Genomic DNA, 144179 nt, shown 5'->3' with positions numbered 1-144179 from the left:
TTAGTACCACAGTCTTATGGACCAGGGTACTAATATACTAATAGCAATAAGCCCTTTGCGGGGGGGGGGCATTACCACTTCAGGTAATGCCCCATGGCCTTTGTTAAGGCCCTCGCAAAGTGGTAATGCCCCCCCCGCTTGGGGCTTATAGCTTAAGTAATGTTACCAAAAGTCTCTCTAACTGTTATTCATTGTCTTAATGTCCAAAGTATCCAGGCAAAGGTGAATCGTGACAGCTTTTTAACAACTTTTATTGTGATACCTCCATCGTTATAAACAACAAATTGTGATAGTAATTGCAAGCCATCTGTCATCACTCAATCTATGTTGAAAGTGAAACAATTTTTCAACTCGACCAGAATAACGTTCTTGTACAGGTCTAAATACTACGCAGCCTGAAACCAACAAGCACAGGAAATTATGTAGTGGTGAAATTGATTCCTATTGAAATTATTTTCCATCTAGTATGTTTGCCCCAAAGATTGAATTCTGAACATTGTCTTTTCTCAATGGGTTACATATAATTGTGAAACAATAATCTGCATCAGAGAAGGACTAATATCATAGATTGATCTGCTTGCAAATTCTTTCTTTCTTTACCTGGGCCAGTGTAATTGAAACAAGAAGCAATTGGATCTCTCAGGTCTGTTTGTTGTTTTGAATTTTTTATTTTTTATTTAAGGCACTGTGATATATGGAGGTCATCGATTATGCTTTGACATTTGATTTGGCTATACAGAAGAGTGAGGATGTAGGAATCTTGCAATGACAAATAAAACTGGTTCCAAGTTTTTCATGGATTTGTCGTTGTTGGGGTGGTTGTTAAGTGTTCCAGGGGAAAAGAGACGTTTGAATTGCGCACGCCACTTTGGCGGCTGGGGTGGCAGCGATGTTGATATAATGTGGCGATTTAGTATGAATGTACTGTAGCTAATGGGAATGAGATATGCCTTATTTTTAGTGTTGTTTGTGTTTTAGTTGCAACATTGTCGAATTGCATTTGCACAGCAAGATAAGTGTCAAAACTGCTGATACAATATAAACGCAATACAGGTGTGTCAAGCCACATAGCGCTTATCAATCAGGCAGTGGAGCTCTACATGTGCATGTGAGGTAAGAGATTGGCAATGGGAAAATCAGTGTGAGGGTATGTAATAGACCTGAACATACATGTATAGGTACACATGCAAGGCGGTCTCTAGAGAAATAGGTTTTGGGCAGTATGAATATACAGATCTGTTTTGTCATAGAGTTATCTGACAAGTTAGGAATTGCACTAGCTAAAAATCTGGGTCTGGCAATTGAACTCTGTGTGACTGAAAAACTAGTTTTACAAGGTTGAGGAAAGACAGCAGAAGTTGCAATGAATATCAGATGGTCAGTTTCAGGCAGGTCTTTTTTTATGGTCTAGGTGCATTGTGAAGGGGAGATTGTGGGATACAATGACCCGTCCAGCAGAATTTCCATCCATAACCAAGCTGCACTTCAGCAGTTAACAGCAAAATGGCTGTGCTGGCTCCTTTGAGCGCCATTGCCTCGCATCAAAACAGAGTTTTGCAGCTAAAAAATGATGCATGTACTGTCTTGCCAAGCACCTATTGGGCAAGTTGGAACAGGGAGCACACAGAGAAAGGATGCTAGTGTGTGTTCTTGTGTGCACCAAAGAAGCGAATTTAAAAGCGGAGTTGCTCTGCTGCTTGCTAAAAAGTTCCCATTGAAAAGGGAATATTTTACATTAAAAAGGAACAATGTTTTCATCTGTTCAACATCATACTGCTTTTATCAGTGAGACCCTAACCTGCCCATCCATATCCAGATTGTGCTCCAGCAGAAGAGAGCATTATTGCTGAATGACAGGCTGTGTGAGACCAGATCTGGGAAATCCACAGAAACTTTGCTTTCAGCTGCATGGAAAACGCTTGACTTTTGGACTACAAAATGGCAGAAATCAATGCTTCAAAAGAAATCCTAGCTCTATGGGCATATGTCAATTTCAGTGGACCTGTGTCTGAACAGATTGCTGTATAAGAGAAACTGCCTAGGGCTGCAAAATAATGTTGGGACTTCAGATGGAAGAGAAAACCTTTTGAAAGAGGCATCCCAGCAGACTTCTCCACATGTTAAAATGTACGTTTGCAAATAAGAAAAATACCTGGTTTAAAAGTGTAATGTTGAATGAGGCCCTGTTCTTGCCTAGCAATGTAAAGGGAGTTTTGCTGGGAAACATATATGGGATGTTTTATTTCAACAGGCTTGCTTTTGATTCAGAACAAAACAAAATAATATAAAAAAATAAATGTATTGGCTGTACTGGGAAATCAGCCCAAACAGGTTTTCTGCAATGGCTCAAAGGACATTTGGGTGTTGACAACAGGAGTTGCCTACCCTCAAAGGAAGCCACAAGGGATTTCTGGGACACCTAGTTGTTAAATGTGCCCTTTGAAACTCTGAATGGACCAGGAGGCAGAATATCACACGCTCATCAGACTTCTGTCTATGCTCCTGGTTGACACAATAGATTCTGGGACGCCTACGTATGACTTTTGGAAAAACACCTCCCCTCGACTTCTACTGGGGAGCTTCAAAGCCAACTCCAGAGCAGCCTGGGAAGTTGTGCCCTTTTTTGGTAGACAATGCTGGCCATCTGGCTCCAAATGTTATTTTATGATGCATTTCAAGACTTTTTATCTCTGAAATTGGACAACGCAGTAAATACGGAAGTTTCACAATTTAGATGCAATTTTGGTGGCTTTAATTTAAGATGTGGTAGCCTTCACTGGGATATTGGGGACATAAATGTCAGAGAATTGGATATGCTGAGGAAAGTTAATACTCACATGCCTTATGATAATATATACACATGTATAAAGTTATAGAATTTTAGGTAAAATAATGTCATTAAAAATGATGAAAATTATTAGACGGACGAAACGAAGTCCTACAAATGTGAGAATTGGACTCCCATGATCTGTGTGAAACATGTAATCTGCTTACGTAATTTGCGATATTGCCACAACTGTACGAATGTGTGATTTATGTTAAGATTGATTTTTATCAAAAAGGACTATGGGATGGCTTTGCACCTCATAAACTTCAAACCCATAAACTGAGTGCCCTCCTGGAGGAGGCAACCAATTTAGGCTGCCCTATGTGGTTATTGGGGGTAGGTCTAGCTTAGTTCTGCCCAAAAATAAACCCAGTGATGACACCCGCTTTATATAAGGGATGGGAGCTCACAGGGACAGGACACTCTATGCTGAATTTCCAGCGCCTGCGTATCCAGACATTTCAGATCCATCTTTGCAAGATTCTAGACTCTACTGCCAGGCCACAGCATAGCTGATCCTATCCCAGCAAGGCCATTGATACAGAAACCCCACTAAAAATCCCAATAACAAAGGGGAAAAAGTTGTGGTACTCTTTTGGGAGTATCCTGTGACCAGACTGGCATTTTGCCCACTACCTGCATGCCCGCTGTACCCTTGTCATCCAGTGACCAGACTTGCCCAGCGGTTTGCTGTAAGGGGTGCCCGCTATGCTGTGACCAGAGCCCTTTGAGTCAAGAACCTGGTTGGTTGTCCCAAATCCCAAACTCAAGTGCGAATTGTGAGTATTTCCCCATCCCATAGCAACACATAGCCTATCCCATCTTGACCCTTTGCCTTTATCTTTGTCCTATGTTCTAAGTAATCCTATTCATACCCTGGTAACGTTATTTAAAACTGTTAGAATTGTCTGCACATTCTGTCCTTGATTTCCTAGTGTTACTGCCATCCTTCCATTCAACCCATCTGGTAACTCCTTAGCAATAATTGCAATAATTTAAGTAATTTCCACATAAAGAGACACTCAGCGTGAAGGGGGTTAATGCGGCCACTTAACCTGTTTTCATGGGCAGCGCTATCTTCTTGATAATCTAGTTTAAGTAACACTTGTCCTTTTTCTTTCCAAACCGATTTTCTCTTTTTAACTGCTTTATTTTACCAAAACCAAAATTCTTTCCCCTTGAAAATCTCATCCAATTATTTAGCCATAGTCACTCTTTCAGTTCTATATGATCCCTGTGATGTGCATCTATCACCCAGCCTAAAAACTGCATTCCAATTCTGTATATTTCACCCATTTCTTTAAAAAAAACGAACATTTTGACATTTAAAAAAGTGTAAATTGCAACTTTCCCATGCGTGATTTTGACTGCACTATGTTCTGCATTTCAAGTTGCTTTTGAACTGTATGCCTTTTGTGATTCCTTACCTTATAGTTGCTAGTGATATAACATCCCTGATACTGTGATAAAACATATATACATCATTATTTAACCACACATATAATCAATTATTTGTCAAATTCCAAGTGTTATTTTATGCCATTGCAAAGGGATTTAAAATCCCTGACTCCCTGCTGCTTCTTTCTATCCACTCAGAATTAGATTAATTGGGCTTCGAGGGAACATTTCAGGGGGAACCTTAACTCAGGTGCAATCTACCCGAATAGAAAAAGTGCTCCTATTCATTTGTGCTTTGGATATGTTCTTGTAGAAGGTTACCCAAGTGCATTTCAGTGGTTTTCATTGTAATTATCACCCCATTGATGATTGCTGCACAATATAAAAATTGTGTGATTTCCTTCGAAATTAAAATAAACAAATATTGTATTACCACCCACCGGCCTGGTTCATGGTCCATTGTGACTCAGGGTATTTGTAAAAGAGTGTGTGAGATGGGTTGGGTATCGGCTCAATTCGAATTCGTAGAAAATAAAGAAAAAGTATTCTCATTGACCACTACATCCTAGGCTGAGACCAAGGGTCCTGGTCCGGAGTCTGATGCCAGATTGGAATCCTTCACAAGATGCAATCTATGTAAGTATATATGACTCTGTTATTGAATATTCCGGCCACCTGTTAGGGCCAGACAGTTAAACCTGATGCGGGCTGCTTGTGGGGAAAGGACCACCGATGGATCATGTGGTCTGGAATGGTGTGGCATAGTTTAGAATGAAATGTGGATAGCAACATGTTTGGGTGATATAACCAACAACAATAGATCAAAAGGAAATGTGTTCACTCTCGTCATATTTACATCAATGTAATTTCAACAGAATAGCTGTTTGCGTCACAAGTAGGGGTAAGGGTTTCTAACCAGATGGAACCTGTGATAATTGAAACTAGGAGATGGGACCATGACCAAACATGGAAAGGCCCCAGAGAGGGGTGTAGTGTAAATATGAAACATGCAATTATAAGTTAAAGAGGATGGTGCTTATATGAATGTATCCAATAGGAAGTGTAGGAACTAAAGAGAATATGGCTACATTGTATAGGTTTAACCAATAATGTGTGTGGGGTTGGCTCTGTAATAAAACCTTTGGGAGTGTGTTAACTGTTGCAAATTGTATAAAATGTGTGTTCTTTGTGTGGTTCAGGGAGACAGGTTAGTTTGACTCTTTGATGTCATTAACCTTTTCCGGCCGTTTGTACAATAAACTTGCTTTACGGACAAAGCGTGTACTTACTCTTTAAGGGTGGGCCTGCTTTTGGTTACGGTGATCAAAGATTCAGGAGTGAATTCTTGCACTCATGCAGTCAATTCGACTTTAAAGAATGATGGTGACAAACCAATGGTCCCATGAAGTTGTAAATGCCCTGCTTTTTACCGATCATGTAAATCCTGAAACTCCTTGCTTATTTCTTTTTCTATTTTAGACATCTATAGAGCATCTATAGAGCATCTATAGAGCACTTCTATGTGCTAAGCGCTCTTGGTCCTGATTAATGCAATAGTACTGATGCAAAATAATGAGAAAAGACAGTTACTGATTTGTAATAGGTATGTGCCAAGTTGTATGTTTCTTTCCAAAAGAGTGAAAAGAGTGAAAACTGACAGTGGATTGCAGATACAGGGGAGTTCCACAGTAAGGGAACCAACCTTAGAAATGATTGGCCCATCGAATGTTGGATGATTTAAAGAATATGTTTCTCATCACTAAAAACAGATGATGGATAGCACAATTCAAATTTCAAGTAAGAGGATAGTGTTGGATTTGATATTCTTCATCACCTACATGTAGAACTTGAAAGTCAATTCACTGTGCAACTACCAGCCAGATCACTACTCCTACATGCAAAGAATTGTGAACTCTGTAGTTTGCATCTATCAAGAAAAAATTATAAACAATGTCTCACAAGGCTGTGTCTGACATTTATTGGAGATGAATGGCCCCAAAATAGTGTTGCGATGTGTTTGCCTGATAACCAAGTCAACTAATAAAAAAAGTGATATGTAAAAATGTCCATCTTTTATAAAGTATGGCAGAACCTAAGGGACAACTTGTTGGAGTGACCTCCTACCAGCAGACCCTCTGTTCTATCAGTTGACACTAACGGTGCCGCTAATTGCACTCATTCAGTTGGAAAATTGAATAACAATGGCATCAAGATCCCCAAACAATAGAAGAACAATAAACATGTTACCAGCATGTTACATGATGACCAGACGACAAGTGAATTAGTCAGACCAGAGGACTAGCCTTCATTTCATAGCAATTATTGCAGTTGTTATTTTCACTTTATAACTGCTATTGTATATGCTCAGTACATGCCGGGGAGGAAGGATATCTCAGGGGCAATGTGTGTGAAGCGCAACACAGGTTTGAATCCTGATCCTGCGCTTAGTTGCTATTAAAGGAATGGTTTGGTCAGAAAATATTATTGTCCCTATGGTTCGGCCATGTGCTTTTAACCATAATTCGATCAATTTTACAAACATTTCCAATGCACCTTACCCGAGTTTTCGTCTCTTGAACACAAGCAAAATCAGGCAGCAGGGCACGGTCATCTTGTGATAATCTTATCACTTGCCGCATCGCCATGGGTGACCTGCGTTTGCAGGACTAAATCATATCCCCCGCCCTTGAGCCTGACATCACTAGACGTGTACCGCCCAGTTCACAACGCCAAAGCATGTCTCGTGTCAACATGCTCTGCGCCTCAGCTAATGATGTGTCGGCATGGAAATGGCAGGAAGCCTCTTTCCTCGACAAGTATAAAGAGAGTGTTTCACAACACACAACAGCAGATTTTCTTTTCCATTCCTCTCGCTGTATTTCTTTGAGTATTCTGTGACTCGTTTCTGTGCTCTGGTCAGCTACCTTCATTGCTTGTAGCCTGTGTGAACAGATACCAGTAACATTGGTATAAATTATTTTAGTTTCTTTACCACACAATGGCAACAATAATGCCCTACCTGTTCGAGCCCGAGTATTCCAAGGAGGAATTACTGGAAAGAGCAAGCTCTATAAACGATGGGGATTTGGACAACAGTTGGGCCGACGTTTCAACAGATGAAGAGCCTGTTCCTAGTTGCATGGACAGTGTTTCCACCTGGTGTACCTGCAATCGGTGCACGCTAATGCCAACCGAGGTGGAGAACTGCTGCTGCCGAGAAAACTCTGGATGCTTGTCCTACATATTGCAAGGCGATCCACAGCCGCAATGCATTACCGAGCTGCCAGACTTCACAGCAGTCTGTCTCACAAGGTCCGTGTTGAGGATTTTGATGGTGCTTATGCACGAACTTCGCGCAACAGTTCGCCCTCGTAATCCAAGTAACGCGTAAGTGTAGTCTGGTTGTGATGTCAGTTATGCCACTACTATTTCTTAGTTGTCCCCTATATTCTCATAACTTCAAGATATCATTGTCATATCCGTTTAGTCTTGAAATTAGGGCTGTACCGAACTTCGGCTTCGAGTCCCTATTCTGTCGAAGTTCGGCTGAAATACAGCTATCCGGCTTCGGCAGAATAGTTTCTGTTTAGGGTCTCGAAGCCGAAGTCCACTTTCTATGATTAGCTGCCCTCTCCCTGTTTGGGAGATGACAGCCAATCATAGAAAGTTTGACAGTGTTCAGGCTGCAGAAGCCAAACAAGCTGTTTGCCTATTGGCTTCTGCAGTCTGACCACAGAGGAACCAGCCTAACGTGTTGAAATAGGAAGCGAGGGAAGGGAACAGTTCTTCCCTTCCCTCGCTTCCTATGCCAACAGACGGGCTCCAGCAGATGCCAGCACCCGGACCCAGAGAAATCACCAGGTAAGTGACCCCCCCGCCGTCCCCCCTCATCACGGTGAGGCCGCGGGGGTGCCCTGCACCCCCGCGGTCTCACCGCAGTAATTGCAGGTATGCTGGTCGTGCCACCGGTGCAAAGCCGGTGGCCCGACATTTATTTTGCATTGGGGGGCCGCTCCTACAGGAGCGGCCCCCCCAGACTCATGAGGCCGCCGGGGCACTTTGCCGACCCCGGCGGCCTCGATTTCTAATGTGCCCCCATCCCCCCTCATCACAGTGAGGCCGCGGGGGTGCCCTGCACACCCACGGTCTCACCGCAGTAATTGCAGGTATGCTGGTCGGGCCACCGGTGCAAAGCCGGTGGCCCGACATTTATTTTGCATTGGGGGGCCGTTCCTACAGGAGCGGCCCCCCCTAGACTCATGAGGCTGCCGGGGCACTGAAGCCACCCCGGCGGCCTCACTTTGAAATGTTCCCCCTCATCACGATGAGGCAGCAGGGGTGCCATGTGCCCCCCCACCCGCAATGTTCTCCAATGTTCCCCCCACCCCCACAGTTATCCAGCAATGTACTCCCATTTACCCCCACCCCTCATTTGTCCCATGATGATCTCCCATGTTCCCGCCCACCCCCACTGTTGTCCTGCAATTTTCTGACATTTACCATCACCCCCACTGTTGTCCCGCAATGTTCTCCCATGTTCCCCCACCCCCACATTTGTCCCGCAATGTACTCCCATTTACCCCCACCCCTCAATTGTCCCATGATGATCTCCCATGTTCCCACCCACCCCCACTGTTGTCCCGCAATGTTCTGCCATTTACCCCCACCCCCACTGTTGTCCCGCAATGTTCTCCCATGTTCCCCCACCCCCTCCATTGTGCCATGATGTCCCTGCTGGAGCAGCCCCCAGGGTTGCTTTTACCCTTTCCCTCCATAGAGTTCTGTGTCTGAAATATTTTATGAGTGGATCTCAGTCCCGCTGGCTGTGATGGGACTTCTGCGTCCCAAAGAGTCTCATAGTTTGTTCCTTTTAGGCCATAGTTTCTTGATCTTATGATCCAGTTGTCCTGGGCCATGTATTTGTTCTTGTAGACTTGTTGTGACAAAATGTGATGAGTAGAAAAATTGTGCATTTTCTTAATCCTGCAACACTTGTCTAGCAGTAACATCATCCTTTTCTTTACTTTAGTTATACCACAGCCCAGAAAAGACACAGCACCTACCAAGGAAGCTCACCCCTGAGACGGACTTACACCACCTTGATGCAGATGCCTGCTTAGTGCCTACAATCCTGGTGAGTACTATGGGGGTTTTACTATTCAGGGGAAGCTTGCGGTGGGAGGTTAACACTCATATGCCTGATTAAATGAAAGACTGCTATATTATGCTTGCTGCCGTCAATGGATGTACATAATGGCACCAACTCCTGGCAATTTCAAGTGAGGTTTTTGTCGTTCATATTTCGGTTTTTTACATAGTTATTTTTGATAAAAGGTTTTTTCAAAAACTTTTTTAAAGGGAACCCCGATACCACTTCAGAGCCCAGAGCCATCATGCAGTACTGCCCTGCCAAAAAATTAAGTTTGACTTTTGCTTTACATTTCTTTGTCACCAGTACAAGCTTCTGATTTACCTAAAGGCCCACAAGCAACAGCTAGGAGACGTGCCCAGCAGAAACCCTATCCCTCAGAGCTGCAGAACCCCCTTCGTTGTCGGCATGAGTAGCGCCAAGGAGAAAACCAGCCCTGTGTGGGATTACTTTACCATAAAAATGGACGATAACTCCAAGGCAGTGTGTTCTGTTTGCCTTGCGGTTTTGTCTCGTGGATCTGCAACCTCGAGACAGTGCAGCACATCAGCACTGACCAACCATCTGCGGTCCAAACATCACAATGAATATGTCCAATATGAAAGGAAAAAAGAGGCAGTTGTTGGGAGAATCAATAGCAATGTGTCTCCCGCAAAGTGCAAGAGGGCATTGTCACAGCTGTCCATTAAAGATTGTCTGGACAAAAAACAAGCGTGGCCTCTGGACAGCCCTTCCGCACATGCAGTGCATCGCAGTATTGGCAAAATGATAGCGCTAGACTTGCAACCATTTTCTGTTGTTGAGGATGTCGGTTTTGTGCGTTTACTCCATAAATTGGAGCCTAGGTACAAGGTTCCATCACGTAAATATTTTTCAACACGCATCAGCATATTTTTCTAACCGCGGCATTATTCGAATTTGTACATCCGCCGGCAGGCGGAGACGCCGGCGCATCCGAAGGCCATACAAAGGCCCTGTTTTGCGCCCTGGACCCCATTCCAGCACCCCCACGGCAAGGGTAGAGGGCAGGAGCCCTCCCCCCCCGCAGAAGCCACATCGCAGACACCACTGCCGCCTACGATCCACGAATGCACAAGGTGCAGGGCTCGCCTGACCTTGTCCCTTCACTGTGCCTGACCTAGGCATGCCGGGCGCATTACGGCGCCATAACGAGGCTGAGCCTCGCTAACCGCGGCATTATTTGAATTTGTACATCCGCCGGCAGGCGGAGACGCCGGCGCATCCGAAGGCCATACAAAGGCCCTGTTTTGCGCCCTGGACCCCATTCCAGCACCCCCACGGCAAGGGTAGAGGGCAGGAGCCCTCCCCCCCCGCAGAAGCCACATCGCAGACACCACTGCCGCCTACGATCCACGAATGCACAAGGTGCAGGGCTCGCCTGACCTTGTCCCTTCACTGTGCCTGACCTAGGCATGCCGGGCGCATTACGGCGCCATAACGAGGCTGAGCCTCGCTAACCGCGGCATTATTTGAATTTGTACATCCGCCGGCAGGCGGAGACGCCGGCGCATCCGAAGGCCATACAAAAGCCCTGTTTTGCGCATCGGAGGCGCGGCGCGGCCTACTCCCTTTGTCCCTCCCTCCCGAGGATATCCTGCAAGGAACCCTGCCCTCTGCAAGGACGGACCTACACAACCACGGTAAGCCCGAGGGCCACTTTCCGGCACCTCTAGCTGGAACCTTGAAAACTGCACGCCTTAAACTTATTCGGCACTCTCTAACAAAGGCCCCTATGCAACCCCTGCTGTACCTCGATAGCTGGGCTGCTTAACCCTTTCCCTTGACCCTGCAGATCTATTGCACAAGGTTAACCTGCCATCAGACTTTACCTGATTTGTGCCTTTATTTGTGTTGTGCCTTATGGTCGCTAATAGACCACAATTGACCTGTGCCCAATTTGTGCTGTGCCCTATGGCTGCCATCAGACTTTACCTGATTTGTGCCTTTATTTGTGTTGTGCCTTATGGTCGCTAATAGACCACAATTGACCTGTGCCCAATTTGTGCTGTGCCCTATGGCTGCCATCAGACTTTACCTGATTTGTGCCTTTATTTGTGTTGTGCCTTATGGTCGCTAATAGACCACAATTGACCTGTGCCCAATTTGTGCTGTGCCCTATGGCTGCCATCAGACTTTACCTGATTTGTGCCTTAATTTGTGTTGTGCCTTATGGTCGCTAATAGACCACAATTGACCTGTGCCCTATTCTGTGCTGTTGCAGATAGTACTTCACCAGATTTGCGCCCTGACCTGTACCCCTGCCCCATGGTTGTCATTAGGTACAACACTGCCCTAGCCACTTTATATACCTCAATGTGCTTCTAGTTGCCCTGACATACTTAGGTGACACACTACCTAGCTAGTCTTCTACACTTGCCTAGTTTGCCACCGCTTTGCCCACATAGAACCTAGCCTGGTTCTCGCCTAGATCACTTAACTACCAATACACAGGCCTCTTTACAGACTGCTCAGACCTCTTTGGCACCGAACCACTAACTACATGCCTTTGCATATAACCTAGTCCACGCCCATAGCTTGAACCTGAACTTGCCCACCCTCTCATCCCTGCCCACCACTAGAATGAAAATCACCTATTACCAATCTTTACACATTGCTCTGAGCCTCCTTACCACCATGGCATTTGCAACTGCGGACTCACACCCTGCTAAGGACAGAAACATGAGACTGAGGGCAAGACTGTCCTGTCTTCATGAACCATCTTCCTACTACAATCACAGAGGCTATATCGATCTAGCAAACAAACGTTCACAATACCCTAAACCCACCACCCCTCGCCCTGCTCCTATAACTACTAACCAGCCACTGATACAAAGAGATACCCCTACCAAAAATAAACAACCCTCCTCGACTCAACCAAATAGTACCCTATCAATAACTGGATCTCTCATTAATGCAAGATCCATGGTCGCCCATGCTACCGAGATCTCGGACACCTTAACCAACGAAAATTTAGACCTATTAGTCATAACCGAAACATGGCTCCATGATGCAGCTGGCCCTGCCATCATGCTAGCTATACCTGACGGCTACCAACTACTAAGAGTCGATAGACCTAACACTAAAGGTGGCGGCCTAGCCATCATTCACAAAGCTACCTTACCTATCAAACTAGCTACTACCCTGATATTCTCATCTTGTGAACTCCTTACTGCCAAATTGCACCTCTCCTGTAACCGGACTCTCACCTTGCATGTTATCTACAGACCACCTGGACCACTGGGAACCTTTGAAGATGACATAACCAGCATCATAACCAACAACACTAAAGACCACGCTCAAATACTATTACTGGGAGACTTTAACCTGGGCTTTAATGACAGCAACGACAAACATGCCCTATCTGTCGCCTCACTCCTGAATGACTACGCCCTATCTCAAAAAGTCTCCTCTCCCACTCATGCCAAAGGTAGAACCCTAGACTGGGTTGCTGATAGGAACTGTAACATCAGTATTACCAACATAATACCACAATCCTGGACTGACCACCACTTAATTGTATTCAATGCCTCACTAGACCTTAACCGGCCCAAACCTATACTCATGGCCCCGCCACTTCCCACCAGAAGTAAAAAAGACATCACATCAGAACAACTCCTACCCTACCTTCTCCCTACTCCTAATAACTTAGACAACATTACAGACCCTACGTCGCTTGTAGAAGCTTACAACAGCTCTATGATCAAGGCACTTGACTCGATTGCCCCCACCAAGCTGCGCAAAAGCAAACAACTCTGTCACCTTAACAACTGGTTCACGCCACACCTGAAAGACCTTAGAATCCAAAAAAGAAAGTTGCAGTCTATCTGGCAACACTCACCCACCGAGGAGAACAAAACCAAATTAGCCAGCCTTGCCAAACAGTATAAAAAGGAAATCATAAACACTAAAAGAAATACCTTCAATGACAGAATCTCTAAAGCCAAATCAGACACCAAGGAGCTATTTTCCATCCTCCGTGAAATGGAATCACCCACAACCCCACCTGACAACATTCCCAAAAACAAGTCCTGGTGCACTAATATACAAAATGCCCTGGCGGGTAAAATTAGCTCGCTCCAATCTAAAATTGCTAACAAAAAAGCTTCCTTGCTCCTGCCAACAGAACCCATATTGCAACCTCAGCGCCTCCCAAACCAATCTAACACCCCTCACCTATTTAGCTTCAGAAAGATATCCATATTAGAGACAGAAAAAATCATACTATCTCTAAAACCCTCCAACTGTAAAGGTGACAACTGTCCGGCCCAAATTATAAAAGATGCAGCTCGAGACCTAGCACCTTTCATTTCAAAAATCATTAATGCATCCTTTAAGTCTAATCTAGTACCGAACAACCTCAAACAATCCTGGGTGCTTCCCTTGCTAAAAAAACAAACACTTGACCCTGCTATACCAACTAACTACAGACCCATCACTACTGTCCCTTTCTTACTTAAAATCATAGACAGAGTAGCATACCTGCAAATCCAGGACTACTTAGAAACTAACAATTTACTAGGATCACGGCAATCTGGCTTCCGTCCCCTTCATGGCACTGAAACAGCCTTGATTGACCTCAAGACCCAAATTGACGAGTTGAAGGACAATGGTAAAACAGCGATGCTACTCCTCCTTGACCTATCTGCGGCCTTCGACTTGGTAGATCATGCAGTCTTATGCAATCACCTAAGCTCGGCCGCTCATTTCTCAAGTGATGCCATAACTTGGGTACGATCCTTCCTTGCAAACCGGACAATGAGAGTCTTCTCACCTTCAGCAGCCGCTGATCCCATACAAGTTTCATGCGGTGTTCCCCAAGGATCATGTGTTTCTCCGACGATGTATAACATCTTTACTAAGCCCCTGTTTGATAAGTTGGACAGACTGGGTGTTGTCTACACTAATTACGCAGATGACACTCAGATTCTAATCCCCCTTTCGGGTAACTTCTTGGAAGACACGGACTTAGTAAATAAGATATATCTCCTCATTCAGGCTTGGATGGCATCCCATGGCCTCTGCCTGAACGACGACAAGACGGAGCTACTGATCATTGGCTCAGCGTTGGCTATCAAAAAACTTGACCCTAACTATGCCTCATTCAACATCGACAATAACGTCATCAAAGTGATGCCTGCAGTCAAAACCCTCGGGGTCTATCTTGATTCAGCGCTCACCTTCAAAAAGCAAACGAACTCGCTAGCATCCTCCACGGCATATACTTGCAAATTGATCCGAGCATGCAGACCTTTCCTAACTGAGACTAGTTGTATCACATTAGCCAATGCTCTCATCATATCCAAGCTGGATTACTGCAATGCCCTTTATGCAGGCTCTAACAAGTATATCCTTGACAAACTACAAACTCTCCAAAATAACGCTATCAGAGTAGCTTTAAATATTCCTAACAGAGCCCACATCTCCACCTTTAGGAAAAATATCCATTGGCTAAAAATCAAAGACAGGATCACCCTCAAAATACTCTCCCTCACATCCAAATGTCTTAACAACATTGCCCCCCCTTATCTGGCCAACAGAATCCACAAGAGAACCTCTAACCGTCCCACTAGACTGACCAACGCCTTCACCTTAGTGATGCCTAGATTCAAAAAGAGTACAGCCGGCGGCTCTAGTTTCCCAATCATAGCTGCGCAAACTTGGAACAAACTCCCCTTGGATCTCAGAATGGACCAACCTTACTCTAGTTTCAGGCGAAAAGTCCTCACTTGGATCCGTGCCAATGACACTTAAGCTCGACCTCCCCCTCCCACATAGACACTAGATGTCTGCAACCAGCTGAATGACATCCGATCAACTAGACTGAACCGTAGTTCCGCATTTTTTTTTTCTTATATATTTTTTTTTTTTCTCTTATTTTTTCTCTTTTTCTTTTATTCTTCTTCTCCCTTTGCTTTCTTACTATACTTACCGTTGATCTAATGTGAACTGTATAAACTGCACTTTTCTTGATTTAATTGCGAACTGCATAAACGTGTATTTCTCCTGTAACTAAGTTCTTAAGCAATCTTGTACTGTTTGCGCCCAGCTACCCCTTCGGGTTTGGTTCTGCGCTATACCAAATAAACAAACAAACAAACAAACATCATCCCCGACCTGTATGAGAAAGTGAGCCAGTTTATTGCTTCAGAGGTTCAGAGGGCTGAGAAAATTGCATTTACTGTGGACATTTGGACATCTGATAACACTGTGAAATCTTTTATGAGCTTAACAGGGCATTGGCTGGCCAGCAACATGAAAAGGCATGTGCCCTCATTACGACCCTGGCGGAGATCCATGGTGCAATTTGCACCATGGACCATGGCGCAAAGCTGCCAACACCGCCATGGGGGTTGGCGGATTTACCGCCCCATTCCGACCTTGGCGGGGCGGTAAATCCCCAATCCCCATTTTGCCCTTCCCCATTCTCATTTTTGCCCCATAGGGTATAATGGGAGTGGGGAAGGCGTTAATTACGCCACCGTAAATTACGGTGGCGTAATTAACATCAAGGTCCCGTAGCGCCATGGATTTTTCCGCCCGGAAAAAGCAGGCGGAAAAAGGCTCCATGGCGCTACGGGAACTCGTAGTAAGGTGGAAGGGTACGCCATGATTTACGCTGGCGTAAACCCTCTCCGCCAGGGTCGTAATGAGGGCCATGGAGTTTTGTTGCAGTGCGAGGGAGGCTTTTGGCGGAAGCCATACTGGTGCCAATATAGGATTAGCATTTCAAGAAATGCTAGAAAGGTGGCAAATTAGCCATTCCAAAGTGCACGTCATTCTTCGGGATAATGCCGCTAACATGTGCAAGGCCTTCAGAGAAGCAGACCTAGCTAGTGTGGGGTGTTTTGCTCACACCCTACAGCTTTGCATCCATGATAGCCTTTTTGTGCAAAGATCTGTGTCAGACATGATGGCACATGCAAGGAAACTTGTAGGCCACTTCAAACATTCTAGTTCGGCCACGTCCCGCCTGCACGCACTGCAAAAAGATCTAGGGCTGCCTGAATTGCAGTTTATTCAAGATGTATCTACACGGTGGAACTCGTCCTTTTTGATGCTGGGGCAACTGGTGGGGCAGAGGCGGCCAGTAAGTTTGTACTGTGCGCAGGACGATAAAGTGTCAGATCTTTGTGCCTGCCAGTGGCTTTTGGCAGAAAATATTTTATCTTTGTTGGCACCCTTTGCAGAGCTCACAAAGGAGATTTGCTCTCATGCATCAAGCATCTCCTTGGTTGTTCCTGCTGTGAAAGCTTTAAGGGCCTACCTGAGCTCTGGCGAGGTTAGGGACACTGGTGTGAAGCTAGTGAAAGCAGAGTTATTGAAGGTTGTAGAGGCAAGATTCAAAGACATTGAGGCTATATCTATCTACTGTGTGGCAACAGGCATCGATCCGCAGTTCAAATTAACTTTTTTCAGCAATGATGTTGTGGCCAACAATGTGAAATGTTCTATGCACTCTACTGCCTTAGCCCTCTGTGAGCAGTCCTCCCCTCCTGAGGGGCAACCTGCAGACCCTGACCCACAAGAGGATGAGCCACCACCCAAGAAGAGCGTTCCACCATGTGGCATATGGGCATTCTGGGACAGTGTTGTTGAGCAGTCCACGGCTGGTGTGAGTCAGTCCATAAGTTCCCTGGAAACTGAGCTCACTGTCTTTTTGAGAGAGCCGCTGCTCCCTAAAACTGCAAACCCGCTGGAGTGGTGGGACATGAACAGTGTTCGGTTTCCAGGGTTGGCAAAAGTTGCGCGTGTGTACTTGGCACTTCCTCCTACCAGCGTGGACAGCGAGAGAGTGTTCAGTTCAGCTGGAGATATTTATTCCGAACACAGAAGTAGCCTCTTAGCTGAAAATGTTGAAAGGCTTGTTTTCCTAAAATACAACCTTCCCCTTACAGGTTACTCTTACTAAGAGTGAGGGCTTTTCCCGTAACTTTTGGTTTTTTTCTTTGTCTTTTCTCATAAGCTTACAGAGATGTGTCCAATTAATAAATATGTACCCATGCAATAGAATGCCTCCTTAGTTTATTCATTGAAATGCTGATTTTTTATGCCCTAGAATATGTTTGCCTAAAAAAAAAAAAACTATTCGGCTCACTATTCGGCTCCGGCCGAATAGTTGACAAACTATTCGGTATCCGGCTGAATACTAAATATGCTATTCGGTACAGCCCTACTTGAAATTCTCTTGTAATAGTCGCATAAAAGTCGTTCAATATTGTGCAGTGTCTAGTTAGCATTTGTCCTGGCAAAAATGCCATTGCAGACAAGAATTGTCATTGACAACTAAGGTTTAATACACTTTCCTTGGTCATTTAAAAACAGATTGTATCTTTCTATTTCATAGGTGCTACCGGCTGGTGGCCTATCGTTCATACACATGGTGGCCTCATGGGAGGCTTGGACACCACGTTCGACGAGTAATACCCCCCTGTGTCGTTGGCGCCATTAGACAAACTTTCCCCAGCGACAGTGGTCAGTACAGGGGATTTTCCCTGGCTGAGCTGCAACCAGACCTTTACAATGTCTAGTATCTTTGTGCCATCAAAATAAGAAACCAAATAAAATGCAACATATTTTTTATCAATGGTTATGTCCGTTTTTAAGTGAATCAAGTGTGTCTCCATTCAGCAGTGTTCCAGTGCCTTGTCTGCACGCCTCCCGGCCCATCCATCCCACCCCCCACTATCAAAGGCAGTTTGCACCAGTAGATGTGCACTGCCATGGGGTCCTGTCAGGGGCGCGAACGGCCAAGGTTCCAAACGACATGTACACTTCAAAAGGTATCCCACGCCCAGGGGCCATAGCTCACATGGCCTCCTCAGACCCTGTGTCTCCAGGCTGGCCTCCCCTGAAACAGACCGTGCCCCTGCAATCCACATAAGTGTGTCTCCATTCAGCAGTGTTCCGGTGCCTTATCTGCATGCCTCCCGGCCCATCCATCCCACGCCCCACTATCAAAGGCAGTTTGCACCAGTAGATGTGCACTGCCAAGGGGGCCTGTCAGGGGCGCGAACGGCCAAGGTTCCAAACGACATGTACACTTCAAAAGGTATCCCACGCCCAGAGGCCATTGCTCGCATGGGCTCCTCAGACCCCGTGTGTCCAGGCAGGCATCCCCTGAAGCAGGCCGCTCCCTTGCAATGTACATAATACCACAATATATACACGTCATTCATTCACATACACACCCCTTTTTGTTATTCTTTATAAACCACTGGATATTTACCATGAGAACATCTTTGAGCACTGCAAGTCAACTCGTGAATGTGCTACTCTGTGGCCGCTTCGAGTGAACTCGTCAGTGTGCTACCTGTGAACATCTCCCTGTTCTCCTGCCACTAATTACTCTGCTTGCTGAATCTAACTGTTGGTCAAGGTAAGGGCATGTATCCTAATCATATCTCCTTCATTTGTAAATTTATATCTATTCCGAAGTATCAAACTCTGTAGTGCTATGTTAATTTGTATCATTGCTATTGACTTGAGTTTCTTTTGTTATGTTATCGATATATCAATTTTTATCAGTGTCAATTGGCATCGTATTGCATCCTTCACGGACTGGGTCCATAGTATAAGCATGTTTCCTTTTCGTGCATGATAGAACATTCAAGGGACGAGTAACATGTTCTGATTTTCAACACATCAATGAATCGTTTGTGAAATTTATCCTGTAATACAGCCGCACACGCTGCACTGGTTTTGCTCTGGTGCCTAAAAGAAAGCGTGCAATGAACAATGTATGGTCCAATTCATTCTTTCTCACATGCTTATGCAAAATAATTTTCTAATAATGTTGACCTTTATTTTGCAGAATTTACAACAATGCCTGCATGTTCTATTTTCGGTTTCCCTTTGAAGACCCATGACAAATCCGAAGGCATTACAATGCATGTATTCCCTAACACTGTGATCGAATAAGAGAATGGGTCAGACGTTGCGGATATCCACCGGAAGAGCTTGAAAGTAGAGTCAAACAAGTCTTGGAGGACAAGAGGGGTCATCGATACCGCATCTGCAGCCTGCACTTCTCCCGGTATATGTAGGACACATCCTTGTACACAAAGAGGAATCAACTGAGAACAACTCGGTAATTGCTCCCAAACGCTATTCCGACTTTACTCATGAAAATGCCGCCACAGGTGAGTCACGCTTCCGGATTTAGCTTTACGCCTGTATTTTCGGTGTAAATGCCACTTATAGTACTCTCCATATTTATGTGATTGAATAGCTGTTGAAATAATGACTTTTTTGCTAAACATCAGTCCTTGTTTTGCAGAACCCAATAGAAAAATGAGTTATGGGGACGGATAACTATGCTATATTATGCATTTCAATAGGTGTAATTTTCTCATATTCAGTCTCCTACCATGCCATTTTGTAATGTTGGAATTTCTAAATCGAATAATAATTTCCCTTCACCACTCCATGACTATCAACCGAATATGAAGGAACAAGATTAAACATTCATGTCTTGCCTGGAGTCATCAACCACTTTGAGCGCGTATCAGGTAATCTTACCTAGCTATTCTGTTCCAGATTGGTTTTATGCATGGAATTCTAGATAATGTGATCATATTTTCGCAACGTATCATTGCATTACACAATGTTTCTTTCCTACTTTACTGTTGATATGTACCTTTGTCGTCTTTCAAAATTGTGGGTCCCGTTTCCAATCTTTTTGACCTTACTAATGCAAGTACTGTGTTTCAGGGAGATGCTGAAGCGTCCACTACAATCCGAACACCCCTCGTAGTAGATCCGGTGCCAGTGGTATGGGTCTTCATAGCTCAATAGGACGAGATAATCTGATCATATTTTCATGTCGTGTAATTGTTTTACACAATGTTTCATTCCTACTTTACTATTGATATGTACCTTTGTTGTCTTTCCAAATTGTGTGTCCTGTTTCCAATCTTTTCGTCCTTACTAATGCAAGTACTGTGTTTCAGGGAGATGCTGCAGCGTCCCCTACAATTACATTATCCATTGTGGTTGTTCCGGAACCAGACCTTACAGTTTTTCCGGAGCCAGAGGTATGCGCACTGACAGTACCATCGAATGAAAGAAAGTCGGTCTAATTACATGTGTAATGCCAATGACTTATTTTAAATGGATACTATGTTTTGTAGGGATGTATACAAGATCCGTATATTGAACCAGAGGAACGTGTATCTGAGTCAGTGAGCCAGTTTGCTGATGTTAGAGTAAAGAAGGTTTCAAAGAAAAGAAATAAAAATAAGGTTAGTTATAAACACTTTCTATTGTTGGCAATAGTTTTGTGCTAAGGCATTCATTATAAGCTTTTTTTAATGTCAATTGTACAACACTGTATGTTGGATTTACACTGAACATCCCTTTTCCTATCTGTCCTGCAGTTGCCCGATGGAGTACAGACTATGCAGACACATACAGCGATACAAACGACAGATGCTGCTTGCCAAGCTGTTTTCACCATGGAGGAACTATTCATTGAGGCGCATCGTGTTCACACTCGAGATGCCTATGTCCAATGGCCAGAAAATGAATTTAATAAGACCGGCAATTCCAGAAAAGTGTTCTTGGACCATTGCTACAATGTGCCCGCTCCGCCAGAGGAAGGTGAAATTGAATTTATAGATGATAGTTTAACATTACTAGATGAGCACTTGACACAATCGACACCCACCAAAAAAATGCCCCCCAAAAAACAGTCCACATTGATGTTTTCTCCTATTCATCGTCAAGTAACAGATGTTGAAATGACAGAAACTGAAGCATCAACACTATTGACCGACGAAACAGACACAGATATCAACTATAGTATCACCGGTTTGGCTGATATGTTCACAATGGTTCAGTCTGAAACAACAGTGTTGCTAGATGACAGTATATAAAAGAGGCCAAATACATAGTATTTGACAGCAGCTTGATGGAGATTATAAAGATGCTGAAATGTGTGCATTCAGTGGGAGGGGAAGTATGTGGAAAGCCATTGGTGAGCGTGACTCGTCTAACGCAAAGCAGTAACCTGAAAATACATGCCACCTGTGAAAAGTCACATAAAGCATTTTCATGGTCCGCTTAACTGATGTTGGGGAAACTGCCAGCTGGCAATCTACTGTGTTCAGCAGCTTTACTTTTCAGTGGCTCTAGTTTCACGAAGTTATCCAGTTTCTTTCAGTTTGTGGGACTACATTTCATTTCTAAAACGCAATACTACAAATACTAATGTGATTATTTATTCCCTGTCATTAGTGATGCTTGGAAAATTGAACAATTGGCTATTCAAAGTACATTCCCTGACAAACGGTTCAGGCTAGCTGGCGATGGACAGTGTGACAGCCCCGGATTTTCTGCTAAGTACTGCACCTACCATCTTCAGGACATGGAAAGTAAGACAATTGTGAGTTTGGTGGTCGTGCAGGTGTACCAATGTAAATCCTCGGTGGCCATGGAGAAACTTGGTTTTGTAAAATCATTGGAAGATCTACAATCGAGGGGAATGCAAATCGACCTCATAGCCACAGACAGACACGTTTCAATAGCCAAGACAATGAGAGAGCAGTATCCAAATATTAAACATCAATTTGATGTATGGCATGTTGCCAAATCAATCAATAAAAAAATCTCAGCTGCAGGGAAAAAAAAAGGTTTGGAAGGTATTTCGCAATGGTCCCAGTCCTTCAGCAACCATCTTTGGTGGAGTTCCAAAACATGTGATGGGTCTGTGGAAATTCTACTGGAAAAATGGTGGTCACTAATGCACCACTGTTCCAACGTTCACCACTGGACAGAAAACCAACATTTCCACCAATGTGAACATGGCCCTTGTCCCCAGAGCAGGCATGGTTGATCCCATCTTCACCTCCACACAAAGCCCTTGAGAAGATTGTGTTTGATAAAACTCTATCAAGAGTTCTTAAGGGACTCACAGAATTCTGTCACACAGGACATTTGGAGGTGTTCCACAATATGTGCCTAAAGTACAGGCCAAAGAGATTGCATTTTGGCATCCAAGGGATGAAATGTGGGACTTTACTTGCGGTATTGGCGCATAACGAGAATGTAGGCTGGGAACAATCTAGGACTGCAGGAAACTTAGGGATGCTTCGCTACACTATGGCCTTTACGAAACGGAGCAAAAAATGGTTTGTCAAACCAGTATATGAGAAAATGGAATTCGATTTTGTGAAAGATCTTATTGTTAATGTTGTCGCGATGCATACTCATGGAATCGCACACAAATCTGTTCAGAGCACACATACATTGCCACAAAACATTGCCAGCGTGCCATGTCCACCCAAAGCAGAGCTTGTTAAATCGTTCAAATCCCGGTTGAATTGATTACCGTCTGTTTTTATTTTTGCAAAAAATGTTTCTATGAACTGTACAAATAAAGTATGCAATTTCTCTTTTTAAATCTATCCTCTCAGTCCTTTTCTCAAAAATATATTACAATTATTATGATTGCTTTCACATTTCACAGTTTAGTATGAGATAATGTGGGACCTTCATTTTTCGTGTTAATGACCAATGGGTAACAGTGTGTAAGAATATTTGGGTTTTGGCAGTTACGCAAAAAGCTGAATATCTGCTTGTCATACAAAAGCGATTAGACCTAGGCCACAAAACATTCTAGGTACGCAAGAAGTACTTACTGTGAAAACATGCCATGGGGTAGGAGGCCATGCGATAAGCAGAGGTGGGCCTATCACTAGACACATTGTGACTAATTTTATGTGTTACATCGACTATAATTTCGGAATAGGGGGCATTCTGCTGTAAGAAGATTCAATTCAACACTACAGCTAAGTCAATGCCTAGTCTGGGATACTGAATGGAAACCCTTATTGATATATCTTTATGTCCAGTTCATGAGTTCTGGATGACTACCCCTATATAACACCCCTCTCTTAGAATGCCCCTGACCCCACTGAGCCAAGAAGTAGTTCTGTTTTGCAAGTTTAAAAGGTTTATTTGAGAATGTAAACAATATATATATATATATCACACTTTATAATAAATTAATAATTGAATATCACACTTAATCTGAGCAGTAATCAATAATGGATAGTCTGGCACTAGCACACTTCTTTATAATCAATGATGAGTGGGTATAGGATGGATAAGATAGCAACAATACTTTTATGGTTTCAAATAGATGCAATGTGGAATGAAAATGCAGTACAGAAAATAACTTGATAGGATTTCAGCAAAAGACAATGTAATCACTTTCTTGGACAATTCACCCGCCCTCCCCTTTATGCAATGTAAGGAGATGAAGATGAGGGCACACAGTTCTTAGGAATGCAATCAAATAGAATTCAGTTCAATTCCCCCCCAGCAGCTTATACAACAGATAGGAGTTTTGAAGCACAGGCAAAATGCTTTGAATATGGTGACAATGAAGTGAGAAATATGCTGAAAATGCTTTTAATTCCCTTCAGGAGGTTCAGGGTGAGTGAGAGATACTTGGGATGAGTTCAGGCTCACTTTAGCAATGATTCAGAGATGGTGATTAAGAGGCAAACGAATTTTAGCAGTTCAGGCAAAAGCAGCTATCTTTTTACAAGTAAAGAAATCGGGCCAAATCGCAAATCGCGGCAAAATTTGTGAATGCGTGAATCGTGATTGCGGAGAAAGTATAAGGAGTAGGTCCGTTGCAGAGCCTGGATTCTAAGCTTTCAGAGGAAAGTTAAACCAAGTTCCTAGCCCAAACAGTTACGGAGTTATGAACGATTTTGTGAAGGTTGTTTTTTGGATTTGAAATTTTAAAAGTTCAAAGCGACAGGTTACAGCTTTGCAGCTGCAGAATTGACAAATGACAGTGGTGCAGCTTTACAAATGACAGGCGACAGTTAGGAGGCAGTTCTGGTTAGGTACTCACAATATATTTTTGAAATAGGCCTCGCCACGGATCTGGTCAGGTTTTGGACTGGACTCCGGTTCTGGTCTCGCCACTTCACAGTGATCTGGGTCAGCTCTCTGGTTCTTTAACAGCGGTCTGGGTCACTCTGGATCTCTGGCCTCTGGTTCTGGATACTGCTCTGCTTTCTCTGGGTGCAGCACTGCTTCTGGATCTTTCTGGCACAGGGTTTCAGGCCAGAATCAACAGCTGGGTCCGGCTGTGAATAGTCTGCAAATCATTTTTTTGGCCTGCTGACAAATACTTTTGCTTGCAGTGGGCCTTCTTGGTTCAAAGTTCTGTAGTCTCTGTTTAGCTTGGAAGTCTAAGTGTAGGATCTCTGGATGTGAAATCGTCGGTCAGCATGCTCTGCAGCAAATGGAATTGAATGTCTCTACCTGTCCGAGCAGTCTCTTTTTATGTGTTTTGAAAGTGGGTGTGTGCCTGGGCCTAGCTAAGCCTGCCCCTTTCTACTTGTCATTGGCCCATTTCTCCCCTCTCCCATGATTGGGGGAAGGAAATGTGAGTCAGAGTGATGCTGTAGGTTTTATGGGTCAGAGGATCCTCTCCTGGTCAGTTTGTCCACAAATCTATATTTGATTCAAATACATATTGCACAGATACACTGTTGTTTAAAATTACATGCACCCATCACATATCACATGAGGTATACTCTGTTCAAACTCTGCTCTTCCTGAGGGCTTGCATTCAAAAATGGCAACTTATTTTCGATTTTAGTGGGCTATGCAACATTGGTTTGTCATTAAAATGTATACAAATGTGCGCAAGGCATGTATGCATTTATATAAGGAAGTGTCAGATTTTTAACATGCATACATTTGGAGTGAAACCCTATTTTCCGCTAGCAACCCCCCAGATCATACCACCAGGTCCTAAAACCTCTTAAAATGTGGGCAGAAAAATCACAAGAATTATGGTATCATTTAGATAATTTTGACAAGTCCGCACCATGAGTTATACATCTTTCTTAAAATCATATTCTGGCCAACAGGGGTGTGTCTTCCCAGGTCACATGGTGTAGAAACCAGTTTATCCAGTTTCTGCCAAGCTCAGAGACCCTGCCCCTCCCAGCTTCTGCCAAGAGGAAGCTATTTTACGGCCCCCCCAATAAACCATCTGCCTGGGCCCTGGAAGGCCCATTGTTCAAGAGGAAGCCATTTATGACCTCCCCCCAATAAACCCTCTGCCTGGGTCCTTTGTTTAGTCTCTAGCAGTCCCTTGGTAATTCAATCAGAGAGGGGTAACCTCCCCTCAGAATGCAGCCAGGCCTGAGAACTGCTGTGGATCCAGTTTCACTCCAATTGGGGGGAAGTTGTCAGGCAGAAACCAGTTTCATTAAGCCAGGTTTCAGCTAAATGTCACTTTTTGTCCCCCAGTTTAAATCAAACATACAATTTTTACACATGCAGCTAAAACACTGATTCTAAGTTCTAAACTATGACATTTCAACAGTGACAAACTATGTGACACTCAAAAGTAGGTCACTCAGTTAATTTAAACATTTTCGATTTTTGGTAGTTTTAAATCCAGTTTCAGTTAGGCTGCTGCAGACCTGCAGAGCTCAGCCAGTCTTGTTATGAACATTGTTTTGGGGCTCTTCAACTTCCCAGATTTTGTATGCACACATACTTCATTCTGCCAGATGTCTGCTGGTGTTCAGTGAGATTTTTGGATATGTTGCAATGTTTGAAATAGGCATTTTGAGCTGGCATTCAGGGAAACAAAAGGTGATTTTAAAGTGTGGTTTTTCCTTTGGCACACATTTCACTCATGGCACCCCGGCCCATCCTGCTCGCACTGGTGGGTGGCAAGTTAGGCAACCATTTTAGTATGCACAAACTGCGTGGTTCTCCTGGATTTTGGCGCACATGTGGGCTTTTTGGCCATCTTGGATTTTCCAAGCCCACAGCACCAAATGTTGCAGCATGATAGCTCAAACGTGGGTCAGGATACCCAACAAGGCCCCCCCACGCGACTGCACTTTGAATTTGAGTTCATGGGGAGTCGGGTACTCAAAGGTCTTGACCCACGCACTGGTATGTCCGCATAATCTTCTTCCAATTCTGCAAATGGCACAGTTCAGCATCTTTTCCTCCATCCTATATTGATCGATCGGTTCTCCTCGCCGGTCCTGATGGGAATATTGGGCGGTACCCCGGGCCCCTTGGGTCTCTGCTCCCGGTCTCCGGATCTTCCTCCCTGGCCAGTCTCCGGGTTTTCTTTCTCCTAGGACGACAAAGGAAGAGCGGCAATACCTATTCATGGACATTTCTCCCCCACCATTGATATAGTGGGGTGGCATATATATTTTAGAACTCAACAGATATGAACATGCACATTTTTTTAAATTAAGAGACAGGGACACATAAACTTGAGAAACACAGAATTTGATAGGCTATATGTAGAATCTTTTAGGGTTGGAATTGAATTACACTGGAGCGGTACCCTCTGGGATTACCGAGGACTCCTCCAGTTGCTGCAAAGTGTTCCTGGGATGGCAACACTTCAACTGGTTTATGTGGACCCACTTGTCTTCCCCCTCTGCCAAACCGCCTTTGGGGATGCGGATCTTGTAGGCCACAGGGGAAATCTTGTCTATAATCTCAAAGGGTCCCTCCCATGTAGGCAAGAATTTTCGCTGTTTTGCCTGGTTTCTTTGGAAGTTGTATAAATAGACCCGATCCCCCACCTGATATTCCTTCCTGGAAGATTTCAGGTCATAGTGGGTCTTCATACTCTCGGCTGATCTTTCTAGATTCCGCTGAGCATAGGCAAAAGCATGTTGAAAGTGTTTCCTTAAATTCTCCACATACTCATGAGTTGTGGAGGCAATTATCAACGTTTGCTCTTGGGTTCTGTAGAGCAAATGCTGGGGAAGCACCATCTTGCGTCCAGTCATCAACTCAAATGGTGACATTTTGGTTGCAGATGAAGGGGTAGATCTGATAGCCATTACGACCAGAGGTAATCGGATATCCCAACTTGGCCCAGAATCTGCCACAAACTTTTTTAAGATGCTCACAATTGTCCGGTTGTAGCGTTCTACTGCTCCAGAAGAAGCTGGCCTGTAAGCAATGTGTAGCTTTCTCTTGACCCCCAGTATCTCCCACATCTTTGTCATCACTTCACTGGTGAAGTGGCTACCTCTGTCTGACTCAATCCTTTGAGGTAGACCAAAACGGGAAAAGATGTGGTTAATCATCAAGGCAGCTGCCGTTTCTGCCTTGCAGTTTGGGGCAGGGAGACATTCCACCCACTTGGAAAACAAGCATGTCACAGTCAACATGTACTTATTCCCCCTAGCGGAGCGAATCACGGGGCCTACAAAGTCGATTTGTAAATCTGACCATGGGAGTGTCATTCCCCTCTTTTGGAGAGGCGCCCGGTGTGTGAGGGATGTTGGCTGAAATTGTGCACACACAAGACAACCCTTCAAATATTGGTTGAGGTCCTGGCCCATGTGTGGCCAGTAGGCAACCTCTCTTAAGATCTCAAGTGTTGTCTGAAACCCCCTATGACCGGCGGTAGCCGCATCATGGGCGTGACTTAACATCAGGCTTCGGAAGGAGGTAGGAACCACCCACTGATCATGGCCAGCTTGGGATTTCCTTACCAACAAACCGTCTTGGATCCGGAACATTTTTGGACATTTCATCAACACTCTAAGGTCCTCTTTCCCGTTGTAATCGGTATCCGTCAGGGGAAAGTTCTCAGGGTCCTCAATGTGTTGGTAAAATATTACCAATAATTGGATCCCCCTTCTGAGCGGTAATCAAATCAGCATCAGGGGTCTCCTTACTCCATTGTGCAATTGAAAGATCATTGTGAGCATTTGTCTGGGACCTAGTGATAGCAGTGACCTGGATTTCCCCCAACAGGGACTCAATCTCAATTACATCCCCTTGGATGGCCCCGGTTTTGGCCAGCTGATCAGCTAAGTCATTTCCAGTTTTGTCTGGTCCCTCTACTTTGCAATGACCCTTGATCTTTTTCCAATAGATGGTCATCTCATTCGAGGTGACCAGATCATCAATGTTTTGGATCAACTTCCCATGTTTCAAGGGTTTGTTGTTAGCACATAACATGCCTCTGGTTTTCCAATTAACCAGGTGCTCCACGAACCCGTTCCGTACATAATCAGAATCTGTGATTATGACCAGTTCGTGGAGTTGATGTTGGACAGCAGTGAGGATGGCCTGATGCACAGCCATCAATTCTGCCACCTGACTACTTCGGGGACCAATTTTGTATCCAGCGGAGAGTTCTTGGAACTCCTTCACCCATGCATTCCCTACGCCAGCCACCAGTTCTTTCTCCCCGTCGTTGTCAACATGGTAAGAGCATCCATCCACATAGACAGTGGGCATTCCCTCACACTTGTCTTCTTCAAAGACTTTGTGTGGGGAATTAAGGTATGCCTCCGTGTTGTCCTTGATTTTTAGACTTTCGTCCTCGAGACAGTTTTCTCTGGTACAATCATGCAAGTCAGCCAGACCTTGCGCGAGGGGACTCTTCTTGTTTTGGCCATATCTGACCTCCACAGGAAAGCCTTGCATTGACAGAATCCAGGAAGTAATTCGGGAATTACTCACATTTCCGGCCCGGATTCTGTCACTTTGGAGATATTGCAGAGGCTGGTGTGGAGTCTCCACTATGATGTGTTCCCCATGGATGAACGGGCGGTAATTCTTCAATGCCCACACCATTGCCAGGAGTGCCTTCTCACAATCGTTGAATTTCTCCTCCACAGAGGATAAAGTTTTGCTCGCATAGGAGATTACTTTATTGACCTTGTCATGCTTTTGGTATAATACTGCCGTCAAGCACGCATTAGAGAACCCTGTCTCCAGGAAGAACTCCTTGTTTCTGACAGGGTAGGCTAGGCAGGGCGCTTGTGAGAGGCTTCTTTTGAGTTGTCTTACCACCTCGGCTTGTTCTGGACCCCATTCCCACTTGATTCCCCCCCCTTCAGGAGATGAATCAGGGGTCTGGTGATCTCTGCGTAGCCCTCAATGAACTTTCTGCTGTAATTAGTCAGTCCAAGGAGGCTCCTTAGTTCCCGCAGAGTTGTGGGGTCTTTCAGTTTCTGAAGTGCTTCCACTTTCTTTTCCTGGGGACAGAGACCCTGAGGAGTAATCTCATGCCCCAAACATTTAACACGGGTTCTACACCACTGTGCCTTCTGAAAGGAAAGTTTTGCTCCGGCGGCCCTCAACTGGGTCAGAACATAACGGATCTCCGCTATGTGTTCCTCCACAGATGAACATTTGATGAGGACATCATCTACATAAGCCAGGTTACCCCTTGCACCCAGGTCGGGCATGGCCTTGTGTAGGAAAATGTTGAATTCATTGCCGGAGTTGAGGTATCCAAAGGGAGTCCGAGTCCATGTGTACTGCTGGCCCCCAAAGGTAAAAGCCAGCTTGTATTGGTCCTCCCTACTGACAGGGACAGTCCAGTATCCATTGGTCAGGTCTATTGCAGTGAATACCTGTGACCCCTGGATCTGGGCCAGCACTTGGTCAATGTAGGGCAGAGGCCATCGGGAAGTATGGACCCGTTTGTTGAGCTCCCTAAGGTCGGTGCAGAGTCTCCACTGGCCGTTCGACTTCAATATTCCCAGCACCGGATTATTGAAGGTGCTGTGTATTGGACGAATTATCCCCCGGGACTCAAGGTTCTTAATTATTTCAGTAAGGGACTCCATGGATGCGAGAGGCAAACGATATTGCTTCACAAACACTGGAGTCATTCCAGGGTCCGTGGGAATTGTTGTTGTGTGGATGTCGGTACGACCACAGTCATATGAGTCTACCGCAAAGAGATCTTGGAAATCCAAGAAAACGTGTTTCAACTTTTGCTTCTGTTCCAGAGTCACACAGGCATCAGCTAGGTTGACTCTCTCTTCGACCATCTGCCTGAAGCCTGGAAAGACTTCTGGTTTGGCTATTTCCGCGGCCTCCTCCAGCTGGGTGGAGAAGTCCCTGGTCAGAGTGCTGATTTGGACTGGAGGCTTCAGGTGGGAAAGGCAGCCCTCATGGACCTGGAAAATCACCTCATCCCTCCTGAAGTCACAAGTCACATCTTCCTTACCATAAGGGCAGGAAGTGTACACCAGGAAGTTCCCCCCGTGCCGGGTAGAAATCCTGTCTGGTGTTGTATTGTCATCACTGTCACCGTCAAAACAGTCCTTGGGGATTGGTGTTAACAGTTCATTTCCTAGATCAATAGAAAAATGTCAGTCATCAACCGCCATTCCAATAATGGTGCCTGCGGCTAGAGTAATACTCTTTAAGTCGCTGTTATCCACCTCTATTGGAATGGTGTCATGTTCTATGTTGACTAAGGGTGTTGGGTTTACCCCTAACCCTTGCTGTTGGAGAGAAGCATTTAGATGAATATAACCATCAGGGGTTTGCAATTTTTGTCCTCTTTTAACTTTCACTTCCAGGGAGAATTGTCGGGTCCTTTCTGGGATGGTGACTTCCTCTTTGATCTGAATTTCAACTGCATAAGGTAGCAATTGAGCTGACCTAAATGCTTTTTCTGGATCATCAAAACCCATGGGATTATCTGCTAATCGGGACCAAGCTTTGAAGTTTATTAGGTCCAAACTAATGGCAAAGCGATTGAGGATGTCACTGCCTAAGTAAAAGCCGGCAGTGACGTCTCGCACGACCCAACAATTATGGACTATGCTCTTGTTGCCAATGGAGATTTTGAGCATACACCTGCTTGGCAGGAGATGTTTGGAATTGGGTGTTTCCAGGTCCATTTCCCATTTGTCTATCAGTTTGAATGTGGGAATGGCTGGATCTTTTGGGAGTTGGCGGAACATGGCTTCGCTGATGAAGCTCTTACCGTTGTTCACACACACTCGAGCGAGAACAGAGTCCTTCCCATCATTTAACTGAACAGGGATGAACAACTGCTCTCCAATTTGCTGAATATCAGCCAGGTTCTGAGCTGATTTCACATCTTTCTGGACTATAGGAGTGAGAGTTTCTGATTGTGGATTAGTAAAGAATTTCCAGTGTGGAATACAACCTTAAACTGGAAGGAAGGTTGATTTTCATAAATAGAGAGGACCCCCCATCACCAGTCTGTTGTCCTACTGCTATTACTGTCACGTCTGGAGTTTGGTTGTTCTGGAAGTGAAATTCTACTTGGTCAGATTTTTGTTCAACCATGTGGCAGGTGCCGTTTAAACTAACATGGTTGACACTCTGTTTTAATTTTATTGGTTGGCTAGTCTGCGTCCAGAGGACCTTGTTTACACAATCTAATAGGGGTGACAACCTTCTCAGGAGGTCATTCCCTAGTAAACAAGGGGTGCCCTCTGGAGTCACTACTATGACCGGGTGTTTCACCTTGTGTCTCCCAATTTTGATGTCCAAGTCTGCAGTCCCCTCAACGGGAATTTCCTTCCCGTCAAAGTTCTGCAGTTGTCCAGGAAGAGAGGTGAGAGGAATTCGGTAATTCTCCCCCTTCCTGCATTTAGTTCCTCAAAGGCCCTTTTGGACAGAAGGGTGGCTTGGGATCCAGTTTCCACCAGTGCCAAAATTGTACCCTGCCCCTGTACTTGTACCGGTGCATAGTATCTTCCCTCCTTCTCCTCAAGGGGGCACAGATAATGCACATTTTTGGACAACTGGTGGGCTAACTTTCTGGTTTTGGACATTGCTAGCGAAGAGATTTGGGCAGAATTCTGTGGAGAGTCTTGGGAATCTGAAAGAAAAAGTTGGCAACTGGAGATCACAGCCATTGTAGGTTCCCCTGGTTCCGGTTCTGGGCCGCCCCCCCCTTTTTGGAGGCAGTCACCAGGATGGGTTTGAACCAGGGGATTCCGGTATTGTGGGTTCTGGGATGAGATGATGGGCGGCGGTAGCTCAGTCTCCATATCTCCCCAGTCTGAATTGGCCTCCCTTGGGACCCATTTTTCCTTGGGAGGAGTTCCCCCATCTCTGAAGGAGAAGTTCCTTTCCCCAGGATCCTCTGAGGATCCCTCTCCCTCAAATTGGAAGACCTGTACCTCCTCCACAAAGTGGGTCTGTTTGGGTCTTTTGTTTCTCCTACCCCCCCTCTGCTCCTTGGGAGGCAGGCTTTCAGGGGCAGGAGATTTTGTTTCCGTTTCCTGGTTTTCCAGGGGCTGTTTACAAGTTGGGAAGGAAGCTTCCTCCAAGGCTTTACACCCCCCTTCCCCTTGTGCCTCCTCCCTGGGAACCGGTGGGTTATCGGGGTGCTGCCCCCGTCATTGTTCTGGAGCACCAGGTCCAGAGTTTGGGGCATTCTGCGGTGGCATGCTCATATGAGGGTTCTGTTGAGCCCTCAGTATGTGACCCAGATCCCGTGCCATATTTTGGACCTGGCGCTCTAACTGGGAAACCCGCTCAGGCTGATACGGGGCTCTATTTTCTCCCCTGGGCTGATCCCGGGAAGGGTAGCTATCCCTTCTCTGGTAGTACCCCTGGTTGGGAAGAATTTGGTACCCCTCCACCCTTGGCCTCCCCTCTCCCGGATTAGGTTGTCTGGGCTCAGGGAATTTCTGCCCTCCTGTAGGAAGTTGGGAGGGAAGTTCCCTGGGTTAGGTGCTTGGCTGGACCCCCCCCCTTGGGCTGGAGGAGTCCACACATAACCCAGGATTGGTCAGTTTCCCTTGTAGCGGGGACTTACATAGTCAGGGGAGCGTGGGACCCCATTTGTGGGACTACCTCCTCGACTCCCTGTCTGTGACTGGCCCGAGGGCCTTCTGGGCTGTGAATTATTTGGTGCAGGCAGGTTTTTAGGCCCCCCATCTCCAAATCTAAAATGGGGGCAACCTTTACCTCTGCCACCTTGGCAGCAGCAGGGGTGCTGTTGGTTTTGGGGTTTTTCGGCGCATTATTTTATTTTCGATGGGCTTCTGCACCTCATAGATCCGGGTAGCCTGTTCAATGACCCAGTCTAAAGATCTTTTCTCATGAAAATCTCTCAGGAGCTGGGTCATTATATATTTAAGGAGAGCATGGAAAAATGTATTGACAAACTCTTTGCTGTCTGTGCGCACCCTTCTGGTGGTCTGTGCAAAAGCACGCTTTAATTCTTGCACAAACTCTTGTGGGGCCTGATCCTCCCCACATTGCAAATTGTAGGCTGCCTTGCGAGCCTCTTGAGGATTTCTGTGAACAGAAAAATGTTTCAAGATGGCTGCCTTATAGGTGGACCATCTTAAATGATTTTGGTCCTCCAGCCCCGCAAAGAAACTGGAGTATTCTGGGGAGAATATCCATTTGACGTACTGGATGCAGCTACTGCTGTCCTTCAAATGGAAAGTCTCCATCATTTGCTCATAGAGCTCCAAGTGTTCCCAAACGGAATACTTGGCGTTCTTATGATAAGGCGTGATGACACTCCTTATCGCCTTTATTTGCTTCAATGGGTCCTTAAGCAAGGCCCTTTTTGCCTTATTGGCCTTTTTGGTTCGGGTAACCCTGGTCCATTCATCCTCTGACTCAGAGGCACTGCTCCCAGAGGTTCCTGTCTGCTCTTCCAGGTTTTCCCGGATTCTGCGAGCCTGGGAATGGCTGGCAGAATGTGGGGACCTGGTCTCCTGTGTCCTGCGCCGTTCAGAGGAGTCTTCAGATTCCTCCTTGCTGCCAGGATTTGATGGGTACCCCCCCCCCACTGACCTAACTGGGCAGAAGTTTTCAGGATGCCCTTAATGGGCCTACTCTCCTGGGGTTCCCCACTAAATTGCACCGTGCTTGGGTGCCCATACCCGGATGCCCGCCCCTCCATTCCTGGGAGATACTGGCCTATGAGCCCGATACTTCTGGTTGGATAGTAATCTGCCAACCCGTGGCCCTGGGCTCATGTGCGCGAGGGGACATGGGGGTGGCAGAGTCCAGGGACTGAGAGATATGAAGGCCTATGGTACTAGGGCTCCTGAGGTTATGCTCAGGAGTCTCCCTCTCCCACCGAACCTGGTCACTATCCGCCCCTGCTCCCTGTTGCAATGCAAGAGCCTGCGCTTTCAGTTCCTCAGTTAAGGCCTTACTCGACTCTATCAGTCTCTCCTGCATCGGTACCTGTTGCTGGAGCCTATCACCGTGCTGACAGAGAGCCTCATTTTCTCTCTGTGCCTCCTGATTGGTCCTGGAGTACTGGGCCAGTCTCTGCTGCAGGAGGGTTACCTCATGAGCTGTGTCCCTATTGGCCTGCTCCTTTCTTGCCAGAGAATCCTCCACCCTCCTGGTGTGCTCTAACAAGTTCTGGTGTTCTTTTTGGAGGTCACCCAGTCCCTGGAGTGCCTGGTGATTTTCTTCCATTTTCCTTTTTAAGTGGCAGACTTCCTGGCCTAAGGTGTCCCTTTCCTGACTAAGAACCTGCATCTGTGCCGCCAGGTCGTCCCTTTGCCTTTGGAAGGCACCAGCTTTCTGGTGCTCCTGATCAAACTCTACCTGGGTATCCAGGTCTTTCAGAATCAATTTATTGCATTCCTCTTTCTCTCTGTCTAATCGAATTTGCAGGGTGGCTACTGTGCCCTGTGCCCTGTTGAAGTCCAGTTGTTGCTCCAGCTTTTTCTGGCTCTGCAGAAGGGAGTCCAAACCTTCTTGGTACTCCTTCTGCAAGGCCAGAAATCTGGTATCCTGGTCAGCCTTCTCCTGTTGTAGTCTATCCATGTCCTCTTTTATTTTAATGATATACTGCCTACTATCATTTTCTGACTCCTGGCTCCTCTGCAGCCTCTGCTCAGAAGAGACCAGGTCAGATTGGGCCTTTTCTAACGCCAGCTGTTGCCTATTTGCCAGATCTTGGCCTTCAGCACATTTGTCCTGCATGGCTCCCATATATAGATACAAATATGCTGCTATCCTGGCAATCTTATTATGTTCATCTTTGGCTTTAGGGGCCATATATAGTTCACTCAGGGCCACATGTAGGGGACCATGATCTCCCCATATATCTGACCCTGTTTCAGTGACCTGTTGCGCGATTGCCTACAACCAGACTGTTTGGTCTTGATGAGTCCACTCACCTCTCACAAATAGCTTATGTAAGAAGTGCTCTCTGGCTATTTTGATGTCTACCAGTGTCGTCATTCTGGAATTTGAGTTCCTTCCTGACTTACAGAAGTTTGTATTTTATTTTTGCAAAACAGACCGTTTCCTTAGAGCGTTCCTTTGAGGAGTGCTTTACAGCGTAACACAGCGTGGTGATCCGACCGGATATGTGTATCTGGTCAGCTAGCACACTGTATTAATCTGCACAAATGGTAAATCTAACCCAGAATATTCGGGACGAGCCCCCACTTTGTAAGAAGATTCAATTCAACACTACAGCTAAGTCAATGCCTAGTCTGGGATACTGAATGGAAACCCTTATTGATATATCTTTATGTCCAGTTCATGAGTTCTGGATGACTACCCCTATATAACACCCCTCTCTTAGAATCCCCCTGACCGCACTGAGCCAAGAAGTAGTTCTGTTTTGCAAGTTTAAAAGGTTTATTTGAGAATGTAAACAATATATATATATCACACTTTATAATAAATTAATAATTGAATATCACACTTAATCTGAGCAGTAATCAATAATGGATAGTCTGGCACTAGCACACTTCTTTATAATCAATGATGAGTGGGTATAGGATGGATAAGATAGCAACAATACTTTTATGGTTTCAAATAGATGCAATGTGGAATGAAAATGCAGTACAGAAAATAACTTGATAGGATTTCAGCAAAAGACAATGGCCCTCATTACGACCCTGGCGGAAATCGCGGTGCTAAATGCACCTTGGAGCACGGCGGAAAGCTGCCGATACCGCCATGGGGGTTGGCGGATTCTCCGCCCCATTCCGACCTTGGCGGGGCGGTAAATCCCCAATCCCCATTTTACCCTTCCCCATTCCCATTTTTGCCCCATAGGGTATAATGGGAGTGGGGAAGGCGTTAATTACGCCACCGTAAAGTACGGTGGCGTAATTAACAACAAGGTCCCGTAGCGCCATGGATTTCTCCGCCCGGAAAAACCAGGCGGAGAAAGGCTCCATGGCGCTACGGGAACTCGTAGTAGGGCGGACGGGTCCGCCACGAATACCGCTGGCGTAAACCCACTCCGCCAGGGTCGTAATGAGGGCCAATGTAATCACTTTCTTGGACAATTCACCCCCCCTTTATGCAATGTAAGGAGATGAAGATGAGAGCACACAGTTCTTAGGAATGCAATCAAATAGAATTCAGTTCAATCCCCCCCCCAGCAGCTTATACAACAGATAGGAGTTTTGAAGCACAGGCAAAATGCTTTGAATATGGTGACAATGAAGTGAGAAATATGCTGAAATGCTTTTAATTCCCTTCAGGAGGTTCAGGGTGAGTGAGAGATACTTGGGATGAGTTCAGGCTCACTTTAGCAATGATTCAGAGATGGTGATTAAGAGGCAAACGAATTTTAGCAGTTCAGGCAAAAGCAGCTATCTTTTTACAAGTAAAGAAATCGGGCCAAATTGCAAATCGCGGCAAAATTCGCGAATGTTTGAATTGTGATTGCGGAGAAAGTATAGGGATTAGGAGCCCAAACAGTTACGGAGTTATGAACGATTTTGTGAAGGTTGTTTTTTGGATTTGAAATTTTAAAAGTTCAAAGCGACAGGTTACAGCTTTGCAGCTGCAGAATTGACAAATGACAGTGGTGCAGCTTTACAAATGACAGGTGACAGTTAGGAGGCAGTTCTGGTTAGGTACTCACAATATATTTTTGAAATAGGCCTCGCCACGGATCTGGTCAGGTTTTGGACTGGACTCCGGTTCTGGTCTCGGCACTTCACAGTGATCTTGGTCGGCTCTCTGGTTCTGCTAACAGTGGTCTGGGTCACTCTGGATCTCTGGCCTCTGGTTCTGGATACTGCTCTGCTTTCTCTGGGTACAGCACTGCTTCTGGATCTTTCTGGCACAGGGTTTCAGGCCAGAATCAACAGTTGGGTCCGGCTGTGAATAGTCTGCAAATGATTTTTTTGGCCTGCTGACAAATACTTTTGCTTGCAGTGGGCCTTCTTGGTTCAAAGTTCTGTAGTCTCTGTTTAGCTTGGAAGTCTAAGTGTAGGATCTCTGGATGTGAAATCGTCGGTCAGCATGCTCCGCAGCAAATGGAATTGAATGTCTCTACCTGTCCCAGCAGTCTCTTTTTATGTGTTTTGAAAGTGGGTGTGTGCCTGGGCCTAGCTAAGCCTGCCCCTTTCTACTTGTCATTGGCCCAATTCTCCCCTCTCCCATGATTGGGGGAAGGAAATGTGAGTCAGAGTGATGCTGTAGGTTTTATGGGTCATAGGATCCTCCCCTGGTCAGTTTGCCCACAAATCTATATTTGATTCAAATACATATTGCACAGATACACAGTTGTTTAAAATGACATGCACCCATCACATATCACATGAGGTATACTCTGTTCAAACTCTGCTCTTCCTGAGGGCTTGCATTAAAAAATGGCAACTTATTTTCGATTTTAGTGAGCTATGCAACATTGGTTTGTCATTAAAATTTATACAAATGTGCGCAAGGCATGTATGCATTTATATAAGGAAGTGTCAGATTTTTAACATGCATACATTTGGAGTGAAACCCTATTTTCCGCTAGCAACCCCCCAGGTCATACCACCAGGTCCTAAAACCTCTTAAAATGTGGGCAGAAAAATCACAAGAATTATGGTATAATTTAGATAATTTTGACAAGTCCGCACCATGAGTTATACATCTTTCTTAAAATCATATTCTGGCCAACAGGGGTGTGTCTTCCCAGGTCACATGGTGTAGAAACCAGTTTATCCAGTTTCTGCCAAGCTCAGAGACCCTGCCCCTCCCAGCTTCTGCCAAGAGGAAGCTATTTTACGGCCCCCCCAATAAACCATCTGCCTGGGCCCTGGAAGGCCCATTGTTCAAGAGGAAGCCATTTATGACCTCCCCCCAATAAACCCTCTGTCTGGGTCCTTTGTTTAGTCTCTAGCAGTCCCTTGGTAATTCAATCAGAGAGGGGTAACCTCCCCTCAGAATGCAGCCAGGCCTGAGAACTGCTGTGGATCCAGTTTCACTCCAATTGGGGGGAGGTTGTCAGGCAGAATCCAGTTTCATTAAGCCAGGTTTCAGCTAAATGTCACTTTTTGTCCCCCAGTTTAAATCAAACATACAATTTTTACACATGCAGCTAAAACACTGATTCTAAGTTCTAAACTATGACATTTCAACAGTGACGAACTATGTGACACTCAAAAGTAGGTCACTCAGTTATTTTAAACATTTTCGATTTTTGGTAGTTTTAAATCCAGTTTCAGTTAGGCTGCTGCAGACCTGCAGAGCTCAGCCAGTCTTGTTATGAACATTGTTTTGGGGCTCTTCAACTTCCCAGATTTTGTATGCACACATACTTCATTCTGCCAGATGTCTGCTGGCGTTCAGTGAGATTTTTGGATATGTTGCAATGTTTGAAATAGACATTTTGAGCTGGCATTCAGGGAAACAAAAGGTGATTTTAAAGTGCGGTTTTTCCTTTGGCACACATTTCACTCATGGCACCCCGGCCTATCCTGCTCGCACTGGTGGGTGGCAAGTTAGGCAACCATTTTAGTGTGCACAAACTGCGTGGTTCTCCTGGATTTTGGCGCACATGTGGGCTTTTTGGCCATCTTGGATTTTCTAAGCCCACAGCACCAAATGTTGCAGCATGATAGCTCAAACGTGGGTCAGGACACCCAACACTGCTGTTTGCAATTTTTACCCTACAGCTCAGCATTGCCATGAAAAACGAGCAGTGACAGCCCTAAATTCCATATGCCCATGCTTCAAAATTCATGTTCTCATGGCTGAGTTGACACGGGATGTTGCGAAGTAAGAATATATGTTCATTTTGAGTGAAGGACACCAGCTTTGAATTTTTGCTTGGGAGCTGGGAGGCCCACGCCTCCCGCGCACAGTATAAGGTTCTATTCTTTTTTTACCTTGAGAGGCAGGGACCATTCCGAAAGGGATTGAATTGAAGGGGTGTGTAATAACGTATGAAATTATAAGGTTGCCCATTCCGAAACTGCACCTAGTTACATATAAGTTCAGTTTATGAGAAAACGTTGACACGAACGGAGGAGTCTGCATTGCGGTCTGCATTACGCCCAGAGAATGGAAATGCCAAATATAATGTAAGTTTCTCTTTAGACGATTTCATACCATAACTAATCAAAATACGAATAGCTGACCATTACTGCTGGGTGACATTGTACTTGTTCGTTCTGTTTGGCATATTGCAATGAAGTGCTAGTACAACCTTTGTGTTCAGGGCTATCTACCGGGCACATGGGCAGGCCAGCATCGAGACGCATGTAGACCACCACTCGTTTCTCCCTGGCTCTATGCTAATAAATCATTACATTGTTTTTGCACCTCAAATTCTTGCCCGAGTTTACGCATTACGTTTAGAGCTCAACATTCTCATTCGCACTATCCTCGGAAGCAAATAGCATAGTACTATGATATTCCACGTTGTATTCTCTCGGTTCACATTGTGCCACCTCTGCGCTAATAAAGGAAACGATTAATTGTAATAAAGATCGGCTACTGAGACACTTTTCAATTTTTATCTTTTGCAAGCAGGTACATCGTGGCGTTCTGCGATTGTCATCTATTCCAGACCCCGACCGATGGCTTCTTCAAGCGCCAGCTGCAGCTACATGTCAATCACTGGATCTACTTGACCGTCTTGTGGGACGACAGACAAGGTCCAATATGTCTGTACGCGGTGCCTGCAATTAGGAGCAACATAACAACCTTTACGGTGCTCTGCTGCCCAGTTCATGCACCAGCCTTGCTATTCATCGAGTGACCAAAGTGCTTCGTTTAGACAAAACAAACACCCTGTGTACCCAAAAGGAACAGCGCGTGACTCACAATAAACATTTGCGGATTTATGAAACGAGAGCAAAGAAAAAAAGTTCAATTTTAATTGATTAGGTCACACACCGAATGTTATCGAAACATTTGATGTGAAATAAATGTACTTTACCAATTGTACAGTCTTGTTGATTCCTTTTAAAGTACAGTTTCATATTCCTAATTGTGATGTGCCGCGCTGTGAGACGATTTGTGTTGTTTTCCGGGTTCTGCGTCTAGTCGCGTAGGTGATGACTGGGTTTGTTTGGCCACGCTGCCCAGCAACGTCACAGAGAGAGGCGGAGAATATAAATGATTTGGTGATGTCAGGTTCAGGGGCGGGGAATATGATTTAGTGCTGCAAACGCAGGTCACCCAGGGCGATGCGGCAAGTGGTAAGATTATCACAAGATGGCAGCACCCTGCTGCCTGATTTCGCTTGTGTTCAAGAGATGAAAATTCGGGTAAGGTGCATAGGAAATGTTTGTACGATCGATCGACTTATGGTTAAAAACACATGGCCGAACCATAGGGACAATAATATTTCTGACCGAACCATTCCTTTAAGCTTGTTATAAATGAAAAATAATGATTATAAAAGTTGTACTCACTAGCTTTTTAAAGTCACAATCGAATTGCAACTGTAAATTTGTATTTGAACCAGGACTCTTTCAAAGGGCATGCCATACACTTTGAGAGTGATTGAGTGAAAGAAATAATGGGGCTCATTACAAGTCCGACAGTATACGTTAAAATTGGCAGTAATGGTATTACTGACACATTTAAGGTTCTGCCAAATTAGGAGCCAACATTAATACTGTCAGTGGTAATACCACCAACGGTGATACTGTTGGCAAAATTACCATTGACTGTGTTACCGCAGATGGTATTACTGCTGAAACCACAAAACGGTATTATTACCATAATACAAGTTGGCATATGGAGATAATAACCATTGAAATTGGGCAGTAATACCACCAAAAGCACAGAGCATTTACCTTCACCCAGAAGGTGGAGGTAAATGAACACAGGTGATGGAAATGAAGCCACAGGTGCACCCAATCCACTCTATAAGGGTACATAAGGCCCAGACTTTACCCAAACACACTTTCCAACCCCATCATGTTGACACTGGCTTCTGAGCATATGGACATGTAGCTGCTCGAGCTCCATATTGAACTGCGGAGGGTATAAGACCAGAACGCAGAAAAGAGGAGGAGGAGGAGAAGACATTGTGTAAGGTGAGCACCCATATCCGGGTCAGGCCCTCATCCTGGACCCTGACTGACAACCAGCTAATCACCCTCTCCCGGCCGAACAGGGAAACCATTGCTGAGCTGCTCACCCTGATCCAGGATGACATAAAGAGCAGGATTAACATCAGCACAGCCTTACCCCCACAGCTGAAGTGTGTCTCAGTCCTGCATTTCTTGACAACAGGTACATTCCAACACACTGCGGGCATTCTGCAAGGCATGTACCAGTGTACATTTTCAAATGTGCTTGTGCAGGTACTAGAATCACACCTGCGCTTTGTCTCCAGCACATCTCCCTGCCTACCACCCCGACACAGGAGAACGCCATGAAGGCACAATTCTTTGAAGCAGCACACATGTCCAACGTGATAGCTGCACAGGACTGCACCCATGTGGCATTTGTGGCCCCCCAAGCATCTGAAGAGCTATACCGCAATTGGAAGCAGTACCACACCCTGAATGAGCACATCACCAGCAATCCTGGCCTCCTCATTACACACTGCTATGCTTGTTTCCCTGGTTCCACCTACGATGCCATGGTCTAGCGGAACAGCACACTGAGACACATAGGGCAGCCTGCGTGGATATTGGGTGTGTACAAGTGCTATCATACAGACTATTCTCGCAGCACAATTGACAATTCTTGTGAGGGGGGAGGGGTTACCACAACTAAAGTATACATGCCCTGTTAAGGCCATCACATGACAGAATACAACCCACGGGACTAGGACTTGAGTGACAATGCTGCAGTAAATCACCAATGCATATTTGCCCAACAGGCCAGCAACACATACATAGGACTACAGGAACCACAATACAACATTATGCATCCCTATACATTGAACAACACAATTTAACACTGCAACAAATGAATACAACACTGGCAGAAGGGATGCCATGTACTCAGGTGACAATGGATGTGAAGTCATCATGGAATAGACGCTGATAACCTGCACTAGTACAACTAACACCCATCAGGGCACATGCATGGGAGCAATTCACAGGCCCTACACAGGGACCATGGCATGCTTCTCTGGCAATCACAGACCCTGAAAGCCATGCCTGCTGGCTGTGAATTGTGTGCATGATGTCCCATGACAGATCAAATATACCCCCTGAGTGACGTACTGGCATGGTAAATCATGTTGTGTGGCAATACTTGTGAAAGGCATACACATAATGTCTATCAACATGTTGTTGTAATGGGTAACACATCCAAAATGCTCCGTCACTGACACCTATAACCTTTGCCCTTGCAGGTGATTCTGGAAACCCCCAGCCACCATGGCTGTTGACACCTGTGTGGAATCCAAAGCTGCCACAGGATGTGCACATCCAGACGAGGCTCTGCAACTAGCGCACCTTTGGCCTTTTGCAAGCTGATTTCCGGTGCCTACACTGGTCTGGAGGAGCTTCAATGTACAGGCCAGAGAAGGTCAGACACATTGTCCTTGCTTTGCCATGATGCACAATATTTGCCTCAGGCAGAATGATCATCTGACCCCTGATGAGGACCTGCCACCCCGGAAGAGGAGGAGTCACTACCTGTGGGTGCTGTGCTGCAATTCAGTGAGCGAGAAGAGGGTGGGGATGGATACCTGGTTCAGTAAGAACTGATTGACAATTTCTTTTAAGGCCCATTGACATGCACTTGCAACACACCTCTGTATACAGTCACATTATTAAGTAAACACTTGCACACAATAAGGGATGTCCTAGCATTGCTTTCAGTGAACAACTATTAAATGTGCAAATGTCAAACAACCCTCCCCAGAACCCTCTTCAAAAACCCTCTCAAAACACCATCTCTGCAACACCTCCCCCTCCAAAAAAACTCCCAAAAACCATCCCTACAACACCTCCCCAAAAACCACTGCCAACCCCCCCCTAAAACACCATCTCCAAACCACCATCCCTACAACACCTTCCCTCCCTACCCCCCAACCTCCCAACAGCATCTCCAAAACACCCTTGCACCGGCACACAAATTGTCACTTCCGGTGTCTCTTTGATGCCTGCACCAGCACCTTTGGTGTCAGGTGTCAATGTGAGTGGTGCCATGGGTTGCTGGGCTGTGACCCCTCTGTGGCAGTGACAGAGGTAGAGGGCTCAGACCCCTGGCCCCGTGTATATTGTAGGGTGAGCTGCATGCAGAAATTCAGGGACTCAGCAAAGACTGACATGCCCTCTGTGTGCTTGTGCATTCTCTGCACCACTGTGGTCATAGCAGTGGTGCCCTGACCAAGAGAACGGGACATCTGATGGCAACACCCCTGCAGGCAGTCCCTCATAGCCTGCATATGATCGACCTGCTGGCCCGCCAGAATCTCAAACGATGCCTACCACTGCTCTATGGCATCTAGTGGTGGGCAGTGGGGAGGGTGTGGGCTGAAGCACTGGGAGAGGAAGCCAATGTCCTGCCTCTACTCCTCCTTATCAGTGGTGTGGCCCCTGCCCATGTCATGATGGTGTTGGAGGCTGCACTATCCATGAGGGTGAGGACGATGTGCTGGAGCCCTGACGAATGGGAGCCAGAGCTGGGACTGCATCTGTGTGGACTGCCACAGATGCCGGCTGTGGTGAGGCTGTGGCAGCTTCAGTTGCAGCCATCTCACCTGCATGGCCAGTGGAGGGGCCACTGGGCACTGCTTTGGGGATTGTGGTTTTCCTCAGGCCCTGCCAGAGCTTCTATTGCCGTGGAATGTAGTGGCCTTGCTGCCTTGCTCCGCCGCATACTTCCTCTGCCCACACATCCGGCCTGTGCAGGAGTGGAGGTGGATGGTTTGGTAGCGGTGGAAGGTCTGACCTCTTCACTGTCCGTGGACTGTGTACCTGTTGGGAATACAATGACAAGCTGTCACTCATCTTGTGATATTGTGTGTGTTCTACATATGCACATTTTGTTTGGTTGGCATGGGTGGTATTAGACCAATGAGTGCTGATCACAAGGTGGAGGTAGTGCCTGCTGAGGTTGTACATGGTGCATGCTTGTGCACATTGCCTTTTGGCCTATCTAGGTTGCTTGTTCTTGTGGGTGTGCTGGGGCTTCACTTGCCAACCTGGACTGTCATGGCACACATGGGTGCTTCTCATGTTTCCAAGTGTTGGCATGCACATTTCACCCATAGTGTATGTGCATTACTACATTTCCCCGTCTCCCCAGGCACGTGTGTGCTCACTGTACATTTGATGTGATTGCCCATTCCCTTGCCCATTGTGCTCATCTATGCTCGGCCAATGTATTCACATGTACGTGGGGTCTGATAGACTTACCACCATTGCTGTGGCTTCCTGCTCCCTCCTCTGCACTCCCTATTTCCCCAATGCCCTCCATGTGGAGAATGGAGCTGACCTTCTCCTCCCATGGCATCAGGGTGAGGGGTTCCACTGTGACACCTCCTGTGGCAGCAGTCTCCCTCCTGTGGAGTGAGATCAGGCTGCGGACCCTTGGCTTCAGGCCGTTCCAACGCTTGCGGCAGTCTTCTACATCACGTGGAATGGTCCCACAGCCATCACCTTATCCTTAATGTTGGACCATATAGCTGATCAGAGGTCTTTCGATTCCTGCTCCCAAACAGCTTCTCTGCATGATCCACGACTGCATCAAACAGAGCTAAGAGCTCTCATTCAGTGAAGTTCTGCGAGGTGAGCCTTTCCCTCTTCCTGGGACATGATGATTCCACAAGTATGATGTCCGTGTGGCAACAGGAAATTGGAGATTCAGAGTAGTATGAGTTTTACAAGATGGCCACCGCTCTGCTTCCCGTTCTGGCAGTGACGTTATTTTTGCCAGCGGTAATACTGCCGGGTGTGCCGGTGGTAATGATCTTGTACCTTGGTGGTGTTACCACCAGATGACCATTGTTGGTGGTAAAACCAATGGACAATATTACTGTTACTGCTGGGGGAGTGTGGACATGCCTGACAAGTCATGATACAGTGGTAATTCTGCCATAAAACCCAACGGTAACGTAATACCACCAGGGCAGAATTACCACCATATTTGTCCTAAACTCATGATGCGAGCCAATGTATCAACAAACATTATCTCAGACAGAGACGTCGGGTGGTATCATGGAAACTTTGCATTAGTGCAAGTGCAGTTAGTACTAGGGCAAATGTCCTGCTACAAAAACATGGGGCCTCATTTACAGAAGCATTTTTCAATGTAAAAATCCCATTGGAAAAACTGTTTGTTATTCAGGCCCATGATCTTTCAATGGCCCTCATTACGACCCTGGCGGAGATCCATGGTGCAATTTGCACCATGGACCATGGCGCAGAGCTGCCAACTCCGCCATGGGGGTTGGCGGACTTACCGCCCCATTCCGAGGTTGGCGGGGCGGTTAGTCCCCAATCCCCATTTACCCTTCCCCATTCCCATAGGGCATAATGGGAGTGGGGAAGGCGTTAATTACGCCACCGTAAATTACGGTGGCGTAATTAACAAGAGGTCCCGTAGCGCCATGGATTTTTCCGCCCGGAAAATCCGGGCGTAAAAATCACCATGGCGCTACGGAAAGTCGGAATCTGGCGGAGAGGTACGCCATGCATTACGCTGGTGTAAACCCCTCTCTGCCAGGGTCGTAATGAGGGCCAATGTATTTTTGGACCACTACAACATTTGGCCTACTTCTAGTTGTTTGAACTGGTGCACATATGAAAGTAAGATGTTGAGTTTTGTTTGGAGTAGAGCAATTATTGCGAAGTGCACTTGCACCGATAAAAGCTTCTGTAAAATGGCCAGCCTGTTTTTTTAAACTGTTGACCTTCTTATGGTATTGGCCATATCAGCCATTCCCGAGAGTGCAGGATCTAGGCAATTCAGACAAAGGTTCCATTTTATGCTAGTCAATATGTCAGGGAATTCTCAGCTTGGATCCTAGCCCTTATAACTGGTTCCAGATGAATATTCTGTGCACACAACTAAGATCCAAATGATAGCATGGGAGCAACAGGCTTAAGGTGATGACAGGTTTCAAACATCATATGTTCTTTAACTTTCCAGTTTTTCACCTAGTTTGAGCACATCATCACACATTTTATCTGGGCGGATCGCGCCCCGTTAACAGCTGTGCGAGGGAATGTTGTGCCAGAATCTAGCTAAGGGTGGATTGGCCCTCTTGGATTTATGGCATGTATACACATACAATCCTGCTAAACTCTCAGAGGGTTTCAGTTTTTCCTCTAATTCCAATTGTACTTTAGTTTTAAGAGGTTGCACAGAGCATCCATGATGATAAGGAGGATTGTCATAGATGATAAAAGATGGTGGGCACTTGGGATAATTTATTGTAGCTCTGCTCTGAACTATATATGTGTTCAAAGTGAGTGTTTGCAGACTTGGGTAGCGGATTTGGATTAAGGCTTCAACGCAGTGGAATGTAAAATGAAATAAGCGATAGTGTGGGCGCAGCTGGAAGGGGATGCATTTCTGGGAAAGGTTATGTTTTAATTGAATCTGCATTTTTTCAGGATCGCGCATACAGGTAAATAAAGAAAGAAAAATGCATAATTTAGGAATTACTTAAACTACAATTATTTGTTGACTTTGTAAATTGGCAATTTTATAACTCTCTCATTTTGCACTGTAAATCATGTTTAAAATAAAGCGAAAAATCCAATGAAAAAGATGCCCTTTTGAGAATCTCTTGATCGGTACAGAAGCGGCCTACTAGCATGTGTCCATTACATTCCACACCTCCCGTCAGAGTGACATTAGACTCCCTGAGATAGGTGAAATAGATAACGCTCCCGTAATCCAGGGCTCTTCATCCTTTGCCTCTGCCGATATTTTGAACTACAGCTCCACTGATCCCTCGTCATTGACTGTGCTACCTGGGGCTGTAGTCCAGAATAGCTGAAGGGATAAGGATTGTAGACACATTCTATAGTGATAAGCATTGACATCTATCTGTACGGCATCTGATGTCTGCACCCTGGCAGAGTAAAGTAAGGATTCACGAGAAGGTCATTCTGAGGCCTTGATTTACATGATGGGGCAGTGTTGAAGCATTGCCACTGATTATTTTTCAGATGATCATAGGCCAGGCACGCAATGCCATTGAGCTAAAAGGGTTCCAGCACCTCATAAAAACGTGAGCTGAGGTGCGGGGCTTCCGCACATGGCTTTCAAGTGTTATTTTGTTTCTGGAGAAAATGGTATTTGCACAAACACAGCAAAACCTTAAATCTGCTAGTTTCAGGAAAGGCTTCCACCACTGCTCTGTCTTACAAACATCAAATGCAGCGCCAGCCTCCTCCCCACTGATGCCAGCCAACATATTACAACGTTATGTATTCTTTCACATCTGAGGGGACATGGCTGATGTGTGCAGCTGCTTTTTGTCAGGCAGAGAAGCGAGGGAAGCCTTTCCTGACAGTGGCAGCGTTAAAGGTTTACTGTGTTTGTGCAGAAAAATGTACTTGCAAAGCAACGCAGAAAAACTACTGCTAGTTTCTATAAAGCCTCCATTGCTTTCTGCCTCAGAAAAATCAAATACGCACATCAACCGCCTCCTCACGGATGCGAAGCAGCATTTAACAATGTTAAATGTTCTTTCACTTCCGAGGGGAGGGGACAGATGTTCACACTTGCTTATAGTTAGGCAGAGAGGTGTGTAAGCTGCCAGTGTGTTGCATGTCAGCTCATTATGTTTGTATGCATGTGTACAGGGACTGTGTATGTAATGTATGTGTGAATGAGTGAGTGTGAGTGTATGATGTATGGGGAGCTAGGTGAGCATGTGAATGAGCGAGTGTATGTTGAATGAGAAGTTTGAGTGAATGTGTAATTGTGTGTGTGCGCTTATGTATAATCCTGGGCAGAGGAGCTGATTCTGGCGGGTAGAGGGTGGTATATGGGGGGAGCATGGTGGTTGGTTGGAGAGGGATGGGTGGGGAAAGGGAAATTACACTAAGCATAGTTGACATCCATAATAAAGTAGTCATGATATGTGTTATGTGGCTAGAATGTTATTTTGGTGCAGCCAGTCTAGTCATTTATTATTGGGCATTTTTTTTTATTTTTTTTATTTTTTACTGAGCATCTATAACAAAGTAGGCATGAAGGGTGTTATTACATGGCTACACTGGTGTTTTGGAACAGCCACCCTAGCCATTTGTTCCTGTGGCATGACATTTTTTACTGGGATCGACATGTTTTCTTATATTATCATTACTAGCAGTACCAGCCCCAGGTCTCCAAACGCATTGTGCGAGATTGATGGGTATGCCCCCGCCAGGCCGACTGGGAGACCTGGGTCTGGCCTGATTAAAAAAAAGAGGCTATTGCTGACCAGGAAGAGGGAATCGGCCACTCCCCTGTGGCAACCATCCACCCCACTACAAAAACATACATACACACACGCGTGCTCACAAACACAACACGTACCTGCTCTGTCTTTGATCTCCACTAGGAAGACCTGCATTCTTTCTCCTACTCTCAGCCATCTCCCGCTTTCACAACGCAGACAGGAGACCAGGAAGCAGAAGCACTTCTTGGTTTCCTGTCATTGGCATTGGGATTGGGGCTGGAATGAAAGTAACATTCTAGATGCAGCGCGGCACGTGCCATGCTGCAAATAAAACATTGCTTTTTGGTGTCGCAGTGCACAAAGCTTGCAGGGCAGCTTAAGTGGTGATGTGATGCGGCCCAGTGTGTTGGCGCCCCTGTGCGGCTACCCCGCTTTATCGCCCTTTGAGTCAACCCTTGCTGTCATTATGCGCAAAGCAAACATGAGTATATTTGGCATACATGGCAATATTGGCCCATTTTGGTGTAGCCAGAATGGAAATATATGGGCACAGCCAGCATGAACATGTTTATACTTGCATATAATGATATAATAACAGAAATGTATGGTTTGTATCTTATATGGAAGTTGGATAAGTGGCCCACTGTACTTCCGCCTGGTCCCCAGGTGGTCGATTTTGCTTAAAGGGTGACACCTGATCGGATGCATTCATATATAAATTATCAAAGCAACTTAATGTGTACGTTATCTTTCAATTCAATCACGTCATTCTTACTGGCATATTAAGCTTTAAAATGTATCATTTGATACTTCAGCCCCACGCCAGATAACCCTTGCGATGGAACAGAGGGGGTGGGACCTCAAAGTTTGGCCCACCCAGTTTCTGAAGTGACCCATCCCATCAACAGTGACCCCACCGCCCTCCGGAAATGTAGGTTTTGTTGGGCCCCTGCGATACGCTGCATGTTTGCATGTTTATTATGTTGAATGTGTAGTGTCCGGGGTGTGGAATGTAAATGATCTGCTCAAATATGATGGGTTCCCCACAATTATGCAGCTTCCCTTGACATACACCAAACCTTGTTCACCTGCCATGCAGACTTGCCCCTGTGCACATGCTGACAGGCTGCCGCCACTTTGAGCTAATGGAGAAATTTGAGAAAAGGGGATACCCTGACACAGTACTACAGGAAGCTAAACAAAGATTGGACTTGATTAGCAAAGAACATCTACTGACTCCGAAGTCAAATAAGAATGTAAAACCTCTAGTATATATCTCAAAGTACTCCAGGCAGAGTTTCCAGGTGGGCAAAGTGATAAGAAAACATTGGAACATCCTACAAAATGACCCTCTAGTACATGAGTTGTTCCCCAAACTACCGATGATGGGATTTAAATGGGGACAGAATTTCCGTGACAAGCTTGTAAAAGCTCAAAGACTGCCTTCAAACAAACAAGGTGTTCTTAAAGCAAGAAGGGCTGGCACATTCCCATGCCTATGTTGTACACATTGTAACAATATAACCAAGGGTGACATCATTTCCCATCCCCACACAGGGAAGAAAATCCAACTGAGAGACTACGCAACATGTATGATCACTGGTGTCATATACGCCATCAAATGGGTTCCATGAAATAATGTCCCCTCAAAAATGTGCCATGCAAAAATATAGCCGAAAAATTGCCATTTTTTGTGGGGACATTATTGCATCGAACATGTGGGGGACACCCCCGCAACCCCCAAACCTTTATTTTTTTTTTTTTGGCTGCCCCTGTCCCTATATATATGGTCACCCATATAATATCGCCACAACCTTTTCCAAGCGATATTATATACGGCAACCATATATATATGGGGATAATATTACCTGATACCATCAAATGCCCCTGTGGGAAACTATACGTGGTCAAACGACGAGAGCCATCAAAGATAGAGTGACCAAACATAAATCTACCATTAGGTTCAAAAACAACAAATCACCCCTAGCAAGACCCTTTCTAGAAAATAGCCACGCTGTGTCACAATTAAAGTTTCTAGTCTTAGAGGTGGTGAAAAAACCCTCTAGAGGTGGAAATTACCTAGCAATTTTGTCTCGCAGGGAAACATTTTGGATCCATTATCTTATCCCCAGAGGGCTCAATGATGAATTCTCATTGAAATGTTTCATGTAACCTGGGTATCTATATGTTTGATGCACAACAATGTGAACTAATGGCCTCCTTACTTACTTTTACTAATGTATATCTCCCTTTGATCTATTCTCAGAATAAGGTTTACTGACAGGGTTGATTATCTCGAATTAGGTATCCACTACCAGATCTGCCATATTTAGAATATATTTACCTGTATGTGTAGGTCACCCATGCAGAATTCATGTATGGGAAACAACTCTAGAAGATTTAATTCATGCAGAATGGACTCTACTGTATACCTCTGAATACCGTAGAATATTTGACCTATGTTTTAATTTCATTATGAATTTCCCACTTGTACAATGTGCAGATGTCTTTGGCATCTTACAACGTGTATATCCAAAGTCACTGTCTCACACGTCTACAATATTATCAGACTTCCTTTCCATACCCCCTCTGACAATTATCCATGGCTCACTCCACCCTTCCCCCATTTGCTAGAATTCAGTCACTATTCTCTGCATATTCCTACACACCCGTATCACAGCTAGATACACTCATTAAGATTAGAGGCTTCTCTAACCCACATTTTGACTAGTCCATCATGGCTGCCCTTGGGGTTTGCTCGCTTAGATGAACCTAAACCATAGTACTCCTTCTTCTTTGTCCACATTATTGTGAGCCACTTCACTGCTCACTCGAGGGGCGTACACTAGCTCTCTAGAGTTCGCGCCTTGGCAACTGTTGCCAGTAGCTACGCCACACGAAGCCCACCGCACGATGACACTCTCCTTGGATTACCATCCGCGCGTTCCAGATTCTACCAACTGTCTCCAGTGACACAGTGAGACTTGGTAAGCTATGCATACCAGGGAGATGAACCGCCTTTCTCCCTGCATGTTTTCTTTTCTCTGTTTTCTATCCCAGTTTGAACTTATTTTAATGTGGGCGAACGGTTTTTCCCACAGCCCTCTGCTACAATACTACTATAGATGTGTGTGACATGTATACCGAACGGCGCCATTCCACATATCCACCCGTGTGTGCATTTTACAATCCACACTCTGTTGAGTTACCATTTACATTTTTCACTTATTTAATTCACGGGCATTCCGTGCTTTCCTAATTTGTGCTTATTGCATTACAGGGCCAGCCTGTCACCGTAAAACACATGACAGATGGCCCCCTGTCCAAGGAATCTCTGATTATATGGACGTTTGGATCCTTTTTTACATTGAGTTCGCCGAGCAATACAAATGAAGTGACCTGATCATCCTTTGAGATGGGTGAGTGCTATGCTCTACATCCATCTAATTTGTGTCCCACAGTTTCATAGATTTGATTATGACAGACTTCCCATCCGCGATAGCCTTTTCCTTTAATATTCAACCACATTGACAGCTGTGATCTAGACTGTTACCCATCGCAGTTACACAGTATCCCACCTAGATTTTAAGACGTGATGGTCAGTGACTTCGGATAAAAACCTAGATTGTTAAACATCAATAGCAGTGACATATGTACATGTGAATAATGTTATGTTTTGTAATTATGTGACAGTTGATATTGAGTTTACTAAGCTATGGGATTTAGGCTCATCACCTCTCTCCTTTATTTCTAATTTACAGTTCAGAATGTTCATCTGGCTCTGGAAGAAGAGAATATTTTTCTCGAAATGCATCAGTCATTTTTTTAGTTGAACTGTACTTTCTTTGATGTATATGTGTTACTTATTATTTACTATTAAACACATTTCTGTATCAAATTTATATTAATAGCTGTTTCTGTTTTGCAAACTAAGTAACAATGCACTAACAAAATTTCACTAACAAATGATTTAACCGTCTATTGACGGGATTGTAAGGTGTGCAGGGGGCGGGAGGGTTCCATCTACGGATCCTCTTTTCTTTGTACAGTTGTATTGCGTTGGCTCTGTGCCAGGGCCACTTTTCCTCCCCTGCACCTAAAAAATACTAAATAACTGACCTCTGAGTATTCATTGAAAAACAAGAATTCAGTCAATTCAGGTGTGCTCCACCTAACCCTTTGCTTTGAGCTCCCTGTGCCAGGCTCCTGCAATTTTCACGCAGGTCCCCTACTTTCAATCTTATCTGTAGGGGTCTTTTGAAGCTGTACGTAGAGGGGAAAAGCACGGAGCAGATTAAAGCATGCATAGCCCAGAGACCCGAAAGCACAGCCTCCCTACTTACACAGGCTTGTAAAATGCTGCTAAGGCTTCGTATGTAGTGTGTGAAGGTTCCTTTCGCGTGGCTGATTACTTGTTTTACAAATGAGATATCCAGATTTGAACCCTTGATATGTTGCTTAAGGGCATAATGCAGTTAAACTCCACTTTTTCTTTCCTCCAGGTATCCCATTATACCCTGACCCAAACCTAACCCCAAGACAGTCCCTGCGCTCTATACGCATTGAAATAACTAATAAAATAAAAATAAAGGAACATGTTTCTAAAATAGAAGTTAGGCAATTGCAAGTTGATCAAGTTGCACTGCCATGCCTAATCACGCCAGTCATAGTTTAGGGGAGAGGCAACTGAGTGATGGCATTTAAAGTGGACACTGAGGGACCCGTTGCTTCCACTGGATCTAAAATAAAATACAGAATTGCAAAGTGGGATCAATCGAGCCGCCTTTGGTGTTTTACTTGGACTTGCAAAAAGTACAAAACATAGAAGTCTCGTCCATGAAAGATGAAGTCATAAACCTGGTGAAATTGGACGCTTTATTTTCATAGCCCATACCTTAAATCCAAGCAGCCCTCGGTATTCGCTGGAGGAATGCTATTACAACCTCAAGCTTGCCACTGCTTCATCATTCAGAGAACTGAAGCCTCTCATAAATCACGCTGCTTGAAATGTAGCGCTCAATTTATACCCCAACATGGGCTCCGTTCCTTGCCAGAACATTATTTAACCGAAAGAGACACAATTCAGTCTAGACTGTCTACCTCTTGAAAGGGTCTCCTGGTGAAGGTGCAGGGCCGGTACACGCACCTTCAAGTTGGAGGATACAAGGGGTGTTTATACATCTAAACCTATCCCTACTTTAATTAACGCATACACAAATACACTTTTTTTCCAGTTCAGTTGATTCTGGCATTAGTTACAGTTCTCGCACTAAGAATCGTATAATAAATATATACATATATACAACGGGAACTGGTTAAATTAACACACATTTGTGGTTTAAAAATGGTACACTTCTACAAATCTTTACTCAATTTTGTATTATAAAATGGTAAATGGGAATCCTGTACATTTGAAATTACTCGAATCGTTACTGCATGTGGTGGGCTTTTATATTTTAAAGTTTTAATTGTCACTCACTTAAGATCTCTGGACAGAAACACCACAGCAAGACTTCAGCCATATTGGGAATGATCTAGGTGTCACCCATCAGGGTTCCCGGTTAGATAGTGTATTTCAACTACTCTGGGCAATCCCCTGGACTTCCACAATCTTCAATTCCTTCCTTTTTCTCTCGCCCTCCCTCTAGCTATCCATTTGATAATCTCTCTCTCTCTCTCTCTCTCTCTCTCTCTCTCTTTCTCTCTCTCTATTTCTCTATTTCTCTCTCCTCCTTACCACTTTCCCTTACTACATCACTACTACGTTCCCCTCTCCATGCCAGTGCCACTCTACCTTCTGCACGCTACACTACTTCACTTTACCATTCCCACTCACACACCTTGCATGCACACTTACACCACATTATCATTTTCTGTCACCAGGAAATACCTCACTTTTTTCTATAATCCACCTCCTGAGTTCTCTACACTGTCATTCCTCCTTCTGGTCTTGTGGTCCACCTCTATCTCCTCTGGTATCACCTAAGCAGCCCACACCTTCCTATTTCCTGTGCCCCTTTTTTTCCTCCTCCTCCCTCCATTGGTTCTCCCATGCTAGTTCCCCGGGCCAATCATTTGCTGTGTTCCCTCCTAGGTGGTGTTGCAATCGGCAAAATGCATACATGGCGGTCTAGAATGTGCTGACGCTTGCTTTGGCCGGCTGTGCAGTGCCACATAGTGGTTTCTTCTCATTGGGCTGCCGGTTGGGGTGTGCTGGTAGTCTGCATCTCCCAAGAGGCATCTGTGGGATGCTCTCTTGTTGGCCCACTGGTATCGATGCTGGTAGTTGTGGTTCTCTAACGAAAAGAGAGAGAAACTGGCCAGCATCTTGCAACATAGGTATGAGGTGATCGACAGTGGTGCCATGGACAAACATATTGGGACTCCTTAAATTAGAACACATTTGTGGTTTCAAAATGGTACCCTTCAACAAATCTTTAATCAATGCTGTACTATAAAATGGGAAATGGGAAAGATGTACATTGCAAATCAATTAACATATCTTTACTGCATGTGGTGGGCACTTAAACAAAATATTTTAATGTTTACATTGTCACACTTAGGTTCTGTGGGCAGCAACACCAGAGCAACATAGGTATGAGGTGATCAACAGTGTTACTATTGACAATCACACTGGGACATACAGAAAGGTCAGGTACTGGGACCTTGCCAGCTGCCACTTCCCCTCCTCTTGACATCACAATGCATACTATGTTAATTCTCAAGATAGTAGCCAGTTCTGTGGTGTAGCCCTTTAAAATGCTAGCTGTATGCAAAGGTAAAGGCTATGAACCTATGGGGTGCCCATATTCAACTGTACCTCTTCTAACACAGTGATGGCTCCTGGGCCTTAGCCTGTATTTATAATGTACAGGTACACACAGAGCAGAATGCCTTTTATGTCTAATTAATTTGTGAGCAATTATTTAATGCAAGTTCTCAGCTTTTAGACACGGTATGTAAAAGGTCGAACTGCCACAAACGTAAAATATGTTGACTGCAACGCCTTGGAAAATCTTTAATAACATGGACTGAAGGCAAATGATATAGAATGTTTCACAAAGGGCTAATAGTTTCAATAGAACACAGGCAGGAATATCTAAGAATGTGGCAAAGTCTCAAGAAAATGGCAATGGCACAGGCTTTTATTTTGCTGGCTGGGTGTAATTGTACAGGTTTTGAACCTATGGGATGTCCATTTTGTTCAAACACAGTGAAAGCGTTTGGCTTTTAGAGTGTGTTTAGAATGTACAGGTACATATAGGGTGGAAGGAATGTAATGCCTAGTTCATTCTTAAACAAATCTATAATGTGTGTGCTGGCCATTCAGACAAGATATTTTAAAGGTTTAATTGGTACAGACTTAAGATCGGTGGACTGAAGCACCACAGCAAGGCTTTAACTATATTGCAGAAATAACATGAAATATGATCTGGAGGCAAGTTAGAAAGAATGTTTAAAAAGGATCTTATAGTTACCATATAACACAGGGAGGTATTTCTACGTAACGCACATATTTCTGTGCTGGCATCTGCCTGAGGAGCTGCAAAGATAGCACGTGCCCTCACATGTCCACGGCTAGCAATAACACCCTTTTTCACTATTATTAGTGTGTTGTTAATTCTTGCACCTTCCTTTTATCATAGTCTTCACGGTTCAATAGAAGGTCACTAGCATCATTGCTTCACTTGGACAATGGCAAGGCATGTCTGGCCTTGGTCTGCACTTCACCCGCATTTACAACTTTCTCTGAAGAAAGGCCTTTCCTGCAACAACAGCTCGACTTTCTTGACTTTTTGTTCTGATTGTTGTCCTTCTTTCTGTGCCAAGCTCATCACCGAAGACTGTCGGCATCACTACAGAACTAGTCAGAAGCAGTACCTTAATTCCCTACTATGCATTTGGATGTTGCCTTGGGCTCAGTAGCACCTTTTTCAGCTTGTACACTAGCAGTTACAGCACTATTGTGTACATCAGACAGTGACTGCTGTGGTAGACGTCTTGTGAGAATTTTGATGGTTCGATCTCACTGCTGGTTTCATTTGAGGTGGGCATTTTCTTCCTTGCTCCAGCTTAATTCGTTTGAGCTAGTTCTCAATTCAGCTTCCTAGGAAATGGAATATTAATTGATTGGTCTACCTGCCTGAAAGGCAAAACATATGAATGTGTGCGTACTGGTTACGGTTCATATGGAAAAATGCAAATGTTAGGATCCTATGTTTGTCTTGTACATTTGTTCATACATGTATTACATATAATTATAATTGTTCTTTAATACCAGCGAGTGGTTTCTAAGCGTGAGATCAGTATTCGAATTTGTGTTGCACTGTTGTCTTGCTTCCAAAACAAAACATTTAGTCCCTGAGCTATCCTTCCTCACATGCCGGTTTATCTGACTGAGCTACTAGATATGGCTACAAGAAAGGTCGTGTGAAAGCTGAAATGGACGAACTATTCATTGCAACTGTTTCAAGAAAGCTTGCACTACTTTAAACGTTTATGAAATTGGCACAGTCTCAGCATTCCTCTTTCTCACTTTTAATTGGCCATTTCATAATCTTGAGCTATTGTTTATTTTGATACAACATTCACAGCAGTCCACAACATTTAGCTATTAACTTAAAGGTAATTCATTGAAAAGCAAAATGTTACTACAAAATCAAATACATTTTAATCAGAAATAGAAATCAAATTGAATACAAAAAGTAATCATTCCTGAAAAAGCAATAGAAACATAAAATATAATTATTGAATATAGAAATGTCATAAAGAAGATACATGAACCTGTGCTGAAACGGTATGAAAATACTTAAGAAGTAACAATGTAACTGACATGTACCTAACGCTAAAGTAATCATGGACATAAAGAAGATGAAGTAACTTACTGACCAATAATTATAAATACGCAGTAACGCAAAGTAGAAAGCAAACTTATAGAAGCTTGGTATGGCGGAATATATATAACGTGGCAAGGATAGCCATAATAGGAAAATGGACGCTGGTTCACATTGAACCAAGCTACCTCAGAGACAGACCGAGGCTGTAGTATCAAGATATGTGGAAAAACAGCTCTGTGTGCACAACCAATGATGAGTCAAGGTTGGCCCAGAATTAAGGATGCTATTTTAATGGATAATCACAGAGCACAAAGGCAATACACGGATACACTCTGAATGTGGGACATTCCTCATAGATTTAAGAAGAAGAAAACACCTGCGAAAGCCAAACTGCTGGTCAATTAAAAGTATCCAAAATTCTAGAGGCAAAGAGGAGCAACAGCACCCTGCATAACTAAATCAAATAGCAGTAAATAGAAGGCTGAAATGGTCAAATTCTTCAGACGTGACTCAGATGTCGAAAAAAACAAAGCCTTTTCATTAGAGCCTCAAGATAAGATAGTGATGTACTCACGCTCCCTTGAATGTTCCAGGACAGTGAACAGGCAACAAGGTCAACTACAAATGGAAGACTTTGGCTTAATGCCAGCTGATGAGAGATAATGGACTAATTGAGAAAACCAAAAGTAGTCTGATGGGATTCTAACACCTAAGTTTTGTTTCGCGTACATGCTGCTAAAGAGACAAAAGGCCAAGGTTGGGGTAGTATGGGCTTGAGGGACAACCTAACATACAATGTTTCATAGAACAATCCACTGTTGTTTAGTCTGCTATAATTAGTGCTATATGTATTTAGAGGTAGTTTAAGACGTGCCCTACCGGTAAGAGATAGTCAATGATCCACTAATACTTACATGTTCTAGACGTAGATATGTCCCCTTAACCAATCCCTTCCCTCAATAGGTTTCATATTTTGCCATATAGAATGGTGTCATAGATGATGCATATTGGGGTATAAGACCTCTGTATAATCACGTTTAGTTCCGAGTGCACAAGCATCAGTCCAATGCTTATGAGTTTTCCCTGCTTTATTAAAGAAGAAACATGTACTACTTTGCCATATTCCTTGAATCCGTCTGATTATTTGGTCTGAAATAATTATTTGTAATTCTATCTTGCACTAAAAATGCTTCATGGTGCTAGAGCACGGTTTCACATCAGGTTTCAGGTGGAATATCTCCTGTAGTTCCTCAATTCTGGCCACCGACAGGTAGTCACCACTGAGTGCTGATGGGAGCTATTGGCACTATCATGGCTCTCTCATTCTCTGTGTTTAAAAGATATGTGGGTCATTTCATCTCACATTTCTGTGTCCTACCTCAATTCCCAGCTGTAAGGAAGGCATGGTATCAACAGTAAGATGGACACAAGTGTTGTGCTCTGCATTTTATCCAAGTGGGGAAGTGTGACTGAAGTCAGGTGTGTGTAATGATCAGTAATTTCCTGACCATGGTATCGGGACATGTCAGATATACGGCTCTGGTGTTGGTCTGCTGTCAAACGTGTTTGTGTTGGGAATGGGGGGGTGATTGAGTTACTAGGTATCCTACCTGTTAGGATGGGGAAAAGGTGTTACAGGTAAGGAGATACTGCATCTCACCATCCGGTGTCCCACTTCCACTCCCTGAAGACCCTTCATCTAGGTCAAGATTGTCCAACGTACGGCCCGCGGGCCACAATGCGGCCCTCCGGGCCATTGCATGTGGCCCGCGAGGCCATATCCTGGTTTATTTATTTATTTGCTTGATGTTTGTCGGGTCCGTGGACCCGATGAATTAATGTATTTCTGCAATGCTGGGTCCGACCAGCATTGCAGAAATAAATAAATTAATCGGGTCCACGGACCCGACAAACATTGAGCAAATAAATAAATAAACCGGGCAGTGGCGAGCACTGTTACTGCCTCTGGGGACACCAGAGGCAGTACAGGCCATGACCAGGTTTATTTATTTATTTGCTCGATTTTTGTCGGTCCGTGGACCCAATTAATTAATTTATTTCTGCAATGCTGGGTCCGACCAGCATTGCAGAAATAAATAAATTAATCGAGTCCACGCACCCGACAAACATTGAGCAAATAAATAAATAAACCGGGCTGTGGCGGAGCACTGTTATTGCCTCTGGTGCCCCCTGGAAGGGGGGGGTCAGTAACAGGCCATGGCTGGTTTATTTATTTATTTTTTCAATGTTGTCGGGTCTTTGGACATATAACAAATGTGAAATGATTTGCTTTCATTAGTTAAGTACTGTACCTTTTAAATTCTGATGTGCATTTTGTAAAACCTTTGGTTAAGTATCTGTTTTTTTACACCAGAGGCAGTAACAGGCCACGGCCTGGTTTATTTATTTATTTTTTCAATGTTGTCGGGCCTGTGGACCCGAATTCTGGCCCGCAGCGGAGCACTGTTACTGCCTCTGGTGCCCTCTGACAGGGGGCACCAGAGGCAGTAACAGGCCATAGCCTGGTTTATCTATTTATTTTGTCAATGTTGTCGGGTCCGTGAACCCGAATTCTGGGCCATGGCGGAGGACTGTTACTGCCTCTGGTACCCCAGGGGCACCAGAAGCAGTCACAGGCCATGGCCTGGTTTATTTATTAATTTGTATGGGTGTGGATGTCCTGTGAGTGCGCTGCTTTCCCTATGTTGCCAACCTCTGAACCCTGAAAAGTAGATGTATGCATGCTTGACATGCGGCCAACTTTGCACCAGACCTGCAGATGAACTTAACTGGTCTGCTGTTAAATCTCAGTTAGCAGTTTAATGGTATCCACTACCGAATAATTGCTCATTTTACTATAGCCAATATGATAGCTCAGTGGGTTGAGCACTCAATGCTGCGATGTGTGTGCTTTCAGCTTTCAGCATTACATTTAACTTCTCTATGCTGTGGAATGCTTTGTGCTCCTTCAGGATATTTGGCACACGCTGATGCCTCTTCAGGCATATTATGTGGAAAGGTGCTTTCTCTGAAATCATCCTGAGATACACAGGGTGTATTGTTCAATACAAGATTCTTTTCAGCCGAAAGATGGATTTTGATTCTCCTCTTCTGACCCTGTTCTGCTATTCCTTCCTCTTCTTGTCGCACATCCTACGAGGATAAGGGCCAGCATTCATCTCTTGCTATCTGAATTGGTTCTGTTTGCTTCAAATGTTTTCCATTAATTTAGTTTGGTGTTTGATGGAAAATTGAAAGTTTGCATTGCTAGGCACATTTTTCCCATCGCTGCGTCTTTCTACTTAATTTATATGACAAAATCATTGCTAACAAAGTGGCGTGTTGTGTAGGGGAAGCATGGTATCACAAGTATAACACGTACACAATAGGTACAATATGAAAAACCTTTATTGAAGTTTTCTGCGGTTGGACAAACTCCTACTTTGCCCTATGACTAAGATGGGGTAGTCTTCAATTAGGTTCACCTTTGGGCGATCAATTTTCCACATTTTATCTTTTGAATGGGATTATGCTTCTTTCATTACCACAGAAGTAACAAATGTGTATTACAGAGATAAGTTGGCATATGTATTGGGCACACTGCACATGCTCAGGCAGCATCTATTCATGCTTTGTACAAGACAATGCTGGCCTAAATTGGGAACAACCAGCATAGACATGTTGCTACAGAGGCATATTTTGGGCACAACCAGCATTCCAATGTGTTACATCAGTAACAGTGCTGTCTTACACTGTGGACACATTGGTCGTTAAAATGTGTTGTGCTCTACAATGTTCTTGTCTGCTGTTGGTGACATGGGATGTACATGTTCCCCTTTAGAACTAATTGTAAACTTATGTCTTTTTGGCCACTTTTTCTGCTGTAAAATGCACCATTTCACCCCTATATTTGAAAAAAAAATCTTGGGCGGATCCCCCCAAACCCTCCCTAGATCGTTATAGCTCCCTCGCTACGCTCGGTCGCCCCCACTGTTTCAGAAAAATATCAACACACTGGAAGAAATCACAAGAAACTAACCTTTGATCACTGTCCCTGACGCAAAAAGCTATCTTTGGGACGGCATGGCTATCACTGCCTGTGATGCTATTGTGTCAAAGGTCACACACCATCGATTTTCAATATACTGCTTTTGGTGAGGGCGTTGACTTTTGGCTCGCCGGCCCACTGGGAGACAAAAAGTTAATGCTTCGGTCCCACATTCAAAAAGGTTGGACAAGCCTGATCTAGGTGATCGTCCTGCACTGGTCCACCGCCAGGAACTGGATCCAAAAGCAATGGCCATTTCCTGGGCACCTGAATGACAGATCCCTGGAAACTGGTGGGTGAGACACCTTCAGGTTTCTCACACAGCTTGCAAGCTTTTTCAGTCGGAGGCTGGATTTGGTTGCCCAAGCAATAGACACCTTTTTGTGGTTTTGTGTTCCTGGAAGGCACGATGCATTTGCTCTGTTCACACTGATAGCACATTCAGTTCTTCAGGCCCAATTGAACGGCACAATGCTGGTTCTAGTAACTCCATTTTGGAGGGAGTACCATGGTACCAGATAGCTTAGCAAATGGCCTTGGAGCCTCTAGCTTTCCTCTCTGTTTACACAGAGCTGCTTTTGGAAACCTGGCTCCAAACCCATCCTATGGTCCTCGAGTGATCCCTTTGTAGAGGAGCAGTTACATGCCTCTGCAGGAAATCCCGCCCCCCTACCTCCTATAGGTTGGAACCGTGAGATGGCAAGTAGTCGCGAGAAGGTACCCACTGAGAAAACCCTCTCAAATGTATACCCAAAGAGACGACAATCTGAGGGAGGATCTCCCTGAAGGAATATGAAAAAGAGTGAAAGAGGAGCTGGTGACGTCATGAAAGATGAGTGTGACGCCCTGAGGATACTGGCTTAAGAGAATATATGGATCTTATTGTAACTGATGACGAAGTTAAGAATCGAATACATTTTCATATGTGAAAAGAAGATTGCAAGTGTGTGAAGCACTGCAGAAAATGCAAGCCATTCAATGACTGTATAGATGCTGTAACGCAATTAGATTAGGTAATCAGAGAAGCTGGATATATGTAGTGAATAGACTGTAGGTGAAGCCGCCATTGTATAGAAACTGGATATCAGTGTCATGAATATTAGTAACCCAGGGCCCATGGAGAGAAAGGTAGAGAAGCTGTGTTGCAGCAAGGATTATCTGAGATCGTGGAAATGAATGGCAAGGCTGTCTGGCATGGTGTCAAAACTGAGGCAGCCAAGGTTGGTTTTCTATTCTTGAAGGCACTGAACATGAGAAGCTGAATCATCCCTTGTTAAGGTGCAAAGAAAGAACTCCATACATGTCAAGTTTTATTCATTTAAGACATTTAAATGCTGCAAAATGGACCAAATAGTGGTCTTCTGTTACGTGAGCCAAGGATGGTAATAGAGTCGAGCATGGAGTCCTAGTACAAGGATAGTGCATGCTTGCACTCCCATATATTCCCAGAGACAAGAATACTTTGTAAGGCCAAGTCCAAAGGCAATCTGCATGACAGAAGACATGGGTGATGAGAGATGATGGGTTAATTGGGTAGGGAGGTAAAGTCAAGTCCACCTCCCGGCACCTGGGTCTGAGTTTGCATGCTGCTACATTGAACCAAATGTTCCAAACATGGCACGAGCAGGCCAACCAATTATTGAGGGTTGTATAACCAAGGGCCTTATAGTTTGACAACCAATGATATACTGTGTACTTAGTAGTGTTGAAGATGCCATGTTTTAGAGGTAGGCAGTTGTCCACCTGACAGTAGATAACCAATCACAATCTCAGCCCATATAGAAAGTATACTCATATGTTCCCCTTGAATGTATCTCAACCCTTCATAGGTTTTTCTTATTTTCCACGTAGTATGACATCACGTCTGATGTATTTTTTGCATAAAAGGCTGTTTTTATTAGAAATGCATTGAGAGCTCAAGTGAAGGGCCATTGAAGTCCGTTTTAGCTCCCTGTTTTAGATAATTGTTTATAAAACAGCAACTTTTTCATCTTCCTGAGTTGGTTTGATTATTTGGCATCAGAGTTATTCTGCATCCCCATCCATTGCATGCACGATACCCAAAGGACCATATGCTCACCTTTAGTTGATGCAACGGTAAGTGTCAGGGAATGATGAACCCCCAATCGCAGCTTAGCAGAGGCTTCAGCTCTTATCATCTAATCCTGGGCACCGAGTACTAGTAAGCCCTATGATGTGGCCTGGTGAGTGTAGGTTTGCTGGTAATGTTTGAGGAATTTGGATCCCTTTCATTCAGGGTCATTGCAGGTGTTAAGGTTTTTAGCTAGTTCAAATACCACTCTTGGGCAATGTACTATTTCATCAAAGCATGTGCTTGTGTAGGGCTTTCTTTGTGGGAACACCCGCTGGTGATTAGATAAGTAAAGGGCATCAGGCTGTTCCATTCGCTTCCTTCTTTCAAATACTGTTGCCTTTGGACTGTAAAGCAGGTTTAGTCAATGTTTAGAAGCTAGGTGGCAAATTCTATCTTTCCAGTCTTATTACCCACTTTGACTAGGTGGTTTCCTTGGATTGCGGTTCAGGTTGGGATAGATTTCTCCATTTATGGTGCTCAATCAGCCACTGGTGTCTTGGCATCTAAAGCCTTTGGGCTAGAGCCAGGCAAGAGGATATCATTAGGCTGTGTGAGTGGTCTAATGCTAGTACTTTCCATCAGTTCTATCGTGAACAAATTGTGCAAACATCTTGTTCTTTTTTAGACAGGCCTTGAAAGTGCATAATGTAAAGTCGCTGTGCGCTGCGGAAGAATATCAAAAATTCCTAGCTTGTGGTGGAGAGTAGGGATTCTATCAGTGGCATGCAGGCGAGTATTATCCCTGGTTCACTATGCTCTCTAATGATATTTTGGTTAGTTTCCAGGCAGATGGCATCTACGCAGGCCAATCAATCTACTTAGTTTGGCAGCAATGTTTCCTGGTGTTTGTCGGCTGTTTGGACATGCCTGGCTGCCCTCCTGTTCTTTACACATGGTGCCTCAGAAATATTTTGGTGATCTTATATAAGAACAGAGGAGGATCCCCAGGGTGACCTGCCTTTTATAGGATCCCATGATGAGAAAGTAGACTGATGAAATCCCATGTTGGTGGATGGGGTTGATGGGATTTGTTTTTTTTTCTTTCTGTTATTTCTTACTGCTGCTTGGAGCAAATAAAGAAGTGAGATGCATAATGCTGAGCTCAGCGCCGTTAATGGATTCCCGACTATCTGTCACAAGCTAGGAATAATCTACACACAGTATTTTCATTTTTCCGTTTCTGGTCATCAGTTTTTCAATTACAATTTGGGAACTTTCAAACTGTGTCTGCAGTATTAAGGTTGAGTTATACATTAGCTGCATATTTGTAAAGCCTTATGTGAAATGTCATAATAAACTAAACTAATGTGGGGGTGTTAGATATGTATTAAATAGTTAATGTTTAATGGAAAATAAGAAAAGGCAGAGCCCTGCAGGACACTGTATTCTAAAATTCAGGTTTTCAATTTAAATGACAATATACAAATCTGTTCTTGTCAACACGCCAAGAAAGAATTGAATCAGTCCAATGCACAAGCTTGAGCCCCAAAAATTCAGGAATTGAAAGAGAAGAATGGCATGACTACCAGTGTCAAAATCTGCAGAGAGGTGTTACCCAAAATCTGTAATGCTACTTATATCTCCCTACCTCCTTAGATCATCCATAGTGAGGCGACCTCTGTCCCTTTTCTATGCATTGGGCCAAGTGTATTGGGCCAAGACCTGTCTGTGGTTTACCTGAGAGGAGCCCGTCCTCCAAACATAGCTGTGTTTTATCGCTCACTGCTCTTTCCATTAGTTTTGCTGGGAATGAGAGATTACAGAAAGGCCAGAGTTTTGCCTTGTATATGGAATCTGCTGGTGACTCCATCAGAAATGGTGTAACCTACACCATAATGTAAGCACAATATATTATCCTAATAGTTAATAATGCTTAAAGATGTTTCTATTTACCTCAGCAGTTACTATGTGAGTACATTTTTGTAAATTACAGACAGGAAGATATCAGCCAGGATTCAGAGAAACTACCGGTTGTTACAACACTTTTCTTTGTTAAGAGATTGGGAAGTACATGAACTGACCAGAACCATGAGGAAAAAGTGTTCTTATCTTTGCTTCTTACTAGAAAAACTAGAGTGGATATATCACTAGAATGATAATTGGTGCACCATTGACGTGCCAGATGATTCGTTTCTAGTTTTCATACTTTTAATATTGTGGTGAACCAGTTTTGTTTATGGTGCTTGTGAGGATTCTTTTTGGGATATGTGGAATTATCATGTCCTGGAGTTTTGCTAAACAATTAGAACACACACTAAAATTTGATTTCACATACAGTCTGGGTGCAAACCCTGTTTTATTGAAAGTTAGGCATTGAAGGAAAGGTTGAATTTAAAATGTATTAAATTGATAATCCAATTTAGGAACATGTGTCTGTGATTGTATGGAAAGATACATGTTTTCCTGGTCGAAGAGTATCCCAAAATGATCTGTCCTGGTTGGAGGCTTATTTATCTGCAGAGTGTACTAGTTTCAGCATTTGACTGACTGCTTGTGTTGGGCCAGTAACCATTTGGATAAAATGGTGGTCCTCCATAATCGTAATGAAGTTCTTAACTTGCAATGAGTCTAATATGTTTATTCTCAGATTATAACCTCAAAGGACTATTAGATATGTAAAGGTCATAAAAACTCTGCTATTGCACCTACAATACGTATAATAAAGGATGTGTTGTCTATGTGGGGGTCACTAATCAGTACAAAACACATTGGGCCTCATTACGACCCTGGCGGAAATCGAAAAACGATGGCGGAAATGCAATACCGCCATCGAATAGCGCTCGGTGCGATTATGACCCGTCACCGCAAAGTACGATGCCATTAGCGACACCGTAGTGAACGCCAACGCTAACTGCACCAAGTACGCGCGCGCGCGCGCCATGCCAAACCGTAATTACCACCATGGCGCAACGGTACGCGAATTCTGACCCTAGCGGACATGCACCTAACGCCATCAAGCACGGCGGAAAGTACCATTCCGCCATGGTGAGAAGTACGGCATCGCGAACCAACCGTAAACGGCCCTACTGAGTGCCTGTACACCGCTCCCTGGCCACATCGTACAACTCCCCGTAGGTGCAATGAAGTCACACAATGCAACCAGTGAAATGTACTAGTCATCCATGCCTGCCAACGAACAAATGAATCTCAAGAGGGGCCAATGGGAGCTGCAGGGCACAGATGGCACGAATACAGAAGCTATACAAATGGACATGACCTCAGTCTCCCACCAAGAAACGCACGCAAACACAGGCACCTGTGACCAGCCATATTCCGATAATCACATCATTCCACCAATCCAACTGGCTGACCGGCATCTGTTACACTAAAGCCAATCCCCCGCCCCTGAGCATGTCATCATCAAAACAGACATATTGGCAGCCCTTACCCCTGACCTCACTGGGCTTCGTAGGCAAACGCGCCCAGCACAGTACCACGCAACTATACTCCGAAGCTGGAACCCAATGCAGATCTCCACACAATACATCTCTCCCCAAATAGGAATATGCCACATCACTTGCAAAGAAGAACGCTACACGGTTCATATCAGAATAGAAATTTAATGCACAACAAATTCACCAAGCCCATACAGCCATTAGGCCATGAACTCCAAAATACATTTCACCATTGGGGGCTGCATCCGCAATAAATGACCAGCTTCTTCTTGTGTGACGCCCTGTTCCTTCATGGTACACAGGGGCTACATTCTCGTACGAAAAGGCAACATGGAAGCGCCCAGAACCACAGGGCCGTCCCAATAGGGAGGCACTAGTCCAGCTGAAAGGCCGAAATGTTGCTCCTAGCCACTAGTACTGCGTAAGGGCATGTGGCCCATTGGCGATCGTCCCATAAGATCGTAATGCTGCTCCACTGATTAACACGAAGCAGCAGGTGTCGGGAGTAAAAGCCATCTGCAGGAGTGGCATACAGATGGCAGTGGCAAAAGGGGAGGAGATACCTGTCACCCAAATGAAATGAAAAAGAATAGTATGGCCATCAGAACTACATTTGAATTACTCACTTCAATGATCACACCAAATCCACAGCCATATGCATGCTAGCCCACTCCAAAGGATCATCACCACCCAAAAACCACTTGCGAATCATAACTATCTATATCGAGGTGAAAACACTATCACAAACGAGTGTACCTGTGCATGCGTCTGTTAAAACAGAATCCATCAGATGGGATTGGTAACGTGCATACACACAAGTGTCTGAAGGCGCTCCGAGACAGGGAGGGCTCAACAAGGCCAGATAGACGATGGTCCCACTATCGCAGCCCTGCATCACATAGCGCAGGGGAGGCGGATAGATTCCAAGAAGCCCTGTACATGGCAAACTCTGTATCAAATCATCCGTCCATGCATCCATACATCATTCCCTCATCCCGTAATGAAATCGCCTGTTTCCATACTCACATAACATGTGAAATTTCCATTGAGTCTGTGCATTATGCAGCCTGCAAAATCCACTGTGCCCCAGCCCGTAATTCCAGTGTTGTGCAGTAACATGTATTTGGGAACGTCCGGCCTTATCGCCCACTTCGCTATTGCGCATCCCAAACTATTCATATCAATCATTGCATCCTCGCCATGGCCCCTGTCCCAAGGACATTGAACAATAGAACGTTATATTTGCACTCAGACCTGTGGGCATCTCCTCGCCGCTAGCTGAAAACCGAAAGCGCCGACCTTCGAATTCCTCATTTGCAACATCACGTCGAAAAGGCATCTGTGGCCGCTTGAAATCACAAATTAATCCATCTAGTGCGGCTGTGCGTGAAAATGGCAACTGCCTTCACTCACAAATGGGACGCCACGCCCGTCGGTGAACCTCGGTACAGTGTTGCATGAGGGTCCACCGTTACTCGAGTACTACGTTCCACTGACCCTTCACAAGTCTGTTCGCGACTGCAAAGATAGTATGTGAAACAATGGGACCATAGCAGAATGTACATATCAACCAATGTTACACTGCCATCGGGTACAAATACATGATTGCAATTGCAAGATGCCATTCGTCGAATTGCAGCGTTGTGTGCAGGACGTGCTCGCCCAAAGGGGAGAGCAGCTTGCACAGGTGGAATGAATCACCACAGGTGGAGGCCATACAGCCTGAAAACACATAAATTGCACACCCAGCCTCCTCCCACAACCACACCCACTCCGAAATGCTACCGGCAGGACTAGCTATGTTGGCCCTGGGGGTCCTGATAGCACTGCAAGTACTCCAACTTCTAGAAGAAGACGACGAACACCAACTACATCCGGCCGCACAGAGGAGACGCAGGAGGAGGAGGAGGGCAAGGCAGGGCCAGCAAGGGCCGCCAGCACAGCCACTACCACCACGCAGGCAGCCCGCAATCCCACGCCTCCGAGCACATCCGTTCAACCTCACTGATGAGCAGATCCACACCCTCTACCGTTTGGACCGGGACACCATAACCGCCATTGTGGACATGACACAGGCTGACCTTGTCAGCATGATAGATAGCCCAACCGCCATCCCACCCCTACTGAAGGTGGTGTCTGTACTCCACTTCCTGGCCACAGGCACCTACCAGCACACAGTCGGACAGTTGCATGGCATATCAAAGCCACTGTTCTCACGGACACTATTGCAAGTGCTCGATGCCCTCCTGCAGCAAGCAGACGACTACATCTCCCTACCACGCTCGGAGCAGGAAATTACCAACACAAAAGTGGGATTCCATGCACTTGCCGGCATACCGGGTTGCATTGGTGCCATCGACTGCACCCATGTGGAATTGGTCGTCCCACATGCCATGGAGGCCCAGTACCGCAACCGAAAACAATTTCATTCTCTGAATGTACAAATGGTGTGTGACTCCAACAGGATCATTACACATTGTTGTGCCCGATTCCCTGGATCAACCCATGATTCTATGGTCTTGAGGAACTCTACAATACCACGCTACATGGAGCGACACGCAGGGAACAGATCCTGGCTACTCGGTGAGTCTCATTTCAAGCATGATGATGTGGGGTATGTGATGCGGCAATGACCTGGCAGGAAGGGGGGGGGTGCGTACGTAGCAATGGCATTCCTCAAAATCCCTTTATTGTCCACATACAGGTGATGCCGGGTATCCACTGAAGAGATGGCTCCTCACACCAGTCCGGAACCCACGGGACCAGCATGAGGAGGACTACAACCATGCCCACTCACGTACCCGTGTAGTCATAGAACAGGCATTCGGCCTACTGAAGACTCGTTTCCGCTGCCTCAGCAGGTCTGGCGGGGCACTCCTGTACCGCCATGTGAAGGTTGCAAAGATGGTCATGGCATGTGTCATGCTCCACAACATGTGCGTACGTAGAAATGTGCCCATGCCCCCTGACGCAGAACTGCAAGCACCTGAAGATGGTCATGATGAGGGTGGGGATGTGGCAGCACCTCAAGGAGTCTGCGAGGCACAGGAGGGCCGTGACATTCGTCAGCATCTCATAGATGCATGCTTCTAGCACTCACGCCTGGTGGCTGATACATGGACACGGGACTCGTGGCACTGTGTGTGTCTGGAACATGCACAATATGGACTGTACGCCTATAATGGCCTCGTACACAAAGATCAATGTCCACACATCTCATTGGATGATCGTGCATTGATTATGGCATATGTGATATCATGTTAAACACCCTATTGACCCGCCACCCAAGTGAGCCCAACACACCCCCTCCACCCTCCTACCTCCCCCCCGAACACCAGTGTCCAAAGATGCTCATTGTCAGTGGGCAGTCGCTATTGCAAGCCCCCTCTCCGGGTATCAGGGGCACCCCTGCCTGTGGAGCGCAGGTTCCTCCCAGATCTACGTTGGGGGCTGCCCTGGACGGAACTTGCAACGGATGATGTCTCTGCCTGCTCACGTCCATGCATGTCCCTAAGGGTTTGTGAGAGCTCAGTGAGCACACGGCGCACTGCGGCAAGTTCGGCACATACGTCTTTGGACGTCGCATGCAGTTCCCCCCTCAGGCTCTCGGTGCTTCTCTCCATTTGTACTCTCAGGCTCTCGGTGCTTCTCTCCATTTCTGCTCTCAGGCTCTCGGTGCTACTCTCCATTTGTGCCCTTAGTGTCTCTGTACTTCTCTCCATTTCTGCCCTAAGTGTCTCAGTTGATGTTTCTATGTCTGCCTTAGTGCCCCCACATTCATCGGCATGGTCCTTGAGGAGCGTGGCCAGTTGCTGCTGTTGCACGATTACCTGGTCGAGGGACTGTTGCCTCTGCTGGGCCATGGCCATTTGCGGTGGTGTCACAGAGTGGCTGGTCACCTCATGTTGCCTTGCCACAGGGCTTGTGGGGGATGGCCAGTCGTCGTCTTGTGGGTGCCCCTGCGTGGTATCCTCATGGTGTACGGGATGGAACAGACAGGGGGATTGAGACAGGTCATGGATGGATCTAACTTCGACATCCCCGTTTTCTGTGTCGGAGCATGCTGCCATTAATGCAGTGTCACCTATGGTGCTGCTGCCACCAGAAGCAGTGCCTACTGTGGCATCCATTGGGGGGACCTGTGGTGGTGCTGTTGTGGGCATGCTGGCTGCTGGGGTGCCTGTTGGAGTTCCCTCCTCTGTGCTGCCACTTGATTTGTGCTGCTTCCGTGTCTTGATGCGTGCAGCTGAGGTGGAGGGTCTTTGGCGGTTGGTCTTGGCCCTCTTTGCAGGTGTGCTGGTAGGGGTGTCCTGGAGCTCGTCGTTTGAATCGGACCCTGTGGTGGGGTAAAGGAGGGCGAGCGTTATTAATGGGTCTGTGGAAATTGGAATGGCAATGTATCACATGCATTTGGGTGGTACCTGAGGGTGATTTGGGTCGGGGCCTTGGAGGTGGTTTCATTTGTGTGTGGAGTGAGGGTGCAGTTGTTTTGCAGCCTGCAGTTAGGGTGTGCCTGCTGCACGTGTAGAGGGTGTTTTTAGGATTTTTAATTATTTATGTATTTGATGTGAGTTTTAAAGTGTGCTATCAGGCCTATGTATGTGGACGTTCTCCTGGACATGTGTTACTGTTGCACTATGTGGACACGTGGTACTTCACATGATTGGACATTGTGGTTTTGGCATTGTTTTATTTGGCCCACCTACCTGATTCTTCGGATGTCTGCACTCGTTTCTCCATCCCTCCGACTCCCTCTATACTCTCCATTCCAATGGTGGAGGCACAGATTTCTTCCCAGGGGGTCAACTTGATGGGTGATTCCGATCCTCCCCCGGTAGCTGTGGCAATGTTGCGGTTGGCAGAAAGTATGCTCCGGACGCGTATCCGCAGGTCGTCCCATCGCTTTCTGCATTGCTGTGGGTTGCGGGGTGCGGTCCCCACCGCACTTACCCGCTGTGCCACCAGGGCCCATATGGTCTTCTTGTTCGCAAGTGCCGTCCTGGTCATTTGCGTGGAGAAGACGACGGCAGCATTCTCCTGGAGGGTCTCTGTGAGCACGGTGAGTTCCTCACGGGAGAAGTGGACCTGCCGCTTGCGGTCGCACGCTTTCTTCGCTACTTTTCCCATTTTACTTGGTTTCACTAGGGTGGATGACGGGTTGGGATGTGTCTCAGGGTAGTATTTTTAATGGTTGTGTGGAATTTGTGGTTTTATAGGTGTACGGCGTGATGTTTCCCGTTCCGGGACCATGCTTTTACTTCCGTTTCCGTATATTTCCGGTCACCGTACTTTCCGGTTGGCGCTCACTGCGGTGTCCGCTAAGATGGGTGGCGGTATTGCACCTAGGGCGCCGTACGGCGGCGGTGTGGGCCGTTTTGGGGTCATTTCCGCCATCGCGGACTTTGCACTTCCGCCATGGCGTGGTGCTCGTGCCCGATGGGTCGGAATGAGCCGCACTTTGCTCCGTCGTGCAATGGCGGAAACGCTATTTACGCTATGGCGGTCCGGTCAGTCACTTTCCGCCAGGGTCGTAATGAGGGCCATTGTCTGTGTTGGAGAGATGGTGCAGTGAATCAAGGAGTATTGAACGTTAGAATATAGGAATCAAATTACACTGCTTAGATTTAGATTGTACATGGAGAGGAGCAATACATGCTAAGCATCCTCAATGGCATCTTTTATGATTGATGTTTATCAGCTTAAAAGCAGTCCAGGATGATTAGTGCATTAAAGAGTACATGAGTTTTTGAGGGGGTGGCAGTGGCTATGTAAAGTAAGAAAAGAATACCACTTATTGTGATTTCCAAATAAAGTGATGCCTTCAAAATAAAGATTTTACTATTTAAAACACTGTCCGATAACCATTGGATTTATGGGACAACCCTGTCCCTACTAATTGAAAGTAATCAGTTCTGTTCTGTTTACTGTGTAGACATCTGCGCACAATACAAATCTGTAGTTACTGAATTTCCATGCTGCAGTCCCTCAGTGTAACTTCTTAAACGTGTTCTGTTCTGCCTATCCCTTCTGTTGTGTTCAATTTCCTTCCCTCCCCTTTCACAACCATCATTTCAATCTATCTTATTCATGTTGGCATCGCAAGTAACCTTTTTTCAGGCCCCCTCCTACTGACTCAGATCTCCCAGCTTCAGTTAGTGTGATCATGCAGAAGGTACATTAACTCAAATACTTGACATGGAGCTTTGAACGAATGGTAGGGCACTGTGTTGAGAGTTCAGTATACCTGCGCTGTGCAAAACCTGATCCTCACGGATTTCAAGTAGTGTGAGTCCAACAAACATTTATAGCTTGCCGGGAGATTTTTCAGGTGGAGTTTGAGTTCATGCAGGGGTTCAAAATGAGTCCCCTGAAAAAGAGGGCAAGCTACTGATCCCCCACAGGGACATGAGGCATGTTAAATTTGTCTTTCTATTCCCAGCACTCTTACACTGGAAATAGAAAAGAAAAAGTATGGGGGTGCTGCAGTAGGCTAGGGATACTGTGGATGCTGAATGGTGTGGAAGTGAAGTCATGGGGTGCATTGTGAAGGTCAGTGGGGTTTTGCATAGTGTAGAACACACAGAATAATGATTAATCTACACTATGTATCAACCTAAAATTATTATATTCTGAAAACTATTTATTTTCACCATTTATATAATTGATCAATTATGAACACATTTTAATATATCGTGCTTAGTCTCATTTTGTAGGGAAGACTCTCTTGGGTTCGGAACATGTTTATCTTTTGTTGGAACCCATACCATTGAAAAGTTAGAGTCAAAATCACTTTAAAAAAAAATTACATTAAATAATGTTGATTTAAATGGTCCATTTTATTTTCGTTTAACTGGGCATACAAAGATGTGTGTCAGCCTAAGGAATCAATGTGAGCAGCTCTCAGATGTCCTTTGTAAAGGTAATGATTAATATGAGTGGCTGACAGGTCCATTTATGAATCCATCCATTAACTTCCGGTGGTGAATTTCATAGGGAGGTAGAGTTCAAAGTTGAAATTCTTAAGTATAGTAATTCTTATTTGAAGACCCAGAGTTGAACAGTAGGCATGTTTCCTTGTTTCGTCAACTTAGACCTCTATCAGCTCGAGGGACATTGATTTTGCTTTACTGGAATGTAAAGATGTGTGTATATAGCAATTGTCCTAAGCCCTGAGCACATGATCCTTTTGTTGTATTGAACCTAAAGATTACAGGACATGGCCCTTCAGCTACTGATGGAGAATGTATTATCCCTTGGGGTCTCTGACCCCAGCCCATCAGCAATGTGTTCTGATGTAGGTTGAGTAGAGGTTTAGGTTGTATTAGATTGACTGAAGAACCAGAAAATCAGGCATTTGGAAAAGCCACAATTAGAACTGCTATCTGGGCATGCATTTTAAGCACTAATGTATTCCCTGTAAAACTTCTAACAATCTAACATGTAATTATGGACATTGGATATATTTAAAATATGCATCACTCAAGTTATAAATGCATCACTTTCTTCGAATAATTTGTCAAAATAATAGTGCACTGGGCACTTGTACTGTAGCCAGGGAAAGAAATTATGTTTACAATAGGCATTAATTCACATGCTTGGAATGAAAATACATTGCATAAGTAATGCAAAGTCTTGCACAATGTTGTGCTTCATTTAAAACTACAGGGCATCTTGGTTTAAGAAATTACAGGTGGATACATTGGCTTGTGTATTATTTAAAGTAGATCTTTCAGTGTTACCAACTAGGCTATTTTGGTATACTTGGCAGCGTTTATACAGATGATGTAGTATCAGGCGCCAGGTTTTTGGCTCTCTCATAAATTACTCCACACTATTTGCAAAGAATGGTGTTTGTCTGAAGTGTTGCTCTGCACCTCACAGGCTCCAAATCCCTTGTTTTCAGAGTTTCTTAAAGTACTTCAGTGTTTTAGTGCAGTAAATGCATTTCACAGGCTCCATATTTCTTGTTTGAGGAGTTTAGTAAAGTACCTCACTATTTTAGTACAGTAAAGTAGCACAGTTTCTGTTCATAGTTGGAGGAAATGCATATAACACAGTTAGGCATAATTTCAGCAGTGTGTGCCCTAATTCCACCAGTCTCTATCTTCCTTTGAGTTTTCCCTACAGTTCACTCCTGAAAAGTGTCTGTACTTTTTTCTCGGTTAACCACAAATTTCTGCAGGCTTCTTTTGGTGAGTTCATGCAGTGTTTGCAGCCTTTTCAACTACTGCAAGAATAGAATAAGAAATCAATGGCAGTGCTTGTCGCAGAGAGCTTGTTCTTGGTTTTCTTTTTCTTCATTCCACTTTTGCTGTGGGCCACCTTTCCTTGGGCTGCCACAATTGCAAGGACATATGCGTTATTAGTAACTCCTACCACAGGGATTTGTTTGCTGTGGCTCTGGTCAATGAGAGAATTAGAAGTCAAGTTCACACAGAAAGTGAACAGGTTTGTGTTCTCGTATCTCTTTGGGGTTTTTCACTTGTGTTTTTTTCGTGTGTTTTTTCATGTGTTGTGGCTGTTTCTACAACTACATTAAACTCGACTTTTCTAGTTAGTATGCTTTCATATTTCTGTGGTTCATTATCTTTACTTTCAGGTTTATTATTTTTAACTTCCAAATTTTATAGTAGTGTCGAGCAGTTTGAATTGCAATTTGTGTATGCGCAATCAGAATGCAGATTTTGATCAGAAGCGTGTCACTTACACATCATGCTCAAGTGAAGTTGCATGTTCATTTGTGTACTCGTTTAAGTGCATGTTTCCACAATATGTCCAAAATATGTGCACAAAATATCCACATATTATTGACAAAATGTGAAAAGTTGCACGTTTGCCTAATGTGCATTTTGCACTTCACATTTGCATGAATTCACTGTTGGTACATTTGCCCAACTCTACATTGATCAAAAGTGCAACTTCTAGTGAATCTCCCCCCGTAATATATTATGACATATTTGGTTTTTATATTTTTATGGCGCAACCAGGACCATGCAGGCATTAGTACTTTTTGCAATGTCCTTGATTAAACAAGGGAATGCAACACTTTGGAATAGGCATGGGTTACAAGTTAACAGAGGAGAGAGCTTTTGCCAGGGAGTTGGGGTGCAGATGACCGTTATGAGAAATGTGGTGCAGGGAGTGGAGTTTTAAAAATATTGACAAATGGCGAAATTGAGATGGGAAGATACATGGTAGGGCTCAAAAAGGGAAGAAAGTGAGCAATAGGAATGGTCGGAATGAAGCGGGGAGAGAAAAAGGCATAGAGGTAAAGAAAAGACCCTGTTATGATAAAAAAGGGCATATTTGAGCTTGTATACTCACTTTCCATATTTTGCAACACTTTTCAATATTTTAGCTGGACATACTGAGGTACTCACCAGTCTTTCACCCATTCTGGGAAGTGTTGTTTGTTTTCTGACAGTTGTTCAAAGTTTCCACCACATGAGCTTGATACGTCCATTTTAAATATAACTCACTTGGAAAGCATGGTCACTGTGAGCATGCACACTCCTACCCAATACCCCTAGCTCGTAGAGATAATCATCCACTCCTCACCTCAACACTCTACGTCAATTGGTCAATTCCCACTTTAGAAAAGCAAGGGGATGTTATCATGTGGGTCCAGGATCCATATCACAGTTCATGAAAAGGATGCAGAATCTTTTTTTAGGTTTAAAGGTTTTTATTGAAGTCAAATCATACAATGTGTGACAGGATCATGTTACATCTTGTATCTACTCTGAGCATAAAGAAGTAACAATATAAGACTTAAATATTGATATATAAGAGAACCTTGCAAGAATACATATTCATTAATCATTAAAGAATTTCGATTTTAGAGGGAAAGGGGGGATACATATAGATTTACAAACAAGGACATGACATAACAGAGACAGACCATGCACAGGAGGAGTGATGCGTTTATGGAGGGGGGGACATCCCACTCTCAGGTGACTACCTAGCAGACTCCAACACCCTCTCCTCTATCTACTCCACCATTCAATCCTGGATGGCAGAAAATCGGCTTTGCCTCAATAACGAAAAAACAGAACTCCTTATTGGCTCACCGTTCACCCTCGGGAACCTTGGAGAACAGTACGCCACCTTCACTATTGGCAACATTCCAACATGGACAGACAGGTCAATGCCATCACCGCCTCCTCAGCCTACTACTACAAAGTCCTCAATGCAGCCAGACCTTTTTTGGCTCGTCAAAGCTGCCTCACGATTGCCAGGGCAATCATCGGGTCAAGACTTGACTACTGTAATGCCCTTCTCGTGGGGACATTCAACAAAAACCTGGCCAAACTTCAGCTAGCCCAAAACAATGCACTAAGGGCAGCCACAGGCACCACAAGGAGAAACCACATTTCTGAAATCAGAAGGCAAGTACATTGGCTCCCTGTCAAACAGAGAATTGTTTTTAAAAACTCTTGCCCTCACCCACAAATGCCTTCACAAACTTGCCCCCTTACCTAAAAGAATCACCAGGCACTCCGCCACAAGACCGCTCAGATCCATCTATGTCAACACTATTGTTACGCCTATCTCACGGAAAGTGCGCACTGGTGGCTCCAGTTTCCACACCTTAGCAGCCACGCACTGGAATGCCCTGCCTCCTCACCTAAGACTCATTGAGTCCCATCTAGCCTTCGCAAGGCCATCAAAACCAGACTTCTTGTGTAATTTAAATCCGTATCCTCCATTGATTATATGCCTGCCTAACTGTAACTAAGAGCCTTCTGGCACCTGTATGTAATCTTAAATCTGTGTATCCTCTGTAACAGCGCCTCGATGCCTTATTGGCTGCAAGTGCGCTTAACAAATGTAAATAAATAAATAAAACTAAAATAAATACAAAGGGGAAGAGTGCACAGTTAGTATTAGATGAATGACTATTAGACCATTGATGAATGTGCAAGAAATTCATAAAAGGTTTCTGTTTTAGTTCACGTTTGCGTAATAGATAAACAGAAGTGACATTACACCTTTCTAGTCTATGAGTATTGCATTTTGAATTCCACCACATTCTGTAATGAAGTTTATATGCATGTTTCCAGTGGATGAAATTGTTCTGATAGCCAACATAATAAATAAATCAAACATGAAATTCTCATGTCTGTGAGTAACATCTTGTACAATATAGCTCCCAGCAAAAAGAACGAGAAAGGAAGTCAATTTAAATGTTAAAAATACTTTTGAAGCTTTTCCAAATGTTAAGCTAAAAGGACGAGACAAATCTATAATAAAGAAATGTATGCTTAAAGGATCCAGAAGGTTAATGGCAGCTCCAACAATTTTCATTTTGCGTAAGGCCAGATTTGAAAAGATGTGAAAGAGTGATAAAAATTCTCTGATGGAAAAGGGATGTAGTTTGTGGTATGTTTGCCCGAAGTTGTGACCTTAAATATGTGGTTCCAAACTTTAGGCCATTCCAGTTGATTATCCATTAGCATGCAGTCTTGTTGCCAGGCTGAAAAGCATTCATGCAGAATGTGTGCAGAACAGTTTTGCCGAAGAGTTTTGTAGTATAAAGAGGCAGACGTACTCAGTGTATATAGAGAGATTGTAACCTTTCAGTATTTGGAATAGTGATTTCAATGATGAGAGAGTCATTGTTTTCAATAATTGCATCAATAATAGACAAGAATTGTTGCAGAAATGAGAGTGGGACATTGAATCCATCAACAAGTATGTTAAAATTGAGTGGAACTCCTTGAAAAAATAGCTGATCAAGATATCTGATACCTAAAGAGAGCCATGGCCTCCAAAAAATATATTTTTTATTGATTCTAATCAAAGGATTAAACCAAATATACAATGAGATGTAATGATGGGACTTGGGAATTGGTGGGAATACATTGATTCTGAGGGAGCGGGCGGATACAATTACACTTGTACATTTAATACATCTTGATTTAGCTTTAATGAGAAAGCAATCAGCAAGGCTCAGGGGGGATACCATTGCTCTCTCTAGGAATAACCATTGGGGTACATCATTAGAATGTTCATGAGTAAAGCATAACTGAACTTGTTTTAACACAAAGGCCATATTATCATTTCTAAAATCAGGAAACCCAACCCCCCCAGCTGCCCTAGGTTGTTTGAGGTTATTAAGAGATAATCTATGTTTCTTTTTCCCCCAAAGAAATTTAGCCAAACAGTTTCAATGGATTTAAAGAAAGAGGAGGGAGGAGGAATCGGTAACATAAAAAGAAGACAATAAATAATTGGTGAAATCATAATTTAAATGGATTCCAATCTACCCCACCATTACAGGAACAGAGGGGACCAGGGGACCAGGAGTTTGTGTGTTCCTTTATTCTAGAGAGAAGGGAAGTAGGGTTACTTTTAATGATGTCTTTGATAGAAGAGGAAATATGTATGGCAAGATATTTAAAGCCATTTGGACACTGTTTCATACCTGAGGTTAATATTTGGTGTTTGTACATTGCACATTAACACGTAACATTTCTGACTAGTCTGTGTTCAGTTTGTATCCAGACACAACAGAAAATTGTGAGATATCTAAAATATGTCGTAAGGAAGTATTGGGATCTTTCAGTAGTAATAAGACATCATCAGCATTACAACATCTCATACCTTTTATATCAATATTTTGTTGTATTTTTTCTAAGAATGGCGCTAGGGCCAGGATAAACAGAAGATGGATGTGATGCTGGAAATGCATTGGAGGGACAAGGCTTCCATGTCCTTGTAATGTACTCCCTTATCATATGTGTTGTGTGTTTTGTGCACAGGAGTCCATGTGGGATTCCTGGCAGTGCAGCTCTTCTTCTGTTTGGTTGTGGTGAACAGAGACCCTTGGGATACCCTTATGGCACCCATGGGTGGGGCTACAACCCTGTAACCCTAGTGTATGTTTTTGGCACCTGTGTGTGGCCAACAGAGCATGGCATGGGTTGGTGACAGCTCCATGCTGAATTTGACAGGTGCTCTGAGTATCCTCCGTTTTGTGATACCCAGGCCCTGTCATAGGAATAAGTGGTTTCCTTATAGGAGACAAGATGGCCCCTGTCAAAGTCCATTGCTTTCGACCGGGTTCAGAGAATTTCCATAACCGCTGGAAGCCAGTTAAGTCGTGTTGCCCAGAAGCGGGGACAGCTTGATGCCGTGCTGCTCGACGACCAGAGCCGCAACCCTCCACCTTTTCGACGAACTGAAGAGAATCCGCTGGTGGGTTTCCCGCCACCCGAAGTCTACAAAGATGCCAACAAGGAAGATCTGAATGCCAGCCGTGGTCGAGTCGTGATCACAGATGCCGACATACAACGCCAACACCCGACGCCCTCTGCCGGTCCTACGTTCTTCATCGAGTCATCTTTGCAGCATCAAACTCTTCATCGAGGACTCTCGACACCAGGGTTCACCTTCTTTGAGGAATCTCGATGCCCTGTGGCTCCTGCTTTAAAGGGAGTTCACCCCTGAGGGATCTGTCGATGAACCATCAAAGAAACTGTGCTAAACTCAGGTACATTGGGGTAGTAGAACATTTTAGCAGTAAACAAGACTATTTAAAACATATATGGACTGGGGTTGTTGATACACTTTATTTACAGGTTGCCCAGGTGGGGGGATCCTCACACAGAACTGTGTCATGGAAGTATTCTGCCATTGTTTAACCTAACTTGTCTTCCTTCCTATGTCTGATGTTGATTCACATTGCTATGGTGCATTTTAAGGAAGTCAAGAGTGAATTGTGGTACCACAGAGACATTGTACATATTTACCTTATCAGATTTGCCAAAGCAAGAAGTGTGACATTGATTGTATATATATATATATATATATATATATATATATATATATATATATATATATATATATGTATATATATATATTGAACCGTATTTATATAAAGAACTGTGTTATCACATAACATAATGTGTAGACATTCCTTTGTGGGGGTTTGGGGACTACACTGTACTTAAAAACCAGCCCGGATCACTTCCTGAGAGCTTAAGTCTTGATTGCTCATCCATAGCTACCCTATGGAGAATATTGGCTGGGGAGCTCTGTGGTTCTACTCTGCCATATAGAGGGCAGGAGTACAGATACCCCGCTCCAGTCTTTTCAAGGGGACAGAGGGCATCATTGGCATGTGCCTCTAAATAAAGGGAAACATGGGGATATATGCCCATTAATGAAAATGAAGGTCATTGGATTACAGTAAAGAATGTGTACCATTGCTAGGAATGGGACCATGGCATCTGAGAGCTTCAAACATATAGTTCCATGCTAATGGTTTTAAAAATCTGTGTGTAACCTTGCCACCTACAAAATATGCACACTGTTAATTTGAGATTTTTTTTGTTGTGTACTAGGATAACTACATTACAAGCAATGGAATCTATTGCAAATGGAAAATTGACTAGGACGAGCTTAGAGGGTCTCCAGGATGCTGGTGAAGCCAGGGAGTTGGACTTTGAAGATAAGTCTAGGGATGAGCTGATAGCTGCCTGGTGGATTACCAGATTGATTGTGATGCTCTTAATGAAGGGGGGATGCAACCACTGAGGAACCTGCCCATGGTGGTTGTTATTGAGTCTGTTCCTGGGACTGCCACCTCTCCTGCTGCCTACATTCCGAAAACCCAGCATTGTTTCTTCAGGGAATACCTTGGAACTTGAATTATTGAGGAGGAAATTGGCCTTTGACTATAACACGTTGGAAACCGAAGCTGAACTAAAGAAGGAGGAGTTGGCACAGCAAGTGATACTCAAAGATAGGGATCTTGAACGTAAAAACAAGGACACTGGAAGTCATAGAACCAATCTAGAGAAAGCTATAGTGGAGAATTCAGCCAAACCAATTGAGAGTGTCAGGTCACCTGCCACAAAGTTTATTAAAGATTTGGTTGGTGTGTATGTGGTGGGTTCTGATATCCTCCAATGGATTGAGAATTTGAAATGGCTTGTGGAATCCATGATGTTGATAAAAGAGATTGGGCTAAGTGTTTGTTAAGTAGAGTGTCTCAAACTGGTTATGACTGTATTCTGAAACTGAGTGTGGAAGAAAGGGCTCTGTATGAGTGCATGAAACTGCTTTGATTGCCAAGTTTGGCAAGACACCTACCCAATACCTTAAAAGGTTCAGGTAATATAAGAAAAGAGAGAATGTGTCTTTGGTTGACTGGGTGAGTGCTGCACAAATGAACACGTTGGGGTGGATTGATGGATGCAAGGTGAGAACTTTTGTTGAATTGTCCTACCTTTTGTTTTTTGAAAATTTTTCAGAAGCCTGTTTACCAGAGTTGTGTCAGTATGTTGCTGCCGAGAACATTTTAGATCCCTTTAAGCTGGCCAGGCTGGCTGACAAGTGGGTCTCCCACATGGTGTCACCTAAGGAACCCAGTGGGAAGGACAAGGACAAAGAGAAAGGGGCCTCTCTGAAGGCTGAGGAGTCCAAATAGCAATCACAGTCGAATAAACCTAAACCTTCCTCTCCTAAGAAACAAAATATAGTGGGGATAAGTGTTATGGGGGTGGGAGTAAGAGTAGCGGTCCTCCTGCGCTATTAGCCTGACCTACCCTTGCTCCATGCCTGAGGTGGGGGCCACTGTCCTACACTCCACTATAGGAATCACACGTGGTGCTCCTGCACAGATTTCCCTAGTGTCCCTTAGGGCATGGGACCAGTACGCAGAAGTACTGGCTACTATCCCACAAAACACCCGCAGATTTTTGCGAAGTGTCCCCTGAATGGCCAGCCTTCTACTCATTTCAGAGACACTGCGCCAAGTATGACAGCGGTGGACCTGACCCTGCTCATGCCAGAGGACTATGTAGGTGCTCGTCTGAGAACTACCAGGTTAGCTGGTGGGCCTTCCAAATTATCTCCTGTTGCCCTAGTCACCATCACGATTGCAGATAAGACAGCAAAGCTTCCTTTCCTGGTTCAGGACAATGTACCTGCCAACATTTTGTTGGGGAATGATCTAGTAGAGTTGAGGTTGATCTCTGATGGACTACCCCTGACTGCTGCTGCAGTCACTAGATCGCAGTTCACACCGTGTCTGACTGCTAGTCAAGTACCCAAGCTAAATGGGAGACCCAAAGCAAGATGGAAGAACAAGAAGGCCACCTCTGCCAAGGGGGCTCTGTCTCTTCCTGCTGTTTCAGCAGCACCCAAAGGGATTCAGGCTCTGGACGGGCTGGGTCCAAGGTAACCTGAGACTCAATTCCTGAGGGAGAAGAGCCTGAAGACCCCTCTTGTGTGAGAGGTGCTCAACCCAAGGTATCACCTTGACCTTCAATGCCAGCTGGCTGAAGAAGGACCCTCTAGGGGAGACTTCTACAAGGGTCAGAGAGAGTTCTACTCTCTCTCGGGTCTAAGAAAACAGGCACAGACCTAGGTACAAGGTGAAGTGCCTAGTCATTCAAGATTTATTGGGAGAGTGATCTCCTTTGTAGTGAGCCCACTAAGCCTGCACCTGGTGCCCTCAAAATGTTGATGATACCCCAGGTTAATAGGCCCTTCCTGTTGTAGTTGGCATATGAGATGCCCTTAGCTGGTCATCTTGGGACCAAGAAGACTAAGCATAGGTTCTCTGCACATTTCTACTGGCCCCGGATGGGAGTAGAAGTGGAGTCCAATTGCCAGACCGGTCCCACTTGTCAGTTGTCTGGCAAGATGGGAGGTAGTATAATTGCCCCACTGCAGCCTTTGCCAGTGGTTGGCACACCATTTGAGAGGGTAGGCATTGACATTATCAGTCCCTTAGACCCTCCCACATTATATAGACCCTGGTTCATTCTGGTCCTGGTTGATCATGCCATCAGGTACCCTGAGGCTATACCCCTTCAGACCATTACTGTCAAGGTGGTTGCCAGGGTTCTCCTGGTAAATTTTTACCAGAGTTGGATTCCCTAAAGTGGTGGTCTCTGACAGAGGATCTGACTGAAGAGATGTGGAAGGAATGTGGAATAACATGTACGTTCTCCACCTCCTACAATCCACAGACCAATGGTCTGGTTGAGAGGTTCAATAAGACTCTCGAGGTCATGCTAGGTGTTTTAGAAGAGCCCCTAAAGAGGAAATGGAGTCTCCTCCTACCATGCCTGCTGTTTGCTTATAGAGAAGTGCCTGAAGAGGGTGTTGGTTTCAGCCCCTTTTAGCTTCTCTTTGGACATCCCGTGAGGGGGCCCCTTGCCTGAATCAGAGAAGGTTTGGAAGCCACCCCTTCAGGTCCTGCCAAGCAAGTGGGGGACTATATGTTAGGCCTCAGGTGGAGGATGGCACAGATGATGGGCCAGGCAACAGCAAATCTTAGGGCAAGCCAAGAATTGAACAAGTATTGGCATGACCTTAGGGCCTAGCAAGTGGATTGGAATCCAGGACATGAGATTCTTGTGATGTAGCCTACCAAGCCTAAAGCTTTGGCCGATAAGTGGACTTGACCCTTCAGGATAATCTTCAAGATGGGCGAAGTCAACTACCTGGTTGACATGGGAGTCTCTGGGGTAGCCCCTCACGTATTACACGTTAAAAGGCTCAAGCCTTTCCACAGGTGAGAGGAAGGCTCATGTCTTATGCTAGCTTCAGCGCAAGAGGAGGATGAGAGTGAGCCCCTTTGTGATTTGCTGCATTTCAAACCCCAGGATGGTTCAGTGGAGGGAGTGCATATCTCTCCAGATCTGACACCAGAGCAGCAGAGGGCCTGCAGGCCTTTGCTCCGCAGTATACCCCTCTGTTCTCACTTACACCAGGCCTCACCCTGTGGCCCAGATACGAAATTGACACTGGTGACAGTGTACCCGTCAAAATCAGGTGCTATTGGATGTCAGATACCGTGAAGAACCACATACAGGCTGAGGTCACCAAGATGTTGGATCTGAGTGTAATTGAACGCTCAAACAGTCCCAGGTCCAGTCCACTTGTCCTTGTCCCCAAGGCAAGTTCCCAGGCAGGTACCAAGGATTGGCGGTTCTGTGTGTCAATGCCATCACCAAAACTGACACGCACCCATTGCCCCGGGCTGATGAGCTTGTGGATACCATAGGTGCTGCCAAATTTGTAAGCACCTTTGACCTTACCTCAGGATATTAGCAAATAGCTCTGACGGACCAGTCCAAGGAAAAAACTGCAATCTCAACACCTGAGGGGCTCTACCAGTTTAGAGTCATGCCTTTTGGGTTGAAGAAAGCACTTGTCACTTTTCAAAGGTTTGGTCAATCATGCGCTCAGTGGCTGGAGGTCTTTTGTGTGGCCTACCTAGATGACATTGCTGTCTACAATTCCACCTGGGAAGAGCATTTGACTCATTTGGATCAGGTATTGCAGGCCTTGCGAAGGGCTAACCTCACTATCAAGCCCACCAAGTGCCAGATAGCGCAGGGGAAAGTCACGTACCTTGGTCATGAGGTAGGGGGTTGAATCCAACCTCTCCCCAGTAAGGTACAGGATGTACATGACTGGGAGAGTCCCACTACCCAAACTCAGATGAGAGCTTTTTTTGGCCTCACTGGGTATAACCGTAACTTCATGGCAGACTATGGAACCATAGCTGCCCCTCTAAAAGCTCTGACATTGCCCAAGCAACTGAGGAACGTTAATTGGATGGAAGACGGTCAGAAGGCATTTGTTGGCTTGAAGGAAAGTCTGTGTCGGGCACCTGTGTTGTGCACGCCTTATTACAGCAAACCCTTTGTTGTTCAAACTGATGCCTGCGGCACCGGAATTGGAGCTGTCTTGTCACAGTTTCATTAAAAAGGGAGGGAACATTCTATCATATTCATCATTAGGCAACTCAAAGGTAGAGAACTTAGGTGGGCTACTGTTGAAAAGGAATGTTTCAGTATAGTTTGGAGCCTTAGGCGTTTTAGGCCCTACATTACGGGGTCTACCTTCAAGGTCCAAACAGACCATAAGCCCCTAAAATTGCTTATGCAGATGAAGGATGAAAACCTTGATGGTGTCAAGGGCGCAGACTGTTTTGTGGCACTCCTAGTGTTACTACTGTGACTGTTGTGAACCCTCGCTACACGGAGCAGCTGCAGTCAGAAAGCAGCATTGTGCTCTTTAAATCCATTGAATCGGCTTGGCCACGCCCCCCTAAGCTGCGCTACTTCTTCAGAGTCAGCTGACCCTTGCGGCATGAAGCCCGACAGTGTCAAGGGTGCAGACTGTTTTGTGGCACTCCTAGTGTTACTGCTGTGACTGTTGTGAACCCTCGCTACATGGAGCCGCTTCAGTGGGAAAGCAGCGGTGTGCTCTTTAAATCCATTGAATCGGCTTGGCCACGCCCCCCTACGCTGCGCTACTTCTTCAGAGTCAGCTGACCCTTGCGGCGTGAAGCCCGACGGGGTCAAGGGCGCAGACTGTTTTTTGGCTGTTTGGTGCTTGGGTGCACGGCCACATAGTTCATCTGCACCTGGTCCGATACAGCTGAGGGAAAACCCCAGAAAGCCCATGGTGAGACCTGTGAACAGTGAATGAGTGATTATAAGCCCTAGTGGAACCAAGGGCTGTTCAAGACTGTGTTTGCTGTTGCACGGCTGGTGGTTGGCGGCAGAGGTGAACGTTTACTACGAAACATATACGGGTAAGCCAATATACGTACGTGTTTACCTCACTGTAACCAGGAGACTGCAGAGATGTTGAGACCCTCTTTGATCCTGATCACTTATAATGTTCAATCTGCTTAAAATGGCGAAATCCAAAACCACCAAATCTCGCTATAATTTAAGGGAGGGCAACAGTAGAAAGGAAGATCTTGCACCCATTGCAAAAGACAGTAAGACTACTCATGAGGGGGAGAAGCCTGATAAAGGCTCTATACCTGCGCTCTTCCAAAAAGTTATTCCTAAAACCAATACATTGATTACTGAACCCCTAGGAGACCCCCGACAATCCAATCCCAAAGGGAGCCAGGAAATGGATACTCAAACTACGAGGATATTGACAACAATTTGTTGCTGAATCTTTGCCTGTACAACCAAAAATCCATGAACTCACTTACAGGAGGTGGTAATTCAGCTATCAATGGTGGTCAGATAGTTGAAGCTCAGGTGCTACATGCTGATGATACTCTGGCAGCATCATTTGCTGAGCCTCAAAACCCAGCAATAACAGAAGGCACTGTACCCACCAGATCTGGAGACTCACTACCATCCCTCCCAGATACCTCACCATCTATCTCGGAAAGGGACCGCCTTTCGGCTTCACTCAATCTGTATATCGACCTGGAAGGGTTAGCTGCGGTAGATGAAACTAGGCGTAATGATTTTTCCCACACCCATGCAGCATCAATTGCTGAACTCCAGGCTTCGATGAGCACTATGCAATTCACATTAAAAATCTTACTCAAACTTTGTGGCAGAATTCAGGTCAACACGGTCCTCCTCTTGGGTCTACCAGACCCTAGAATCTTGCAAGATATACCTCATCTGGAACATGCAGGCCCCGGAAAGAATCCTGTAACTGAGGCTCTCTCCACCAACGAAGAAATTGAATCTGCTTCAATGGAAGATGAGGTGGCTCTTACATCCAGGAAGCAACGGAGACTGACCAGACGGTTGGAGAACCAAAATGTCCCTGTGATTATAGCCTCTCCACAGTCACAATTAATGACTTACTAAGCAAGATCAAGGACCTAAAAGCATCCCGTGCTCCGGGCCCCAACAGGCTTTCCAACGCAGTCATAAAGAGTAATCCTTTATTCTGGGCAAATTTAATGAAGGTACTGTTTGAAAAAGTAATAGCAGACGGTAGAATTCCGACCACATGGCAAAGGGCCATTCTGATACCAGTTTTTAAAAAGGGTAACAAACTGGATCCCTCTAACTACCAACTCCTCTCAATGTTAGATAGTACTGGACAAATGTTTGCTTCCTTTCTATTAAAAATTCTGCAAGCATGGGTGGAAATAACAGGGATCTTAGACCACTTTTAGTGTGGTTTTAGGCCAGGTTACTCAACGTCACATAACCTGCTGGTCATGGATTAATTCAGGAATAAGGCACTGCAGCCCAATAATCCACCTCTGTATGCCATCTATGTCGACTTTATGGCAGCTTTCGACACAGTTAATAGAGCTCTACTCTGGCACAAACTTTAACGCTGGTCCTGCCCTCCTGATCTTTTCTACTATTTAGAGTTACTACACACAAATACCACGGTACAGCTTTGTCTAGATGACGTTTCATTCTGCTGATGCGTATTAACCATCTACCCACTTTAGTGAATAGATCTGGGATGAGGTGTTTCGCAAATCTACAAGAAATTGCAGAATATGTGGTGTTCTGTCTAATCCTGAAACTGCAAGGCATGTCTTAACACAGTGCCCGTCGATGATCCATCATTACTCCAAGTATCTCGGAATTCATGTACATAAGAGGGACCATTTGGGATCTAACGAGTTCTGGCACTATTGTATTAACACACTTAACTCTAGGCTCCATATTGCACTATTTAATATCTGGTATATTCCTGAAAAACAAATGCTTAGCTGTGGGCTGTAGGAGGTATTCTTTCTGGTCCTAATGATTTGACCTAAAATCAGGTAATCTTGGGATATACCTTCTATATACCCCTGTCTGGGTGATCTGTTTACTAATATGTGTATTCATGTTTTTTTTCTATTTACAAGTGCTAGTATGTCAATGTATATATGACAGTATGTGTATTTATATGAGAAAGGTTGATTAATTGATTACTTGACATTTGATCAATTGATGTATTGATTTTTAAGTAAGTATTGTAATTAATATCTTGTACTTTTGAGAATTTGTGTTAAATGTGTAAAGTTTTATTTTTTTTTAAACTTTATCACATTACAATGAATAAATAAATAAGAAAACCTGAAACTGCTCAGGTGGTCCATTAGCCTGCAAGGGCTAGACTTTACTATTGAGCATGATGGCCTTTTCAGAAAGTATGTTGACCATCTGGATGAGTGTGTCGATCTCGTGGGAGATTATACCACCTTAGCCTCAGTCAGAGGGGTGCAACTGTGATGCTAGAAATACATTGGAGGGACAGGGCCTCCATGTCCTTGTCCTGAACTCCCTTATCATGTGTGTTTTGTGTTGTTTTCTGCAAAGGAGTCCATGTGGGACTCCTGGCAGTGCAGCTCTTCCTCTTTTTGGTTGTGGTGAACAGAGATGCTTGGGATACCCTTATGGCACCCATGGGTGGGGGTACAACTTTGTACTCCTAGTGTATGTTTTTGGGCACCTGTGTGTGGCCCACAGAGCAGGGTAAGGGCTGGTGGCAGCTCCATGCTGAATTTGATATGTGCTCTGATTATCCTCCATTTTGTGATACCCTGGCCCGGCTATAGGAATCAGTGGATTCCTGAAGGAGACAAGATGGCCCATGTGGCCTTTTGGTTTCTATTACCTGTTACCTTGTAATCCCAAAGCCCTGGGAAGCCCTGACTCCTTCCCTTCCCCTGACTGGTTGTTGGGTGGAAGAACCATACATGGTATTCTGGGGAAGTCCAGGCCAGACTGCCTGGAGCCTTCCGAGTGAGTGTATGTTGTGGGTACAGCCTTGGGGTGGGACCTGGGTGAATGGAGTGTGTGACCAATATGCATTCCATGTTATGGGTGTCTGGTATCTGTGTGTGTGAGACTCAAAGAATGAGACAGCCCTGCCCGAAACCAACATGAATGTAGTGCGGTGTGCTGAAAGGCTGGGTGCTTGCCCCGATCCACATTCCTTGTTGTGAGTGTCTGGGTGGAAGTGATTGGCCTGAATGCACTTTGAGCCTGATTGGCTGCCTACCTGCATGAATGCCCTTCTGAATGTTTGGCTGCATGAGCTTGGCTCAGCAGTGTGAATGAGAGACAGACCTGTATATCTGGGGACTGCTCACTTACCAGAATAGATCAGAAGCTGAAGTTGAAACTTGAAGCTGCTTATCCTTGAAGCCCAGCTGGAAGAAGAAGAATTGCTGCTGCTTTCCTTCAAACCGATCTGAAACCTGTTGAGGACTGACCCGAGAGAGGACCTGGCTAGGAGATCTCTCCTAGAGCTATGAGGGAACATCGTGGAGAAGATGACTTTCACGCCACCCAAAATCCACAAAGACGCTGACAAGTAAGATCCGAAAGCCATCCGTGGTCGCGTCATGATCACTGATGCCGACAAACGATACCCTCTGCATGGGCCTACGTTCTTCATCAAGTCATCTTTGTGGCATCAGACTCTTTTCATCAAGGACTCTTGACGCCAGGGTTCACCTTCTTAGAGGACTTTCAATGCCCTTTGGCTCCTGCTTTAAAGGGAGTTCACCTTCGAGGGATCCATCGACGAACCATCATAAAAATTCTGTTAAAGTCAGGTACATTGGGGTAGTAGAACATTTTAGCAGGAAACAAGACTTTTTTAAACGTATATGGACTGGTCTTGTTGAACACTTTATTTACAGGTTGCCCAGGTGGGGGTATCCTCACACAGAACTGGGTCATGGAAGTGCGACAAAGTATTCGGCCATTGCTTAACCTAGCTTGTCTTCCTTCCTATGTCTGATATTGATTCACATTACTATTTGATTTGTATGCCATTGAAACTGTCAGCAGTTGGTGCATTTTAAAGGAGTCAAGAGTGAACTGTGGTACCACATAGACATTGTACATATTTACCATATCGGATTTGCCAAAGCACAATTTGTGACATTGATTGTGTATATATATTGAACCGTATTTATATAAAGAACTATGTTATCACATAACATAATGCGTAGACATTCCTTTGTGGGGTTTGGGGACTACACTGTAAAAACCAGCCCGCATCACCTCCTGAGAGCTTAAGCCTTGATCGCTCGTCCATAGCTACCCTATAGAGAATCTTGGCTGGGGTGCTCTGTGGTTCTACTCTGCCATATCAAGGGCAGGAGTACAGATGCCCCACTCCAGTCTTTACAACGGGACAGAGAGCATCCTTGGCATGTGCATCTAAATAAAGGGAAATATGGGGATATATGCCCATTAATGAAAATGGAGGTCACTGGATTACAGTAAAGAACTTTGACCATTGCTAGGAATGGCACCATGCCATTTGAGAGCTTCGAACATATAGTTCCATTCAACCCGGTCAAAAGCTTTCTCAGGGTCAAGGGTAACCAATGCATATGCATCTTCGGAGCCATGAATAGAGCCTAAAGAGTCTAGAACCAATTGTATGTTATAAGAGGATAGTCTACTCTTAATATAGCCTACTTGATCCTGTTTAACTAGTTTAGGCTGTACCAATAAAAGTCTGTTGGCTGAAATCTTCGGCAAAATTTTACAATCTGTGTTGATAAGGGAGATGGACCTATAGCTTTGGGGAAGTTCAGGATCTTTACCAGGTTTGGGAAATACTATGAGCATGGCTTCCAAAAAAAGATCCGCCAGTGCCACCATCTTGGATACATTGAGAGAAGAGTTCAAAAAATCTCTTTAAAGTGAGAGTAGAAATCACTTGAATATCCGTCGGGTGCAGGGGCTTTATGTTTCTTGAGGTCCTTCATGGCTTTATACATTTCAAACAGATTAGGGAGCATTGAGTGACTGAAGATTGGTTGATGGATATGAAGAGTGGGGTGTATCATGAAGGAACTTATGAATGAGCTCATTGTTAGGAGATGCTTCAGAAGTATATTGTTTCTTATAGAAATCGGAGAAGACTTTGATCATTTCTTTATCTGAAAACTTTCTGTTGCCTACGTAGTCTTTAATGACTGCTATTAAGGTTTTTCCTTGTTTACGTTTCAGTAAGAAGCCAGGGTATTACTCAATCTATTAGAGAGTTAATAGATTTTAGCTTTGTATTTTAAAAGGCTATCACATGAGTATTGGGTTACGATTTTATTGCATTGAGTTCTAAGTTGGATGATGGAATTTAAGATTATTTCAAAATTGGTACGTGAATATTGAGATTCAAGGACTTTAAGTTCTTTCAAAATGGTCTCTGACTCTTGTTTGAGAGCTTTCTTTTTATTGGCCACAAAGGAAATAATGTGTCCTTGAATAACTGCTTTGTAGCAGTCCCAGTTATAGGAACTGAGGTGTCTTGGCTTACATTTTCTGTGAAATAGTTATCGTGTTGTTATGTTATGAAGGCAATAAATGCCAGGATGCAGAATCTTTGATGTTGACACTAAAGGAAAAGGAGCATCCTTACAATTGGGAACCCTAATGTCACTCTCCCTTTGTATTTTTCATCTGCACTCAAATATTCTCCCTGGTGCATCGGGCATGGTTACAGTGTACCTGCATGAGCCAACTAACTCCTCACACATGCAGCTACTCAGTAGCCAGGCCTGCGTATGCCAGATAAATAGAGAGGGCCAGGTCTGCACTATGTAAATGGACAATCTGTGCGTCATACAATATTCAGAGCAAGCCAGTGACAGGATCATGTGTGAGAGGATTGCCTGTCACTAGTTTGTGCGCACAATGGCAGGTTGAATGGTATGTTCCATTATGTCTGGATCCTACATACAATGCATGTTGGGGAGAAAATGGACACATCAACAGACATGTGATGATAATATGGAGGTGCATGTATGTGAGAACACTTGTGTCCTTTGAAAAGGCTCCTCTGGGATCTGTGCATGCATGCATATGACTTATCTGCGAGATGCTGGTGCGGAAGAGAATCCCCCATGAATAGCACAGCCCGAGGCAGTCAATGTATTCCTTGTGGATTCTATACTAATTGGCAAATAACAGTATGGGCCAGATTCTCCGCAGAAAAATGTGGTCCAGGTGATCAGATGACATGCATCCAAACAAACGTGCATCCTATTTCCAAAGGGCATGGCATCACTGTTGCCTACATTCAAATGTCCTTTCCCACCTCCTTTGCGCATTTGTAGGGATAGGGTGTTTCTGCGCCTTGCAATGCGGACTTGGAATTCACAAACAGTGCCTTGAAATGCACAGAAATGACACACATTCTCCTGTTCCTGTGGGGAACAGCTCAAGGAGATGCACAAAACATGAAGTAGTCAATTTCACCGTATTGTGCGTTTTTCTTTAAGCGTGACAGCAGCAGTTTGAAGCACTGCTGTTGCATTTACCGTTGTAGACCCCCCCAAACAGGGATAGAAACTATTTTCTTTTTTTGTTAACTTTTCACAATTATGGGTTATTTAAGGGCATGTCACCTGTGCAAGATAAGTATGAGGAATGTATGCAAAGGGACAAGCCAGCAAATCTTTTGCACTGCTGCACTGCCCCCATGAAATGTGAAGGCCACCTTTCTGAATAAGGTGACCCACGTTTTTCTGAAAGTGTCGCAATGAAAAAAAGTGCATCACTTTTTGAGAATCTGGCCATATGTGTCTAAGAATATGTGTTATTGGTAACAGAAAAGGAGAGCTCCAGCACTCCAGATGGCACTACCCACAGGAACTGTAGGTTAATATGGATGCAGGTCTCCAGGAAGCAGGAGTGGGTAAATGTAAAACGGGGGCATTCTAAACGTTTGTACAAACAGCAATGGAACCCGTCACGACCACCACAAGTGAAGCCTCCCAGGACAGAAGGCAGCACAAGTGGGGACCGTGTGCTGCAAGCAATATCGATATCAACCAGGACCAAAACACCATTCAACCAGCGCCCATTGTTTCCTTTGAAGATTTCTCGAAGAGTCTAGTTGTGTTACCCAACATGGCCACTGCTGAATAACCGTGCATGCTTTCTGTCCGTTTTGTACCTTTCAAGCACAGGACAGAGAATATGCATGGGCAAAAGTCTCCAGAAAAAGAAGGCAAAGGAAGCCGTCGTCGAGCCACGGGGCCAGCACAAAAACAAAATTATTTCAGCATTAATGCGCTACCAAAAGAGATTTAGATACATTATTCATAGATATAACTTCCTCTATATGATTACTGGAAATGCTTCATAAACATTCTAACGAAAATGTGAAATCTATAATACATGACACCGTGCATGTATTCCAGTCGAAAGTATATGACTTGTCAAGAGCGATACTACACAGGCCAACAGCATTAGTATTAACAAGGCAGTCGATCTATAGCGTATCTTCTGCTACTGCAATTAGCCCCTCCAGTTATCTAATGGACCTTGTATGTTGTACTTGGAAATGCACACTGGGTTAAACCATTACCGGGCAGCTCTCAAGCCAGGGGCTAGTTTATTAATGTACTGTAATCCATCATTTCTACCAATGTCTTGGCGTCTTATAAAAGCATTAACATCCAACAACCATTTTGAATTTAGAGTATCCATCTTAGGGGGCATGGGATGATGCACGTCATGAGTGGTGTGTCGTTCAAATATCTGTCTTTCACATAATCTAAAATGTGACCCACGTCTCACCACGGCCAAACAGGGCAAGGAATGAACAACTAACACATGGCGGGTGCGCTGAAGCGAATGGGTCCTTGTGGGTAGTGAGAAGAAGGTAGGACAGACGGATTTACACGGGTGAGGAGATGCAGGGGTGGGAGTTGCTTTGGTGTAAAAAGTGAAAATGGCACGCAGAATAAATAGGACGATGTTGAAGGGTAGCAAAGCGAAACCTATGGAAAGGACTGAAAATGCGAATTGGCATGAATTGGGTTGAAAACCGGTATTATTTTGCGGACTGCAATTCGTTGATGGATCAGAGAAGAAAAGTACTTTTAGTATTTATTTTGCTGTTTTATATCCTGTCAACATGCGGATTTAAGTCTTTTAAAGGGCACTTTGGGGTTCTAACTGCATACAGAAAGGCAAAGAAATCAGTTTTTCAACTCATGGAGAATGGGCAGTCGCCGTGGTGTCAAGAACTAAAACTTGGGCCTGTAACTATGGGCCCTCGGCATTACCTGAAGTGGTAATGCCCCCTCTGCTGGAGGCTTATTGCCCAAGTATGTTCTAAAGGGTTGTTTTACTCAAGCAAGGTTAGGATTGTGTGCGTTGGCTAGTCAAGTAAATCCATCTTTTCCACTTTGACTGGTGTCAATGATTAGGGTCCTTTCACCCAAACAAGACCCAATAAGCGTGTGTGTCCATAGAACAGTCCCCTCTTCCCTCATTTAATCTATCAGTCGTCAGTCGAAAATTCGGTTTGGTTCCAGAAACCCTCGCTGTGGCTCCTACACAGAGGTTGGCTTCCATTTTGCGTCCTGCACTTCTTCACCGTGATTTGCAATTTCCATTCTGCGAGAGAACAACGCTCAGTGAAGGAGAGGTTTACCAATGCACATGCAAGGTGGGTCAGGATGGCTCTAAAGGCCGATTTTAAATATAAGGGTATGCCAACACACCTCAGTGAAGTCTTTTCACCCCTCTGCTGAATCTTCATCATCCGATATTCAATATTTTCGTTTTTACTCTTTACCCTTTACTTTTTCAGCCTCTGAATATGCCTCACACAAAGTGTTCTGAAGAGCCGCTGAGGCATCAAGAGTGATATATCAAATAATTCAAATACAATCAAAATATACCTGTTGAGGTGGTGACAGCTCTTGGCTGCTACCTCAGCCCATCAACCATCTGTCAAGGTTGTTCACCCACACAACATTACATGTTTATTTGCTATTGTGACATTTTAGTCTTTAAGGCAGGTATCATATTTCGCCATTTCTTTGTATCTGTTCACAAAACCTGAAGATGTCCAGGGAGAAAAAATCAGAATGCTAGTTTTAGGTTTTATAATTGCAGCAGAGTGCTACCACGTCACCTGAAAATTAGGTTCTTCTAGTGCTGCGTGGAAAGTGCCTGCACGACACTGGGTAAACTGGTTGTAGATTATCAGTTCTATCATGCTCAGATTACGTGTGAGGTGGGTACAGCCACCCGGCTCAGATATACCCTGTCATTGGTTGATTAAGCAAGAACGACTGCAATCCCTGTGCCAATGATCCATATTACAATTCAGAGACCTTGCGAAATGTCAACGGTGCCAGTGGAACAAGGACCACTCCCATGATTGCTATGCAACTTTTAAGCAGAATGTAAATGGCCTATCAAGGATTGGGTGAGAGTGATCATTGATATGTACACATCACACAGTACAGACCTAACTGCATCTTGTTGTAATCCATTACTGCAAATAAATGCCACCACAAGGCTCTCTTCAACTTATTAGCAAATGAACGCATTTTTAGAAGAACCCTGAAGCCTAAGTGGTCTGTCTATGATTAAAGGGCTGTGTGACAAAAAACCACTTGAACGCACAAGACACAGGTAGCGTTCAAGCACTTTCATTTCAACTGAAAAACGTACGTAAGATGGACTCCTAAAATGACCACAGATTTCCTCTGAAACTCAAAAGAGAATAACTATAGTTAAGAGTCAGGATGTATAACTCTGGGTATTATAGACAGGGGCTCTCTTCTCTGTTTCCCTGCTATCAGTCGGGGGACTAATGCAGCTGCTTTGATGTGGTCATAAGCCGGGCAAAAAAATGCAAAATGCAGGAGATCCTCCTTAGAAGCCCCACAAAGTTAACAAGTATCACCCACCAAATCACCTGTCCAAACAACTGTGATCGTTCTGAGTTGTAGACAATTAAATATGGCTCTAGTTAAAATTGCACAATCATATAGGCGGTGAGACCAGGTTAAACAATGTTGTATAGCATTTGAGGGGATGGCCAGATGCTTTTGGTTAAAGAGTGCTGCCAGGTCCCTCGCTTACCACATGTCTCTTGAATTGGACACTAATTGGCATCTTAGAATGGGTACCTCAGCTCGGATAAGAATATTCTGAGGTCTAAACTGCTGATGTGCATTGGTTTACTTTACTTTACTTTATTCAATTTGTAACGCACATCCAGAGGCCCGTAGGCTTAAGGAGGCACAGATAAGCAAAAACAAGGACAAACACACAAGACAGATGATATGGCATTAAACAGACACCTTCAAAAATAAGAGCAACAGATCAGTAGAGGTGTCTAGAAAAATAAGAATCTCTTTAATTTTTTCCTAAAGATATCTGTTGACTTTAAGGGCCTGATTCACAGAGCGTTTTCCTATGGGATTGCGCCATTATAAAACGCTTCTGTGGATCAAGCTCAAAGTCTCTCAGGTCCAGTGGAATGGCATTTCATGCCCGAGGCGCCACTTCCACAAAGGCCCCTTTCATGGCTTTGTTGGTGTTACAACTGGGAGGCTTCAATTGATGCTAATTATTAGATCTGAGGAGTCTTATACTAGATTTCTCTTCTTTTTTTAAAAGACCTTTATTTATAACACTGTTGACATTACAGCAAAAATAAAACAATTAGCATCTTCAAGAACAGAAATATATATCTTTCCTTGAACTCCAGCAAATATTCTATGTTAACAGGAATGCAATCAATTATGTATCAAACTGGGAGAGATCCATACAATGTTGAATGTGTCTGCGGGGATCTGGCATCATTGGTTGCGTCTTCCATATCCTGCGCCCTCGTTTGGATTGTCAACAGATAATTTCGGAACAGCGACCATATGTCAATTGGTTTACAGTTTATTGGCTGCATCAAGGACCACCTATCTTTCGTATCTGACGCCCATGTGACGCTCTGAGCCATTAGGGCACCATTGGGCAAGTGGGTCGCAGCCACAGTAACAATATACAGCGGATTTCTAATAACATGCGCAGGCTTACCAGCCTACGAAGGCCGCCTTGTAGCTGTTCAAATTGATGAAATAAGCAGTTGGCTGGCTGGGGTAGGGTCTAGTGTGGACTTTGAAATTAATGACATCGTGTCACTGACCCCAGCCCAATAATGTTGCAGTTCTGAGCAGCTCCAGAGCATGTGGAGATAGTCCGCATCATCAGCGTGGCAACTGGAGCAGGAGGTAGAGTGTGTACACGAAAATCTATGTAGCCGTGTAGCGGTATAGTGGAATCTGTGTAGGATTTTTGAATTGTATTAACTTGAAAGAGCATCAGGGGACCACTCCAGTGGTGATAGTGCACGGTACAAATATCCTTTAACATTAACATTAAGAGAAACGTCTCGGGTCTGCCGGCACATTGATTCCCAGGTTTCGTCAGTGGTGTATACCTTCAAGTCGCTTGGCCAGGCTTATCTAAGCTTTTCCAGTGGTTTACAAACACGGTCTTGCAGCAATTCATACATTCTAGCCATTATCCCGTTCACAGAGGTTCCCCCATGATGACCGCAAGCAGTGGTTCAGCAGGTGGTTGTATCGGGAATGTAACCCATGTTTGTTTAACAGCTCGGTGGAGCCCAGCATACAGCAGCCACTGTGTAGTCTGCCTGTGCGGGGGTTTTACTAGATCTTGGAATGCCATGAAGGAGTCCATGAGTCCATGTTATAAACATCCCCAATTAGTGTATATCCATCCACAGCCCATTGGGATAAATCTACTGCGCTTACTGCAGGGAGCGTTGGAAAAAAGTTCCATAGTGGAAGATCTCTGTGGTACGGCCTAGTGGTTCCCAATATCCTCCATATTTTGTCCCATGCTAAAGCCGTGACAGCTACTGGGACATTATTTTCCCCACTTCTAGTGTACGGTGGTATTATTAACAAACATATGTCTCGGGTGCCGGAGTCTCGTTAGCGTGCATCATTTGAGACGAACGGCTTTGGCATGCCACATAAAGCCATCGATCACCATCTTTAAAGCTTTGAAAAACACAGTACTTGGCCACACTGGTATGTTGAGGAAATAATAGAGCAGTGTGGGGAGGATAAGCATTTTGAGTAGTAATAAACGTCCTGCTATGGTGTTTGGGAGCCTCGCCCATGTGCGCCGTTTTATATGAAGTTGGGGCAGGTATTCGCCATTGTTTCGGGTGTACAGGGGGTCTTTGTGTCACGTTACAATTATTCCCAGGTATTTTATTTCTAGCAGGGACCATGTGAAGCCCATTAGGTCCAGGGGGATGGGGAGGTGGTTGCGTCAGTCAGTGGGAATAGCTCCGATTTCGCACAGTTGACTCAGAATCTGGACAAGACTCCGAAGTGTTGAATGTCTAGCATAATCGGTGCCAGGTGCTTCGTCAGATTGTGTATAAGCAGCAGCGCATTTTCTGTATAGAAGGAGATGATATATGGCTCCCCCGTGAGCCTCAGTCCCCTCCACGCATGTTTACTGAGCATGTTTACTATGAATGGCATCAGCCAGTAGCTCCATCAACGTGGCGAACAGTAAAGGCGATAGCGGGCAGCCCTGTCGGGTGCCACCACATTTTTCAATGGGATCAGATAGGGTCCCATTCACATTATCTCTGGCAGTGGGTAACGTATAAAGTAGTTTTATCTGCAAAATGAACCGTGGCCCAAAGTTACATCTCTCCAACACAGCCCACATAAATTGCCAGGACACAGAGTCATAGGCTTTTTTTATGTTGAGAGTGGCCGCAACTGCCTCCACCTTGGGATCCACCCGTTACAGGATATTGCAGAAACGTCTTAGATTTAATGCAGTGGAGCAACCAGGGACAAATCCAGACTGGTATGGACGGTTGATATACTTCATATAGGGAGCCAGGCACAAAGCCAGGACTTTGGTGAAGATTTTAACATCAGAGTTTATAAGGGAGAGGGGTTGGTAGGAGCCACATTGCTTGGGGTTTTGCCACGTTTAAGTAAATTGAGATTACTGCTTCACGTAATGTGGGGGGGGGTGTATTCCCAGTGAGCAATCCTCCGACCACATAGCCAATAATTCAGGGATAAGGCGGGCTTTGAAGTGTTTGGAAAACTCCATTGTTAAGCCGTCTAAGCCTGGAGCTTTGCTAGCTGGGAGAGCGATGGCTCGGAATATCTCCTCGGACTTAATGGGGCTATTAAGGGTTGCCCTGGTTTCTTCTGAAATCAATGACAATGGGAGACCATCTAAGTATACACGTATGTCCAGAGGGGTTGCCGTGTCAAAGTTGGAGTACAGCTCTGAGTAAAAAGCATGAAACGTGCGGCTAACCCCAGATGTGATATGGAGCAGTGTCCCAGGTGCTCCCCTTTACCATATTTCCTTGCCAGGCTGGAACTGTCCAGAAATTTCAATTCCCTATGTGCTCGGAACCCATCCAGTTCTGTTTTGATATCACCGAGGACTGGACTATTGGGGTCAGATTCGTACATTTGTCCCAGTTGATGCAGGTGGGTTTTGCTAGCTTGTATATCCCCTCGTATGCCCTTGAGAATGTCTGCTTCCGTTGCCAGGGCCATTCTTCGTATATAAGCTTTAAAGGGTTCCCAGAGAGTTGCCTGTGTGCCTACTGTCCCAGTGTGTATACTGAAGTATTCATCAATGCCCTTTGCCATTTCCACCCTGAATACGGGGTCTAACAGTGAGTATGACTTGAACCTCCACCCCCTCCTTACATTTAGTGCCTCCCCTAGTACTAGCTGTATCATTACAGGTGAGTGATTGGAGAATGTAGCATGCCAGCAATTCAGATATGCACCACACATCTATTTTAGAGTGGGAGCCGTGAACCATTGAGTAATAGGAGTATTGCTGCTCTGTCGGGTTACGCACCCTCCAGACATCGACCAGACCCATTTCTTTGAGGCCATTGCATAACACCCGAGCCGCTTTGGACAGCTGTTTGGGCTTAGAGCCGGATCTATCTGTTAATTTGCATATTTAAGTAACTTTGGGTCTCACCCTAAGTTACTAGGGGAATCCAGACGTGGACCCTTTGCTCACTATTCTTAGAGAGGCACAGATCCACCCTACTGATGAGGTCCAACCGGACCGAAACACGTGTCTGGGGATTCTGTTGGTACTCTTGTTCAGAGGAGAATTGCCTAGCATTTCGGTGGTGGACTGCCCCAGGGCAGGACAAAGAATGATATGTTTGGGATATTTCTTCTTTGTGAAAGATAGTGAGCTAAAGACTCTGGGTAAGTCTCTCGTTACCAGGACTAATGTCTGGCAGAGGGACTCCCAGGACCCCCCTTGTTAATTTGCATGTTTAAGTAACTTTGGGTCTCACCCTAAGTTACTAGGGGAATCCAGACGTGGACCCCTTGCTCACTATTCTTAGAGAGGCACAGATTCAACCTACTGATGAGGTCCAACCAGACCGAAACACGTGTCTGGGGTTTCTGTTGGTACTCTTGTTCAGAGGAGAATTGCTTAGCATTTCGGTGCTGGACTGCCCCAGGGCAGGACAAAGACTGATATGTTTGGGATATTTCTTCTCTGTGAAAGATAGTGAGCTAAAGACTCTGGGTAAGTCTCTCGTAACCAGGACTAATGTCTGGCAGAGGGACTCCCAGGACCCCCCTTGTTAATTTGCATATTTAAGTAACTTTGGGTCTCACCCTAAGTTACTAGGGGAATCCAGACGTGGACCCCTTGCTCACTATTCTTAGAGAGGCACAGATCCACCCCACTGATGAGGTCCAACCAGACCGAAAGACGTGTCTGGGGTTTCTGTTGGTACTCTTGTTCAGAGGAGAATTGCCTAGCATTTCGGTGCTGGACTGCCCCAGGGCAGGACAAAGAATGATATGTTTGGGATATTTCTTCTTTGTGAAAGATAGTGAGCTAAAGACTCTGGGTAAGTCTCTCGTTACCAGGACTAATGTCTGGCAGAGGGACTCCCAGGACCCCCCTTGTTAATTTGCATGTTTAAGTAACTTTGGGTCTCACCCTAAGTTACTAGGGGAATCCAGACGTGGACCCCTTGCTCACTATTCTTAGAAAGGCACAGATCCACCCTACTGATGAGGTCCAACCAGACCGAAACACGTGTCTGGGGTTTCTGTTGGTACTCTTGTTCAGAGGAGAATTGCCTAGCGTTTTGGTGGTGGACTGCCCCAGGGCAGGACAAAGACTGATATGTTTGGGATATTTCTTCTCTGTGAAAGATAGTGAGCTAAAGACTCTGAGTAAGTCTCTCGTAACCAGGACTAATGTCTGGCAGAGGGACTCCCAGGACCCCCCTTGTTAATTTGCATATTTAAGTAACTTTGGGTCTCACCCTAAGTAACTAGGGGAATCCAGACGTGGACCCCTTGCTCACTATTCTTAGAGAGGCACAGATCCACCCCACTGATGAGGTCCAACCAGACTGAAAGACGTGTCTGGGGTTTCTGTTGGTACTCTTGTTTAGAGGAGAATTGCCTAGCATTTTGGTGCTGGACTGCCCCAGGGCAGGACAAAGACTGATATGTTTGGGATATTTCTTCTCTGTGAAAGATAGTGAGCTAAAGACTCTGGGTAAGTCTCTCGTAACCAGGACTAATGTCTGGCAGAGGGACTCCCAGGACCCCCCTTGTTAATTTGCATAATTATATCAACATACACATTTTGGAAAATTGGAAGACACCAATAGTCTGTTTTATTGTGGTGTTGGCATTCTTGCATTTGCTCATCGTGGTTAGTGTACTATCAAAGGCAATTCAAAAGTAATCAAATTCCATGACAGCTGGCATTCTAGAGCTACTGCAAGAGAAAAAAGGCACTTTCAAACATTGCCCTAGTCTGTGGCACACTATGGCAGATTTGGCAGAATTCACTTCCAAATCCAAGTCCCTCATTAAACAAAAGTATGCATTAATACGTTTTTTAAGTGTGTTGGGGGTACATGCGATTAGAACTTTGTCATCCGCATACAGTAACACCGGGAACCGCTTTTCTCCCAGTCCGAGGACATCAGTTTCTAGTTGTAGAAGGACCTTATATAAATCATTGATGTAAATAGACAAAAGCAGGGGTGCAAAGCCACACCTCTGCCTGACCTCAGTTCCCACCGAGATATAAGATGTACAATGTGCCCCTCCTCCACTCCTTACACGGGCCATTGTGCCCCAGTGGATATTCTCCAAGACTATTATTCAATCCCTTGGACAATTGAGAGTTCTGAGTCTATTCCAGCTTGACATGGTTGACCTGGTCAAAAACAACAGACAGGTCCATTAATGCTAGATAAACTGCTTCTTTCTTCAAAAAGAGTGCATTTGCCACCTAAAGATATAGGTTTAGAGCCTGTTCTGATGTCTTCATCCTAGCCCTAAACCCCCAATTGGATATCCAATAAGATGTTATATTGTTCGGCCGACTGTTGGAACTTACTGAGCAAGCATCTCCCAAAGATCTTAAATTGTGTATCCAGCAACGAGATGGGTCTATATGCAGCTGGACACATTGTGTTACCTTTTTTGAAAATGGGACATATCACTGCCTGCTTACAACTAGTTGGTATCAAATGTTTGTTCAGTAATAGGCTAAAAACTATCGTTAAAATAGGCACCCATATTTCCGGAAGATTCTCCTGCAGGTCTGCTGGAATTCTATCCGGCCCTGCTAAAAGAATCTTGTCAGTTGAAAATACAAGCTGATTATTGTCAGATTTTGCACAGAGGTCAGGAGGGCCACTTTCAATAATAGATGATACACAAAGATTTGGCTGTTCCACTATATGCACAGAGGGACATAAATTATAGAGGGTGAAAAATGCCTTATCCACAGAGACGGCTGCAACAGTATTACTAGGTCTATATCGGGGACCATTGTTCACCAGAATTTTCAGGCATCCTTGGTGGTAACATTGTCAAGTAATATGTTTCAGCCCCCCCTATATAATTGCTGTTTTCGATCTTTAATGGCCTCTTTGTAAAGCATGCAGGCTGATGCAACATCTGTTTTGAATGGGGGGGAGGGGTCGTTTTTAAAGTAGACAACATATGCTTCCTAGTAGAGGTACGTGCTGAAGTAAACCAGCCCTGTCGTTTAGATGATTGTATGGACATATTATCTGAAAAAAGCCAAAGTGAGATATTCTGCATAAAGTCACTCAAGGCCTCCACACCTACACCGGATGTGACAGCTTCGTTTGACAGAGGGATATTAAATGCTCCCAGTTAACACTTACAATGGTCTTGTCTGTAGCTGACCAAGCTATCCTGTTGTGTTGGGGAGCCAGACATATATCTGCCATATGTAGTATGTAATTCTGAGTTCCCAACTTATCATGCACCAATAACTTCAACACAATGGGATGGTGATCACTGAACCAATCTTGTAGTACATACAAATCTTGTAGCCTGCGCCATAAATTAAGTGAAATACAAAAGTAATCAATCAAGGAATGCCCCCGATGACCCTCAAATGTGCAATGACCCGGAATATTGCTCAGGGTGTGCCCATTAACAGACCGCCAACCCCATTCAATGAGCCATGTATACAACATCAATCCAGATGTGAACATTCTTGTATCCTTCATAGAACGTCCTGTAAAACCCACTACATGATCTTTTGTCTGATAAAATAAACCCAGGGTGGGAGATTACCCAATTTCAACTTAACCCCCTCCTCCCCCAATATGCCACCAAAAGTATTATATATTTCATCCATTAGCGGACTGTTTAAGAATTACCAATGATAATTCATTATTCTGCCTTTGTGGACACTTAGAAATAAAATTGTACTATTAAAAATGACTCACCGTTTTTTAAATGCATTTCTACTGGGAGTATACATTTAAAAGCAGGGCCTCTTTCAATACTAGAATATTTGATGTATGATTAAAAAACATAATTCTCCTGACGGTCTTCGCCATTTGTTTTTGTGGCCATGGTTTGATAGGTACAATAACCGTCAAGTGTGATTTCCCATAAAAACCAAGACTCTTAAAGAAAAATAACATCACATTTTTGACAGAGTGTCAGCAATGTCACTTTCCAATAATGTATCCCGAACACCTGCTACCTTGCAGCTGATCAATGGCAATGTGCCCAAGGTAGGAGGTCCTTTATTGGGTCACGTATCAGTTAGGTCTGTGGCCACATTGGGGTTATCCTTAGAAACACATGTGGTGACACTAAGGCCAGGCTTCCTTGTGCTGATATTCAGTCCTCTAGATTGGATAAACACTTGTATCTGTTTTCAGAGGGAGTAATACCAAAATCCCTTGCAAAGTTCACTTTTATTGGGGGGAGGGGAGGCTTAGTTCTCTGATCCTGCCCTCATTAGGCCCTCCCACAGAAGTCGTTCAGCATGTGTAGGTTCTAAGTGACCTCCAGTGGGTGCAGCCACAGAGAAGCAGCGGTCACGGTGTGATCTATTTTGTAAAACACTTTTGGCCAGGGAAAAATAAGATAGCGCCAAGATTCACAGTCAATTGCGTGCTGTGTGCACTCCTAATGGGGGTCCATAATATGTTTATTAATAATAAGGTTAGAAAATATTACCCAATGCAGTCCCACTTCATGGTTTCATCTCTAAGGCACACCCAGTTGACGCATCCCGCCATTAAAACGAGGTTTTGGTTGATACAGGGGGCACCGCTTCTTGTGTTGATTCAATGGCTTGTTTTATTGATATGTGACACTACAGATCCTGAAGTGTCTTTATATAAAGGGTCTACCACTACTATCACACCTATCAAAGGTAATGCCACTGGAGGTAATTGTAGAGTGAGTAACAGAGGAATTTGAGTGGCCTTTCTCGATGATAGTGCTTGTCCACTGCTATCAAATGGTGTGGGGCTATTTACTTCACAGGACAATTGTCGACTGCTGTCACCACACTCCTGTTGTAACCGCTCATGCCGTCCCCACCCTGAATCATCAGCTCTGTCCAGTGGCGTAACACAAAATGTGGGGGCCTCCCTGCAAGCCATGCTGAGCCCCCCCCAACTCGCCAACAAATCACAGGTCGTGCCACACTCTAGGCGGGCTTAGATTATCACGCTTGCAAAATACGCACAAACATGCTGCTGTAGGGGTATGCCACACACTGTACTAGGATAAAGATATAAATGGGCCTCATTACGGGTCTGGCGTTAACCCTGCCGGTGATACTGATGGGTTGCCGCCAGACCCAAAAAGAATTACTGCCGCCTGACTTCCCTGGGGTATTACAACCCCAGCGGCCGGGAAGTCGGGCACCGGTAATTCTGTAAATCCCCATTCCCATAGAGTCACATAGAACTCTATGTGAATGGGGAGCACAGAAGCAACGGCACCGTTAATAACGGTGCCAGTGCCTCTGTTATGGTCTGCTTATGTGGCTGCTGTGCTCTGCAGGGTCAGACCTTCTGGGCACAGCAACGCCGGCAGGCAGATCCATAGTGTGCCAGTCCGGTAACAAGGGTGCCGGTAGGCTTACCAGCACCATTGTTACCGGACCGGCACACTTGTAATGAGGCCCAATATGTGTTTTAATTCAATATACAGCACACTTGCTGAGAAAAATTGGCTAAAAAGCCAGAGTGTTTGCAATTGTTTTGTAGGGTAATACCAATCCAATACAAGCAAGTCACCAACAATGCACAGGAACATTAATGCTTTGCTATTAAAAATGCCATGCCACATTGAAAACATGTCCCACTGGCTGAACAATGGAGACCAGTGTAGACATATAATAACATTACAGTAAAGCATGCCAGGTACATTTAGAAATACCTAGACTGGTTGCACCAAAATGCCAGTCGAAGCAATAACACTCATCAAGACGAAAGCACACATTCAAGCCCCGGTCTCTGCAGCCTCTAACACGGCCAAACTCTTAAAAATCTGCAAGGAACTGGTCAATCCTGCTGCAGTCTCTACCTCTTCTGTTCCCTCCCAGGCCCTATGAATGGCTCTGGCTAAAACTCAGAGCATCCTGTCCTCTATCTCCTCCTCTTCCTCTCTCGGCCCTCCTTTGGCCATCTCTATCTCTCCCCCTCCTTTCTCCTCTTTCTCTCTGACAACACCTGACAAAGTTTCTAGACACATCCGATCTATGAAAGCGTCATACAGACAGGTGCTCCCCTGCTCCTCCAGAACCATCAAGGACCATATTGACACCCTTGTTCCAGCCTTGGCCGATTTCTGTAATCACTCTTTCGCCACTGGAATATTCCCCTTTCTCCTGAAGCACTCCTTGGACACCCACTCCTGAAGAAGCCGTCTGCCAATCCTACCTGCCTGGCAAACTATCACCCAATCTCTATCAGCCCTTTCCTGGGCAAACTCTTGGAAAAGCTGGCCATCTCCCAGCTTACTCTCCACGCTGAATCTGTTGGTTGTCTCAATGAGCATCAGTCTGGTTTATGAGCTGGCAGAGGCACAGAAACTGCCCCCTGAGCACCTGTGAAGATCTGTTCTCTAACCTTGATCCCAGCATTCCTTCTGTCCGAGTCTTCCTTGATCGTTCCTCTACGTTTGACACAGTCAACCACGCCATCCTGATCAATCGACTACATGAGAAACTGGGCATCACGGATCAGGCCCTGGAGTGGCTGACCTCCTTCCTCTTGGACTGCCCCTCCCAGGTCCAACTTGGTTCCTTTCTCTCCGCCACCTCTTTCTCTGCCTGTGGCGTTCCCTAGGGCTCTATCCTCTCACCCTGGTTTTTCAACCTCTACTTGGCCCCTTTGGCCACCTGATCTCTACCTTCTCCTCTAACTTTCAGTGTTATACAGATGACACTCAGCTTTCCTTCAGGTTCCTCTCCTCCCTCGCTCATTCCTGACTGTCTAGCTGCGATTCAGGATTGGTGCTTCTCCAACAGTCTCTGCCTTAATGCCAGTAAGATGGAGATCCTTCTCACTGAGACCCCTGCCTGTGCTTTCCCTCACTCACTCTGTCCACCCACTTTGGGCCCTCTTCCTTCGCCTTCCTGCTAGGCAAACAACCTTGGTGTCATCTTCGACTCCACTCTCTCTTTCTCTCCTCACATCTTGGATGTCCCCAAGAAGTCCCACTACCAGCAGCTCCTCCTCAACGGGATTCTTCCCTTTCTCACTTTTCCCCAGAAGCTCACTGTCTCCAGAGCCCTGTTTCTCTCTAGGCTGGACTACTGCAACAGCCACTTTCTCAATCTGCCTTCCTCTACTCCCTGCCCTCTGCAGCTAATCCAGAACAGGACTGCAAGACTTATCCTTGGCCTCAAGCCTGGGGATTGTATCTCTCCAGCTCTGAAATCTATCCACTGGCTCCCAGTAGCTGCAAGGATCAAGCTCAGGACCCTTTGCATTGTCCACAAGGCTTTCTGGGGTCGGGGCCCACGCTACATCCAACGCTCTCTTCCAAAATACTTTCCTTTACAAGCCTTTCCCCCAGCTACCTCCAACTCTCTAAGAGTTAGACGCTTCTCCAGGCAGAGAGTGGGGGGGTGGATCTCTCTCATCTGCAGGTGCCTCCCTCTGGAATGGCCTCCCTGCCCCTCTCAAAATTGAGCGGACCAGCCGAAGTTCCGGAAACAGCTAAAAACATTCCTCTTCTCCATTGCTTTCTCCCACTCTCTCCCCTGCTGACCTACCTGACCTACCTGTATGCTGTACTGACTGGTTTCTTGGCTACCATCAGCATCTCACTGAGTCCAGGCTCTTTCTTGATCAGTCACCATTGCACTGCCTCCGGGCCTACCAGGCACTTAGGGGCTGTAACTGTAACCCTACAGTCCCTTGTTCTCCTTTTACTAACCAGAGCCATGCAGCACTTACTCAGAGCATTACTGTTCTGTTTTCTCCTCTCCTCTTCATTGCACCCCCTCCCTTTCCCTTTGCATTTCTTGTTCTCGCACTTGCACAATCTGAATGACACAAGGCCAAGTAAGATTGTTTGTTTTGTCCTCCTTCTGTCTTCCCTCCCTTGTCTTGTTGCGCCTAGAAACACTTGTGCACAGGCGTGTTATAAATGACTTATATCATATGATATCATTTTATCACAGGTGCCCAGAAAAATATACAATGCTGCAGTAGGAAATGGCTAGACTGGCAGTACCCAAATGCCAGTCTAGCCAGGTAATTACACAGGACTGCTTTATCAGAAATGCGCAGTAAAAAAAAAGTCATACTAAACTGAGGAATGACTAGACTGGCTGCACCAAAATGACTCTAGCCACTAATACCACATATCATGCCTGCTTAGCCTGTACATGGACAACCATTATGATTTATTGAACAATCCCGCCCCCACACATCCCCTCTCCCGCCCACCCCCTATCACAACCTCCAAAATCAACTCCTTAGCCCAGAATTACCTTCGCATCCCTTTTCCTTGTCCCAGAGCTTATGTACGAAGCTCCTTGTCTCATAGGTAGGTACTGGGATGAGGAAGAGTGGGACTAGGAGTAATGAAGTTTACAGGTAGCTGAGTGAGGCATTACCTCCATGCACCTCAACCTCATCTCAGTACTTGTGTATGAGGCAGAGTCCCTCATACACAAGTACTGCCTCATACACAAGTACTGGGATGAGGAAGAATATGGCTAGGAGTAATGATGATTACCAATAAGTAATCAAGGCATTGAACACAAGTTTGAGTTAAATTGAAAGTTATTTTTCAGGTTTCAACAAGGAGAGCTGACGTGCAAGAGTTTGCAATCTTATGATCGACGGGATTAATCCCTATTACACACATCTACCTAAAGTGGAATGTCATATCAGATACATTAGTGGTACTTTCAAATCACAAGTTCCATGTTGCACAAATACCCGGAAATAGTATGTTATGTATACCCTAGATTTGAAAAAGGCACTACCAGCAGGGACGTCATTTCATCAAAATGCCAGGGGTAGCGGAAGTGACATCACATGACCTTTGACCCCTGATGACATCACAGGAAGTGGTGTCAGTTGACCCCACCCCAAAGTGATATCGCGGGAAGCGTGGAACACAACTTTTCACCCGTTCACAAAACAAGAAGTGGCATCACATAGCATTGTACACTAGGAAAAATATGTTTACGATATCACTATATCACTGTGATGTACATTTCATACCTAAATGGATCACCATATGTATCGTTACGATCAGTGTATATAGGCCCATATTACCAAATTACTATGAATGCAAGCAGACGTCCATGACCAAATGATAATGATGTGTCATTATATAACACTTACGCTTAAGCGCTTTACATAGAAGACATATACACCCACTGTCACTCAACCTGTGTTGGTACCCATTTATCGACCTCAGAAGGATGAAAGGCTGAGTTGAGGCGTTTGAGAACAGACTAAATCAGTGACTCAACCCCTGAAGTGTGCCTGAAATAAACCTTTGAGTCTAGCAATTATTGTATATAATTCCAGAAAGACACATTTTTTTGCCATTCCTATTCTTTCTTAGTTAGGTTCAGTGCTGAAAGTGTTAGACTTGTGGCCCTCATTTTATTTTTCTTCTTTTTTAAAGGGGCCTGAACAAGAAAGCCCGCCACTCCAGAATTAAAGAGCGACATGGTGCTGGCCACAGCCCAGGAACTTGCATTGCAAAAAAAAAAAAAAAGTTTCTTTTTTTTTTTTTTAGAGATTGCATGGGAGACCACAGAGGTCGCAAGGGAGACCTCAGAGGTCGCAAGGGAGACCTCAGAGGTCGCAAGGGAGACCTCAGAGGTCGCACTTGCGACCTCTGGCGACCCCCAAATGACGTCCCTGACTACCAGCCAAAACACGTCTCATCTAAAGCACCTCTCACGAATAGGAGCCTCTTTTTGCTTTGATAATATTAAAAGGTTTTGTACATAACTACTTTCTGGTGCATTTTCTGGTGACAACCCAACTACATTAAACACAAGTAGTGGTGTAACACCATTGAGTTGACTGAGCTTCAGCACTCCCCATCCCTGAAATATTGGGCTATGTTGACTCAACCTAGCTGACCTTCAGAGCGGTTGCCGGACAGAACAGGACACAGATGTTAAAGGGCACCTGGGTTTCGCTGTTAACAAAGGCCCAGCAATTACTAACGTAAAGCATTTCCCTTTTAGTACCTGCATTCAAAAGCCAAATATTTTAGGCAATTTAAATTGTGATGTGGGTTTAGTACTTGCATGCCAGGAGAGTGATTCTAAGGGTAGAGAGGGAACAGGAGACTGCATGAATAGGAGCCTCTTTTTGCTTTGATAATATTAAAAAGTTTTGTACATAACTACTTTCTGGTGCATTTTCTGGTGACAACCCAACTACATTAAACACAAGTAGTGGTGTAACACCATTGAGTTGACTGAGCTTCAGCACTCCCCATCCCTGAAATATTGGGCTATGTTGACTCAACCTAGCTGACCTTCAGAGCGGTTGCCGGACAGAACGGGACACAGATGTTAAAGGGCACCTGGGTTTCGCTGTTAACAAAGGCCCAGCAATTACTAACGTAAAGCATTTCACTTTTAGTACCTGCATTCAAAAGCCAAATATTTTAGGCAATTTAAATTGTGATGTGGGTTTAGTACTTGCATGCCAGGAGAGTGATTCTAAGGGTAGAGAGGGAACAGGAGACTGCTCATTCTCACAGCAGTTCATAAGTGGGTGCTTTCAGACTGAAAGGAGAGAGTTAACGGCTTGTAACATTGAAGTTGCACTAGAATAGCCTCATTGAAATGCGTAAAGAAGTTAGATGTCCCCACACAAATAAGTTTGCCTCTCCCCCACCCACCGCCCGTGAAGTTACCGCCTCTCCCAACTTTTGAAGGATCAGCCCCCCCAAAATGTAGGTTTTGTTGTGCCCCTGAACACGGGCACACACACCCTTCACCATACACACACGCACACCCAGCCATCCATACATTTAAGTGTGCACTCTTTCACGATACAGGCACATCCAAGCAACCTCATGTACATTTAAGTGTGCACCCTTTCACTATCGAGGCACACACACCCAGGCACCCACCCATACATTTAAATGCACACCCTTTCACCATAAACTCACACAGGCAGCCACCTATACATTTAAATGTGCACCCTTTGACCATGCATGCACACTCAGGCAGCCACCCTAAGTGTGCACTTGTTCACTGTACATGCACACACGCACACCCAGCCACCCATACATTTGTGTGCACCCTTTCACCATACACTCACACAGGCAGCCACCTACACATTTAAGTGTACACCATTTTCAAAATACACACACGCAGGTCATGGGGTTGAGGGGAGCCCTATTACTTCAAAAAGAAATGGTTTCTTTTTGAAGTCACTCTGACTTAATAAATACATTATTTCCGCTAAGGAATGAACCATATCGGAAATAATTTCTTTATGAAGGCAGAGTGACTTCAAAAATAAACTATTTCTTTTTGAAGCCATAGGGCTCCCCCACCCCATGACATGGAGGCCTCCAGCCTGGGGTCTTCCATGTCATGGGTTGGGGGGAACCCTCAAACTTCAAAAAGAAAGGTTATTTTATTTTTCTAGACACTCTGCCTTCATAAATAAATTATTTCTGGTTCAGAAATAATTTCTTTATGAAGGCAGAGTGAATAAAAAAAAATTTTTTTAAAAGTTTGAAAAAATATTTTTTCTCCAAGTGGTGCCCCCTCCCAGGACATGTGCTAGCGGGGCCCCCTCACCGTGGGGGTTGTGGGTGCCCCATTACATGAGTGGCTCGGTCCCTTGTGCTTCGGTGGATGTGGGGCTCTCCTTCTTGTCCTTGTTAACAGCAAGAGTACTGGTATGCTTCCTTACATCAGTCAAATAATTGTCTTTTAATTTTTCTTTAAGCATTAAATCATTGTTTTGGCTCTTAGTCTAAAATTAAAAGAGAACCAAACAATGCTTAATGAAAATTGGAAGGAACTCCATCAGATCTTTTAGCTTCCCATTTAGGTCAAAAGAAGATAGTCTGTAGGTTTTATTCAACTCGTGCATTTGACTAGAGATGAAAAACTTTATTTCTTCCATATTAACACTTTATCACAATCCACTAGGGGCCACCATGGCCTTCCGGCTGTTCCTTCCCCCTGGGACCAAAGGCAGACGGATTGTCCTTTGATTGTTCCAGCTGCCCTGAATGTGGAGGAAGTGATATCTGCAAATCAGAGCCAGTAATGGGAAAGGTTTTGGGTGTACTTTGAGTTGCCTCTTATCCCCATCGGTTAATAGAATGCAGTCTCCATCCTGATTCACTGTTCCTTCAGTGGGTTTCACGTGCCCCCGGTGAGGGTCAAGATGCTTGAAGGGATGCTTACAAAACTCTCTCTGCCTGGAGGATCTGTTCCTCCAGTTTTCTTGAGACTTCCTTGAAAAAGGATTCTAGTAATTACTCATGCTGTGGGGCAGTTTCTATGCCACTCCTGAGATTTTTGTCTGCAACCTCCGCCCTGCCAGGGAATGCAGTGCCCTTTTATTTCCCCATAAAATATGGCCAGATATGACCAGCCTTTGTGGGGGGGCGGTGTTGCTTGTAGTTTCTCTATCCGCCCAACTTCATCAGGCCTCTCTTGTGCCCCTTATTGTTTCACTCTGCTGTAAAGATCTGCAGGCAAGGAGTTGCCCGAACTCAAAATATAAATATGCTCCATAACCAAACGAACAGGAGAAAAAGTGAAAGGGAGGGAGAGTGTCCTGTCTGCCAGGGAGGTTGGCATCCTGCTGCAATAGTGGGCAGCTAGGGCGTTAGTCTGCTAATTAAGCCTACCGGCGACCTGTGCTGCCTGCTACTACTGCCTACTCCTCTCAGCATAGCTCAGAGACAGAGTGTAACCCAATCATAACTTAGTACCAGATGGGAGGGACTACTGCAGATCAGCTCAGACGGGGAGGAGGGGAGTTTTCAGCCAAACGAGGGACACAGCAAGCCACTCCAGAGAGGGCTTTTGGGACACGTGAGGTCTGAGGGAGAAGCAGCCACAGGAGCAGTGTGAGCCATGGACTCAAGTTGAATGTAAAATAGTAAATAGTAAACAGCAAACAGTAAAACAATAGACTTAGACTATGGGCCTCATTACAAGTCCGGCGGTAACCCTACCAGACTCGTAAAATTTTACCGGTGCCTGACTTCCTGGTGCCACCAGGAGATTCCAAGTCCGGCAGCCCGGGAAGTCAGGTGCTGGTAAAATGTAAGTCCCCATTCCCATAAAGTCCACTAGGACTCTATGGGAGTGGGGACACAGAAACACTGGCACCGTTGCTAAGGGTGCTTCAGTGACTGGTCTGCCTACTGTGGCCGCTGCGGCCAGAAGGTTCAGACCTGTCGGGCACAGCGGCTCCTGCAGTCAGACTCATAGTTTGCCGGTCCGGAAACAAGGGTGCTGTAACGCTCACCTGGCTCCCACGGAGGCGCTGGTCTGGTCTGGGTTGCTGTGGCCTCTTCAAGCGTGATGCGCAGAATTCGGATCACCGATTGAACAGGACCCCCAAATCTTGCTTGTCTGGCCCGTAGGAATATCCTTCTACAGATGAGAAAGGGGATTAACTGTCTGCTGAATAATGTGCTTGCTCCCCCCTTTCCCCCTTTGTTCTCCTCTGATTTCCTCCAAAACCCCCCGGTTTAAGCTCACCTTATGGTTTTGAAGGATGCACTCTCCATCCTGCTTCTGATGCAGGGGCGCGCGTTCGTCCAGTTACTTCACTGGTTTTCTGAATGGCGCTGGCAAATCCACTTGACTTTACTGAGCGATACGCCGTAAGTAGGAAGATGCAAAAGTTCAAGTGTGAGCCTCCTTTTATGTTGTCTTTTTCTGTCCTTTATTTCAGGTGCAGAACAAAGGCGATGCGTTGAAGGGTTAAATTGCCGGGGTAAAATCCGGTGAGTCAGCGATGAGGGCAACCCCTCTAAATGTCTTTATAATTCCCCAGTAATGTCTTTTGTCCTTTCCCCATAGGGGCCGGGGTGCGGTACCTGCCAGAGATGTGGCGCCGACCCGAGATGTGGAATGGCTCACCAAGAATAGCCGGTAAGTAATATGGCTGAAAATCCGGCTTTCCTCTTGTGTTCCCTGGCTCACCTTTTGTCTCTTCTTCTCTCCCTTAGGTGCGGTGCAGAGATGTGGCGACCAGCACTGAGAGCCGCGATGGAGCCGGGCGGCGTCTCGGGAACAGGTGAGTGAAGCGCGGCGCTGCAGCGAGCAATGCGGTGCTTTTAAATGGAAGTCTTCCTTCAGGAATGCTGGCGTAAAGATTCCGGATGCAGGTAAGAAGGTTGAAATAGTTCTTGGTTTTCACCTTTCTCTTCTCTTATTCCCTTACAGGTGTTCCAGGTTCGAGGCGGGTGTGGCTGGAGTCCAGGTGCAGGAGCAGACATGGTGAGCGTTTAGCTGCTGGGATGAAGAACAACGCAAAGCACGTGTGGCTGTCCGGGTGTGGCTTAAATAGCCTTGGAAGAAGTTCCAGGTGAGTATTCTTCCACAGCCCCACCCAAGTAACAAAATAGTTCCTTCAGAAAAATAGTCCCTCCTAAGCCTCATTTGGCTTGGTTCTTCATGCAGCATGGTCTGCATCAGGTGAGTGTGCAGCATGGTCTGCTTCAGGTAAGTGCACCAAACACTTCCCTTTATGAGCCTGGCGCCTATGGCGCCAGGACTGATGTCCAACATGAGCCTGGCGCCAACGGCGCCAGGACAGAGTCCAAAGAGCCCCTATAAAGGGCCGCTGGGCTTTTACCCGGGGGCGTGATGTGAGCTCCTTCCTTTTGACTACAGGGTGGAGGCTGCCAGTGGGGCACTCTGGTGATATTTTAATTTGGTATGCAAAACTATGCCCAGCTGAGAAGGTGATGTGATTTTCAATATGTTTCTAAACCGACAAAGATTCCTGAGCACTGGCAATAAAACACCAAACTCAAAAGAGAAGATGCATTCTGGGGTTCTTTTAATGAGGAACAATGATTTATTTGTAGTACCAAGCATCTGAAAGGAAATCATGGAAGCAAATAGTCTGTGCCCACACTCAATTCCCCAAAGGAACAAGAGAACACAGTTTCTTGTCAGGTACTGAATCAATATGACATTTCAACAGACCATTTCCAAAATAAATGATGTCATGAAAACCAGAGTCCACAAAATCTTTTTTACGTGATGGTGTTGCCTAATAAGGAGTACCACACTCCTAAGAATATATGATGCTGTGTTAGCCCTACAGTGTGTTATTTTATTTCTACAGTAGACAAGTCACTTCTCAGGAAGGTTCAGGAATGAAGTGAGTGCTAAACAAAGTCTACCAAACAGGTAGGTTGAATATATCTCTCCTTTTTCGTTCATCAGTAGTTGCAATGGCCTAAACCAAATGGGCTAAACATGGAAGGGACATACTATAAAGGAGCCTTGATGATGTTCGATAGCCACCATATATAATTCTGGCAGCAGCAGCGGTGAAATACTTCACTAAGTATACCCCCTTCTTGTTTAAGTAAACAGTAATTCAGGGCAGGCAGCAATATGCACAGCCTGATCAACCCCAGCTGTTTCATCTCCACGCCTATTGGCGAGACCCACAACGAGGCTTGTACGGTGTCTATGAGTCCTTGATCCTGCAATGTTCTCAGCTCCTTGGAGAACTCACTTTGCAGACAGGTAGGAACATTTCTCACAGATATTACAATTTTTATGGCTCATATTTAGTTCTTGACCTGTTTTGGAAGCATTTAAGGCACCTCAAATTTTAGATGAGCACGGCTTGGTGTCTGTGCTCTACTTTACCTTTATCCATTGTTTCCACCAGTCGCACCTGCCCTGGCATGCTTGGGTCAATATGGAGTCCCTATCACTCTACTTGTACCATCTGCTTCCACCCCTCTTTGCAGGCTTGTGGGATAGGTAGAAAAAATTGACTGGTAGAAAAAAAAAATCTCTTGTAGCAGTCTTCACCTAGAAAGTGTTCTTGGGCTCCACCCGCACAATAATGCAATGGATGACGTTGCTCTAAGGACATTATTTTGAAGTCAAGTACCTTCCCAGTAGACAGAACGTTATTGCACACTATCTGTCCAACAGTCTTTTCAACAACAACAAGTAAGGAGAGGATGAGGAGGCATCAGAAATGGATAGAAGCCACAAGCCACTACCTTGTTTTGAGGATGGTTACCAGCCTGGTGAGTGAGGGGTTAGGCAACCATGCAGAGGACTTCATCATATCAAAATAATCATTAAAAACAAATCTGACTTAAGTCTATATTTAGGCCTCAGATTCATGGAATCCAGTGCAGAAAAGGCACAAGCACTGTGTGCCGAGAAGGAGAGTGCGGCACGCGTGCGCCAGCCGTGGCACAAAGAAAAAATTGTGCGGCATGTGTTTTCATGGATTTCCCGAGGCATCACTAGCCGCGGCACAAGGAACATCAAGCAGCGGCAGTAACACCCCCAACATGCCCCCACAGGCAGTAAAAAGCTACTGAAATGCCTAACACGGTGCAAGCCCCCGCGCCATCCCTGGGCCAGCATACAGCCTTCCCCCCCCAGCCAAATTGTGTGGAAACTCAGTGCGGACGGGGTACGTGCTGAATTTCCACGTGATTTGGCTGGGGTATGTCTGGGGTACGTGCTGAGTTTCCATGTGATTTGGCTGGGGTGCGTCCGGGGTACGTGCTGAGTTTCCACGCGATTTGTCTGGGGTGCATCTGGGGTACACGCTGAGTTTCCACGTGATTTGGCTGGGGTGCATCCAGTTTACGCATGGGAGTTTCCACGCAATTTGGGGTGTGTTTATGAACTTGCTTGCTGTGTGGTAACCCCACCCTTAACCTCCTCCTCAGAAAATATACAGCAAACAACAACAAAAAACACACACGTGGCCCACAAGCTTCTGCGTCCCAGCTGATCCCCTGCAATGCATACTACAACCATATCCCAGCATTCACATCACAAAAATGCATGTCAAAGTGAGGCCCAGCATGCTATGTGACAAAGGCCCTCATTACAACCCTGGCGGAAATCGAAAAACGATGGCGGAAATGCAATACCGCCATCGAATAGCGCTCGGTGCGACTATGACCCGTCACCGCAAAGTACGAAGCCATTAGCGACACCGTAGTGAACGCCAACGCTAACTGCACCAAGCACGCGCGCGCGCGCCATGCCAAACCGCAAACACCACCATGGTGCAACGGTACGCCAATTCCGACCCTAGCGGACATGTACCTAACGCCATCAGGCATGGCGGAATGTACCATTCCGCCATGGCGAGAAGTACGGCATCGCGAATCAACCGTAAACGGCCCCACTGAGTGCCTGTACACCGCTCCCTGCCCACAAAGTACAACTCCCCGTAGGTGCAATGAAGCCACAATGCAACCATTGAAATGTACAAGTCACCCATGCATGCCAACGAACAAAAGAAACACAACAGGGGCCAATGGGAGCTGCAGGGCACAGATGGCACGAATACAGAAGCCATCCCAATGGACATGACCACAGTCCCCCACCAAGAAACGCACGCAAACACAGGCACCTGTGACCAGCAATATTCCGAAAACCACATCATTCAACCAGTCCACCTGGCTGACCGGCATCTGTTACACAAAACCCAATCCCCCGCCCCTGAGCATGACAACATTCAAACTGGCATATTGGCAGCCCCCATCCCTGACCTCACTGGGCTTCGTAGGCAAACGCGCACAGCACAGTACCACGCAACTAAACCCCGAAGCTGGAACCCAATGCAGATCTCCTCACAATACATCACCCCCCAAATAGGCATATGCCACATCACTTGCAAAGAAAAACGCTACACGGGCCAAATCAGAATAGAAATTTATGCACATCAAAATCACCAAGCACATACAGCCATCAGGCCAGGAAATCCAAAACACCAATCACCATTGTGGGCTGCTTCCGCAAGAAATGACCAGCCACTACCTGTGTGTCGCCCTGTTCCCCCATGGTACACAGAGCCACATTCACGTACGAAAAGGCAACATGGAAGCGCACAGAACCGCAGGGCCGTCCCAATGGGGAGGCACTAGTCCAGCTGAAAGGCCGAAATGTTGCTCCGAGCCACCAGTACTGCGTAAGGGCATGTGGCCCATTGGCGATCGTCCCATAAGATCGTAATGCTGCTCCACTGATTAACACGAAGCAGCAGGTGTCGGGAGTAAAATCCATCTGCAGGAGTGGCATACAGATGGCAGTGGCAAAAGGGGAGGAGATACCTGTCAACCAAAAGAAAAGAAAAAGAACAGAATGGCCATCAGAACTACATACCAACAACTCACTTCAATGATCACACGAAATCCACAGCCATATGCATGCTAGCCCACTCCAAAGGAACATCACCACCCCAAAACCACTTGCGACTCATAACCATCTATATCGAGGTGCAAACACCATCACAAACGAGTGTCTGAGGGCGCCTCGAGACAGGGAGGGCTCAACAAGGCCAGATGGACGATGGTCCCACTATGGCAGCCCTGCATCACATAGCGTAGGGGAGGCGGATAGATCCCAAGAAGCCCTGTACATGGCAAACTCTGTATCAAATCACCTGCCCATGCATCCATCCATCATTCCCTCATCCCGGGATCAAAATGCCTGAATAATTACTCACATGACATTAGAAACATCCATTGAGTCTGTGCGTTATGCAGCCTGCTAAATCCACAGTGCCCCAGCCCGTAATTCCAGTGTTGTGAAGTAACATGTATTTGGGAACGGACGGCCTCATCGCCCACGTAGCTATTGCGCATCCCAAACTATTCATATCAATCATTGCTCCCTCGCCATGGGCCCTGTCTCAAGGACATAGAACAATAGAACGTTACATTTGCAGTCAGACCTGTGGGCATCTCCTCGCCGCTAGCTGGAAACCGAAAGCGCCGCCCTTCGAATTCCTCATTTGCAACATCACGTCGAAAAGGCATCTGTGGCCGTTTGAAATCACTAATTATCCCATCGAGTGCGGCTGTGTGTGAAAATGGCAACTGCCTTCACCCACGAATGGGACGCCCCGCCCGTCGTTGCAACTCGGTACAGTGATGCATGAGGGCCCACCGTCACTCGAGTACTACGTTCCACTGACCCTTCACAAGTCTGTTCGCGACTGCACAGATAGTATGTGAAACAATGGGACCACAGCAGAATGAACATATCAACCAATCTTACACGGCCATCGGGTACAAATACATGATTGCAATAGCAAGATACAATTCCCCGAATTGCAGCGTTGTGCGCGGGACGTGCTCGGCCAAAGGGGAGAGCAGTTTGCACAGGTGGAATCAATCACCACAGGTGGAGGCCATACAGCCTGAAAACACATAAATTGCACAGCCAGTCTCCTCCCACAACCACACCGAAATGCTACCGGCAGGACTCGCGATGTTGGCCCTGGGGGACCTGATAGCACTGCAAGTGCTCCGACTCCAAGAAGTAGACGAACACCAACTACAACCAGCCGCACGGAGGAGACGCAGGAGGAGGAGGAGGCCAAGGCAGGGCCAGCAAGGCCCACCAGCACAGCCACTACCACCACGCAGGCAGCCCGCAATTCAACGCCTCCGAGCACATCCGTTCAACCTCACTGATGAGCAGATCCACACCCTCTTCCGTCTGGACCGGGACACCATAGCCGCCATTGTGGACATGACACAGGCTGACCTTGTCAGCATGATAGATAGCCCAACCGCCATCCCACCCCTACTGAAGGTGGTGTCTGTACTACACTTCCTGGCCACAGGCACCTACCAGCACACAGTCGGACAGTTGCATGGCATTTCTCAGCCACTGTTCTCACGGACACTATTGCAAGTGCTCGATGCCCTCCTGAAGCACGCAGACGACTACATCCCTCTACCACGCTCGGAGCAGGAAATTACCAACACAAAAGTGGGATTCCATGCACTTGCCGGCATACCGGGTTGCATTGGTGCCATCGACTGCACCCATGTTGAATTGGTCGTCCCACATGCCATGGAGGCCCAGTACCGCAACCGAAAACAATTTCATTCCCTGAATGTACAGATGGTGTGTGACTCCAACAGGATCATTACACATTGTTGTGCCCGATTCCCTGGATCAACCCATGATTCTATGGTCTTGAGGAACTCTACAATACCACGCTACATGGAACGACACGCAGGGAACAGATCCTGGCTACTCGGTGAGTCTCATTACATGCATGATGATGTGGGGTATGTGAATTGTCAATGACCTGCCAGGAAGGGGGGGGGGGGGTGTGCGTACGTATCAATGGCATTCCACATCATACGTTTCTCGTCCACATACAGGTGATGCTGGATATCCACTGAAGAGATGGCTCCTCACACCAGTCCGGAACCCACGGGACCAGCATGAGGAGGACTACAACCATGCCCACTCACGTACCCGTGTAGTCATAGAACAGGCATTCGGCCTACTGAAGACCCGTTTCCGCTGCCTCAGCAGGTCTGGCGGGGCACTCCTGTACCGCCATGAGAAGGTTGCAAAGATGGTCATGGCATGTGTCATGCTCCACAACATGTGCGTACGTAGAAATGTGCCCATGCCCCCTGACGCAGAACTGCAAGCACCTGATGATGGTCATGATGAGGGTGGGGATGTGGCAGCACCTCATGGAGTCTGCGAGGCACCGGAGGGCCGTGACATTCGTCAGCATCTCATTGATGTATGCTTCTAGCACTCACGCCTGGTGGCTGATACATGGACACGGGACTCGTGGCACTGCGTGTGTCTGGGACATGCACAATATGGACTGTACGCCTATGATGGCCTAGTACACAAAGATCAATGTCCACACTTCTCATTGGTTGATCGTGCACTTTTTATGGCATATGTGATATCATGTTGAACACCCTATCGACCCGCCACCCAAGTGAGCCCAACACACCCCCTCCACCCTCCTACCTCCCCCCCGAACACCAGTGTCCAAAGATGCTCATTGTCAGTGGGCTGTCGCTATTGCATGCCCCCTCTGCGGGTATCAGGGGCACCCCTGCCTGTGGAGCGCAGGTTCCTTCCTGATCTACGTTGGGGGCTGCCCTGGACGGAACTTGCAACGGATGATGTGTCTGCCTGCTCACGTCCATGCATGTCCCTAAGGGTTTGCGAGAGCTCAGTGAGCACACGGCGCACTGCGGCAAGTTCGGCACATACGTCTTTGGACGTCGCATGCAGTTCCCCCCTCAGGCTCTCGGTGCTACTCTCCATTTGGACTCTCAGGCTCTCGGTGCTACTCTCAATTTGTGCCCTTAGCGTCTCTGTACCTCTCTCCATTTCTGCCCTAAGTGTCTCTGTTGATGTTTCTATGTCTGCCTTGGTGCCCCCACATTCATCGGCATGGCCCTTGAGGAGTGTGGCCATTTGCTGCTGTTGGACGATTAACTTGTCGAGGGACTGTTGCCTCTGCTGGGCCATGGCCATTTGCGGTGGTGTCACAGAGGGGCTGTTGTCCTCATGTTGCCTTGCCACAGGGCTTGTGGGGGATGGCCAGTCGTCGTCTTGTGGCTGCACCTGCGTGGTATCCTCATGTTGTACGGGATGGGACAGACAGGGGGATTGGGACAGGTCATGGATGGATCTGACCTCGACATCCCCGTCTTCTGTGTCGGAGCATGCTGCCATCAATGGGGTGTCACCTATGGTGCTGCTGCCACCAGAGGCAGTGCCTTCTGTGGCATCCATTGGGGGGACCTGTGGTGGTGGTGTTATGGCCATGCTGGCTGCTGGGGTGCCTGTTGATGTTCCCTCCTCTGTGCTGCCACCTGATTTGTGCTGCTGCCGTGTCTTGATGCGTGCAGCTGAGGTGGAGGGTCTCTGGCCGTTGGTCTTGGCCCTCTTTGCAGGTGTGCTGGTAGGGGTGTCCTGTAGCTCGTCGTTTGGATCGGACCCTGTGGTGGAGTAAAGGAGGGCGAGGGTTATTGATGGGTCAGTGGGAATTGGAATGGCATTGTATCACATGCATTGGGGTGGTACCTGAGGGTGATTTGGGTCGGGGTCTTGGAGGTGCTTTGATTTGTGTGTGGAGTGAGGGTGCAGTTGTTTGGCAGCCTGCAGTTAGGGTGTGCCTGCTGCACGTGTAGTGCGTGTATTAGGGGTTTTTAATTATTTATGTATTTATTGTGGGTTTTGACGTGCGCTTTCAGGCCGATGTGTGTGGACGTTCTCCTGGACATGTGTTTCTGTTGCACTATGTGGACGCATGGTACTTCACATGGTTGGACTTTGTGGATTTGGCATTGTTTTATCTGGCCCACCTACCTGAATCTTCGGATGTCTGCACTCCTTTCTCCATCCCTCCGACTCCCTCTATGCTCTCCATTCCGATGGTGGAGGCACAGATTTCTTCCCAGGGGGTCAACTTGATGGGTGATTCAGGACCTCCCCCGGTGGCTGTGGCAATGTTGCGGTTGGCAGAGAGTATGCTGCGGACGCGTATCCGCAGGTCGTCCCATCGCTTGCGGCATTGCTGTGGGGTGCGGGGTGCGGTCCCCACCGCACTTACCCGCTGTGCCACCAGAGCCCATATGGCCTTCTTGTTTGCAAGTGCCGTCCTGGTCATTTGCGTGGAGAAGACGACGGCTGCGTTCTCCTGGAGGGTCTCTGTTAGCACGGTGAGTTCCTCACGGGAGAAGTGGACCTGCCGCTTGCGGTCGCACGCTTTCTTCGCTACTTTTCCCATTTTTCGTGGTTTCGCTAGGGTGGTTTACGGGTTGGGGTGTGTTTCAGGGTAGTGATTTTAGTGGTTGTGTGGTTTTGGTGTTTTTATAGGTGTACGCCGGGATGTTTCCCGTTCCGGGCCCATGTTTTAACTTCCGTTTCCGTATATTTCCGGGCACCGTACTTTCCGGTAGGCGCACACTGCGGTGACCGCTAAGAGGGGTGGCGGTATTGCACCTAGGGCGCCGTACGGCGGCGGTGTGGGCCGTTTTGGGGTCATTTCCGCCATCGCGGACTTTGCACTTCCGCCGTGGCGTGGTGCTCGTGCCCGATGGGTCGGAATGGGCCGCACTTTGCTCCTTCGTACAATGGCGGAAACGCTATTTACGCTGTGGCGCTCCGGTCAGTCGCTTTCCGCAAGGGTCGTAATGAGGGCCAAAGTAATGTCAAGAATCCACATGTACAAATACTCACTCTGTGACAGAACACAAAGTACCCTAGATATGTGTCACAGAAACAGACATTGCAATGGCGTGTCATGGCATGAGCATCAATGAGCACACATCACCTGGACCAATAACCCCCTAAACACACAAGTGATTTCACATGCTGGTGAAGCTCAAAGCACGATATGTGCCTTACACTGCATCAACTGAATTTAGTGCCAAAATAGTAAACATATCACATCACAACACTCACCCAACCCACCATCCTCACAAACACACAGAGGCCCAATACACGTTCATGCTGCACATGTGAAATCAAATGCCAACACACAGTGAGCACTCAAATTACACCCAAACACCCATACACTGCTCATGCACACCAGACCATGCCCCATGCAAATGAATGTCAAACATGGCACATGCCGGTATGTGTGCACACACATGAACAACATAGATCATCATAATGGATACAGAACAAAAAAAAATTCCAAAAATGTGCAACTAAACACCACTTGAATTGATGAAAGTTCTGAAAATATATTAATATATTAAAAATCAGTATTGAAATCATACTCATCTACATGAATTAAATCAATTTTACATGAAAATAAACAAAAAGTAATATTCTCCAAATGAAAAAAACAGTGTCCACCCAAAAAAAGGTCAAAATCCAAAATGATGTCCAGGACCTAAATGAATATCCAAATGAAAATCACAAATAATACATCATGGGTAACACAAATGTAACAAAACAAAAAATTCCAACTATGTACAAGTAGTATAGGTCCATTGTCCCTAATGCATAACAAAACAATGTTTGAAACACTCCATAAAATGTCATCACAAAAACTAACTATATACAAAAACTGGAGCACAGTCGAAAAATTCCCAAAAAAAGGGATAAATAAATTAAACTTACACCTAAATAACTATATACAATGGAAGCAGGCAAGTCCTTCTCCTCACCATGCTCCCTCATAGTCTCCGCCAGGGCATCATTGATGACTGCATCCACTTCCCCCAGGCGAGCCTCCGCTTCCCCCTTGAGGGCTTGCAGGGACTGCAACATGTTCCTCTCAAAATCCCTGCAAGTCTCCACCAGGACCTCAGCCCACCCGTTTGCCCGCCACAGTGAAATCTCTGCCCTTGCCATGGGGAGTCTTGCCTCCACTGCCCACTGCCACTCTGCCCCGATCTACTGGCCCAAACGCTCCAAAACGGAAGACATCCTTTGGGTAACATCCATGTTTGCCTCCTGCCTGATGGCCGATACCTGCCTCCCTACAGTTGAATGACCTGAGTCCTGTAGCCTCCTACTCCGAGCCTGCAGCTGCCAAATAGCCTAGTGCCTGCACCTCAAGGACAGCCTCCGGGATGATGACAACCCCCGGGGCTGTCATGCACGTGCCCTGCTCCTTGGTGCCTGTTCTTCCTCCATTGCCACAGCTCCTGTTGCCGGCTGTATCGGCGTGGTAACCACCTCTGCTGATCCAACTTCGACTCCCAACTCTGGCAGGGATGTGATCTCCACCAGACTTGATTTAAAAAGTTGATGAGAAAAATCCATCTGAAAGAATTCTTCTCTCCACTTAATAATACCATCGATGAGGGACCTAGTAACTGTACAGGACTACGTAATCCATCTACGTTCTACCCGCCCTCCCAGAGTTTCTCTCACGAATCACTTGTTTTTGAAAAGAAAGTCATTGCAGAGGTCACTGCCATGGAAGATAACCATCGGAGGATGTTTCACAACCTATCCAACCAGGAACGCAAAGCCCTTGACTCCTTGTCCACTAATCCATCGATCATTATAAAGAAGGCGGATAAAGGTGGAGGAATTGTGATTCTTAACCGCACCGATTACATTGATGAATGCGAGAGACAATTGAGCAATACCTCCTACTATCGCCTATTAGCTCAAGATCCTACCCCTGAACTTCAACGACTTATAGCTGATAAAGTGGGGAAGAAGAAAGACCGTGAATGGATCTCTCAACAAGAAGCAGACTTCCTCGTCAACAAGAAACCTAGCATTCCAACATTCTACACCCTTCCTAAGGTACATAAAACTCTTCTGAACCCACCTGGACGTCCCATTGTAGCGGGAATCGATTCAGTCCTAGAACCGCTCTCCACTTTCGCTGACCACTACTTGAAAATATACGTACAAAAAATGCAATCTTATCTTAAAGACTCCAGAGATGTTATCAACTGCTATGAAAATCTTGACTTTGACCCCACGACCAACCTACTTATAGGCTTGGATATTGTCTCCTTGTATACTAAAATACCACAACAAGCTTCAGTGGATACCATAGAAGAAATACTTCTAACCCGAGAAGACAATGACCCAGTACCCACCTCATTTATCCTCTGGTGCGTGGAACTCGCACTGAAACAAAGTTACTTCGAGTTCAACGGGAAATTGTATCAACAAACCGAGGGTACAGCTATGGGTGCCACCAGGGCTCCGAACGTGGCTAATCTATATGTTGAAACTTTTGTGAAATCACATATTTATAACAACTGCAATCCCTTCAGCAACAACATCACCAAATGGAGTCACTACATCGATGACATTTTGGTATTGTGGAAGGGAACACAGGACGTCGCCAACAATTTCTTTACCTGGGTAAATGGTCTCAATCCCCATCTACAATTCACGATGACTTCTAGTAATGAGTTTACTAACTTTCTGGACCTTACCATCTTCCCCCTCAATGGGGTTTTGAAAATAAAACCTTATCATAAACCGACAGATAAGAATTCCCTTCTGGAATATTCTAGCCACCACATCAAACATTTACGAGACAACCTCCCCTTTGGCCAATTTCTCCGTCTTAAGAGGAATAGTTCTGATAAAGAAACCTACGAAGTTGAAGCTTCCACACTCAGTAAAAAGCTCAGACAAAGAGGCTACCCCAAAAGGTTAATAAAAAAATCAGCCAAAAGGGCATTTAATAATAATCGGGAAGCCCTGTTAGAACCCAAGCCAACAAAACCAAAAGAGGATCGTTTTGTCTGTGTGAACACCTTTACGGACCAGAGTTTTGAAATCACCAACATCATAAAGAAAAACTGGAAAATTTTCAGAACCGCTACTCAAGCTATCCCTATGCCTATTTTTGCTTATAAAAGAAGCACCACCATTGGCAATATAGTTAGTAATAGCAAACTGAAATCGATCAATATTCCGGAACATAAATTGACCACCCTTTGGGGTCTCCCAGAAGCCACTGGGCATTATCCGTACGGCACATGTGGCGTCTGCAAATTAACTGCTAGAACTAAAGAAGTTGATGTTGGCCTCTCAAAACGCTGGACCCAAAAGAACCTCACTAATTGTAATACCGATTTTGTGGTATATATGATTACCTGTATATGTGGATTGCATTATGTCGGCAAAACTGTCAGAAAAGTAAAAACACGCATAATAGAACATCGGAGCTGTTTGAAGAACAGAACTGAGAATGCTCCGCTTGTGAAACACTTCAATCTCCTGAAACACAAATATGAGGACTTCACTTGGACGGTCCTCCTGGCCCTGAAAGGAACGAATAACACAGCACATGAAAAGAAACTGTTGAAAATGGAACAAAAGATGATCTTTACCCTACATACTGATGTTACGGGGCTCAATGAGTCGATCGATTGGCATAATATTTAGTTTTCTCTTGTAATATCTCTTCGTTCATTATGACAAATGGAGTATCTATTTACGATGTACCTACAGGCAACTTTCCCACTGTGGTTGTATCACTCTGGAGCTCATTGGTCAGTTACCTCACTCACCCGAGTTTTCCCTAGCCCCCCCCTTTTTTAAGAGCCGCCTTCTGTTAGGATCCTTGTCCTTTCTCATATCACGGGTTTTCTCCACTAACTCACCCTAGTATACTTCGTGCCCGTTATACACTATCTGCCACTTCATTCCAAGATGGCCTCCGGGCTTTACCTATTCATGGCACCCTTCTTCGGTCGAACAAACATAGTAGTGGGACTCCCGAGGTTACCCTTGACTACCAGCCTGCATCGGCCGCATCGCGCAGCCACTGGATACATTCTGTTTGATCCTACGAGTGCGGCAGACTTGCCCGCCGTGTACTCCTCCTCATTTGGTAAGTGATTCTGCGATCTAACGGCTTGCGAGATGCTTCTTGCCTTCCTTTGCATCACCTTGTCCTTTGATGCAGGTTCGATCATTTTTTAACCCTGATCATACCGTTTTATCTCAATTTTTATTTTTTAGTGCGGATCGCAGTGATTCGTCCCCCTTTACTACATCTATGGGCTTACTAAGGTAATTTATTCCCTTTACTTGTGATCACCGACACGCCGTCCACCGCGGGATTCTTTTCCCCGAGTGTTGTTCACCTGGGCGGATAGTTGTGCTCCGGTCCCATCGATCACCATACTATTGCACACTTAATTAGGGATTGTCACTGCCGTTAGATCCCCGCCTGGTGGCCCTACACAGACTTGGCTTGGTCACTTGTTTCACGTGTTTCTTGTGATGCAGGCCCCGCTCACTCTCTGCCGGTTTCTCTTTTTCTTTGTATATTGGTGGGACTTACTGTTAACGGTTCCCCCCTCTCTCACTATGAGATGCTTTTACTTAAAGACACCTACAGGGTGTCCCTTTCCTGATATTTGCTGCTGTGTTGTGTGTACTCTGAGGCTTTTTCATTTCAGCAGAAACTTTTGCTGTAGATTATTCTTTATTTCTTGTAGGGCCGCGATGGTCGCCTCCCTACACCTACTAATCTAAGTAGAGAGCCCCCACTGGCACCCTGATAGGTAATTATTCCCCTTGATATGGTGCCTAGCTCATTTTTTGAATTTGCCAAAGTATCTAGTTATTGATTAGCTAACCCTTTGATGTCTGTTGTTTTTATCTTTTGCAGGTGCTATGATACTTTAGTTGTATTGTTTACCACTCCAATTGTTAAATAGGCTATGCTGTAAATTAATTTCCTCCTGATGAATGTTCCACACTTTGTTTTAAAGGAACAGAAACATGTCGAGACACATCTCTGGACTGTAAACAGAGAGTAAAACTTTTGACACATTTATCCATGCCTGGTTGGGTACCATACTATTTGCTTGACAAGTACCCTCAGTGTTCGTATTTTTTCTGTAACATCGTTTTAAACTGGCAATCCGAGCCTGCTACGTATTCCCTATTGTTGTTTTGTACATTGGAAGTGACAATTTCTGTATTTTTGGACCAATCTATTTAACTGGATGTTTTAAATTTTACAATTTTTTTCGTTATTAAAATTTGATACTGACTTTTTAACTTTCACTGGTTCCTCCTAGTGTTTTACTAAGAGTGTTAATGCTTGACACCTCTAGTACCTGCTTTATAACTTTGTCTCCTTATACATTGACTGGAGGTGGGTCACCATGAGAGGACGAAGACCTCACTCCACATGAGGAGATTATAGGTGCTATGATTGATGTGGAGCAGATCCAAGGTGTGGGAGACCTGCCAATTTATGAGGAAATGTCTGGTGAGTGGTGATGCGTGTGTGTCCAGGACATGTGCATATTGCTTGGATGAAGTGTGATGATTGTCTGGCAGTTCTGGCTGTAAACCATGTCATGGTGGACTGACAGGTGCTTGTTGTCCTGCAGACTGCATACACACAATGTGCTGAACACAGGGACAAATCCCATCACCACACCTGTTCACTACTTCCATGTCTCTTGGCCATCTTCCTGCTTCAACCTGTGACAATCTTGCACTCCACACTCGCTTTCTCTCCGCACATCTCTGACGTCTCTGAGAGGTCACCCTGCCAGCTGCACCTCCTCAGTGGTATTCTTCCTTTCCTCTCATTCCCCCAGTAGCTCACTGTCTCCAGAGGACTGGTCATACCTATGGTGGGGTACTGCAGCAGCCTCTACCAAGATGTCAGTGCCTCTACTGCCTTCCCTCTGCAACTCATCCTGACCTGGACTGTGGAGATTTTCCTTTTGTCTTGGTGCCAGGCATTGTATCTCCCTAGGACTGTGATGATGACACTGGCTCCCAGTGGCTATGACTGTTCATTTCCACAGTTCGCTGTGCATTGTCCACAGGGCCTTATGGCTCCTGGTGCCGCAGTTCCTTCAACTCCATCTTCCCAATTTGCTTCCTTCTCATGGTCTTTGATCATCCCTTTCCTACTCCCTCAGGGTCCGTTACTTCTCATAGCAATTAGTTGGTGGTTAATGTCTATCTTTGGCTGGGGCTTCCCTCTCGTACGGCCTCCCTGCCTCAATGGAACTGGAGGTGAACCTTCTCCAGGTCTGGAGGCAATTCTAATGCTTCCTCATGTGTTGTGCTTTCTCTACCTCCTCTCCCCTGCTGGAGTCCTGGATGACTGAGAGAATGCACTATTCACCTGCCCACACTCTGATCTCTGACACGGGTCTCTGAGCCACCAGTTGTACCCATGCTCTGCCTCCCTGCCATCCCCACACTCGGTGGCTGTTTACTGTATGCCTACAACCCTCTAGCAGCAATTCACACCTGATGTCTGCACATACAATTCCACCAGCCCGCTGTATTTTCATTGCTGATTATGTCATTGTAATTAATTGTTATGCCATTCCCATGTACTGCACTGCCCACTCCCACTTCCAACCCCAGGTCTCAACTTCACCATGCCTATTCACTCGCGTGATGTCAATGTTACCTGGCCTTCCACCACCCTTACATCGTAGCACCGTGTGACACTTGTGTGTATTGAGTTTGTGATTTACATGTCATGTCACATCCATTGTACATGACTATGGGACAGTAGTCAGCAAGTTCCATGTCATGCAGTATTCCAGTTCAGGCATGGCTATGGTACGTGGCATATGTGTTTTTGGATCAGTGATGTTGGTGAATGAACTATGCCAGTCAGGTGCTCATGTGTGTAGCAGGTGCTATGCACCATGCACTACGTGTTATATTTAGCCCTTCCACACACGTACATAGCTGTTTTCATGCTAGCCTTCACTCGCATTGACACTGCGTACGTGCAGGATTTTGTGACATGGCAGGTTGATGTGTTGCATGACGACATTGTGATGCCTATGTATGTGGGCTATGCTATTTACATGGCTCTTCATTTATTTTTCTTTCCATGTGCAGGTGATGAGGCACTGGATGCAGAGGAAGAGGTGGAGGATGAATAGAATACTGAGCTACGTCCAACCACCAGTGGAATACGTGGTGTGGTAGCCCATGAAGATCCACTGGTTCTACAGGCCATCTTGCCCCTGACTCTGGTGGTGAAACAGATATGGATACCTCTGTGGTGTCGCAGGAGAGTGCATCGACTGTGGGTGTTGTATCCCCAATGGCTGAAAGGGGGGATGACCCCTCAAAGGGCCAGTCAGTGTTGGGACATCCTTCTGTGGTTCTTACGGTTGCATCGTCACGCTCCACAGTATTAACTCCTGTTCCTGGGCCAGCTGATCAAGGGAGAGATGCAGTCCTGCAGCCACAGACAGCACCATCACATCAAAGGCCAGGTTCCCTTGGCACAGGCAGGTGTGGAGTCTGCCAACGCGGTGGCCATGTGTTAGCTGGCGATATTGTGTGGGAGCAGTCCATGTATGCTGTTGCACAAAAACAGACTGCTTCATATGAGATGTTGGCTCAGGGAATGGATAGGGTGGCCAATTCCATCATCCCCCCAGCAACACAGGTGGAGCACCTGCAGCAGGCATTGTGGTCCACATGCCACTCACACAGGCTGAACATGGGACCAGCAACATGAGCTGATGGGCAGAACTGAGGGCTCTGTGCGCATCCATGGCTGCAGAGGGTCGGGCCCACAGGAAAGCCCTGATGTTAGAGTATAGGTCCCTCAGGACTACACTGGCTGCAATCGAGGCGTCCAGCAGTATACGGTCTGAACAGCATATGCAACTGATGACTCGTACCATCACAAAGGAACTGCATGCATCCCGTGAGGTGTTGCATGGAGACCTCCGAGCCATCATGTTGCAGATACAAGCATCTCAATCCCGCATGGCCACTGTCATGGAGGACCAGACCAGGGCTATAGGTGGTGATCCTCCCTTACCACTACCACATTCAAATTCAACACCACTGGGTGGCGACAGCAGCGACAGGTCTCCCGATCCAAGGTAGCCGTGCTGGCCATTAACCCATGGAGAGCTTTTTATTTCTCTCAACAATCACACATATGGGTGTTGGCATGCACCCTGCACCTCCTCCCTCCTGGGTGGGTCCGATCCCCCCCCTCGGTCCCCCATGGGCATTTTTTATTTTTTTAACTTGTTTTTTGTCTAGTGTGCTTTTATGTGACAGTGTGTTGCTTTGTGTGGCAGCCGAGGGCATCCACTGTAGATTCCAGCTGGACCCATGAAGGCTTGTCTCATGCTGGTACCCTCCTTGTTTGTGCCTTAGGGTCCAGACACATATGCCACTCCTGCTTCCCCTTTCCATGGGCTTGCAAGGAGTGCAGTGTGTAAAACTAACTTAAACCGAGGCATTGGGTGTCCATTCTATCTGTGGGCAGTCTGAGGTCCGACCTGTGTATACACCCCTAGTGGGATTCATGATTGTTTGATCAGTACATGGTTAGCATCCCTTTTTGTTTGTACTTTGAGAGCCATCCTTTGTTCATGTTCCATCTTCATGTATTGGCTTGACTATCTCCATGATTAGCCTTCCTGCTGTATGCGCTTCCCTGCCCCCTTTGGTTAGCAGTGCCACACACATATACAAGGGTGCCATGTGCAAGGCACAACACATTGAGGCACATGTGAAATCCTGTATGGTCACGGTCAGAAGGATTCACTCTTGGGTCCTGTGTTTCTTGTATGTTGTACTGGCCAATTGATGTTCCTGTGTACATTATTAGATTGATGAGTGAGAGTGAGTTATTTCTGAAGTTGTTCCATTGTTTGTTGAGCGCTTTGTGACATTAGTGTTATGTGTTGGACATTTATTTCTCAGTTTAGACATTGCATGCCATGGCATGGTGTGTCAACCAGGTCACATTAAGTGTGGGAGGGTTTACGTGACATACTGGCATTTTAGATGTGTTCTTTGGCATGGTGTTAGTGGCACACTCCATCTTCCATGTGTTCCTTTTGTGTACACCTGATTGAGATGCTTGTAGTACTAAGGGATTCACACAATGTAGCACTTCCAAAGGCACATTCTCAGGGTGTTAAGGTAGGGACAGATGATTGTCCCTTTGTCATCATCGATTTCCAGCTGGAATGTGCCAGGGATGTGTGCACTCTGCAGGATTTGGATCTTAGGTGAAAAATTGTGGCACAAGCTGGGTACAGGCAGCTACTGTGAATGTGGTTGGGGATGTGGGGGCACCACCATGTCCACCGGTACACCACGCCGTGTTGCAATGTTGTGCAGGACACATGCTGCCACAATGATCCTGCACACTGCTGGTGGTGCATATAGTAGCTCACCACTAGATTGGTCAAGGGAGCAGAAGCGTGACTTGAGCACTCCGAATGTGCGCTCCACTATGGCCCTAATTGTAATATGGGCTGCATTGTATCTTACCTGGGGTGGTGTGGTGGGGTTCTGTATTGGCGTCATCATGTAGGTGCGCAGAGGGTAGGCACTGTCCCCTGTGGAGGTGAGATGGTTGTCAGTGGTGTGGTTTTGTCTGTGTGAGACATGCATGCATTTGCAGGGCCATTTGTACTCACCTATGAGCCATGTGTTGCCATGCCTCCCAGCTTCCAGGGCCCGGTTTAGGGGTGATATTATGAATATGAAACTATCATGGGTGGACCCTGGATAGTTAGCATATACAAAGGTAATGATTCCCTTGGCGTCACATACAACCTGCACGTTGATGGAATCCAGTGCTTGCGATTGCGATGGATGTGCTCTGTGGGCCTAGGTGAACGTAGGGCCACATAGGTGCAATCGATGGCACCAAGCACTTTAGGGAAGTGCGCCACCCCGTAGAAGTCCTGGACCACGGCCTGCCTTTCTGCAGGTGTTCTGGGCATGTATATTTGCCTGCAGACTGAGGGGCGTGCATTCATGATAGCCAACACCTGGTGTAGACAGCATGACTGTGTGGCCTGTGGAATGCCCCCCACTATGGCAGTTGTCTGCTGAAATGACCCAGTGGCCAAGAAATGCAGGATATTGAGAACTTTTTCCAAGGGGCCCAGTGCTTGGGAGCACTGGGTGGGTGATGTGAGGTCATCTTCTCACTCTGTGACAAGGTCTAATATGATATGAGGTGGGAACCTATACCTGCCATAGACCTGGTCATCAGGCATCCCAAAAAGGCTGGTCCTGGGCAAAAAAATGTGTGCCCTGGCTATCCTCCTCCTCTTGCGGTGTCCCACAATCACGACTGCGAAAGATGCTACATTCAGTGTAGCTGTATACGCGCATTGGCTTTTGCGCACTTTTTCTGCATTGTTTTTAGTGCCCAGTGATCTTACGCCAGCTTTCCGTATTAGCGGGTTTTTTCCGCACGCTGGCGAGCCCTGTTCGATTCCATTAATACGTATTGTTAACAGGCGTGTGGGCATTTCAAGTATTTTACTGTGGTATGTCCAATGTAACGCCCACATTTACGCTTGTTGTTCCCGATTCCACGTGTTCCACCCCCTTTTTTGGTGACTGCGCTAGATGGTATGCGCCTTTGCTGGGCGTGTCGCGCTAGCTGTTAGTGGTGCCGCAGTGATGTGTTCGACCCGTGCAGATTCAGCACAAGTGTTGGTTAAGCCACATGCAATGTGTTCCATGAATCAAAAACGGGCGCTTGCACGCGTTTTGCTCGCAAGCGCCCATTTTTCTGCGCAATTTTATTCCATGAATCGGGCCCTTAATGTCAATAGCAGTCAGGATTTCTATAAAACTGTTACATTGCCAAAGTGTTTCAAATATAAAAATGCTTGATGCCGTAACATGTTGGGTGATAATAACTACATTGCCTATCTGTATATTTTGCTTAATAGAAACTTGAACACTATATTACTGGGCCTGCGGTAGTTGCCCAGTAGTTATGGTTAAGTTGCTAAACCCATAGGAAGAGCACTTTTTGAGTGGCTTATAACTTTGCCCCCCCCTGGACGAATCCTCACCAAACTTTGCAAAAAAAAGTATATGGCCTGCAGTGAATTTTTTTGCAAAGTTTCGTGAAGTTTCGTCAAGGGGGGGAAAGGTTATAGGGGGATCCAAACATTTCTTTTATTTCCATAGACTGAATGGAGAAAAATTTAGCTCACGCCTACAGCCCAAACCGCTGGACGGATTTTCACCAAATTTGCAGCAGGAACAGCGGCTTGGTCCCAAAAGCGTGCTTATGTTAATTTTGTGTAAATCCATCCAGTATATTTTTTTTTTAAATGAGCAAAATGCAAGTAATAAAAATTAGTGACATCTATGTCTGCTCCGCGGACACAATTCCATGTTCGCTCCGCGAACAGGACTCTGATTGGTTTAGAGGGCAACCTGGTGTCCACGGACATCCAACGTGCCCGCTGATTGGATGGTGAAAAGCGTGAAATGCGTCAGATTTTTGGAAACGCCCGCCATCTTGGATTCGCGGACAGCAGCCGTTGTCCGCGGATATCGCGGTAAAACCGTAATAAAAAACACAACATTGCACTTGTCAAACTTGTCATATAATCTCTGGGGAGTTGAGGGGTGATGAGGATGGCATGGGATATGGCTGCAAGAAGCAAAAAAACTGGTGTTTTTGTCGCAAAAGTCCATGAATAGTCCGGAATGTTCGTGAACAGTCCTGTGAAGTTGAAGCAGTTCTTGGCTGGCTTATAAATTTGGCGCCACTTAATTAAACTGCATGAAACTTTGCACTTATATTCTTGCCCTGATTCCGAATGAGTCTGCAAAGTTTGGCGGAATTAGAGGGGGTCCCAAAATAATATAAAGGCTTATAAAGGAGATGCCATTTGATGAATCTACACTTAATTTGGGGGAATTGATAAAAGATCTAGGTATAAATGCGTTTGCAAAGTTTGGCAGGATTTTGTAAAGAGGGGGCAAAATTAGAGGGGGGTCCCAAATTATTTTAAAGGCTTATAAATGTGGTGCTTTTTGACAAATCTACACATAAATTTGTAAATAGATTATAGATCTAGATGTAAATGTCTTTGCAAAGTTTGGTGGGATTCTGTCAAGAGGGGGAAAAATTAGAGGGGGGGGGTCCCAAATTATTTTAAAGGCTTTTAAATGGGGTGCCATTTGACGAATCTACACAAAGGTTTGCAAAAAGAATTTAGATCTAGATATAAATGTTTTCATAAAGTCTGACTGGATTTTGTCAAGTGGGGGCTAGGTTATATGACTATTGTATGTGCATACATTTGACACTTTTGAAAAAATAAAACATGGGTGGATTATCAGCAAACTTGTGCAAGGAGCATTGGCAAGGATCTGAAAGCATGGTTTTGCAAATGTGCCTGTGGTTTATTTTTGAACAAGTGTCATAATGTAGGTACACAAAATAGTGATATACCTTTTTGGTGACTGAGGTATGGCCGGTAGCCATGGGCAGTGGCCAGATTGTCCGGGTCATGGAATAAGGTCATGATCCAGACAATCTGGCTACTGGCCATGACCACGAGGGACAATACATGGGGTTAAAGTGGCCATGTCCACCTGGGATTGGCTTTGTGGTAAAGTTGTTTGAAATTGGGATAGGTTTCAAAGGGAAGAAAAATGTGCTTGTAGTAATATGCTCATAGGGTTCTCTCTTCACCTTCTGCAGGCTGCCAGGCCTGCAAAGAGTGGTCCTGTATGGAAACCCACCTTCCCTTTCCATGGTGGCCATCTTGGAAAAGGATGTTCCTTCCTACAACGGGACAGGAAGAAAAATCCTTTTTTAGCACCCTGGATTCAGACTTTGGGAACCTCGGGTGCTAATGGTCTTCATCCCTCATTACAGGGGCTGGAATGGGGGGATAATGGTCTGAGACCTAGTTATCCACCCTCGCTTTGCTTGGGCTGATAACTTAGGCTTCTGGGCCGGCATCCCTGGAACGGGGGATGAGCGCCACAATATTCTCATTAGCATAACACAAAATGCAAATGGAAATGTTGGAAAATGGAAAGCTTTGCTTTAATGTGTATTTAAAAAAGGTGGGAGCTAGTTTTCACTCTCAGAAAAAGTATAAAAACAGCTCTGACTTCAGCACAGTGGCTGAGTTCCTGTACTTTACATGAAGCATCGTGTGTGTCGGTCTGGCTTGAAATAAACCTGATGTCCCTGAAAAAGCCTGACTCTGTCTCATGGTATGCTATCTGACTGTTGAGAGCCCAGGAGAGCCTAGCAGAGCCCATCAGAGTTACAGAAGAGAACAGGGGGCATCCAATACCTCCAGAACATCTGGCGAGCCAGCCAGGAGGGATAGGATGATGAACGTCCATCTCTTCAAGCCCAAAAGAACTTAGAGATTCAAGATTAAGGTGAGCTATACTGTTCTGCCTAAGATGAGAGTGGAGTAAAGGGAGTAGGAAATAAGATGGGGAGAGGGCAGTCTGCAGCTGCCCTAGCCGAAAGAAAAGAAGGGACAGGGAGGCAGAATAGTATGGCAGAATGGGACTATATATTTTTGGCAACTTTTCAGGGTATAATAATGCCAGAGTCCAGATTTGGAAAAAAGCCTAGACATCCAAAAATGTGTAACAACTCTAAAGGTCTTGCAGGCCTGATAGCATGACAGAGGGTCTTGCCATCTGGGGATAGGGGAGGAAATTATTGGGGTACCCCCTCTAGAAATTATTGGGGTACCCCCTCTGGAAAGTGTTGGGATACCCCCCAGAAATGATTGGGGTACCCCCATGAAAATTATTGGGGTACACATTTGCGGGGGGGCATTTTTTAGAAATCATTAGGAGAGCACTTTTAGAAAAGTATTAGTCAGTTTAAGTTTTAACAGCTTTTTAGAAACAACTGTAAAGCATTCATGGGGAACCCCCTTAAAGGTAACAGAGGGAGGTAAGATATAAAAAATAACAACAGAGTAAGAGTACAATGGATATATAAAGGGAAAATATTGACTCGAGGGTGGCCGAGCAATAGAGAGAGATACCGGGAGGATACCCGAGAGAGAGATACCAGGAGGATACCCGAGAGAGGAGTATACACCCAGATACCTAGGTTTTAATATAGCGCTAGAAGAAGACTTCATTTAAAGTCCGGAATTAATAGGACGATATAGGAAACCAGAATGATTAAAGATGTTCTGAAAGAAATAGGCTTACATTCCATGTCGGAATAACTATAAGGGTAAGATTCAGCTGAGAGAGCAGATGGCATAAGAGGTGTACATACATGTGGCTAGCCTAGTCTGTCTTTTTGTCTGTGTGTCATGTTGGTTGTCTAATTTCATTTATTTGTTGTGTTGTTTGTGAGCACTCTATGATATTGTTTATGACAAAAAATTTATTTTTTCAAACTGATTTAAAATTTGGCTTTTAGGCAAAATGTAAAAATGGTCAAAAATAAAAACAATTGAGATGACTAGACACTCTAAAGTAAAGCAATCAAAATTGTGGTGGTCCCACTTCAAATTAGGCAAGCATGTCTTAAATAAATGAAAAAGAACGGTTCCCCTTTTAAGCCATTATAAATAAATTAAAGCCACCAACTACAGAGTTACATTTTTGAATTCCTAACACTAGGCAAGATAATTAATGAGGCGTGTCAGGAATGATAGAGAATCGCGTTCAAATAACTGAGATAAAATGATTTACAGAAGTGGTGTTTTACATGGGCGCGCTGAAAAGCATGGTGTGGTGTTGAAAGGCAGAATAAGAGGTCAAGGCCTTTAGAAGCTTTGTGGGGCAGAAGAATCACGTTGGATTTCATAATGATTTATAGACAATGAATTAACTGTGGAAATGTGAAGTATGTGGTGCTAAAGACATTTGGCTGTTAAGCAAGGAATGATTTTATGTTTTCAGATAAGAGCACGACATTGTGGAATGTTAGTTTCTGGGTTTGGTTTTGTGCTGTATTTTAGAAAGATTATTGACAAGATTGTCTCGTAGATTGAAAAAGCTTGTGTTTATGGAAAACTAGGCAGGAAAAATGATGTCATGTTCTGAAGTTATGAGGCTACACATATTTTCTGTGGTGACATAAATACATTTTGTTTATAAATTGAAAAGCATGTGAATATAAAGTTAGAGAAAGCTGCCTAAGTACGCACATTTGAGAGATATGTGACTGAGATTTAAACAGTGTTGCTATGTGCAGAATGCAATTAAGGTAATGTGTTAAGGGATTGTATTTGGACCAAGCACAAGAAAATTGAGTTGTGAGAAGTGACAGAAATATATTAGACAAACATGATAAATAACATTGTGCCTCATTACAAGTATGGATTAGTGGCATGGCTAGCCCCATATCGGCTACCGGGTCTGGGCTCCAGGAATGGGGAAGTACCGGGCCATTCCGACCTTGGAGGGCCCGGTAATTCCCCTTCCCGGGAACCCGGACCCGGTACATCTCCATTCCTATTCGAGCCCCCATAGGGCTCAATGGGAATGGGGAGGATGCAAACAATGGGCCCATTAATGACGGGATCGTTGTTTGCATCCTGGTCTGCTCGCGGGACCCGTTAAGGACACCTGGTAAGACCAGGCGTCCTTAGCGGGTCTCGCGAAGAGACCCCGTAATGGGGCAGTTGGGGGATAACGGGGCCGGCATCTCTACCGGCCCATTATATCTCTACCGCATACCTCGTAATGAAGCCCATTGTGATTTTTAAAGTATGCAAACAGGCATACGAATGGCAATTATGTTTTCGTTTTGCCCAGAAACAAGGTTGAGATAAAAAACATGAGGGCTGAGATACAGATTAATTAGACAGGAATGCACGATGAAGCAGCTTTTTAGATAACATTGCTGAGTTGAAGAACTGGCCCAGCTTGAAAGAATGCAAAATGCTCGCAGATTGCGAACCAGCTTTTTTAATCGTGTGCAAATATATGAAGTACAGATAGGCCTTTGTATTATCAAAGGCATGCACCAAATGCATATTATAGATGCAAAGTGCAAGAAAAATGTCAGAAATTAGCACATTTAGCTACAGGAAACAGCAATGGCCTCCTATTTATGGGGATACAAACTGATGACAAGTAATCAAGGAAAAATATTTACGCATTACTGCGCATAATGGAACACTGTGAAAATACAGTAAACTTGGAAGCATTACCCGTGCCAGCCAGATGGGGGAGGCTTCTGGGATAAAAGTAATAAATAATCAGGTTAATAGCGTAGAATTAGCATGTTGAGAAGAGGAGGTGTGACCTCCAAGCGGGCAGCACTCCTGTGCAGCACACAGCATTAGTGAATAGACTCATGAGAGCAAGCATTATGACTCTCGGTAGTCAGTATAGCAAGGCAGTAAAATAGACACATTATTTCAAATGTGTTCATAAAAAAGAACAGCGCCAAAATGAGTGCGAGGAATGGTTCGGGTTCGAATGGAGTATGAACATATTGCTTTTTATGAAGAAAAAGTGCACTGCGTTAAAAAATGAATTTGTTGCAGAGGACGAGTGAGTAAGCTTACATGTAGGGTCAGCAATATGTAAACACAGGATACACAGAGACACAAAGGAATAAAAGGTGTCAGCTTAAAAATAAGGAATACTTTTGCAAAACAGAAGAATGAATGTGTTCACAGTAGGACAGCCTCATAGGGTGACCAGATGTGTTTAGAAGTGTTAAGTGGCACTAGGGTTTTAGAGTACACGGAGAAATAAGGCAAAGAAAGAATCATTTTTGGTCTAATGATAGACATTGGGACTGTGTGTCCATAGAGCAAAGACAGAAAAAGGATGCATAAATATTAAAAGGCTGAGGACAGCTTTTTAAGATTACAAATGTGGTGTTGTTTCAGCAGTTTTTGAAGAGAATGTGTTATGATTAGCAGTGGTATAGTTGCAATAGGCAAGTGCCAGTGGTGCTTATTTAAATTTGTAAGGCGCACATCAGTCCATGGGCATTGTGGCGCTGGTACAGAAGGTTCAATGGTACAGGCAGAGGAATAGGTTGAACAAGGGAAAAAATGTGTACATGGATGGCATTAGTGAAATGCTAAATAGGTTAGTAGGTAGCATTTAGCCAGCCTAGCTATTCATTGTGGTGAGATTGCGAAGAGGCTTGGTCGAACAAGAAGGTTTTCAGCATTTTAAGGAGGGCAGTGTAGCATTTTTCATTTCCTAGTGCTGTGGGCAGTGCGTTCCAGCTTTTAGAAGCAAAGTGTTCAAAGGTGGAACCCCCAGCTTTGGTTCTTTTAAATCAGGCACGTATGGGCGAGTTGAGAGTGATCCTCCTTGATAAAGTATGGAGGAGCGTTGACAAAGAGACATTATTTTGTGTGACTTGTAATTTGTTGAGGTTTTTGGGTATAGATGCCCAGGAAAAGGGCATCAAAGTAATTCAGTGTTGGTGCCTACTGTATTTTTGGCTATGAATAAGCAATTCCTGGTAGGGAGGAAAGGCTTGAACGCATGGATAACGTTTTATTTATTTATTTATTAGACTCTCTTGAGCACACAGTAGCCCTTAGGCATCGTGGTGCTGTTACAAAGAAGAGACTTGCAGGTTACAAAGAAAGTGGAATGCATAGTGGTTACATGCAGAAGCTTCGCTTGTGGTTATAGGACAAAAAAATATACAATGCAGTTACATATTTAGCTTACATTGGATACAGTAGAAGTTGAGTAAATACATGGTATAGTGGTTAAATGGGCAGCAGAGGGCTCAATGGGAGAGGGGAATACTTCCAGATCCTGCTGGGAGAACTAGTATGTTTAGTTGAACAGGGTAGTTTTGAGGGTTTTGCGGAAAATGAGAAGCAATGGTTCTGCTCTAAGTTCGCTAGGGAGAGCATTCCATAGATTGGGAGCTATGTGGGGGAAGCCTAGACCTCCAGCATTAGCTCTTTGGATTAATGAGACTTGCAGTTGGGTGACATGGTGACTTCTTTTTGGATTGGGTAGAACTGACTCTGTTGATAGTGTCAGTTAGATATGCTGGTGCTGTATGACTCATGCATTTGTGCGTGATGGTTAGGATTTTGAAATTAGCCCGTACCTGCATGGGTAGCCAGTGACCAGCTCGCCTGGCTTGATTAATGTGTACTCTTTTGAGAATGCTGAGAGCTGCACGCAGCATTGTTCTGCACCATTTAGAGCCTCTTGAGATTTTTTGCTAAGGTGCATGCAAGAATGGCGTTGTAGTAGTCCAACGTAACTCTCATAGTGGGACGGGCGATGGATAAGCAGTTTTGTGGGGAAAGGAAAGGTTTGATGGCATTAATGAGCCTGGTAGTGAGGATGAGGCTATGGCACTTAATGGTAAGTGCAACAGAAGAGGTTATAGCATTAACCTGGCGTGACATGGACAGGGGTGAGTCAAGGAACACTCCTAGGGGTTTTTACAGATGCAGAGGCAGTGTTGGGTTTTGGCATTGGTGAATGTCATGAGAAATGGCATAAGTGATTCTACACAGTCTTTTAAACTAGCGTGCGGGCAGGGGCAGGCATCGCCTTTGCAGCTGAATGGTCTGATTTTATTCATGATCTCTATTACTTCTGATTTAGAGATTTCTCTGAAGTTGAAAAGTGTTATTGGGTCCACTGTGACCTCTTTTTTGGGGAGTTCGAGGATAGAACAATGTACTGAGTGAGGGTCTTTTGGGATGCTCTTAAAATTTATTTTACAGGTGCTCCACCTTGTGTAGTAAGACAGACTGTGTGGTGTTGCACCAGGGTTGGTCTTTTATGATTTCTTGGGCCTTGACAGCTGCAATGGAGGAAAGTCTTTGAAAAATAGTGAAAATCACTTTTTCATTTAGAACTAACAGTTGAGATTCTGTCATTATAGGATTAAGATGGTTGAGGAAAGGATTGGATGACAAAGCCTAAAGCATAATGATGTTTATGTGCTATGTGGATCATACCCAGCACATTTTCAGGCTACCCTCGGCCTCCTCCTCTCCCTCCCTCTTCTCTGACTGTCTGTCTGCTATCCAGGAGTGGTGTACCACCAATGACCTCTGCCTTAATGCCAGTAAGACTGAGATTCTACTCATAAGCACACCCACTCCCTCCTTCTCTGCAGCTCTCTGGCCGGCCTCTCTTGGCCCTCTTCCTGCTCCCACCTGCAAGGCTAAAAACCTTGGGTGTCAACTTCGACTAAACTCTCCTTCTCTCCTCACATCTCTGACGTCTCTAAGAAGTCACACTACCAGCTGCCCCTCCTCAGAGGTATTTTTCCTTTCTTCTCCTTCCCCCAGAAGCTCACTGTCTCCAGAGACCTGGTTCTCTCTAGGCTGGACTACAGTAACAGCCTCTATCTAAATCTGCCTGCCTCTACTCCCCGCCCTCTGCAACTTATCCAGAACAGGACTGCGAGACTTGTCCTTGGCCTCAAGCCCAGGAATCGCATCTCTCCAGGACTGAAATCTCTGCACTGGCTCCAAGTGGCTGCAAGGATTAAGCTCAAAACCCTCTGCATTGTCCACAAGGCCTTCTGTGGCCTGGGGTCACAATACCTTCAACTCTCTCTTCCTAAATATCTTCCTTTTTGAGCTCTTCGCTCATCTGTCTCCAACTCCCTCAGGTGAAACAGGTAATGGTGCCAGAAACAAGAGAGCAACTGAAGGACAAGGCAAAGGGTGTTACATCAAATCATCGTTTTCTTTTATTAAAAATTGTGATAAAAAATCATCTTAAACATCTTTAATTAATTCATTTTTATAAAAAAACATCCTATATAGCGAACATTCATACATTCATTCAACTAATGCAACTCTAAAAATAATACATTTGAATTTTTTTATATGGAAATGTGAGGCAAATGCAACAACAGTTCCATTATTTAGATAAAAGTTATACTTTCAAAAAAGACAATTAATGTTATCAAAAAAGCATTCGGTTAAACAAATACAATTTCTATATAAAGGGAATGTAAAAAACCTTTCCAGTATTTTAATAATAGTGGTTCACTCCAGACAAAAAATATCAACTATTAGTGCCCAGACTATTAATGCCAATACGAATGAGTCTCCTTAATCAAACAGGCTTCTTGGTAAATAGTTTCGACTTGGATGGTTATCTATGTCTTCATCAGGATAGGGATGAACCTAACAACATTTCTAAAAACCATACAGGGAATGGTTAAATGGTCTTTACTTGACCAGCTTTACTTGACCAGCTTCTCATCAATATTAGAGATGCTGAGTCTGATACAGGTTTGCGTCGTTATATAGCACACTCCAGGGATATAGTAGACATAAATAATCCCTCAGTGTCAAATGGGTAAATCTCCTTGGCTTTGTTTAAATAGATTATAGGCGCCGTCTGTCTCTTATTGTCGCCGATTTCGTAGAAATAGGAAAAGATAAAGTCTTTCTCTGTGGACAAAGGTCAGGCTGAGTGCCCTTTCCTTCTGAGTATCAATTCCAATGTATAGAGCTCAGCTCTCCCAAACGTCTTCTGTGCGCGCAATTGGGAGATTAAATGGGCAACAAGTACCGTCCCTTCTGTGTG

The sequence above is a fragment of the Ambystoma mexicanum genome, chromosome 5p (genome assembly GCF_040938575.1).
Source record: "Ambystoma mexicanum isolate Mex_15411 chromosome 5p, UKY_AmexF1_1, whole genome shotgun sequence".
Taxonomy (NCBI): Eukaryota; Metazoa; Chordata; class Amphibia; order Caudata; family Ambystomatidae; genus Ambystoma; species Ambystoma mexicanum.
The sequence above is the reverse complement of the archived record's forward strand: the minus strand, read 5'-3'. Positions refer to the sequence as shown.